The sequence below is a fragment of the Thunnus maccoyii genome, chromosome 6 (assembly GCF_910596095.1).
Source record: "Thunnus maccoyii chromosome 6, fThuMac1.1, whole genome shotgun sequence".
NCBI lineage: Eukaryota > Metazoa > Chordata > Actinopteri > Scombriformes > Scombridae > Thunnus > Thunnus maccoyii.
Window position 1 is genome coordinate 6,346,403 of NC_056538.1, and position 144,179 is coordinate 6,490,581.

Consider the following 144,179-nt stretch of genomic DNA (forward strand, 5'->3'; position numbering starts at 1 on the left):
CTTTCACTTAAATCCAAAATTTCACTTTTGACACATTTTTGTGCAGAATGCTACTTATCTGTTCCTACTGTACATTTAACAGAACACCTTCAATTCAACCACTCAGAAAGTTCCTCATGAAAACCCAAGATGCAATAACCACCGGATAATGTAATAACTCCTCAAAATGTAATCAAATCGTCTCACTAAATTGGTTGGCAGTGGTGTAACATATTTTCAGCTAATTAAATACTAATCACTCTCTGATAAAATAATTTGGTGTTATTATGAGCATCGTTCAGGATGTTGCCCCATTAATGAGCTTTATCACATTTCCAACACATGCAGAAAGAAGTTTTAGTTTATAATTACTTTTATTATGTGACAGTTAATACACAATTAGCTTCCTTGTATTCCAGACATAAATACAGAGGTGCAATAGAGAACTGATTGATGGGGCTACTACAGAGGTATCAGAGGCTCCACAGCTGAAACATTTCCTGCATGTATCACCTATCAGCACACTTTGTACAAGCATGCACCATAAACTCATACACCACATCACACCACAACAGTCATTGTATCTAACCTCAGTTCAGTCACACAGAGTTCAGACTAGAAGAAGGACTGTTTTTTCTTACTTAAAGCAGTTGTGTTTATTAGTGACAGTAACAAAGTGAGCTTTCATGTTGATAATGATGGAGACTCTTGCATCAGCGTACGGGTTGTCACGGTAACAAGCCTATAGGGGACAGCTCTTTGAGTGCATAATTAACCAGTGTGGCTCAATTTGCCATTCATTAGACAGGTGTGTTTAAACAGCTTGTAGATATGCATGTCTTCTACTCGCTTTGTTTGCCATCAAAGAGAAGGACTGTAGCGTGCAGCTACATGGGCCGGCTTTGGTCCAGTGAGTCTCTGGGAGAAATAATGGGAGATTTTGCTATTCTTCACCTTGACAGTGAACTATGACTGTGCTCATTAGTAGCGATCCAGGCAATACTGGCAGGAAGGAGCAACACCTCCCACTGACTTAATGAAGCTTCACACACGCCGCTAACAGAGCCGTGACCAAGTATTCTCAGAGCCGGGTAAGACGTCTGGCTTGATGTCACACGTTTGACCATGTCCTTACACCCCCAACATTTCACATTAGTCAGACTTTTCTTTTATAAATGGGACAGCTCATGCAGTGGGTGACATGATATTTCAAAGGAAGAAATCACATCTTTCTTGTACTTTTGAGAGGAATGTGTTGTTTTGGAACAATTACAAATGACAAAAGGCAGAGGTTGAATGGAGAATACTCCAATATACCAACAGTTTAACCAACACCTTAATTTTGATATAATAATTGTGATATGTCTTTTTCAATTAACAATTCTAACAATATATGTAGCCATTAATTAATCCCCAGATCAGAGATCTGTCTAAGGCAACATTAGGCTGGCATACTGTAAATACTTTTGCATAAACTGGCATTAGCTAATTGATTTTCTGGTCAATTGGTGACAGCAAAACAAGTTGAGACACATAAATGCATGAACATAAATGCAGAAGCTTTATCTGATAGTCTTTGGCATTGACCCCGACGATTAGATAAATGTATAGGATAGATCACTATAAATATCAGCCAATCAGAGGTTCCCCTTGGGAGCAGTGGATGGGGCCTTGACACTGGTGGTGGAGGGACAAAGCAGCATAGACAATGACAGCAGAGAGAGAAAAAACAGGTGGGTTAAATATTCTTCAGCTAAGATTATTATCGGATGATAGGAAGGACCCTGTGCACAGAACCCAGTAAAAATCATCGGAAAATAGTTGAGAGGTGGAGCCTGACTGTGATGACAAAATAGGCTGACAGTTGTCCTCAAGCTTGAATTTACGCCAAAACCTTCATTTCATATAGTAAACATGTTAGCACACAGTTGTTGATTGTTCAGGAGACACAGATTGACATTAGCATTCGTTCTGAGTCATGTTTTGGCCACTCGTTTTTACTCTTCACCGGCTCCTGAAAGAAACATCTGGCTTTTTAGCTGTTAAATGCTCCATTATGTTCAACAGCTAGTAGATTTGTTTTGCTGAAAACAGCTGCCTGCTGCTGCTGGAAACAATGCTGATGAGAGCTGAAAGACAGTAACACACTTCATAGCTCTATGGAGAACTGCAGTCGAATGATAATTCTCTGTGGGTTTGCCACTACACTTTCACATTACACATAGTCATTTGGTCCATTGTTAACATAAAAATATTGATTAGAGCAGCTTCAAGAATCAGTTTGGATAAAGGTCTTCTTACACTATATGCAGAGATATCTTTCAGGTAATTTTGGCTTTAGTTGAAACGTGAGGAGAGATATGTATTCAACTTGTGAAAAGGAAAAAAAGCATTAGATTTTATATATCTCATCAGATAGCTTATGTATATCACTGACTGCATGATATTTATTATTTTAATAAAAAGACAAGTATAAACCAGAACTCAAAGCCAACAGATAAATTCATCTTTAGACTGATTTCCCATTGTAACTCCTCCAGTTTAAACCAGCACTAACATAAGAATGAAAGGATCAGTATGTCTCTTCGTTGATTCATTTACATTATCGAGGTGATTCATTGTCTTTTCCAAGACTTCAGTACTTTGGAAGCGCTCCTCTTTCTCGACTTGTAACAGTGATCCCTGCGGACCAGCAACACAGATGCAAATTAGCCTTTGGCTTACGTTTCCATGGTAACACTCATTAGGTAAAAGGTTGACTGTTGACTGCTGTTTGTGTACAGGAAAACAAGGCTATCCACAGTCTAAAAGAAACACATTTTGTTTGCGGACAAGCAAACATCTAAACGTATTTGCTCTTTCCTTAGGCTTCGTTGACAGGGACTTAAAGAACGACAGTTTATTCAAAGAGGAGGAGGTCAGCACACACTTAGATCCAAAATCTCATTAATTCAGTCAAGGTTAAGTGTCACAACAGACAGTGATTCTGGCAATTGTGTGAGAAAGTTATTATTATATGTTGATGAGCGTGGCATGTTAAACAAACAAAGCTTTCTACGAATAGCCACTTATGGGCTCTGAGATAAGGATCAGAAGGTCAGAGCTGATATGAGAACTCCAGAGAAAGTTGTGATTCTTATAATAAGCTCATCAGCAGAACCTCGTACTCTGCGGTACTTCTGCTTCCAAAGGTCATGTTATTACTTTGCAAAGAGGCGGCATACGCTACAGCTACAGTATTTACAGTGAATAGGATTAGGGTGACTCACTGAAATGTCCGACAGCAGCAGACTGATGGAGCTCAGACGAGGAATGTTTTCAACGCTCGCCATCAGAATCAGCTGAGAAAGGGTGAGTCAAAAACAAAAGACTATCTTTAAACATGGAAAAGAAAGCAGCTATAAATTAAATAACCAAAAACAGAACACCACAAAAATTATCATTATTTGAGACAGTTTAAACTGGATTTAAGGCATAATATCCTTCATTTAGTTTTATTCAAACACAATGAATCCACTGTTAAACTGTCAGTAATCTTGAGTGCGTCTGGCTCTTTGTCAGGCAGGCTCACTGTAGTTAACAAAGTGAAGTTACTTCTTGCACAGATCTTCACATTGTTCCCTAATAATAACTGTGAGAGCCTGAGTGACGCAAACCTGCTCCATCACTGTAATTGCTTTGATTCCATATTACAATCGGCTCAGTGTCCATGACCCAGAAAAGGTCTTGTAATTTATCACAGCTGAGGCAGGCTTGCATATCAGCAGAAAATCAGATGAGACCTGAGAGGCTTTTATCAGGTGAAGTGATTCAAACTGCTTCACTGTGGATAAACCGGTGGAGAACTATTGACTGCTCATGAGGTGATGCTTTATTTTCTCCCTGATATTGAGACAAATAACAAGTAGCTGCAAATTCAAATGATTCATCACGAAATAAGTTTGAAACAAATGGATGTGAATTACTGTACATGAAAGGATTAGGGGACAACTGCATGCAATGAATATACTTTTTGTACATTAATGTTTGGAAAAAAAAATTTCCTTCCATTTAATCGTGCACATATATTTACATTTTAAGAACTGTGCTCAACATTTAAGCTTAACATTTCAGGAGATGATTGATACATTTCTGGCCACTTAGGGATGGAAATCCACAACAAGCTGAATGCGTACATGGCCTTAAAAAGTTGATATGGTTAACATGTTAGCAGGCTGGTGCTTACTTACAAATTCAGTAGATATACAACAGTAGATATTAGCATTCATTTAAAGTCATGTTCCTGGCCACCTGGCAGATATATGTCCAACATTCACTCTGTTTTGGTCTCCACCAACTCCTGAGTAAAATTTGTGACTCTTAAGCTACTAGACGCTCCACCTCCTTCACTTACTAGTTGTTAACTTTGTTTGTCTGCAATTAGCTGACTAGAACTGTAGAGTCAGGTGATAATTCTCTGTGGGTTTGTCACAAAGAGGGAGACCTTCCAACATTCATTAGTACAGCTTTAAAGCTGCATTATTTCTTTTTTGTCCACTTGGGGGCAGTAGGCTACTCTGCGGGAAGCTAAAAGAAATCACACGTGTCACATACAGTATTATGGTTTTGTGAAGTTGATGTTGCTAATGTGTAAGACATGGAGCAACATTAGCATTTATTTGGAGTTGTGTTTTCTTGTGTCCTCATGAATGTAATTCCAACATTTTCCCCTCTTTTAGTCCCACATATAATTATGTCTTTATCCCGCTAGTTTCACTACTGTCACTAGCTAGTTCCTAACTTTTTCTGTCTGTTGTTTGGTGCTGGGTGGGTAGCGCACAGCTTATCAGAGCCTTTTGCTCAAAACAGCTTCATTCTGCTGTTGGAAACAAGGTTGAGGAGAACAATAACAGAGTATATAACACTAAATTTGCAGGCCATAACACCAAAACAAGATATAAAGTTTCAGAGAGCTGGCTGGGGTTGCAGTGTCAGGTGATAATTCTCTGTGGGTTTGTCACCATGTTTGACCACTTTCACATTACACATAGTCATTTGACTGGTTTTTCATGTAGAAAACTGACTAGTGCAGCCTTAAATTTAAATCTGATCAATTTTCATGCCAAATCATAAAACATTACAAGCATTCAAGAGTCTCCTCAAAGGTTATCAATGGCAATGTGCAAATTTTACCAATATTAATACTAATGGTACTGTTATGGATTCTGATCTGAAAAAATAGTCCATCTGACAACCAGTGCAATGTATATAGATCAATTATATATACTCACACTCACATTATTATACTCACATTATATAATTATATATACTCACATTATAGTCCATAAAAAATAGTCCATCTGACAACCCGTGCAGTGTATATAGATCAATTATATATACTCACATTACAAAACCCCTTTTTTTCTGGTGAAATCTCAACTTAATGAAAAGAAGTTAAATGAGGAGATAGAAGAGAGGACAGGAAGAGGGAGGGGTAAGAATGGAAACAGGGAGAGGGATGGTTGGGTTTCAAAGTGACTCATTTCCAGACTCATTAATGGTGTGTATGTGTGAGGCTGGCCTGAGGCAGGACACAGGCCCCACCATCGACTCCCACAGGGGGACACTAATGACAAACATCCTGCTTCACGGTGCAGGAGGCGCTCCATGCATCACATCTGCTTTTTATTCTCACCCTGCTTACTCTTACTCGCTCTTTTTTGTGAGAAAAACTCCCTTGCTTTCTGTCTCACTCTAATTCTCTCTCTCCCTCTCTTGCTCACACACACACACTCACACTCGCAGCTGTTGTTGTACCATCAGAGAGGACTTGGCAGCTTGCACATATTTTTCCTGCTCGTTGCTACAGATGCAGCAGTGCATCACCCTCAACTTCCTTGTTGATAATAAATGAATGGTTCAGTCAGTGTGGCTGTGTGTGTTTGCTGTACATGATTTATTCAGTGGTGTTTGTGTTGTGTATGAAATAAGATTTCGAATGCTTCAACAAGGCTGTATCTGTGTCAAGCTGTCAGGAAGATAGGAAGACTGAGACAGAGAGATAGAGAGATCCTTCTGTTACCTTCTTTTGGCGTTTTTGACACCGATTAACAGAAAAAAAGATCTTTATATATTGATCTAAATTAATTACAAATATAAGAAAGACTTGTTTGCATAAGTATTACCCCATTTAATATAACACTGAAATCATCACTGGTGCAGGTAGTTACTTTTAGACGTCAGATGATTAGTTAAATGGAGATCACCTGTGTGTAGTCCAGGTGTTTCAGTTGATTGTGGTATAAATACACCTGTATCTGGAAGGTCCAGGTTTTGTGGTGAGTCATTAATGTGGCAAAACCTCAACAATTAAGACAAAAGAACAATCCAAAAGGTTATTGATAAGCACAAAGTCAGGAGATGATGGAAGAACATTTCCAAGTCACTGAACTATCCATTAGAGTCCAGTTAAATCATTCATTATTATATTATAAGAGAATGGTACTGCTGTAAATCTGCCTAGAGTGGACCGCCCTCAAAAACTGAGGGAGGGAGCAAGGAAATGAATTACAAGCTTCAGAGGCTCAGATTGGAGAGACAACAACAGTTGGGCATTTGCTTCACTAGTTGCAATTTTATTGGAGAGTCGCAGAGAAAAAGAAGCAAAAAAACTAAAGAAAACATCACGTTACATCTTAACTATAGTTTGGCAGAAAGCATGTGGGAGACTCTGAAGTCTGAAGCTGGAGGAAGGTTTATATTCGTAATGAATTCAGATCACCTTTTAGATATTTGTTTTCACTTTGAAATAAAAGGGTGTTTTCTGTTGCTCAGAGTCAGAGAAGACACATAAGACACTTCTTTGATTCAATGTTATAAGACAATAGAACCTGAAAACTTCAAAGCGGAGGGGGAATATGTTTCAAAGAGTAAGAAGCTTCTCTTGATAGGAGCTAAATGTCTAAAATCCAGGGATAAAACTCCTCTAAAGCTTATCTTCAAAATGTGAAATTTAGAGTGTGCCTGATAGAAAGCATACTCTAGCTGAGCAGAGTCATGCAAGGATAACCCATAAACAAATATTTTTTAACAATCTGGCTGTTTTTCTGGCAGCTGTTGTGCCTAATGATGATCAGAGCCCATTAATTCACAAAGATTTATTTACAGATGCCTTCAGGCCTATCAGGGCTATTACACTGTCAATACATGTACGTCATAAAATCTGTGTGTACTCCCTCTGGACATTATTCTTGTTTATGCTGGTGTGGCGAGCTGTCATTGCTGTGAGTTATGGGACTGAGAGCCCGCAGGGATGCTGATAGCCTGTGTGTGTGTGTGTGTGTGTGTGTGTGTGTGTGTGTGAGTCAGGGTTGAGTGACGCAGCACAGAGAAAACACAAAAGAGCGTTTGCCGTAGAGGAATAGAAAACCTGTAGCTGCCTCCTTGTTTTGCTCCCTGTTTTTATCATAAGGAAGCTGTTCATGGACAGAGGAGAGAAAAGCCTCGGTGACCTTCTATGTCATTCAACATGTGATTATCTAGTCTGATTGGTCTTTAAATGGAGTTCAGGATCCTCCCACACCAATGGAAAATTACCAGCAAATGAAAAAATAAACTGTTTTCTGTTTCAGGCTTCTTAATTTGCCACCAAAAGTTGAAATGTTGTCAGTTTTAAATGTTGGAAGATAACTGGGATATTTGAGTCATAGTCTGCTGTGTCACTGTGTGACAAATAGAGTTAGAGGCAGATTTAACTGAGGATATGAGCTAAAAAAAAAAAAAAAAAAGTTACGGTGCATTGGTGCTACTGATTCAGTTATTATCTGTCCTATTCTGCATTATTCTAATGATCTACTGTAGGCTATCTAAAAATAACATGATAATAATAGAGTCACTCATTTCCTCACCAACCACTCTGTAACAACTACAAGACTGCCCTCCGCTGGTGAAACATCATATTACAACAAAGAAGGGAGAGAGTAAAGCTTGCATCAACTCTGAGCATTTATTTGTTTTATTCTGAGTCACTACAAAGATTCCATCTTAAATTAAGCCTTACAGAGTGACAAATACAAACAATATGTACAGTGCATCGCTTTCATCAAGTAAACCATCATCGACTATGTGTGGACAGTGTGTCGATCATGAAGCTACAACAAAGACATTTGAGTTGCAGACAAACGAGCCTAACATCTTTCAAGTGGGTTCCAGGTGCATTTCAATTCTCCAGACCGAGAGGCAAGAGAAAAGTCAAGTTCAGTCCAAAAAGCTTCCACTCAGTCCCCTGCAGGGTGAGTCATCAGCCCAAACCAGACGGAGGTTCTCAGTGTGGCGTGTGGAGGGGGCTCCAGTGAATATAATAATCTAGTACAACATAGCAAAAAGTCTGTTTTATTTCTATTGAGTGTAGCTCAGTGTCATTTTAATATAAGATTGACTACTGATGAGTTATCCCAAATGCTGAATGCATTTAAAAAACAAACACTGTATTCATATGTCTCACGCTCACTATGATCTTCAGTCTACATTATTCAATATTTTTCCATAAGGCATCCATATCAGCAGCTACAGGGAAAAGTTTGGCACTTGAGTTGAATTTGTTTTCATTTTTATAAAAATATGGAGCAGTGATCACACAAAAGTGTTTGAAACAAAAATGATTTGTGGCAAAAAATTTCTTCTAAGCAGCTCTTTTTGACCTGAAGGTCTCCATCAGAGTCTCCATCACATGATATCTTTTCAGTATGAATTAAATGCTTGACCCTTTTATGGATAAAGTGTGTTGGATATGTAGTTTGGGGGAGTTTTTATGGCAAACATATGATTAGCCATTGCTGATGTTTGGGCCTCTGTGACGTGAAGACGCCTGAGAACCTGCTGGTCTTTTCTCCAAGTGACGTTCCTCCTCTTTTGAACGCTTTGTCACACAGTTTTTCTGGGTGGAGTTCAGCCTGAATCATCTCCGCTGTTCTCGGACCCTCCCTTCAGGTTCTCCTCCGGTCCCTCCGCAGTGCCGCTGTCCGACTCCTCCTCCTCAATGGCGGTGCGCGTGTCCGCGGAGGAGCACAGGGAGCTGATGCTGCTTTGCTCCGTGCACAGCGCGCACGCCAGCGGTGAGTGCAGCGCACCCTCGTAGTGGAGATGTCCAAAGTGGTTGTCTTGGTTACCGCAGAAAGGCAGGGACACCTGCACCGAGCATAGTCCCGACGCAGTGGCGGGAAAGGTGAGGCTGTGCTTCTTGGGAAGCGCGCCCCACTCTCGCTGCTCCTCCTCGTGCACCAGGCGCGTGAAAATGTTGATCCTCCTCTTTTCCCTCCTCTTGGAGCGGAAGTAGCCCAGCATTATACCACAGAGGAAGACCCCGTAGAAAGACATGACTATTAATATGTACAGGTACGCGTTCCCGTCGCTCTTGTCCGCCTGGGAGCCAGCGGCGCTCTGTGTGTGCAGGAAGAGGCGTTTGGAGGGTTCTGTGGAGTTTTCCAGGCGCTCCATATCTTCAGAGCAGCCTACGTAGATGACCTAGATGATGCACTGAAAAAAGATAAAGAAGTATAAACATAAATATGTTTCACGGTTCTCACGCTTTGCGCGCAATTTACGCACAAGGTTCAAATTATTAGTTAGTGGAGTATTGCTATACAAGTTTTTACAGATTACTGAAAAAACTTGAAAAATGTGTATAGAGTCATTGTTCATTTACAACTATGTCACTACAGACAAAAATTGTTTGCAGGCTCTTCATGCCTAACTGATGATGAAATGTCATCACGAGCGTCAATTAAGGAGGGCAAAACGTAAAACCTGCAATGGAAAGCAATAAACAAACAAACGAATAAAAAAAGTTACATCTAGACCACTGTTCCTTTAATTTGTGGTTTGGTGGCATCAAGGCGACCTCATTCCACTGACAAAGTATTCCTCAGTGCTTCACTTTGCTAGAAGGTTTTGCAAATGTGCACACAGTTTAGCATTTATTACCAGTATATTATATATAAATTTCCATCAGGATACTTGATTTAACCGCCTCTCATTCTCTGACATTTATAAAAATACATTCTTGACTTTTCTTTATAGTTATATCATCTTTCAGTTCCATGTGTATATTTAAGGGCATCTTTGTACTTTTTGTGTTACAGAAAACACTTTCCAGTAGTTTATAAAAAGTTACTTAATATCTGCATAAAGTGATTTAGTTAATATAAAACAGCAATCTATAAACAATAATAACTATGTCAGGAATTATCAACTCACCAAACTGAAGAGCTAAGTCTCTTGTGAAGCTTGTATCTTCTTGCGGCTCTTCTGGAGTTTGGCAGAACTTCTAAATGGCTGAAGATATTTATATAGAGACTCAGGAATGTCATGAGTCACGTGATGGAGCCTGATTGTAAGATGAGTCCTCTGTCTAAGCAAGCCCTGAAGGCAAAGAAACTCTGAGCATCTTTTAACATTTATCATAGCTCTTGGGGATTATTACAAAGTCCTAAAATTCGCATGAGTATATTAGATTCACTAAACTTCTAAAAAATTGTTTTTTTGTGTCATGTTGAACAGAGAGAAATCCTGAGGGGATGTGATGGAAAAACACATTTGAGAAGAAACTACAACTGTTTAAAAAGTGGTTTTAGAAAAACCCCGGCAGTAAATTTCCACCAGTTAATGTTGTCATATTTTTGCGTGAGACTGAGATAAGACAAACCACAATCTAGTATCCGGTTAGCCTGCAAGATCCAGATTACAAGTTGTCATTTGAACTTTTCCAGAATATCAGTTTTTTTCAGCCCTCCATGCAGAACACACCAAACAAACAAAATCTAATTATTCATTTCAGTAAATTGATCAATGCCACTATTGTATGATTATATGCAATCAGTGTACAAATGATGCACAGAGAGATGGGCGCACATACACAATGATTCCATGAAGGAAAATGCATCCTTCTGGCAGATATTGTGCTCATTTTGTTTAGTCTGAGGGGATTTTTTTAAAAAAAAAAAACACTCCAGCAAAATTCTGTATTAAATCTAGGGGGTTTAGAAACATCCAAAAAGAGATAAAATCCTCCAGCTGCGTCATACATGGAACACTAACTTTGTGATGGATGCCTTTTTCCCTAGGATTACAGAAAACAAAGCTAATTTAGATGTAAAAGCTCAAACAGAGCCAAAAGCTCATTAGCTTAAATAAGCATCTGATTCACATGCATGCTCTTTAATTTACATTTACATTAGCATTTGATTTAACTTCTCACACAATTTTTGTCGCTCTAAAAGGGTGGCTGTTTTTCTTTTAAAAATGTGATCTGCAAACGCCTGATTTAATAAGATGATAGTCTGACTGAACTCCTCCCTTTTCACCAGCTGAGTAACAGTCGGTCAGCACTGGGAATTCACACCTCAAATCTGTAATAAATGGTGAGCACTGACGATTGAATTGGATTAAATTGCAGTAAGTCATGATTATTATTGAATCAGTGAGGGATGATTTCACTCATTTCCTCTGCTTCAGCTGGGAAGTTCAGACATAAATAAACATCATCATCTTTCTGTCTTTTGGTCACGTCAGTTTCACACCCGATGAGGCACTGATATCCTCACTACAAAACAATTATTAATAACAAATTGATTAGAGGTGAGTGCGGCAGAAATAACAAATATGTTTTTCCAATAAAATACTTAGACCAAACACAATCTTTATTTACTTCATTCGAGTATTTTCCAAAAGCAAATTACAAATAAATAGTTGGATGTACTTATGTTACAAGGCAGGGTCTCCATTTAGAGAGATAGTTGAGCTCCAAAACTGGTCTATGATAATAGATATAATTAAATATCATTAAAATAAAGGATTTACATTTGCTTCATGAACTGATCACAGCTCCACATACATGTATGTACAAGTCAAGATCAAATCAGCCAGGAATTAGAAAGGCGTGACACAGAATCACAAGAAAAGGCAACAAGTGTCACATTATGAGGGATGCTGGGACCATGTTTGTGCTGTGTATGGACATGATGAGTCACACACTCAGTCATACTCATACAGATGACAAAAAATATGTAACAAAGCATTAAACTGGTGATGACAGTCCTGCAAAATGAATTTTAACCATACACACACACAAAAGTCGCATGTGCAAAAGTCTGCCAATTCTTCAACCAGTGCACCCACGCACATTGAAAAAGCTTTATTTGAATCCTATCTGTAATCGACTGCCTTATTCGGACAGCAATGATACATTTTCATATTGCACTATGATTTATCAAATATGACAATGACGACACAGTAATTTCATCTGTAATACAAGCAAGTAAATGTGCATTTTTGTGCACACTGTGGTCTGTACAGCACATAGAAGAGTATATTCTATCACTGTATGAAAATTGAATAAACTAAACAACAATGCATCTTTGTTTTTTATCTTTTAAATAAGTCTGTTAGGTGCATTTTCCTGAAAAAAAAGGAGCAACAGTCTCACTGTTGACAATGAAAAGATAAAAATTGTTAGACCAGATATGACCTCAGCAGTCTTACCAACCTGCTTGCATTTGCCCTCAAATGACTTTGTGCTTTTTGGAATCAAGATGTGCTGGTGTGAGAGACGTCCCACGAGCCTGGGAGTCAGAGTCTGACCGCGGGTGGGAAATAAAATAAACCATTCACAGAACTCAAAACATGTGAGGAAAAAGCTAAACCATCTCCTGACCTGCAGGAAAGACAACTTAAGAAAAGATTTAGGGATGTACATAATCAATCTGGAGTTTTGTGGATGAGCACAAAGCAACAAGGCAACAACCCTGTCTAGCTGACCTGAGCTTCTGCTGTGGCACTCAGACAAGAGTTCAACAGACATCAGCTAAAACACGATCTGTTTCATAACTCACATCTGGAACAATAAAGATCTCCACAAAGAGGTCACACACCTAGACGAAAAAAAGGGAAAAGGCAGCAATAAAAAGGGATCTTCTTCTTCTCCTTAATATTTCTCCATTTAAGCACTTTTTATGTCTGTTTATGGTTACAAATTCAAGTAAAAGCCGTTTCCATGGTGGAATTGTTTAATATGTGCACAGTAAAGGGAGAAATTGCAACCCAGCTTTTCTGTTGATGGGGCAGAAGAAAGGGGGGAGGAGTGAGAGAGTATTGGGAGTGTTTCAGAGTCAAGTGTTGGTCTGGTCTGTGCTTTGACAATGAACAATGCTGTGCTGGTCTTTGTCATTATTTCCCACCGTACATTCTCTCTATGTCGTTCTGGTAATGTGTTTTCAGCTCTTTGCGTTTGAGCTTGAATGCGTCAGTCACTAATCCTGTCTCGGGAGTCCATGGGTCTGGACTCAGACGGATCTTGCGAGGGATCTCAAAGCGCTCTAGCTGGGCTGCAACAGAAGATGAAACATGAACTTTTAAGTCAACCCCAAAAAGTTCCAACAGTGTAAAACCTGAACCCTCCCCATGTCTGGAGCTCTTCCTACCTGCTAGAGCAGCCTCAGTGATGACCTTGAGGACCAGCTCCTCCATGGCCTTGCTGTTGCACAGCTCCTCCCATGAGCCTTGGATACCATACTGGTTAGCCAGGGCCATGAAATGCTTCTGATTGGGCACCACAAAGCCAATCACGTATGTCTCATCACTGCAGAGTGACAGGAGATGACGAGAGGGGTGTCAAAGGGAAAGACAAAGACAGTGTAGTCTTGTGTGTGTTCATTCTAGCAGGCGGAATGTTGGGCCAAATAAGGTAATCGAGCACAAACATGCAGTAAATTTAAGCAACCATTTATCAGTTCTTCACCATCTGACACAATTTCCCTTATAAGGATACTGAAACAATACTGGAACTGAATGGAGCATGGAAAGATTGCAACCTCCAATATCACATTGAATATGAATACACATTTCAGGCTGCAGCGAGATGTTCAGATTCTGTGTCACAAAGGTCAGACGTGTAAGAAATTCATTCCACAACTTTCAAAATTAGTCATGATGTCATGTATGCACATTTAAGCTGTTATCTCTCAAAAAGTTCTTTCTTGTGCTGCCAGCAAAAGCATTAAAGGTATTGTCAAGGTTTGTCAAAGTGTGACACAATTTGGATTTATAAGGCAACTGTTCAATATTAAATTAGAAGTTGATAAGATAAAGTTGCATTAATTGATTGTTAAAGCCACTAGGGGGCAGAGGAATTACACAAGTTGACTGACATTGTATTATCACCTTATAAAGTTGATATAGTGAACATTAGCAAACAGTAGCCTATTTACACATCCAGCAGACACGGAACAACGTTAGCATTCATTTGGAGATGCGTTTCTGATGATCTGCTGAATGTAAGTCCAATATTTACTTTTCTTTTAGCTCTGGTTTGGTCTCCACCAGCTCCTGAGAAAACATGTCAGGGTCTTTATGTTCACAGTTGATGAAATAAATAAAACCATCACGTGACAAGTGCAGATTATGGAGGCAAAAGCGTGAGAGGATAAAAAGCTTTGCAGAGCTGCAGAGTTGGATGATAAGTCCATTCAGATTATATGTATTAATTTGGTTTATTGTTAATATGATAAATATTGATTAGAGCTTTAACATTTATTAAGTGGCAGAGGAAGAAAACAATATTTTGGGGATTTTCTATCTTTTTACACCCATCTAAACTGAAAACAAGTGTTAGCAACACCAATACAAATGTAAGACAGATAATTCCAGCTGTATTTTATGACACAAATGTAATATATACAATATAATCATATATAGTGTTTGCACTTGATGCACTGAAACAGACCTGCTGGCATAGGCACAAATGTTGTCGACCAGCGGGCAATTCTTCAGCATGGCCTCCACCTTTCCCAGGGAGACGTACTCTCCTGCCTGGAGCTTCACCAAGTCTTTCTTACGATCTGGAACCACAGGGGAGACAGCTGTTGTAACAACATGTGGGTGTCCATGTGCACTTCTATAAGTGTAGATAGTGTGTGTACAGTATATCTTCAAAAGAAGGGAGGATGCTGGGGGAAAGACTGAACTGTGTATATCTGACCAGTGTACACAAAAAGGCAAAAGTTGGGTTGTTCTGGCTGACTAAAGTAAACAAGACATTGTAGTAATTCTGGGAAGTGAAGTAAAATCTGATTTGTTAAAAGGCTCCTGCCAGACTGATGGATGGTAGTGGAGCAGAGGGACTGTGGGTTGTCTGGGAGAAATCCAAGAATGTGGGGCAAAATGTTGATATTTGAGCTTTTGATGCAGTAGTATCCAAACCAGGATAGATTACCCAAAGTGGAAATCTGCGTCTCACCCACTTCTCCTTCATCCCTCCATCCACGTCTCCTCACCAATTATCTTGAGGCACCCGTCCTCGTGAAACTCCCCGATGTCCCCTGTACAGAACCATCGCTGGCCGTTCTCATCGACAAAGAAATCTTCTTGGTTTTTAGCCTCGTTCTTGTAGTATCCCATGGTTACGTTGGGTCCACCAATCAGAATCTCTCCTCGAGGATGCGGCTTGTCTGTGCTACGATAACCACCTGAAAGCAGAGTTTTAACATCAGTCCATTGCAAGTAAAAAAACTGCAATAAAAAAACCTTTCCTTCTCCTTCCACATCATTTTGCGGCGATAAAAACTTGACAGCATGTTTACTTTAAATTCTATTTCTGCTCTGGAAGCCAAGCAAGCAATAAACTCAACTTGATAAGTATCAAGATTTAACAGAGTGTAATGAAAATGAATCATGGTCCCTTACGTAAAAAGATGGAGTACAGGAATGGAGAGAAAAGTGGTTTGCTTTCCTTAAAAGGTTACGGACCGGCTACAGATATCACTCCTTTAATGACGACATTCTCACTAGCCTGGAAAATGTTGAAAATATTGGCGGATGGACTGGTAAACTCAAAAAAGTGTTTATGTGTGTGTGTGCTCTGTGCATGAGATGTAAGAAAGAAAGAAGAGCAACAAGAACTGATGTATGTCCACGTGACTCTGTGTATCATTTTATCATGCAGTCTATGTGTGTATGGCTCCTCTCCCAGTCTCACTCACCCTCCACCCAGTCTTTGAGCTTGATCTCACAGCAAACCAGCGGCCCTCCCACTCTCCCAGTGCTGTAATCCCACACTGGAACAGACAACACACACACATACACGATCAGAAAGCACACTAGCATCAAGGCATGAAATTTATTACCATAGCAACACGACCCCACTTGCTCCCTCGCCATGGAAACCCCATCCCAAAGGAATGTCCACAAACCAGTGTTTTCCTGGCTCGGGTGACCGCAGTGCAGAGTGATGGACAGCGAGCCACTCTGTTGGTTTAGTCTGCTTGGGAAAGGCTGGGAACATTTCCATTTTCTAACAAATGTGTTGGCAATGAAAGCCAAAAGATAAGCTGCAAAGTTCAAAACCGATTATTGGGACAACCAATACCACAGTACCACCGCACCACCGCAGATATGAGTGGTATTCTTTTACGCACATTATGTAGAAATTTAAAAAAAAAAAGATTTCCATTCTTACCAGAAATTGTGTCTGTGAGTGTCTGCAGTTTTTTGGGGGGAGACATTCATTTGTATTTATTTGGTTTAAAAAAAACGTGCATAAATGTTCACATCCCCTTGTTTAAGAGTTGAATAACAGGCCAATGCCTTGCAGCTAACTGGGGTCCTCACTGTGCCAGGACTTGTGGCTCCTGTTGATTTTTCCACACTATATCTTTCTTTTCAAAACAAAAACCTACTCCCTTCTCTGTTTACTACAACCCACTCACAATATATCTACTAATCATTCTCCTCTCATCCATTTTCCCATCCCTGCTGTAAAATACTCGTTCCCTCATGTCCTCCCACTGCTTTTATCTCAGCCTGCAGGTTGTGGAAACTCCATCTTTTTCTCTGAACTTCCCACAGTTTTTTAATAATGTGCTACGTCTCCAAAAAATGGCTCAATAGATGAAACCAGCTACTAATTTAATTTTGATTAAATGACTGAGGCTGAATAATTCAAAACAAATCAACAAGCAAAAACAAGAGATTTTTCCTCATAATGGCTGTCTTGTCACATAGAGCTGCAGAAAAACAAGACATTAAATAAGAGTCTACAGTCATGCTAGCAGGTCTGGAGTTCGGCATGCTAACATGCTCACAATGACAATGCTGACATGCTGATGTTTAGCAGGTATATAATGTTAATCATGGTCATCTTAGTTTAGCATGTTAGCATACTGATATTTCCTAATTAGCACCAAACACAAAGTACAGGTCAGGCTGTACTATACTTTGTATCAAAATTTCATGATAGTCCATTCAGCGGTTGCTTAGATATTTCAGTCTGGGCCAAAGCTGTGGCCCGGCCGACATTGCCATCCCTAGAGCCACACCACTAGCATGGCTAAAAAGTCTAACCCTTTGATTTTATCCAGCAAAAAGATGACATGAACATTGGACATCAAGACTATTTGGTTTCCATGATGTTTTGTACTGATATCAAGTTGAGCTGACTCAGATATCTTGATTTTTCAATTTACACTTCTGGTCCAAGTTTCTAATGTTGTTTGCAACTGTAATTTTTTGTCTTTTTTCAAGAGAAAGTCAAGTAATTCTGTCATCTAAAAAACATCTCTTAAGTGGTATTGCCTTGTAGTCCAGTGAGCTACAACGCAACATCACATTCACTTGCTATTGAGACATATGAAAACAGAAATCCACTCTCAGTGGTTTGGAGAGTTCTGTCTTTATGACCACCAGATATGGTGGAAATATGCCAAAATGGTGGAAATTTCATACCATTTCTAGCAGTCATCCAGGTTTCATAGAACTGTAGTGACATAAGTAAGAGCAGTTTAAAGTTGTAATTTGAAAAGAAATCAAGAGTATGTAACTGACAGTAGTTGGATTACAGTTATGTGTGAGTGAAATGCATGATACAGTCTGATGTTAATGTGCCCATGTGGTCTATTTTTTCACCTTTTCTCTATTTGTGATTTATTGTATATTTCTAAATATCCTTTTTGTATGTTAATTGTATGCTAATGTATGACTCTCACTGTTGCTTACGCTCGCTAATGGTTCCAGCGCCGCAAGTCTCCGTCAGGCCGTATCCCTGACCCACTGGGCAGCAGAAACACACGTTCATGAAGCGTTGCGTGGCAGCAGAGAGCGGTGCTCCACCTGATAACAAGACCCGCGTCTGACCACCGAGGAGAGAGCGAATTTTCCTGAAGACCAACCTAAATGGATAATTTGAGGTAGATTATCAGGGGAGTGGACAATGAGCATTTACAAACATTTTAGAATTACAAGCTCTACTGGTTGAAGAACTTCTAAAATGAATCATTCATATATTATAATCTCTCATGAAAATGACACTGGAGTAACTCATGTACATACTTGTCACATAGAGGTGTGCTATAACCTTTGGCGAGCTGATCCAGTTTGTAGTTGTATGCCAGAATGAAGAGTGTTCGTTGGACACAGTTCATCTCCTCGACCTTTGTCATCACGTTCTTATAGATACGATCCATGATCTCCTGCGGGAAGGGGGACAGAGACAGAGGTGAGATAGAAGATATGTGATGAGATATATAGACTGACACATAAAAAATTAATGACAGAAAGCAGTCAAAACAGTAGAGACAATAAGACTGATGCAGAGGAAGCAAAATGTTGTAGATAAGATAAAATGGAAATACAGAGAAAGAGACAGCCAGACAGTATGGGAAGAGAAGATGACTTACTGACCAACATTTATCATGTTTTTGTACTTATCCACCCAGTGAAAAGATATATGTTGGAGCAATAAGAAGTACAGCACAGCTGCTTTGCCATAACAGCTCCTAATATGGCACCCAGCCAGAGCTGTGACACCCTCAAGTGGAGAGTCTGTTATGGACTCTAAGGCAAGGATACACTAGAGACCTCCACCACAGCCAGAGTGATCTGAAGTAAGCACACATACTTGATAAGGTCAGAACCAATATAATATATTTGATATTTAGGGCTTCTTTGTCGTTAGCATAGTTTTGTTTAATGGGGATAGTAAAATTTGAGAGGGAAATGACAGGAACCTGAAATTAGGCCTCGGCTCTGGAGCTATTTAATATGACCCCATCTCAATGCACAAATAAAGTTGTTTTAAACACCATATATGCCTATTATTTTGTGTTTATGTTTAAGTGGCCCAGAGGTTGTAAAAACATGTAAATAACCAAACAACTTTCTCTAGTCCAGAGGAACAAATTAGAACAACATGGAACATGTGTGTCTTTGTACAGTTTGGTTGCATAACAGCAAATACTGCCCAATGGACAACACAACAAATGACCTACAAAACCAGGGGAAATCCAAAGCAATCCACAAGGATGGATCTCTGGCTGGGTTAAATGAGGACTGCAGTTAAATTCTTCCACCTGTTACAGTGAGTGAAGTCTGTGCATGAAACTTCAGATAATTGATCTGAAATCTTTACTCTGAAAGGTTCAGGTTAAGGTGGATATGATTTGTGAATGTAAAAATTAGTTTTACAATTGTAAAATTCTAGAACAAAATGCAAAATTTAGCAAAATGGGAAAGAGATGAAATTGCATTTAGTAATGCAGAAAAACTTAAAGCGGCAATCATCAACTTTTGGCCACTAGGGGGCAGAAAAAAGCTGAAAGACACACAACTACCACATATCCCTAGCTTATGGCTAAAATGTTAGCAAACTATTGCCTACTTTAACAACAAGCAGACACAAAACAACATTTGCATTCATCTGAGCTAATATTCACTTTTCTTATAGATCTGTTTTAGTTTCTATCAAATTCCAAGAAAAAATATATCTCTTTTGTAGCTAGATGCTTGGAAATTTTCATCAGCCACTCTGTGGTTGTAGTCACTGCTGGGCATAGAATAATTGGTTTATTTGAGCTTTTCTGTTTGAAATTGCACACTGCAGGTTGATGACTGTGGCTCAATCATACCTGAAATACAAAATGATTAGAAAGCTGCAGAGTTGGCTGACAATTCAGTGATTTCAGCTCTATGAGGGAACTTTTCACCTTACATGCATTAATGCAATGAATTTGACTATTTAGCTCAGATGATAAACTGGATACAACTGGTGATAGGAACAGAATGGGACTGGGAACAGGAATGTCAATTAAATTAATTTATGTTATTTTATACCCTGATTATAACCCAGTCAAGGGGACAGCAGTGGTTGGGGAAACCCATTGACCAAGAACACTTCATCATCCAATTCATCAGATTGTCTTCAAAAGCTGGACTCACAGTGAAATGGGGGAAAGGGCACAAACAAAAAACAATAAAAACCAGCTGGTCCCTGTGGGTGTGTTCGCTGTGTGTTTGTGTGCGTGAAGCTAAGGCAGTGAGAGAGGAAGTCGATACAGGATTCATGCAGCAGCCTGTTGTCATATCACAGCAAACAATTTGTATGTGTGTGTATGTGTGTGTGCATCAGTGTGTTTCGTGGGGATAACCACATGGGGCTTTCTCACGTTCCGTTTACAGCTGTGAATGGTTCCAGACACTGGGGCCCTCTGCCCTTTACGCTACGACCACTGGGAGATGGGGGTGGGGGTGTAATGGGGCTGTGCTCATGGTGAGAGAGAGAGAAAATACAGCGAGAGGGGCGTATTGTCTCAAACTAGTTGGTGTACAGCAATGGAATTGTAATTTGTTGAATTACAATTTGTCAATGTCAAATTTCTCCATGTCAGTGCTTAAAGTTTCATATCTATGTATAATTAATAAAAGACATCACATTACACATCTTTGGGGTTTTGAAATTTTCATGGGTTTGGACAGCAGTCATACACCATAAGTACATGCTTTCATTGGACAAAAGGTTTTGTTTCCATTACTTTTTGTTTTTAAAAAAGGTAGCCTTAGCATTAATGGATGGGTGGTAATGAAAGCCACTCATGTGATGGAAAAAAACAAAACAGAAAACAAAAACATATTTTAATAAAGATAGCTCCACTTTGAATCAAAGGTAGGAGCAGCGTCATCAAAGCTGAGTCAGGATTTCACAATTTATGAGCCCTGACTTTGAGTTAATGCAGCTTGAAAATATTGGTAAACAAGATAATGCATGGAGGAAAGCATTGGCAGACTTGGGGGTGCCCTGGTGCCCCTGAGGTTAAAAAAAATACAATGAAAGTGCCCTCTAGGGTGCCCTCATAGTATGATAAAATGTGATTGTTCCCCCGGAAGTGAGAAAATATGATGTGCCCCTTAAATGAAGAGGATGTAATGCAGTGTCCCTATGGAGTAAGCTGGAGGTTCTGTATGGGTGCCCTTCTAGTGAGCAAAAAAACTAAAAACAAAAAAACCCCAACAGCACTACAGCACTAATTGACAGACTGTTGATGTGATCCGCTCTACAACGGTTATAAAGATGTCCATTGCAAAAGTATGATGTATGGTAACTTCTGTGATAGTAAGTGTAGGAAATATTTGAATAATTGTAGCTAGCTAGATAACTAGTGCTAGCTGAGTAGCTACAGTAGAACTTACACATTTAACCCGCACTGGTTTTTTGGTCATTTAGGGGCAGCAATGAGCTGAACGATGCTGAAACACTCCATAGAGCATCAGAGTGGGGTGATAATTTTCTGCAGGTTTGTCACTATGGGCGACCCTTTTCCCATACACATTGTCATTTGATCAATTGTTTATATAAATATATTAACTATAGCACCTTTAATCCTTGAATATTTGAGTGCAATAATCTATCAACCACACTGATGTCTGTGTGAACACTGTATCAGAGCACATTATTGGTTACACCCCAATTGCAAACTTCTACTTATCAGTTCACACTATGTGTCCTACTTTTTCCCCTAAACTGGAAACTCCTTGTAAAACAAATAAAGGCACTTATTAAGGGTGGAACACCCGCTTTTGCTCAATTGTTGGAATGTTGCCAGAGATAAAATAAATACAGCCAGTAGGATTTGAGTAAAGCCCATCCTGGCGTCATTGCTGCTGAACTGGATTAATCACTTCAAAGATGAGCAGAACTTGCCAACCTTATAATATACCTTTTTAGCCCCTGGGTGTCTAACCTTCCAGTTTTTAATTCTTAAGTGACAGAGCAGCAGCATCCAGTGATGCTAGGCAGAGAGTATTTACGTCACAGTCTGCCTGCTGGACTCTGTCAACGCTCCTCCACAGCTGGAGAACGAACAAAGACAGATTTAAATCTGATATACTGCCGGATAAGCCCAAAGTCAAGCCAAGAGCATTTCTTGAAACATAGATTTAAGGAAAGGTGACTCAGTAAGAGACATTTTCAGGCTTCACAAACATTATATACAGTATAATGCAGTATAGTGTTGTGCTGAGTGTACTGTCATACTGGCACAGCTGCCATCAGAGTGGGCTGCAGGAGGCTGGTGTCTCCCTTGCTTCCTTTCTTGATCTTGGTTGACTATGGATGGGGAAAAAAGAGGCAACATCACAATAATTATTAGACACTTCAGGTTTCCAGCATCTAATTTGCATTTACAGTAGATTAAAAATATTATTTCCGACTGATTTTTTGTTCATCGTTGCATTATGTGTAATCAAAGAAATGCATTAATTTAATTTTACAGATACAATGATACATTTACTGCTGTTCAGTCTGATATTTAGCAAATAAGGCTAAGATTATTTGTACCTGCAAATAGAATGCAAAAAACCTGTGATGGCCAGTGCATACTAAATGTCAGCAATGCACACATTTTTATAACGAGTGACTTCAGTTGGAATCAAACCCCTGATGCTGACATTAGTGTCACATTCCCTTTGAGCTAAACATACAGGACTGGGCATTGATATTCTTTTGTTTTGTTTTAATTATTTAAGTGAGCCAAAATTTTAAAACCAACAGCCACAAGAAGTTTACCTAAAAGTAGTATAAAAGCCTACAAGTTATGGTTTGATGCAAAGTTATGATTTGTTGCAGCTTTCGATATTTCACAGTTTTCCATAATCAGATCTATGGACACATTGTGGTTGCTACTTAAAGTATTGAGGTTCGATAACCAGCCTTAACTATACAATATAAACATACTGTATGTCAAGGGCAATGTAATTTGTGAAAAGAGCTCATCTGGCAAAAAATTGATTGCATACGGTAGATTAAGTTTATGATGAAATACATAAAGACTCCTGTTCGAGTCTTACTGTACCTGGTCAGCGAGAGTCTGAGGTGAAGAATATCCGATTCTGCAGCCATGAGAAACACATACAAGCTCTGCGCTCAGCTCTAGTACATGGGCCAGAGGCAGGTAGCCAATGTAGGTGTCCTCCTCACTGCAAACACAAAGACACTCTTATATATAACTCTCAAAGTAATCAGTGCCTACTCAGTCAAACGTCAGGTCTGATTAATTTCTTTAGGCTAAAGTAATGAATTGATCTACTGAATAATTAGTTTTAGTACAAACTATCATGATCACAAGGATCATGAGTCATGTGATGGTAATGAATGTTTATGATTGTTGAATCACGTGCAATGTATGCAACTGACTTAAATATGATTTACTGGCTACATATTTATCTGAATACAAACACCTCTGGATCATCCAAATTGTGGGAAATCACATTTTAATGAAATTCTGGGCACACATACAGTAGGGAGGAGGTTTACACAAAGGAAAGCCAACAGCCGTATCAAACCTCTAACCTCCATCCTTCTCACCCTGACTCCCATCCTCCCTGTTTTTTCCCTCCATCCGCCGCTCCCTCCCTCCTGCATTTCCTCTCATCCCCGTCTCATTCCCTAGAGAGAGGGGGTTGATTTTTATTTTAATGTAAACACTTCTGTTGTATGATGGTACTAGCTGGCTGACTCATACCTCTGCACGTGCTCAGTTGACACTGAGGCCCCGACCAGGAAGTTAGCCCAATAGATCTTTTGGCATTTGTCCTTAAACACAGTGTTATCAGACAACCTTACAGCCTACAGCATATAGCCCCTGACAGCAGAGATTAGTCGAAGAGGAGAGTTGGAAACAGCTGATAAGAAGAAGTTAATGTCCTCAGTGTGCTGATATCAGAAGCACTATGGAGACTTTCTCATGCATAAATGTATTTAGGCACATGCAGCACCCTGCTCACTGTGGGCAAACAGTAATAGTAATAGAAATGAAAAGGAAATTATGTATAATTCAGCTCACAACACTAGTAATGTAAAAAGCATAAAAATACGACTTTCTTGCCCTGAACTGAGTCATGGAAACAGGCAGCACATTTCCCACAAAGAGTTCCACCAATCAAATGGCTTGAATTGGTAAAGGAATAGTTTAAAATCTTGGAAAACACACTTATTAGCTTTCTTCCCGGAACTTAGATGAGGAGAGATACCACTCTGGCATTAGCTTAGCTTAGCAAAAGACTGGAAATGGGGTCAAACAGCTAGCCTTGCTTTGTCCATAGGTAAGAAAATCTGCCTATGCAGGTCACTAATGAACACATTATATCTCATTTGTTTAATCCGTACAAACACAGAAGTATAGAAATGACAAGTTGTGATTGTGCAGGGGTGTATGTACTGGACTATTTCTTGGCCGGAGGCAGTGACTTTTCTCCATTGGTTGCCTGGCAACCTCAGTGAAAGAAAGACTCAAGGAACTTTAAATGGTAAAAAAAATGGCTGCATTTATATATTGCTTTTATCCAAAGCACTTTGCAATGTTTTTTCTGCTGCTCATTCACGCGCCAATGGCAGCAAGCTTCCACACAAGGCGCTGGTGCAACCATCGGGAGCAATTTGGAGTTCAGTATCTTGATGTTTGAACCAGTGCCAATACCTTATCTGTTTTGGTACTGATATGAAAATAATACTTTTTTTGATGCCTTGCCTTGAGGAATATAAAATGTTCTGAAAAACATTGTTTTCTCTTTACCAATAAAAAAGTTCTGACTACTCAAACATTAATTGTTGAATAAGACAATCAGCCATACAGAAACATTGCCTAAAAACATACAATCTAAAATTTACAAAATTATGATTTAAATCAGGAACTATCCAATCAAAGAATAATTAAACTAAATTACAAATCTGACCAGACATTGATGGAAATGTGCTGCATGTATTTGTGTGGTGCCTACCACAGGTTGGGTATCCGCTCGGCCATTCCAGTGATGCCAGCAATAATGTTGCTATGGGAGATCATGACGCCTTTTGGGACACCTGTTGATCCGCTGGTGTACATGATGACTGCAATGTCTGAAGGCAGTGGCTGCTTACGCTCACGTGCTGCTGTATTATGAACAGAAACACACACATGATGACTACTACAGACCCACATTATTGTAACAACATGGTGCTGTGATTTGTGTATATCGTCTTTATACATAAAGTGACCACACACATGACACACACAGACTAAATTTTAATAGTCATGTACAAAAATGCATCCATGTTAAACACAGACACATTCATTGAATAAAAGTAATTGCTTCTGTCAAACTAATAATTATTGGTGTATGTGATGCATGTGCACAGGATAAAGAGAGACAAAAGAAGATGCCTTGGATGTCAAAGGCCAAACAAATATTTAACAGAGTCTGTAACTCAATGGAGACTGTGAAAAAGTTTAAACACAGGGATGGAAAATTGTCAGCTGTCATATTAAAAACAATCAGGGCCCTCTTGGCACAATAGAAAGTTTATGTCTGAATGCGCCAGCCAAAAACATCATTTCCCCTCATCTACTCATCTCTCCTCTTTCGCTTGTCTTCCTCTCGCTCCCTTGAACTTGTTTCTTTGCTCTTTTTTTCCCCTGTCTTTGCTCTTTCAACTATTCTTTTAACCATACTGGCTGAGAAGCAATCCCTTCCTACTGCAACTACATTGTATAAGTTATGGGTTAAACATCCACAGTCCTCATCCTCTGCAAAAAAATGCATTCTTTAGTTGAGCCAAAACTATCAGAGGGCTTCAGTGGTCTGAGTTAGCTGAGTAGTGTGTATTTTTACTCTGGTATTCACTTGTAGGTTTACTGCTGATGTTTGTCCTGGCAAACAAACCTCTGCCATGGCTCAGTGAGAAACACAAAGTTGGGATTTTGAACTAAAGAAGACTGTTACTTGCAAAATACCCACTTAATTTGATTAACTCAGACAGTTGAAGCCTTATATTAGCTTCAGGTGAACATTAGAAAGCATTTTTACACAGAATAATGACTATGAATTGTGCCCACTATCTCTTCTACTGTGGTCAAGCTAGGAGGGAACGCTTCACAAAGTCAGTACAAAGAAGGGTAATGATTACAGCAACCCATAAATATAAATTCACCTATTGGCATGTTAACATTGTATAAAGTAGCCCTGCAAAAATCTGAACCTATTCTTTTAACTCAATTGGCAGCAAGCAATTAATCCTTACAATTGGTAAGCCATGCAGGTTTAAAAGCTTAGAATTATTTGCATTTGCAATGTGACCCATGGCTTGTTATCAGTTTTTCATATCAATAAAATAATGTTTACCAGCTCAAATATAATAAATATGCAGCAGCAGTTGGATAATATACTCATTCCGTGTTGTCCTTGGAGGCACACAGATTTCAAGGCCAGGGTATGCTTGAAATGTGCTTGTTCATATGATGTGTCCTAGTCTGAAAAAGTGTTCATCTGTGTTCTGAAAGGCCAGTTGAAGGCTAACAAGCCTGCTGTCATAAACAGTGGTTAGATGGAATAATCATTCAAATGGGTATGGCGGCGTACACTTCAAACAGTCTTTCCGCAAAGGCATTCATGGTGTTGCCCTGGTTTGTACACAAGAAAAGTTGATGGAAATAGTTGTGTAAAGAATGAAAAAAAGAGTTTGAGAGAGAAGATTACTTTCTGACATCTGCACACCTGGCCGATTGATGTGTGAAGTAGATGTGCTAGTCTGATTGCCGGTTTCGGAAAGTTACAAAAGTTGTCAGACACTACCCCTGCAATTCTGATGACGGAAGGTGCGGAAGGAGGGGGTTTCAGATACCATGCTACAAGCACTGTGGTTGAAGCACACTGACACCTTGGGATGGCTTCCCTTATTTGCTTTGGCCTAACCTACAACTCCCATGGTTCCTTTTTCTGTTGTTGCATTGTGTTGTGCAGTGGGTGGACTGTTTGCATCATTGTCTGCCAGTAGACGAGGGTCAATCAATACCAAGCAAGGATGTGGTGCATGTTTTTTGAAATTAATGGATACATAACTAAAAGATAGTTGAAAAGACATCGACATGTATAGACGACAGGGCGCAGAGTGATGAGACTCCTGACCTTCTGATCCCTCTCTGGGACTCCTACTGTCTTTAAACAAGAAACAAAACCAGTTGGTGGTTTGCTAGGCTATCTGCACTCTTCATGTGGAAAATGAGTCTGGTCTTGTTTTTCCTCTCAGTTCAGCATCATGTGGAACACAAACAGAATTAAGAGGTCTGAGCACAGCAGGCCTTGAAAACCAAACAGAGGATGGAGGGAGCCATGAAGGAGCAGAAAGGAGAGTAAAGTAGATTACAGAAACAAGGGGAAGGCCTCTCTTCTTCCCCTTACTCAGATACGACGCATACATGTAGGAGTGTGTGCTCTGAGAGTTGATGTCATGTGAAGTTAACAGAACTGTGTGTAAACATGACCCTCCCCTATATCCTTGTGTTCCATCCTCCCTTTCTGAACTTACTTCCTTCCCTCTTTATCTGCACAGGATGGTACCAGCTTCTCTTGTTTTGGGTCAGTCAGTTCAAGAGGCCACAAAAAAAGCAAAAAGGATCATTCCTTATCCATCCAATCTACTAACTGAATAAGCATCATATCGACCTTAATCTGACACAGATGTGAGCACTTCCTCATTCACATGACCTAATGGGACTTATACCAATCCTCCCCCACACCCTACTGCAAGGAAAAACCCTACTATTTAGAGTGGGGCTATATCAGTTTTAAGATCAATCTTCATCTGCCTTATGGTAATTCTTCATTCAACTTGATTTGCTAAAGTACTCTATAGAAGAGTTTCCAGTACAGTATAAATGAGATGGAGATGGAGAACTGGGGGTGTCCCACAATTTTTGTAAGTTTCCAAAACAATCTGACATTCACACCAACTTACTCGATGCAGTGATTGGCCAGGTGTGTGGAGGTGAGATATACTGTATACGCGTATATTCTCTCTAAAGCTCTCTTGTTTCATTCTTCACACAACTACTGTCATCACTTTTTCTTTTGTACAAACAACACCATGAATGCCTTTGAAGAGAAACTGTCCAAAATTGTTCTCCGTTATCCATATTTGAGCAAAAACAATGGGTTTAAGAGGTGTTTTGTTAAAATATGGCCAACAACTTGCTTTTGTGTCATATTGTTGCCCTCTTTTCACCATGAAATATAAAACCTGCAACTTTTTGAGGGGAGTATTTGATAATCTAAAATGCAAGAGTGCATACATTTCTTCATTTTGAGTAAAGTGCCTTGGTCTTACCTTTGTTTGTCACTGCAATTTTATTTGTGTACACACACACACAAACACACACACACACACATATACAGTATATACATACTAATAATAAGGAACTGTACAAACTAAAGTGAGCAAATAAAATACTACAATTTTTTTTTTCTTTTAACCAAACGGACACAAACATACACAAAGACATACCATTCTCCGGCCTGGCTCCCAGCTTCTGAACAGCAGCCATGTTGTGGACGCTGATGCCACGCGGGTAGCCGGGCCACGACGTTGGTGTGCTGTCCACAACTATGATATGCTGCAGCCTCGGAACTTCAATGAGGATAGGCTGACACGCACATACAAAAGTACAAAAGAGTGTGCACAATTATTACAAGCATACACATGAAGTGTATACATCAGCACATGATGGAAACCAGGTTTCTTCTTTGACAACTAACTACAAATCCCATGCACATCATCCTCTTTAATATTTGGGATAAGAGAGGATTAAGAGGATGATGTGTGAGATTTAGCAGAGGAGCTGTGTTTATGCCACGTTGATAAAAAGGGGAAATGAAACGCAAGAACGTCATTTGTCTTTAGGGATTAATTTTTGGGCCTTAACATCCAGCATGTGCACTTCTTATTTTTAAGTCTCTATGGTCACATACCACTTCTCTCTAATGCCTTTAGATTCCCTGTGATGATTGAAATATATGTAGACATTTATCAATCATCTAATTTCCAGTGTGTGTGCATGTGCGTGGGAGAGAGTGAATGTTTTCTAACCTTGAGTCTGGTCTCCAGGAGCTCTCTGCTGGTGATGATGTGGGTAACCTGAGCCTCATTCAGCCCGTGAGCAATGGCTGGACCCCCCAGTGTGGAGTAGAGGGTGACCACTGAAACACATACACATAAAAAAAAAACATTATTATCAAAAATGAATCCAAAATATTCTAAAATAAATCAAACTGATTAACTGGACAATTTTTTTGCTAATTTCTATAACTGTGCTGGCCTTATTTCTTCGCTGTATTTACACGATAGTCCTGTAGCACAGTAAACCATTTCTAAACATAATGTAACAGGCCCTGGTGACTGCAACGTAACAAGAGGCACATATCTTTAAGGTAACCCCGAGAAAGAACTGCCAAGTTGATTTCACTTAGTGATACAGAGCTTTGGTCCCTTTGGTGATGGATGTTAAAATCATATTGATTTAAAGGTATAATCCTTAAGATTTTCATGAAATCAAACCCCCGTCTTTTATACTATTTAAGGTCGGCATTCAGTAATTATCTCTTTATACAGTATTTTTCAGTGTTAATGACAGACTCCACCATTCCCATGCTGGATTCAAATTGCCTTCACACACAAGGGATTCACAGGAAACCATGCTGCATTTAATCCATTTCTAATTATATTTCTATTGATATCAGCTTTATAAATATATAATATAAATATTGAGATTATCAGTTTAAAAGGCTACTTTCCCTTGGTGAGTTCAGACTTGTTTATGAAGGATCTTGTAGCAGAAGCATTGTCAAAATTCAAAGAAGCTTTTACCAAATTAGGCTACTGTGATATTGCTGTTTTTTCATATTGCTGTACATTTTCTAGGCAGCAATCACCATGTCAAAAAGAGATATATTGTAAATCAATGGAACCAGGTAAAATACTGACTAAATGACACTGACCCTTCTGCAAGAATACAGTACGTAGGTTTTCATGGAAAAACACTGGTTACTGGTTAGTTTAGTTATACTTCCTGGAATATAGCCATTCTCCAGAATATCAGCCAGATTTCTCGGCAAAGTTCAAAGAGAGTGGAAGAGAGCCCTTCCAGTAATATAGTCATTACAGTACAAGTGGCAATTCCAGTATAAAGAAAGTTTTTTCTAGTGTAATTTAGGCCCTTGACTTAAATGCTTGATGACGCAGTCAGTAAATTGTTTGGCTGAGAATAAATAGATAAAAAAAGAAACATCTGTACACATGTATGTACGTAATAAATGGGAAATAACCTGACTTAAAATATTTATTTTTTAAATGCTCAGTTTTTTTATTGCAGTAACTGTTTGTGTGTGGACTGTATTTATGATATGTTTTGAGGGTGTACTTTGTGGTGGTGGTGGTGTGTGTGTGTGTGTGTGTGTGTGTGTAGAGTCATCATGTAGACAATGAAACACGTGTGAAGATGGACAATGTACGTGCACTCTGTCTACACAACTCAGTGGTTGTGCTTTGGCTCCTCCCATTCTGGTGACATCATCAGGCACCTCCAGAGGCCTCAGCAGAGCCTCCTAGCCAATGGGACACAAGCTCTCACTGCATTATAATCACTCTTTTGGGAATATAAACAGTATTGGTATGTGAGGGGGTGTGTGTGTTACGACTAAGTGCATGTGTCTGACGGAGTGCTGGTATGTGTGCTTGCATACATGCGTCCACATGGGAGAGTCAGTGGTTAGAGCTATTAAGGGTTAATGTTTGAATCCTTTTATTAAAATCAATGTCGTCCCCATCTGATGTGATGAATACGATACAGTTTGATGAGTTTAATTACATCATTTTCAGAATAAAATAATTACAAATTATGCCAAACTGTGTTTCTTCGGGAAGATCTTCACAATACTGGTCAAAAGTAGGTGGACTGGGGTCGCCACATACTTTTCTGTGTAGTTTTAGTAATGGGTCATGGTTTGGTCTAGATCACCTAGTTCAAATATAGGGAAACTTTAGTGCTGCAGCATACAGATATATTTTAGACAATAGTGTGCCTCCATATTTGTGGAAACAGTTTGGGGAAGACCCTTTCCCACCTCAATATGACTGTTAAAGCTATTTTTGTGTTGGTTGCAAATTATATATTCCCAATTTGTTGATTTATGAGATGATGTAATTTTTTTCTTTTGACTTATGAATTGATGTCAGCTTAATATTCTGAGCAGTTATTTCTAGTTTTCTTGTGGTTAATCGGGTGATGATGATGAGCTGTGATAGAAGGAGGAAGTGGGACTGAGTCTGAGTCTTCCTCGGCTAACATGTAGATGTCAAGTTAGACTTAGAAATGTTTTTTGTTTTGTTTGTTAAAAGTGAGAAAAATCTGCCAAGTCAAGGCAACAGAATCGCAGTTTCAGTCTTATTATTTGGACTGTTTAACATGTGAGTCAATGAGCGGAGCCCTTTTAAGGTGGTGCAGTTTAAAATGGCAGGTTAAAAGAACAAAAAGACATTTGAAAGACCAGGCCATGACAATGACAGTGGTTTTCTTGTGTGGAAGAACTTGACAGGCCTCTGCAGAGCCCCTCACTACTTTGTGAAATCTTAGCAATATAATTTAGGAATACAAAACATGTGTGTAATTCTCTGGTGTCCATATACTTTTGGCCATGTAGTGTACGTGCATAGAAAGATTCATTTGAAATCTGCCCTACATTTACGGTACTGCATGTACAGCTTATCTGTACTGAGTGTGCATATGTGTGTGTGTGTGCGTACATTGTGGTTGTGAAGAGATCAGAGCAACAGTAGCAAACAGCTTTCAGGTCAACACCCCAATTCCCCAGTTGCAGAAAATACGGACAGAGGAAGAGAAAAGGGATGAGAGGGGAAGAGAAGGAGTGAAAGGTGAGACAAGGAATAACAGTAGAGAGGGAGTTGGGGGGGAGAGGTAGGCTAACACAGAATAACCATGCATCCCTACACTGACACAGACACGGGGGTTTATGGGACAGGGCTTAGTGACATCACATTCTTGCGTCATGGAGGTCCAATACTTCCTGCTCTGCCACTATGTGTGTGGATGAGGGCCATGACACCTCCAGCCGTGAGATCTAAACACGGGATTAGGCCCCAGAGTGACACGCACGAACCCGCTGTACTCTCTACAACTCATTTTTAATACAGAGAACCTAGCAAACGTCCTCGCTCCAGTAGCAACAGATATGTACACAAATTCACATTTCTGAAATTTCACTTTTTCAGATAGCATTCCTAACAAATGACGTCTGGAAAGGGCCCCAAGAGTCACGTTTCCTCAACAACACAGAGTGCTTTAAAACCCTTCACCTGACATTAAAGCATATAAAGCAGCCAAAACTGGAGTTATGAGGTTTCCATATGTCAACAGCATTATTTTGAGAATGAATGCAGTGTAATTGCTGCTCGTTGTATCCCGTCTATTTGATTCATATACTGTATTATGACAAGTGCAGAGAACTCAGAAATGATGAGCACATTTGCCTTTTGACAAAGAGCCAATATACAGTGAATATACAATGTACACACACACACACACACACACACACACAAAGTGTTTGAGTTCACTGGGGGCCTTTGGCTGACTCCTTGATGCTTCTGTCAACATCAGATGCTCACGTAGACTCTCTCACCCCTCCACTGACGCCATCACCCCTCACTTCTCTCTCTCTCTCTTTCCTCCCCTGTCTCTTCCTCCGTCCTCTTTAACTCCTCTCTACCCCCCGCATTATGTGTTATCCGTGGCCCCCAGGCTTTCCACTGTCCTACTGTTTGTGTTTGGAAGAGAGAAAGATGCTTTATAAAGATGCTTTATTGCCTTCTACTTGCAGCGTATTTTCAAAGCATGACAGTTTAATGGAGCACAAACTAAAGTACACGGAGAGAATGAAGGGTTCTTTAAGGACAATCAAAAAGATTTAATGAACCTAAAGTGCTGCGGTGAATGCTCATAATGAGAAAGTAATCTTTGGTATATAACATATTAAAGAGTAAATCAGTGTGTAATCCTTCAAGGCAGAAAGCTGCTGCTTGACTGCTCTCTATAAGTCGAACGTGCAACCAATGTGAGAATTTTAAACCTTCTCTGTGGTTTTTTATTGTTGACAAATGATTTAATACAAACATATATTACCTCTGATAGAGGTGGCATATAGACTAATGATCACAATACTTATAATGTTCTCTGTAACACTGTAACCAGCTAAAGCAGCCTTATGCTATTGATAAATAAGTCATTTAAACTTATTCAACTAAGGAAGCAAACTATTTTTTGGTCTGACAAGTACAGCACCTTACAATTCTGATCATTTTTTTCCATCAGAAAAATTATGGCTACTGTGATACAAGCTGAAAGGGCCCTTTTTGTTAAGAATATAACTAATGTTTGAGTACATGACAGTGTACATGTCTAAAATAAAAATGTACTGTTGTGAGTATTGTGAGTAGTTTCCATCACAAGAATTTGAAACGGATGGAGAGGAGACAGAGTGAACAAGAAGAAATGGGACACTTATGTAACAGCGAAACAGAAGGGACAAATTGACCTTCTCAGCTGGGCTCTTCGTGTTACAAGTTGTACACTGAAACCACTAACATGTGCGCACACACGCAAACAGAAATGGCTATATATCAGTCTAATTCAGACACTTTTGGAAGATGCTCAGTGGGAACATCCCAACTGATGAGAACACAGTGTCTCCTTAAAAATTGGAGTAGAGGACAATCTAAATTGAAAGTACATTGTAAAGTTCAGAATTTCACGACAAGCCATCGAATAGTTGTTGAGATATTTCAGCCTGGACCAAAGTGGCAGACCATCTGACGACCGACCAACTGCCATCCCTTGGCTAAAAACTTAAGCTTGTAATAGAAATTAAGTGACTTCACACCTTAGGTCCTTCTCACTAAGTGTTGACATTATTTTATCTATCTCTATCCTTCTGTTGAAATATTTACAGACAACTTACATGGGAAGTTGTACATGAAGCAGGCCTGGGCGGCTATGATCCACTCAGCTCGTGTCTCACAGAAGATGGCGATGTTGTTTTTTGGTCGCTGCCCCAGTGATGCCAGACCACTGCCTAGCTGGGACGCTGCAGAGAGGGTCTCCTCATAAGAGAGCCAGAGGTACTCACCAAGAACCACCTGCAGTGGGAGGAAGAGGAAGGTGTGAGAGAGAAGTATATTAAAGATAAAAGAAGTATTGTATTATCTATCAGCATGACCCTAACAGCACAAAGGACAGTTGAGGATAACTTAGTTTATTCTGTGTAGGAGGGAACATTTTTACCACAGGAGCACAGCACTGCTAGTTACATCCCACAGGCATATGTTTGGCCTGTTTTAAATTAAAATGTCACAGGGAAGGGAGCAATAGGTCACTATTGCCAAACACAACTACTTCCTCATCTGCTGTCATTCTCATGCTGCAGTATTTCATGTTCATCGCCAGCATGAGAAGATAAACATGGGCTTCTGGATATACTCTGCAACACTCATCCACTGATGACACACACAGACACACACACTCATAGTAGCTTCCTGTACATGCATTTGTGAGGTTATAGTGGCTTCTAATGGTTAATAAGTGGTAGTGCACATATAAAGGCGCAAAGTAATGATGACTGTACAATACTGCTTTCCACTGGTTGGAAACAATGGCTAAGAGCTAAACAGCTAAGACACGTTCTCTTGCAGTAATACGTGTTTCAACAGTGGGGTTTAAATGGATTAGAAGGATCAGGCTTTTGGGATTAGTGTGGTAATGTAACTGCACATCAAAGTTGGCTCATTCCTGACTGTGCAGGCGCCATGCATACCTCAAACATACACATAATATTGCCTCACAGTGTTCTGCTTGGGTAAATTATGTGGCATGTTTTTTTTTTGTTTTTTTTTGAGAGAATCTGTGAATGCAGGTGTTTGTATAAATCAGCATATTTTCTATCAAAAGCACATCAAAAACAAAATGCTAATGGCTTATATGTGAGCACAAAACTGCCTCGAAACTGTCATCTTCTCTCAGCTGCATTTTTATTCCTTTTCCATACACCCACTCCTGACTGCTGTCTCCATCCTGCGTCCTCTTTTCATTCCATATTCCTACTTCTCTCTCTTCTCTGTACCCTCTCGACATTTGTAAGGTCAAAGGGATTTAGGGTGTCTAGAGGACTAACAACCTGTCTGCCAAAGGAGGTAACAATGATGGTAACTTTGAATATATTACAAGTGGTTTGTCTAGACAGCTGGTTGAAAAAAACATCACAGAAGAACATTTGAAAGGTGACATATTACAATTCTAAGAAGAGTTAGCTTACAGCTGGTTTTGCTCCCTAGTTATAATGAGGAATGCTGACCAATTAAAACAATCCTATTTTCATTCTCAGCACAACGTGACAAATGCAGAAAAAACATTCAAAATCAGCTGTAGCAGCTTTTACTTCTCTACACCTCACACTCTCTGTACTCCTTATTACCTTTCCAAAGCTGTCAGTCATTGACACCTTTTCTCCTTCACTCCTCCACACTCTATTCCTTCTACTCCTTCTGCTTTTTATATTCTTTGTGAAGCTTCTTTAAATTCATTGACATCACTGTCCGACCCTGGATATGCAATCTCTTATTCTGTCGCTTTTCCATTCATCTCACCTTGTACCCTGCAGACACAAAATAAAGGATAAATCTGGTAATATTCTTTGTTTCTTATGATCAACAAATCCCATAAAAGACCAAAAAACTAAAAATGAACTGATCCAACAAACAAGTATGTGTAGCTAAAGCCTAATATATCTCTGTGCTACAGAGCTCCATCATTGTCCAAAACAATTAAAAACACATCAGTGAGCCACACTTGCTCTGGGTGACATGTTCCTTCGTTACCATGAACATGAGTCGATCCCACATATACCATCCTGCTGCTGTAAATGCTCATTAGCAGATTAAATCTGCAGTTGAAAATATTCCCCAAAAATGCACTTTTTTAGTCCAGTTTGAGTAACCTTTGCTAAAAACTACACTGACCAGCTGTTTTAGTAAATTTTTTAGCCTTTTAAAAAAATTAAAGTATATATTTGTGACTTGTTTTTAAAGATTTTTGTCTTCCTTAGGAAAGAATGAGCTTGAAGCTCAGTGTCACAGACAGATTAGGGATGTGAGAAATTATTGAGAGATAGACTAACACAGTGTTGGTGTTGGTCTTTTCATCCTATTTGCTGACAATAAAAAAAATGTATAGAATATTGCCAACTTCATATTTTAAGGCCCCAACAACTCCCCCAAGTTTTGTCCTATGGAGCCATACTGTATGCACTGTATATGGGAGATAGTATTAGTGAGCATTAAACCCCTTTAATTAGAATAATCATTCTTCTTCTGTACATTGTAATTAGTACAATTACTATTGAATGAAAAAAATGATGAAATTACATTATTCCTTACTTTACTGGGGAATTTCTTGGATGCACTCTAGGGCCCCATGTGGAGAAATAATCCATCCAAACTAAACTGTGTTTCCTTTTTTTTTCTTGTCCAAGCCCATCCTGCTTCCTATTTATACCACTGTAAACGTCGTTCCCTCATACTGTATAGTCAGTCATACAATCTCATCTCCAATTTCTGAACATGCCTGAACAACTGGTTATACAAATAAGGCAATTAATTCATTTATACTTCTATACTGACCATGTTATGTTATTTTTTGTATGTCTTTATATTGGACAGAAATTTAATTAATGACTGGTGTAGGGATGACCCAAATGCTTTTTTTTTCATTTTTAAGTCCTCCTCTCATCTTGTCTACCCATGAAACCTTGCTTGCCCAATGCAACATCATAGGACATGTGACTACAGTTTTGGCAAGATGTCCAAAAAGTTGTCAAGCATCTGGAATTACCCAAAAAGCTGAGTGCCAGATATGCCGAAAGAAACTGGCACATCACAACTCTACAACGAGTTTGTCAAATTACCTGAAAAACATAAGTAGTTTCTTGGTTGTACACATAACACCATGCACTCAATTTTTTTTGTGATTAAGCTATGGTTAATGTTAGCACAACTTACTAACTATGTTTAGTTACCTGCTGTTTTACCTGATGTTACATTATCAACCATGGCTAACAGTTAATTGTCATCAGTTATTGTAGGTGCATCGACTGAAAATGAATGTCACAAAAATGATGAAGATATATAGTAGTGTCTAAGTCTAAGGCTGTACTTTACTTAACTTCATTCCTGCCCCCGCCCCACCCTCATCGTAGCAAAGCTTAAAATAAATTCCAATAATTGCTGCCAAAGCGTTGAGGCCCAAAAAAAGGTATTCGTGACAGCCCTAGTCTTGTGTCAAAGCATCACTGCTGTTATTTTGTGCACTCTGCTTGCTACTATTAAAAGATTACAGACTTTGCATTTTTAAAGTACCTCTTATGTTGTGTCAATGCTCTTTATTTGTTATACATTAACTGTTATGTGATTTCTTCACTTGCTGTATTCTGCTACTTTGACAATAACACTTTCTGCATCACTCTTTACCTTCTTGAACACCTTCCCGTTACTCTGTCGCTCATCCTCCTCGCTGATCACCTCCCTCGTGCCAAGACAGTCTCTATGTGGGAACCTCATGGCTGCGTACTCAAACATCTTATCCAGGGTGTCCACTCCCGGGTGCAGCGATGTCACCAGTCTTTTGGTGGCGCTCACAGCTCTGTAGGGTCCCTCGGGACGTCCCAGCACCGAGCGGGCCTTCTCTCTCTTGGCGCGCTCCTCCTCAGAGCCGTAGAAGACCCCGTCAGGTCGGGAAACCCAACAGAGGATGTAGGAGGGCAGGAAGGTGATGAAGGTGTAGATCCACACCATGAGGTGGAAGAGGAGCAGCAGCATGGGGTTCAGGTCCTCCTTCAGCTTCATGTTGGTGAAGCTGTAAAGTAGCTGAGGAGTGGTGAGGAGAGAGTGTGGAGGAAGACAAGTTGTGAGAAAAAGTTTCTGCTCCTGCGGTTGCAGTCGGTCCCTCTTTTCTTCAGTCCCCCACTCCTTCTTCCTTCTGTCTTTCTTAAAGGTCCTGATTCCACACTTGTTTTTGCTTGTACTCCCTGGGAATAAAATGGCCTCAGGTCCACACTAGGCCTGAAAAATGAAAAGAAAATGAAAAGAAAGAACTGACATTAATCCTTTATATTGTTAAAATAGCTTCAAAATGAGATCATGCTCATAACTATAACAATCCTGAGCTTCTGTAGCCTTAGAGCACAAGAACCTCAACACACTCAGAAACTGAAACAAAACAATGGGTCACATTTTTTCCAAGTATTCAGGAAAAAGCAGAGGAGAAATTTTGTTTTTGGCAAACCATGGTGTGACAAACACACCAGCTCTGTGTTTTTGTATGTTCCTTTGCCTCCCTGCAACTTCTGTATCCAGTGCACCCCACAAAGAACACAGCACAACCGACTGTCAGTGTCACCCACTGTTAGTGTCACAGAAGGAAAAAAAAAAGAAAGAGAGCAAAAGAAGGAAAGAGAAGGAGGAACAAACAAAAAAGATGTGGAAAGTGAAGAAAGTAGAAGAGAAAGTGAAAAAAATGAAATGGAAAAAGATCGTCTCTCACAGACGTGAGCGAAACTAAGTGTGACACAGTGTGTAAGAGGTTTCTGACTGAGCGTAAGTGAGTGTGTGTGACAAGGTACAAGCCACTAGACAGAAGGAGATAGCTGAGAGAGGAGCAGATAAGTAGTAGCTCCAGTGTGTGTACTGCCAAGTAGCAGATCCACTTGCCACGCTGTGCCCATTACACTCTGTGACGTAAGATTTAGAGAGTGTAATGGAGTTTTACTCTGTCTATCGCACATTTCCTCTGGGAGAAAGGTGTGTGTACTCGATGTGTGCATTTTTCAAATTCTTCTCCCTTGCCTGCCAGTTTTGATTCTAACAATGTCTTTGGACGCACGGAAACTCCCTCAGATCTTCTAGGGTGGTGGTGGAGACTGTAACATACTGTATGTACTGTGGGTGCTGGCAGAGTTTGGGAGCTGTCCAGAGTTCTGAACAGAGATCAGTGTTTAGGTTATCTCATCACCACACCTGACATGCTTCCTGTCATCACTAGCTCTCTATATTCTAACAAATGTATGCCAACTCTATTCTTAGTATTCAAGATGAATTAAGCAACAACGTTAAATAGTTCTGGTCAGATACCAGAACTTTGTTGTTACTGTCTTTTTTGTTTAAAACCTTAATGTACACGTAAAAGTATAAACATGCATTTCGATAGGCAAAAATTTGATTTCAGAAACTGTCTGATCAAAGAATGAGTGAACAAGAAAACGAATCTGATGTGAATTTAATGCCAGTTTTTGGTATGTGATAGTTTTCAACAGTAGCGCTGGTGTGATATATAAATTGTCCCTATTAGTTCACTAACGACAAATGGTAGTAAACATTTTTTTTCTTATACATTAGTGCACATTTCTCTTGGTAGCTCACTTCTGATTTGTTTTCCCTAATTACTACAGTATGGACTTGTGAGAACATGTTACTAACTATTCTTATCCTAAATATAAAGCAGAGAACTGGAACAATTAGTCGATTGATTGATTGGTTAGGAATAGCAATCATCAACTATTTTGATAATTGATTCATCCGTGCAATAATTTTCAAAGCAAAAATGTAACATTTCCCAGTTCCAACCAGTCATTTGTGAGAATTTGCTTCTTTTTTGGTCCTATGTGATAGTAAATTGAATATCGCTGGATTGTGAACTGTTGGTTGAACAAACCAGGAAATGTGAAGACATCCACTTGGACTTTAGGAAATTGTGACGGCCATTGGTCACTGTTTCCAGGTGTTTCATAGTCCAAACAATTAGTCGATTAATTGAAAAAAAATATCAGCAGATTAATTGATAATGAAATTAATCATTAGTTGCTGCTCTATAGATTTCACACAATGTATTTATTAAAAGTTGTGATAGGAGTAAATTTGGATCAGTAAGTGGTGCACAATATCTGTAATTCAAATACATTTGTTTGATTTACAGCCCTTCAAGACTGTCCCGTTACCTCTATGACACAAAATTGTCAGCTTTATTTCTAACATTATTATTATAGATCATTACAAATATCATTATTTCAAATATTATTTGACTGCTGGTGATGTTTACTAAGCACAACTGAAAAATGGCCAGACTCAGCAATGATATCACATCACAACATGATTTTTGGGTTATAAAGTCCATACACAGCCATTTGAGGCCACCGGTGTGAGAAAGAACCTGATGTATATTGACATTTCTGTTCAGTCCCTCATCAACTGTCTTTGTTATCATGCAGCAAAAAAAAAAAAAAAATGTCCCCTGTCAAAATGGTGTAAGTATACACACATACATTGTCTAAAGTCTCCCAACAGTCTATTTTAGCAGCAGCAATTCATTATTCATATGAGGGAGAGGCTCATCTTGCTCCGCTGAAGCACCACACCCTTCACCCTATTCCTCCAAAAACTGACCACTGACACACACATACACACACACACACACACACACAGAGTACCCACTTCCCTCCTGAATACACTCATCCCTCAAATGTCCTTTAGAGACTCATAAATAAATCAAAGATTCTACCAACAGTGTTCTCCCAGACTACCATCTGTTCCTGTGGGACATGGGCTCCTTTCTCTACAGCGCTGTTGTTCTGCTGGTGTCCTGTTACCCAGCCAGGCCAGGACGCCTTGCTTCATAACAGGATGCTACAGCTTACCAAAATGGATGTTTTACCCCAAGGCTGCTATCCTCCACTCTTAGTTTGCTTTTTTGACATTCTCTTGCAATACATATTTTTATGCGGGAAGTCAAGGTCGACGGCATGAAGGCCACAGTGGAGTGCAGTGGTCATCTGGCATAAACAAACTATCAGACTGGAGGAAAAGAATAAACAGAGCAGGATGCTGGCAGACTTCAACTTGTTCCACTGACATTTGGACAGCAGTTTTAGGTCATAAGACAAGCCTTAAATGGACCCAACTTTTCAATTTCCAGTATAGGTAATAATGTGAAAAAAATTTTCTTGATGAACAGCTCAATGACGGGGTTTCTCAACTATGAATTTTCTTATGTGAGCTACTAAAGCGTTTTATTTTTGTCTCATAAAACTGCAGTGAGCTAAAAATCTATTTGCCACCACTATATCCTAATTCCCCTTCAGAGGTCACTGATGATTTATTCATTTTGGTGCTATTGTCTGCTGTTCTAACCAAACTGTTAAGTTACAAGATCTTGACTTGGAAGAAAAAGGATACTGTGTCCGGTCACTACATCCAGTAAATAGAATGGGTGTGGTCAGTAACTACATCTCTCAGTTGCTTTTTGATGAGAGATGCTTTTTGAGTCATTGTTTAAATAGTGAGTCATGCTGATCACAATTTGCCAGAGTACAAGGCCCAAAACCCTAAGAAAATCAGTTTACAATGATCTAAAACTGAGAAAAGCAAACAATCTCCATGTTTTAGATGCTGGAACCATTAAATGGCTTTTTTGCTTGATGAATGTCTTAAATAATCAAAACTGCTGTTGGTTAATTCTCTGTTGAATAATCGCCTAATCATTTCAGCACTACGCCTGATTATTTGACACAACATTCATCAGGGAGTGCTATTGTGTAGTGCCAGTGCCAGGTACGACTAGTACGATTACAAAAGAGCAGAGAGATAAGGTGAAGCAGTCACAGATCACAGAGGAGAACATTTTTGACTGACATTAACATAAAAGGCATTTTGCAGACACTGGGTCACTTTTAACATGCATCTGTGCGAGTAGAGCATCAATCACACAGTATCACCTGTAATTTCTTCCATGCATTACCTCCAGACCTGCTTAGCAACTTACCAGCCAAAAGAAACAAGTCCAGCCCCCTGGTGGTTTCAGACAAACAGGCTGGGTCTGGGGCTTTCTGAAAAATCCATACATGACCTGATTTACAAGTCCAACTCCTCTTTGTCTATGGAAAAGATCAAGAACCTAATTTCCAACACAGCAACACACAATAAAGCTTAACTATAATCTCCTACCTTTAAAAGCGAGAAATGGTTAGTCGCAATATGTAGTTGCTCAATGGGCAGCTTTATACAACAAGCAGGCGCTTTGCAGGCAGCCTCCACTTACTGGATTAATTGAGCAATATTGTGACATGGTCTACGTAGTGGTGGGGTGAGCAGGCATGTGTGTGTCTGTGTGTGTGTGTGTGTGTGTGTGTGTGTGAGCGAATCATTGCTTCCTCAAGAGATTGTGTGAATGGGGTCTTTTGTGTGCCGACGTCATCGTGCCTTCACCCACTCAGCTAAGCAGGCAGGCTGAAGTCTTGCAGAAACTTCAACGTGGCCATTGTGGCGAAACGACGCAACAGCACACGACAAGGTCCCAAGGGTCAGACTGTGTGTGTGTGTGGGTGCAGGGCAAATATGCACACATTAAATGTATTTGCCCATTTGAAAATAATGACATAATCAAAAGCTTGCAAAAGAAGTAAGGAGTTTTACGTGTGATTTCGCTGAGAGAGTGTAAGCACAAAACACAATTGGTTGGATTATGTGGATCAGACTGCAGCTTTTCTCTGCTTCTGTGTGCACACGGTGACACAAACTGCTGGCGAACATGCCAGTCACCAACCTATTCCTTTCTCTGCTGTAAGCTCTCTTAATTCTCCTGAATTTGGAGTGTGGTTATTTATACAGCAGACAAACAAATCAATGGTATCTGATAAAATATAAAGTATATGCATAGAATTAAAAAGGAGAAAACATTAACTTTCAATCAACAGACTCCTGAGTTCAAGATCATATTTAGTTAAATTATGTTTTATAACACCATAATAATAAGACTAGTGTCTTCCTCACTTGCACTTCTAAGAAAATTTGTTTCCATGGAGGAGGAGGAGTGTGTGTGTTTGTGTTTTTTCAAATCACATCGGACCATCCCTGCAAGACAATAGCATCTCTGTCTGTAGGTACAGGAGCACTCTAATGGACCTGCATGATTTGATAACCATTGCCACAGGCCAGCTCACTTCAGCTGCGCAAACAGATACTAAAAGTAGAAAGCAGCTTGAGGTTGTAAAAGTTAAAGAGTCAAAGACTTTCAGTACTGGGTTTTGTTTAAAACACAGGATGTTATAAAATGTGTCCTACTTGTTTGCATTTCATAAATGTGTCTTACAAGGAATCTAAAAATATGTGCTGGTGTTTATAATAGTTCACTCCATCTATAAATATTCACTTTGCTGCGCATATTACTGCTAGTGAGAATGCTCACATGTTCTGCATGAAAAACCACAATAGTTAATAATAATTCCTTATCAAAGTGTCTCACTGAGCACAAAAGACACAAGTATCATATTGTAGAGTCTAGATATCATCATGAGTACAGTGCTCTCAGCAGTGAGCCACAGATGGTCAAGCTGCAACATCCAAACAGACTTACCGGTGTCAATTATACCATTAGGCCTACCTCTAAGTAACTTCCGGTTTCCAACTTCAAAATAAAACACCTCGAAATGTGTTGTATTTAAATTCATGTAAAACACCGTTTAAGACGCAGAAAGTAATATATATCGACTGTAACAACACATAATTGTCATTGCAACTATGTTGTAACATAGCTGCACACATTCACATTCATAGCCTCAGCTCTCAGGTAAGGTGAGAAGTTGTGAATTAGCCCACCCACCGCATTTTGATAGGCTATTCTTTCTAATATGGCTTATTGATAACTAGCAAGGTAGAACCGTAGCAAGCAACATTCGTGAGAACATGAAACCAGCGAAACAATGTGAGTCAGAAACGAGACTCCTGTTTTATTTTTTTAAACGAATAAACTTCCAGATTGGTTCGTGTCTGTTTCGGAAAGCTTGACGCAGCTGCAGCATCCCGCACATCTGGGTATAAACGCGCAACACGAAACTGCAGCTAAACATCGATGAGACGTACCTGTGAATGTGTCCGCCTCCGCCCGGCCGTCAGTTTTTCAGGTTACAGACAGACAGAGCCGACTTCCAGCCTCGCAGCGTTCAAGCTCTGCAGGTGAACTCATCTATCTCTTCATATTGTGCTTTACAATATGAGCCCGGAAGTGTCACGCGCGTCGTGTTGTGTGTTGGGAGAGTGGGGGGGCGGGGAGAGGGGGGGGTGACGATCCCAGCGTTATTCCAGCGTTATGATTGGACTCGTGGAGGTGGCGCGTGCTGGGGGCCGGGCCGTGACTGTATGGGTTACTGACGGTCACATAGAGCTAGAGCCCACGCGCACGGCGCTCCCATACCATACCATACACCAGTGTCCTCAACCTGGGGTCGGGACCCTCACAAGGGGTCGCTGGATTCATCAAAGAGGTGATGAGGAGATGATAGGACAGGATAGGATAAAAAAATATATATGTATATAACACACAAAATTGTGATTTTTTTTTGTCAAGCTTTCTTCTAATTTTTGCTTTATTTCGTGTGGATTTCTGTATTTTACCTCCTCAAGCTTCTAAAAGTTATTCAAATAATACAAAATAAGTCCTCTTTCTAGAGCTGCAAGGTTAGTTGATTAATTGATTAGTAGATTGACAGAAGGTTAATCAGTAACTATTTTGATAATTGAAGAATTGTTTTATCATTTTCTTAAGCAAAAATGTAAAAAATCAGCTGGTTTATTGCTTTTCTTTGTGTAACATGATAAACTGAATATCTGTGTGAAGATGTAACTTTGGACTGTGGGGAACTTTAATAGATATTTTTTTTTTACTATTTTCTCACAATGCAACATGTGACAAGGGTTCCCAGGTGGCCTTTGCTTTATGTTAATGGCTGAGAGGCCAAAAAAGTTGGGAAATACAGCAATACACAATCTCATGCCCAAATCTCACACTGCACCATGTGTATCAGTTTAATCAAGACGGTGTTTTAAGTGGAAACCCTCCATTCAGAAATGTGTTTTTCTTGTTCTGTTAGTTGGATGTTTGAGCTTCACTGTGCAGAAAGATACATGTGCAGTTTGACACTAGAAGGCTGTTTTCACATCCATCTCCTGAAGTTTCTCTGTGCTCACATGAAATATGAGGTAAAGGGGTGTATGTATGAGCACAGTTTGTGACATCACAACTAGTTTGAAGCCAAGTATGCAACTCACACAAGTGAAATGTGGAAACTTGAAGCTTCCAGTACACACACACACACACACACACACACACACACACACACACTGAGAATCGACTTCAGTCAAGTAGGAGACATCTTGCAGCAGTTAAGCTTTTGAAATGAGAAAAATTAGCATATTTATATAGCTTCTGTCTGAAACTGAACATTTGTCGTGGAAAAACTCAGACATGATTTATTATTCCAAGCAGATGATTTTTATATGTCCAGCATGTCTGGTGGGATCTTGAAGGTGTTGATGTGTTGACATTTTCTCAAGTCTGTCTTAAACACTCACATTAGAGCTGCAATGATTAGTTGATAAATCGAAAATCAAAAAAATACAAAAATTCTCTTGTTCCAGCTTCTTAAATGTGAATATTTTCTGATTTCTTTAGTCATCTATGATAGTAAACTGAATATCGTCAGGTTATGGACTGTTGATCAAGACAAAACAACATTTGAGGACATCATCTTTGGCTTTGGGAAACAAGGATCAGCATTTTTCACCATTTTATAGACCAAACGGCTAATCAATTAATCTAGAAAAATAATCAACAGATGAATGGAAAATTAAAATAATTGTTAGTTGCAGCTGTTTTTGGCCACTGTAATCAAATCTTCTGGCCATGTTTGCAGTCAAGTAATGATGCAGTTCTGTTCATCTAAATTGTTGATTGGAATCTGAATCAGAATCAGGTTTATTGCCAAATAAGTTTTTCACATACAAGGAATTTTTCTTGGTGGTGTTGTGAGGCATAACAGTCAAAAATATACACAAAATAATAATAATTAATATAAAAAAGAAAAAGAATTTACAATAAAAAACATAAAAACATGTTGATGAGGCAGCTGCAGATGGGAGGAAACTGTTTTGGTGGTGTGAGGTATTGAGGTTTTGGTCTTGACTGACCTCAGCCTTTTGCTGGAAGGGTGTGTTTCAAAAACTTTGTGTCTGGGTGGGAGGGGTCGGTCATGATCTTTCCTTCTGGCCTCAGGGTCCTGGAGGCGTGCAGGTCCTGGAGGGATGGCCGATTGCAGCCGATGACCTTTTCGGCACGGCGGATGATTAACTGCAGTCTGCTATTGTTCTTGGCAGTTGCAGCAGCTAACCAGATTCTGATTCTGATTCTGATATACAATTTATCTGGTTGAAAATTTCTGCAATATCTTGTGTGTGTGTGTGTGTGTGTGTGTGTGCCACTGGCAGTGTGATGACTCAGTCTTGCAGTGTCATGCAGTGGCGGTGTGATATATTACAGAAAGACAAGCAGATGGCAGATTCACTGACAGACTTGTTACTGGAAAAATGAAACGGTGAAATGAGGCTTGCTGCCCACTGTCTCCTCTTTCTTGTGCTGGTCATAATAATACTGTAATCCTTCATTCCCACCTCTCCTTTGTCTGATTACTAATGGGAGAATATGGTTAATCCATCATGTCATGACTGGAATGTATCTATCATCAGTTTTAACCACTAAGCACCCAGTCAGACGACTCAAGCACATTTGTATCAATTGTATAATCTGAACACCATCTGTTCTCTTCAGCAGTTCTGCAGAATGACTTTATTTACTCCCATTTGACTATGAGTATGACTGAAAGTATTTATTATACAATACAAATGTTAAATGTAACACTGTTCTTTTAGCAATTCTATAGATGCAGATGTCATCTATACTGTACAACACAAAGAGACCTTTGGTGCTGCTCAGAAAGGTTTGTCATTGTGAATAAGTCCTTTGATACTGTCTGCATCATTATTTCAAACATATTCAGCTTCTGATCCTTTACTTTCACACAACTCTACATCCATCTCCAACTCTGTCTCATGAAATGTGGTCTCTAGGCAACCTTTAGATGTGCTAGATAATAGCAATACATTTGATAAACTCCAATCTGGCCTTCACCAGAAACACTGTACTGAGATTGTTCTCCTCAGGCTCACAAACAATGCCTGATGACTCTGATGAGAGTGCTGTTTATTTTTCAAAGAGGAAAATGAAATTTTAGGGTTTTTTTTTTTAAAAAAAGGAGTTATTTCCTTTTGAAATGCAGGGTGCCCCTGGTCAATGCTTTTATCCTCACAGTACACAATCATGACTGTGAGTGTAGAGTGTCCCAACAGTTTGTATGAGCTGTACAATAGGATGTTGTATTTAACAGGTAACATCATGAAAAATAACAAACCGACATGTGTAATATGAAAGCAGTATGGTTTTGTGATTGAAGTTTGGAAAAGTTGTTTTGATTAAGGTTGTGGCGTACATTTAATTTGAATGATATCAAGGTACATAATCTTCATTTGTAAGTATAATGTCCTTGAGAACAGGCTCATAAGCTTTTTCCATGTCCTGCAGTTGTCCTTTTTGTTATCATTTGGAGCTGTAGGGCAGCATGGCTAGTTAGATAAGGGTTGATGTTAAACATACAATGAATACAATGGTTGCGTATATTCATTTTCTAAATGTGTCACATCACTGGAAAGCAATTTGTAATTGATTGATTTTAAAGATGATAATTAATTATATTACAAATAATGTCACATTAAAATGCTAAATTAATTGTTACAGTATATTTAATGTATTCATATTCTATAAACTATAAATTGTACATTGACGACAAATAAATGAATAATACAGGTTTAAAATATATGGGTTCAATATCATTTTATACAGAAATAATAAAAAAATTACCATAAACCGTGCACAATGAGAGATTTTTGTCACTTTTCTGTGGCAAAGGGGAGAGCTGTGATGAGTTACATTTGTCACAAACTGCTTTCAAAGTATCCGCAAACGATTAGAGGTGGATACAATGTTCCTAATAAAGAAATACTGGAAGTGAAAAGCCTGGTTTTCAGTCAGGCACTGCTCCAGACAGCCTACAGCCGGCTGGTGGGGTCCTTTTCCACAGGGCTGAGGAGGAGGATTAGCAGCAAACATGCCGACTGTCGGTGTAAAAAGGGATCTTCTGTTCAAAGCTTTGGGCAAAACATACAGTGAGTCACATCTACTACATATTTAAGTAACGGACAGACTGTCTGTGTCGTTATGAAATTACATTTTGGCTTTAAAAGACAGCAGCTGCTCACGAGTGGCTAACTTTACCTAGCCGGCTAGCTGGCTTCGCTTTATCCTTCTTGAATGAGAAAATGAAATGTTTGATGGCATTTCAGGCAGAAATAATAACTTTGATTCCTACGTTGTTCATGGTGTGTGTGTGGTGATAAGGAAATAGTGCAAATGAGTGCACATGTGTGACATCTCTGTATTGGATGTCAACGTGATTGCATCATGTCCCCTCTGCTCAATCTCTATAGGCTGCTGTTCACGTACAGTAAAGGAGAGTTTATGCTGTTGGAGAAGTAACTTAACACTATATAAACCTTTTTTAACAGTGAATGTGTTCCTTTTGTTTCAGCTGATGAGGAGTTTGACGAGCTGTGCTTTGAATTTGGACTGGAGTTAGATGAAATTGTGAGTTATTATTAAATGAATTATTAAGTGTCATTTTTCATGCTTACAATCATTTTTCATGGTATACATTTGACTTGACATATTAGGAAAAGAACGGAGACTGTCCTCTCCTGGAGAGGACATCTCTACATTTGTGCACATTGAAAAGATAGGTTCACAATTTTTTCAGCCTGTCTTCAGTCAGGTGCCCATATGAACACTGAAAGAGGTTTTCCTTGCTGTAATCATTCCTCCTGTTCATACTGGCTATAACAGATCCTCTTCAAATGTGCTTTCAATGTAAATGATGGGGGCCAAAATCCACAGTGTGTCCACACAGTTATTTTGTGCATTTAAAAGTTGATGTGAAGCTTATATGAGGCTTCCTTCTCTCTCCTCAGACAGTGTTTCCCTATTGAGCTGCAGTGTAAGTATAGTAACAAAAAAGGAACTTAAAAAGTGTACTTTTGTAACTGTAACACTGTAAGATATCTACTTGATTTGACTCATTTGGACACTGAAGCTTCATATGAGCTTCAGATAAACTTCTAAATACATTTTTGCACAGGAGGAGGACTGTGGATTTTGTCTCCCATCACTTTATTTGTAAGTGTATTATGAAGGGATCTTCTAATGGTCGATATGAACAAGAGGAATCATAATGGCAAGAAAAACCTATTTCAATGTTCATTCAGTCACGTGACTGTTGTTTTAAGACAGAACTGAAAAATTGTGAATCCATCTTTTTGATGAACTCTTTGTTGTGACCCCAATGCAGACTTCAGAGAAGGAGATCATCAGCAGGGAGCAGGGTGACTCCAAGGCAGCAGGAGCATCTGATGTCATCCTGTACAAGATCGATGTACCAGCTAACCGCTATGACCTGCTGTGTCTGGAAGGTCTGGTCCGTGGACTGCAGGTCTTCAAGAATAAGTGAGTGCCACACTGTTTCATAGAATGGGGCATGCCATATAAAGCCCTATTGTACTTGCTAAGTCTTAGTCAGGGTGATTATTAGGTTCATGCTACCACTGATCAGTTGTATCCAGTGCTGACACAACACATAAACTTAGCATCATAATTCAGATGTCTTTTCCATGATGGCATTAACATTCATCCATCATGAGTGCGTTGCATGCAGACTTGCCTTACTGTTGCTACAGAGATGGTATTCATGTTCCAGGTTGGAGGCCCCTCGCTACAGACGTGTCAGCCCAGCCAGCGGGGAGGCTCAGAAGCTGATCATCACCAAGGAGGTGGGTGGTAACATTCAGAATTTTTAATAGCAAACAAATAGTTTGTGGCCTGAAGCTGTCATCAGTTTACAGATCAAATAAATCTGTTTTACCTCGGTACTCAGGTAGTTTGTTACCAGTGTGTTTGTTCTGCACAGACAGCGGCAGTGCGACCCCACGCTGTGGCAGCAGTGTTGAGGAACATCACCTTCACACAGGAGCGCTATGACAGCTTCATCGAGCTGCAGGAGAAACTACATCAGAACATCTGCAGGTGAGAGGACCAGCTGTCACACTAACAACTACATCATACGTGGAATACTTTCTGTAACCTTCTCCTATGTGTAGCAGTGTGGCACATGCAGCTGCCTTATACAACCTGAACTTGTTTCTAGCACTTTGCTGAAAATATGCTGTGAACAATTTGGTGGAAGCACCATACAGATGCTACCTATTCATGTTTTGTTTCAAGTTCCTTTACTGGCACTTTACTGTTTCCATCACAGAAACCCTGTAGAAAAAACTGGTTCTGACATATTGGAGTAGAATCAAGTAATATGTTGCTTTTTAAAGGACAAAGCCTGTTATTTCTTTAAATCTTTTTTATCTAGATTGCATTGGGTGATGGATTCCTTCATTACAATAAACATACTGTTAGGGCTGCAACTAATGATTATTTTTTACTATTGATTAATCATTTTGTTATTCATTTTGTCTATAAAATGACAGAAAATAGTGCCCGTTATAATTTCTTAGAGCCCAATGAGATGTCTTAAAATGTCTCGTTTTGTCTGTTTAACAGTCTAGAATCCAGAGATGTTCAGTTTACTATCATGTATGACACAGAAAGGTTTCATATCCTCACTTTTGAGAAGCTACAACCAATAAATACTAGGCATTTTTGCTTTAAAAATGACTAAATAGGTGTCTTGGTCTCTCTGTCGATCAACCAATCAATTAATCAACTAATTGTTGTAGTAGTGTAGACTGCTCACTCTTCTGTGAATAGAGAATGTCAGGCCACATCGTCACTTTCCTCCTACACCATGGCAAAAACACACCACTTTGATCCTTATCAAAGAAGTTGTTGTTGATAAAAATCACCATAATTTAAATAATATCAAGCCGTTAACTATGTTTGTGCAGGAAGAGGAGCCTGGTGGCGATCGGGACCCATGACCTGGACACCATCTCAGGTCCTTTCACATACACCGCCAAACCTCCCGGAGACATCAGCTTCATACCCCTCAACCAGGCCAAAGAGTACACGGCCACCCAGCTCATGAGCCTCTATAAGGTGAGCAGCTAATCGGCTGGATGTTGGTCAGATGAGAAAGTTGTTTCTTGAGCTTTGCTAAGCTGTTGTTGTTGTTCTCTTGGCTCATACAGACAGACAGCCACCTGAGGCACTACCTTCACATTATTGAAGACAAGCCTGTGTACCCCGTCATCTACGACAGCAACGGCATTGTCTTGTCCATGCCTCCCATCATCAATGGTGAGCACTGAGTCTGTTTTCACTTCCAGCTTCATTCTTCTTTTTGTCTTTTTCTGAAATCGTGAGCCTGGAAACATCTGACATACAGAAATATCAGAGATACCTCATACCAGCATGAAAATATGTAGTTTCAGTTTTTCTGAATGCCTTCTGTTTTGTGATGGCAAATATTAATTACTTTTTTCCAGGGGACCACTCAAAAATCACGCTAAAGACAAAGAACGTCTTCATCGAGTGCACGGCCACAGACCTGACCAAGGTACAACTGAGAGGAGAAAAATCACATAAAAAGTCGTTCTATCAATGTTAACATGAACGTTTGACTAAACCTGACCGTGTTTCTCCAGGCAAAGATCGTGTTGGACATGATGGTAACCATGTTCAGCGAGTATTGTTCACAGCCTTTCACGTAAGTCACATATTTGTCTGGTATGCTGGTTTCTCATCTCTCTGGAGACAGACAGTAACTGGGATTCCATCTCAGCATGTTGATGTGCAAAATGACTAAAAACATCTGATTATTGTGAATCATTTTGAAACATGCTCAGGGCAGAAAATGGTTTTGCTGACAGAGCAATGGAAATGTGTTTAATTACTCTGGCTTGCTTTAGTTGCCCACTACTGGCCACACCCGGCTGCAGCTGCTCTCCATCAGCTGTCAGCTGGACCTGCTTAAAAGCCTTTCAGCCACAGTTGAATACACCGTTCAGATTCTAAGATTTGCCCCCATTTTTTAATGCCCTATAATTCATTTATTAACTTCCTGTTGGCTTTGTCTTGCTGAAAATGACCCAGCTCTGACATCAGATATTTGGGTGTGGCAACCACCATCTTTCAGCGATGTTTCAAGTGCAGTTTTTCATCTTCAAACAGCATGAAATCTTGCTAGCATTAGCCAACAGTCAGTAACAGTAATTGCTATTAATAATGTCAAATACTAATCCACTCTTCTAAGACTCTCTTTCTCTGCTCTTTGTTATAGATATTGATCTATTCTCTTCAAATTAAGTGATAGAAATCTATCCAATTCCATCATAAAAGTTCAATAAATGACTGGAGGATGATAGTGAGGGTGGTATTTTCTTCTCTCTTGCTCTTTCAGGGTAGAGGAGGCTGAAGTGGTGTATCCAGACGGCAAGACCTGCATCTACCCAGTACTGTATTCACTACAATCATCTTGTATTCTTGTCTTTTTTTTTAATGTGGCATAAATTTCTCTTAATTATCTGCTTTCATTTCATGGTTTGTACTTTTAGGAGCTGGCTTACAGGAAGGAGAAGATGTCCAGTGAGTTTATCAACCGCAAAGTTGGCATCAAGTAAGTCATTCAGTTGATCAAATTACCAACTGGTAGTAAAAATTGTTGGGTAAACATGGGTTGCATTTTGTTTTAATTGCAAATTTTTCATCAACATATCAAGGCAAATTAATAGAATTAGCGGTTTCATTTGGTAGACCTGTACAATCGAGTGCAGTCATCCTGCGACTAATCCTACACTTTATGAATGTCTAGCACTAATCTAAAGCCTATTTTACAGCGCGCTTATTAAAAAAAGAACACACGCACACACAGACATGATCAAATAAAGTGTGTACTATTTATCCATTCACTATTTTGGGATTAATTCAATATTCTCGGGTTTCATTTAAGATTTTGCTTCTGTGCTCTTCTTCTTGTTACACACAGTTACACTTTTCAACTCTTGTGTCTTCCAGCCTGATTCTAGCTTTTAGGGTAGCAAGATGGAGCTGTTTGTGCTCTTAGCTATAATTTAAATTTGGTATTTAGCAGCATTTGCCCTTGTTATATTTCTGAAGTTATTTCCTCCTATCTGATAACATTTTCACTGCTCATCCACTTCATCACATTTTACTTGGAAAAGCACTTCCTGTTCCACAGCTCCATGGTGTCAGTGCATCATCAGAAACATGATAATTCATACTTTATAACGAACAGCGTGTGTTTTGTTTTCTCCCAACAGTGAGTCAACTGAGAAAATCGCCCAGCTGCTCACCAGGATGTGCCTGAGATCCCAAGCTACAGGTAATGGCGACGAGATCGAGGTCGAGATCCCACCCACACGCTCGGACGTCATCCACGCCTGTGACATCATGGAGGATGCAGCCATGGCCTACGGTTTCAACAACATTACCCGTACCACACCACGCACCTACACTGTAGCCAACCAGGTACCTGGGTTTGCTTCTGTGTGCATGTTTGATGTGTGTTTAACCAAATAGCATCATATCTCATCAAATATGTTTGTATTTGTCTTTATTTGTTCATAGTTTCCACTGAATAAACTGACAGAGCTGTTGAGACAAGACCTGGCAGCTGCTGGGTTCACAGAGGCTCTCAACTTTGCCCTGGTAAGAAAGAGACGCAATAAAAAAAAAATCAAATGAATGAAAATGAAAATGCCACGAAAAGTAGTTGTTTTTTTTCTCCCTTCTATTCCTGTAGTGTTCTCAAGAAGATATAGCAGACAAGCTTGGGAAGAAGATGTCAGAGACGAGGGCAGTTCACATCTCCAACCCCAAGACAGCAGAGTTCCAGGTAATGTAGAGTATTCCATAAATAAAACCGGATTGTTTCAGGAGTTTAGATGTAGATGTACAACAGTGTTGTTATCTCTAGAACATTGCTTTAGCCAAAAAAAACACTGGAAAGTCAAACACTAAACAGAAACCAAGTGAGAGGTGTTTCACTCTCTCATAAGTTGTAGTGTTATTTTTCCACAAGAGGGCACTCTGTTAGTCTCTAACAGACTTGAGCTATGTTTCTAACCAAACTACTGTATTTCTCCACCAGGTGGCACGCACCACCTTGCTGCCGGGCCTGCTGAAAACCATAGCTGCCAACAGGAAGATGCCCCTTCCCCTCAAACTGTTTGAGATATCTGACGTGGTGCTGAAGGATGAGACCAAAGGTAGGCATCTGCATGTGTGAAGTGATGGTGAAGATCATTTTACCTTACATCACACATACACACTGTGCCTAACACACCATTAAAATTGGGTATGAAATCCAGTTTCCATACTGATATTTTTTAACAGAAGCGGTTAATAGTTTTTTAATTCCAATGTGAAATATCAAGTTTTTTTTGAAAATAGTCCCTGAAACATCATTTAGACGCTGGGATGCTAAAACTCTGTTTGAATTATTGCTTTCAGTAAATGAGGAATCTGACAAAAGTATCACATTATGATCCATTCAGGCTACCATAGACAACCAGTTTATTAATCTGCCATAAATATGACAATTATAAATAAAAATAAGGCAAATATAGTCATTTTTATCATATCACTAGATGAATGGCATACATTGAGTAAATATATCACTAAGTCATTGGTTTCTATATATCCCTAACACTCCCCCTCATCCCACCAACCAGATGTCGGGGCGAGGAACAGCCGGCGTTTCTGTGCCGTTTACTACAACAAGAGTCCAGGCTTCGAGGTGATCCACGGCCTGCTGGACCGGACAATGCAGCTGCTGGAGGTGAAGTCAGCCCGAGGAGACGGCTACCACATCCAGGCTGCAGACGGTAAAGCTCTGGGAGGGACAGGGGTGGAAACCAACAAGCAGTTCTTTAGGAATGTACTGGTACTAAAGTGCTAGCTCTGGTGGTAAATATCTTAAGACAGGATTCATGCAGTGAAGAGAAAATCCCAGTGACAGATTTTTAGCTCCTTTGATCTAAAACTTGTTTATTTACTTGCCAAGCTGGTGAACAGATGAATCGTGGTCACGTGAGGTTAACAGGAAGGTTTTGTTGAGATTATGTAAATCTAGTCTATGACTAGCAGCGTCTGTGCATTGTAGTGCTTGTTACCAAGGCATCATGCACCCAATTTTTATTGAGGGGGACACAGTTTCCATGGCAGTGACATGCACAATTTTGCTTCAATTCAAAATGTTCTTGCAACATGGGTGGTTAGTTTAGATTAGATCTGTGGAGAAGCTGGTCAAAGAATTTGGCATACACATCTAAAAAACATCTAATATTGATCTCTGTGGTGGAGACAAAAGCAGAGAAGCCCAAAACTACATTTTCATTTTTCATCGTACAGTAACAGTTAACAGTAATGGCGTCTTTAAGAAATTAGACTTGTAATTTGATATAAATTTGATTGTTGGTTATTTGTCTTTTAAACGTTGAGCAAATTAACAAATTTGTAAGTTGTGATGTAATTGTTGGGAAACCATAGTTTAATGATCGATCTAGTCTAATCTGCTTAGGCAGTATAGTTACTGACCTCATAATGTGTCTGGATATTTCATTCACTAACCCATATCATTCAACCAGTCAACTCTTACACAGCATTATAAACACTCCAAATGAATACACTCCCTGTACATCTTTACAACAGAATGGTTCAAATGAGAAATATTCCCCTTCTGCTGCTCTCATCTGTTGCTTTCTGCTAATGTCTCTCCAAAAATCCAGACAAATATGGGCAATGGACACATGGCTTATTGTCAAAACTACTGATTCTAACAGCGCTAACAGTGATGCTAACCTCACTTTAGCATGGGAATGTTATTTCTGAAGCTCTAAATAATTTACTAATTTCTAATGCTTTTCATAGTGTAACTTGACATTGTTCATTCATCTTCCAATTAGTTTTTTTTCATTGATAACAGAAGTACTTAAAGGTACCCTGTAGAGTTTTAGACTACTAGTAGTGGTATGAAGCAATGATTTTAAGAATGGGTCCCCATTTTGTTCATATCATGCACACATGCACGCGTCATAATACACATTCTTGTTGCTAGTTTTGCGCTATTCCGCGACACCAGTTCAAAGTAGCGTAGCGATGCGCCAACAAAGGCAGATAAGCAGACAACCACGAGTTAGCAAACATGGATGTAAACAATGCCGGATTAAAAATATTACAAAAATCAGCTTTGCAAATGTTTTATGAGGAAAGTGAGAAACATTATATATAAACATAGCTGTTTATTGGCAAGAAAACTCCACAGGGCACCTTTTAATAACAAAAAGGATAACCTCTAAAGCCATCAGATGTCAAAGCACACCTTCAAGTTGAATGTGCGCAATGGCATTGCATGTTACTTACATAAAATGGTAGTTTTTTTAATTAACGGGGATAACTGCAGCTTTTCATGTTTCCAGCTGGCCATAACAGTTGTTGAACACTGAGTCTTAAAGGTTTTATAGTCCAGACAGGAGACGGCAGGGAAGTAAACAATAGGCAACTTTCAGGGGTTTTAGTAGAATGTGTATATAACTTACTGCACACAGTGATGGCATTTGATAGTTTTAAACCCATTTAAAATAGAAACCACTTCAGAAAAACTGACAACAAAGTAAGGAGAAACAGGTGTTATTTTTTTTTCTTTACAAACTCTCTGAAAGCAATTTAACATCTGTGGTAAAACTGGCTTATTACTCCTTCTGAGCCACAATTCACTCTATTCCATTTCATTTGTCTTCTGTTGTACCTCCAAAATCAGCAATGGCCTCACCTTCCCTAATGAATCAGGGTAATGCCGTTCTCTCTCCTCCAGACTATGAGGGGAAACCAAATAGCGTTGACGTACAATGTTCCTGTCATCATTTCGCTCAATAAAAATCAAAGGTGTCATATCAGCACTTGTGGTTTATAGGTTATGGGCCAAGAACTCATTTCAGACAACTTCACGGTGTCTCTAATAATGCAATGCATCTGAGTAAAAGTGCACATTTCCAAGTTTTTAAAGGTTTTCTCTCTTAAGTCATCATGGACGAGATGGCTGCATGAGTCATGTTGCATCAGCACTCTCCTGAGAGATTTGATGAGCTTTACTCTGAGAGGCTGTTGTACACACCACGCAAGTTAATTTTATTTCTCACAGTCCAGTTACATTAACCTGTGCTGACATATGACTGGCACAATAACGCTCGCAATGAAGTTACATTTAAATGGAACTACAATGTGATGGCTGTCATGTCCTGTTGTTGGATGGCAGATAGCGGTGTGACTCAGTGAGGTTTCATCTTCCCAGCAAGGCTGATCTGTTCCTGTGAGATCAGTTAATCAGAAAGGTTCTGCTGGAGGATCTGAAACACCACACGGGCCAATCCGTATGAATTTCGAATCCTATTTTCCCAGAGAGACTCTCATACATCATTTTTGAGTTTTGGATTCCTCTATCAGTGCTTCCTCTTTCCATACTTTCTCTCTCTCTCCCTCCCTCCTCCTCTCCTTGGCTTGCATGCTCCAAGGTCACACTGCAGGATATCCACTCTGGCTCTGCTGGCCCATTCAGACTGCAAATCAATGGGCTCAAGTATCAGTGAATGAGAGCAGCGAGGAAGGGGGACGGCAGACAGGGGAGCGGAAGAAGACATGATATGAGACTAGAGAGTGCAGAAAAAGAGAGGGGTGGGGGTGACAGGAGAGCGACAGAGCGACGGCTGGAGGCGTAAGCAAGAAAGAGTATGAGAGCTCGTAAAGTCTGCAGTGTGGGAGAGTGCATGGGAGTCACGTCACCCACTGCAGTGCTGAGCAGCGAGACAGACTGGGACATATAACACCCACCCATGGGTGCTCAGACTGTCCATCTGACAGGCAAGCACGCTTAAAAGGGAGCTGAAATGGACATGCTCTCACAGTAATGCAAAACACACTGGACACACACACACACTCAGTCCTTTCTGCCGTTTTTTTTCCACACTTCAGGCACCATTAGCCTAATCCCTCACTGCATAGGTCAGCATGTCCTCGACCCCATTACGAGGTCTTGACCCAGTTAAAAAGCTCACCTGACACAGACTCACACCCTCAGGATGTGTCCATCACCAAGGTAAAACGGCATTACAGCTAACTCACCATCACTCCCAGCACAGTGAGAGTAAGTGGCTCACATGTCCACAAAGGGAATACATGTCAGCTGAGCTTCCTCCAGTCAGCAGGGAGAAAAGCATGAAATAACGAGTAAGGGGATCACAAGTGGAGGAAGAAACCACTTAAGAGACAGATGCCCATGTTTCACTTAACAACTGTGTCCAATCTCAAGTCTTGGACCATACATCCTTTGTTAGGAAAGAGCCTGTGTTCATGTGACTCCTCTTACTTCAGTAATTGACCTTAAGTGGTCAGCCTATATGCATTTTTGAAGGTCGGTACTGTTGTTTAGTGATTGAAGGCTTCAGTTTGCTGCTGGTAAAGGATAATTCTGGTTATTTACAACTTAAGTCTTAAATCTAAGTATGTTGTAATGATATAGTACTGACAAAAGTTAATTGCTGAGATCTGGCAGGCGATGTTACTAAAAAGAAGTCAGAAACATGAGCTGACACTAGACAGGTGTTAAATAACAAGTGAGGATGAAAGAGAGCTGTAATGTTACCCAAACTGTCCATTGTAAACATACATCACAGCATACAGATTGGCCTCATTGTTAAACCTACTGAACTTGGCGTAGTTGTGTGCACACAGTTTCAGGTTTACCTCCAAACAAAGTGTTTAGCTAAATTGTTGTTAAAGCATAAAACTGGTGATATTCTATATTTTTCTTATTGTCAAATCCTATTAAATGACTAAAACCAACAATGAACTGAACCTACTAACAGATATTGTCTGTGTCGTCAAACCCTGCCGCTGGAAATACTCGCTAGAGCACCAAATGTGTTTTAACCTGCAAATGCACTATTAACTTCTGTTGGGTATTGTTTGCTAGAAATGATGTTGCCTAGCTAGTCTTTTTAAAAATGAATGTATGAATTCTTGACCTGTCAAAACGTATTAAAAGACAGACTAACTCATTGTTGGTTTTGGTCTTTCTGTGGGATTTGTTGACAATAACATAATTATAGATTATTGCCAGCCTCATTTTTTAACATTGTCACTGCTTGTGTTGTTTTCCCCGTCTGACTTGTTTTAGAAATGTCATGGAATTCACATAACTTAGAAGTTACCTAAGTGAACACAATGTGATGAAAACTCAAAGAAATGGACATAACCACAAAAACCAGACCAGGAATTAAACTGGATAGCCTTTAAATGTGATGGTTTTCAACACATCCCAGTATTTTATTTCAAGAAATATATTCTCTGCATTGAAAAGCCTTGAAAATGGCAAACAAAACTCTAAAGCTTAACATTGAAATCCCTTGAAAGTCAACAATACTAGTAATCATTTAGCTGTCTTAGCAGTAGAACAGCATCGGTTAGACGATCAACAGAAAATTAGTTGGTAACAGAAGTCTTTTTTTTGTAAATATGCCAATCATAATCTGGTTCCAGCTTCTCAGATGTGAGGAATTCCAGCTTCGCTCTGCTTTTATATCATTGTAAACTGAATATCTTTGGGTGTTTTGACATTCATTGACATTCAAAACAAAGAAAAATATGAATGTCACATTTGGCTCTTGGAAATTGTGATGTACATACTTTTTTCCACAATTTTCAGACATTTTTTTTGACAAAATAATTATTCAAGAGAAATAAGTGTCAGATTAAATGATAAAGAAAAGAATCATTAGTTGCAGCCCTAATTAGCAGCTCTTTAAAGGTACACTATGCAGGATTTGTCAGTTGGTGTTTGTAAACTCCTCCTCCCCTGCTCAACGAGCGAGCGAGAGAAAGAGAGAGAGCAATGATGGTTGAGCAAGCTAGAGAGTGAATGAAGAGAATGAACAGCACTGGCTAGAACAAAGCTGTGAATCAAATAAAAATAAAACTTTATTTTCTGATTATTTCACGGCAGTTACATTCTAAAGCACAAATAAACACGCCCGCACCTCTGCACAACCCTGCAGGAAGGTTCTGCATTGCCGGATTTTGTGTGAATGCAGAACTTCATCTGTCCACTATGGCCTCTGTGCTCTGCGTGTATGTAGCTCAGCCCCGCCCTCGGTCAAGCAGACACACAGACCTGCAGCTCCTTCTACATCCACTAGTGTAGTGCCCATTGAAAACGTGCCTGTTCGGAATGGGCCGATTGCTTGTCCTCCGGCCGCTCTTTAAACGCATAGAAAAGTTAATACAGTTGATGTGAGGTGTGACTGAGTATATACAGAAAACAACTTGAAAGAAACTAACATTCTATTATACACAGATGTTATAAATAATAAGTACTCTAATAGTAAATGTTATTTTCTCATTTCAAGTAAAATAAGGGTTGGATTTAAAAATAAGATAATGTGCATCCTAAAATAAAGTGGATCAATCATATTGGGCTCTTAGATCATTCCTATTTTCTGTGCCTTCAGTTTGGTTTGAGTGGGTATGTTTGCTCCAAAGATTAGTGCTTTGTCTGTTGTGGCGCTTCACGGTCTCGGAACATATGAGACAAACTGGTTTTGAACTGCCCGTGAAGTATTTGCTCCGTTTTACGTGCATAACTACAGTCGTGTGTTGGGCTCAGAGCGCTTCCAAAACGCGGATGACCTATGCTCAACAATGTACCTGAACGCCTCCTGTGTCATTCACTTCTGATGATGATCTGCAAAATGTGCTGCTAACACTACCCGCCAAGTGTGAAGTCGATAAGATCAGCGGTTCAAGATATATATATATATATATATATATATATATATATATATATATATATATATATATATATATATATATGTATATGACATACATACATACATACATACAGATATTCCTTCCTTTAGTAAATAAATGACACAGAAAGCAGAGGAGAGAGATGGAGACAGCTATGTAACCTGGTCGCTACGCTACAGGTCCCGACCTCACACCCTGCACGCTGTTGTTGGCTGGGAGCTACACACACACTGCCCAAAGGTTGATACCCTGAAGTGTCCTGAACAGAGCAAAACAATGATAAAATACAGGCAGAGGACAGGGTCTCTGCAGATAAATACACCCCCACACACTTCTAGTGGGTCATAAGTGATGATTGATAGGGATTACTTTTGTATGAGTCTATACATTGTTTTTTTAGGAAAATCCTGCATAGTATACCTTTAATGCAGGATGAGGTATTCTGCAGGTTTTCCTAGCTCCAGTAAGAACCTGTGTGATTTCTCTGTCCAATTGACTAAATGATTATGAAAGCTATAATAGCAATATCCACCAGTTCTAGTGGCTATCTCATGCATTGGTCTAACTCTCCATTCTGCTGAAAGCTTTGCTGAAAGTTGGAGGCGAGTGGGCGGAAAGTGGCCTGGCTCAAGTGTAGGATTTTCATTGACTGATTGGTTATTTAAGATGTACCAGAGCTATTTATATAGTTGCCATGGCATCCCGCTTATGGTACAAGTAGATGACGTGTGAACCGACGCAAGCACATTCCACCGATTTAATACACCTAACAGACACAGCAAAGGCAAGTGAAATAAATGGTTGAATTTCCCTTCTTTAGCTGCCTCCTCACGCATGCGCGAGCACACACACACACACACACACACACACACACACACACACACACACACACACACACACACACACACACACACACACACACACACACACACACACTGTGTTTTGTAAGCCTTCATCCATAGTGATGAGTTAACATCTAAGCAGTGGGATCTGGAACCCATTAGCAAGGCAGCGTGGGAAGAAGCGATGCACTATGGGAGAATGCCATGTCTCTGCGTGTGGGGCTGTTGTCATAGCAACCCCTGTATCTTGTTTAATCTCTGACAAGTCTGTCTTTCTGTCTGTTTGCATGTCAGTATTTTTGAACAAAGTGAGCAAACGCCTCTCACGTCAACAAGTGAGAGTGTTTCCATCTCACTACTGATGGAGGCTTTTTATTCCATCTGGATCGAAGTATTTGTCTCAGTGGCCTTTACTCATGACTGTGATATACGTACTGGACCATCAGATTTTAATCAGAAGGAGAAATCTGTGTGAAAGTGACCGAGACTGAAAATCCAATTATGGTCACATCGCTTCTGGAGGTGGCTGCTTTAGAGTAATGACCTGTGACATTTTCTCATAAACAGTGTTCATTTTACTGCTCTGTCAATGATTGATATTAAACTATAGACATCCAGCTTAATACCCAGTCCAGGAGTGTCTGAAAGGACTTCTTTGGTGCACAGGAAGCAATGCCTCTCAGGTGTTGGGTTTGTTTGAAATAAATTGATGGGGGTGAATGAATGACTATCAAGAGAAAATCAAGGAAGCACCTACAAGAAGGGCAGTACGGTACCTCCTACACTGTGACTGACTCATGATCTTTGTAAAGCTGAGCGCTTGACACTGAGGATGTCATTGATCCTTTAAAGAAAGAAAATCTAAAGAACCACTGCTTCAGCAATAAACCTCAATTATTCATGGAACAACTATGTGAAGTGTTAGAAAAATGATCCAAGAAACACCCTGACCAAACAGATGGCATGTTGGATAGTAACACGTTGGTCAAAAATAGTTTGTTTGGATACTCATCGATTGCAAACAAGCTATTCAAGGTGATAATTGTTGCTTTGATAGGATGTTAATATCACAAAAGGATGTAATTTGGGTTTAAGCGAGTCAATGCTAGGTGTAGGTGTAGTCCGCTTAATCACATGAACCTAATATTAGTTTGGTGGAACTGAGGCCAAAATCCACTTGGAACCCTCCTCTCATTGATTAATTTTATATATTTTTTTGTTTGTTTATTCCTCTGTCAGATTGCACCTTCTTCCCTGGGCGATGCGCAGAGATCTTTGTCCATGGAAAGAGCGTCGGGCGTCTCGGGGTCCTCCATCCAGACGTCATCAACCGCTTCGAGCTGACCATGCCCTGCTCCGCCCTGGAGATGGACGTCGAGCCCTTCCTGTGATTTCACCTTCCTAAACTTAAAACCTCTACCCAGATAATACAGAGCAGTTTATATTCTCAGAACAGAAAACAATTAGTTTGATAAAGAAAATATACGGGCTTGAAATTTGTTATAAAGATACTGGATGTTTCGTGATGTGGTTGAAGTGTGCTGCAGATGATCTGCTTAGCTGGTGCATGAGAAAACTAACGGACCTATCTGGACTATATATGAGGAATGAGTCTGTTTTTTTACTAAAGTCAGAAGAATTAAAAATTAATAAGACTCCATTGTGTTCTTGACGTGAATGGTGTGCATCTGTGTGTGGGCTTGTACATGCATGCCTGTTCTTAATTTAGGTTACTTGTGCCTTGGGGTTAGTGCATGGTAATTAAGCTCCATGACTCATTACCTGTTGCTTTGTTGCCTTGGTTCTTCCAGTGGCCACACTGCTGAAATCCCCCTCACACATGACGTCCCCATGCAGGAAGTCGCCAAGCACAAGTTCCCCACGCAAGATGAATCCCTACAGGCTCCGGTCTCCCGCCCAACTGCCACAAAAACTGTGTTTGGTGACATGAGCACACCAGCAGGTCTGAAAGCCCTCAATGACTTCCTGGCAGACAAAAGCTACATCGAGGGCTTTGCCGCATCCCAGGCTGACACAGCAGTGTTTGACACCATCCCTTCTGCTCCCTCACAGACTTTGTGCCACCTCCTGCGCTGGTACAATCACATCAAGTCTTTCCAGAGGGAAAGAGCCAACCTCCCGTTAGCTAAGGGTCAGTTTGCCCTGCCAGCCTCTCCCCCCGCCTCAACAAACAACACCAGCGATGACGACATCGACCTATTTGGCTCGGACGACGAGGTCGAGAGCGCAGAGGCAGCTAGAATCAAGGAGCAGCGCCTTGCCGAGTACGCCGCCAAGAAGTCTAAGAAGCCGGCTCTCATCGCCAAGTCCTCCATCCTGCTTGACGTTAAGCCCTGGGACGACGAGACGGACATGGGCAAGCTGGAGGAGTGCGTCCGCAGCGTCATCATGGACGGGCTGCTGTGGGGGCAGTCCAAGCTGGTCCCAGTGGGCTACGGCATCAAGAAGCTCCAGATAGGATGCGTGGTGGAGGATGATAAAGTCGGCACAGACCTGCTGGAGGAAGCCATAACCGCCTTCGAGGAATATGTTCAGTCTGTGGATGTGGCTGCCTTCAATAAGATCTGAATCACAGACACACTGCTATGAATTCACTGAATGGTACCATCTGATGTTGGCTCGAGATAGGTGATGTAGTATAAAACACAGTGTTCAACCACTATTCAAACGTCCATGTTAAACAATAACCAAAGCTCAGGTCCTTCATTTGAAAAGACTACAACGTCCAATAAAGCCATTCTAACTTTTGACGCAGTGCTTTGAATCTTTTTTTTTTTTGTATTTGTATTTTATCAGGCAACAAGCACACAAACTTCCACATATGTACTATATCTGTTGATGCTGGAAGATCTTTTGTTGTACTGCCAATTCAGAGGGAGGTTGTTGCAGCCAGTAGCCTCCCATATGAAAGTGAGCCGGGCAGATAACAAGTCATCTTGTAAATGAAGTCTGACAGGTGCTCCAGCATTCCTTCAAACTTTACTGTAGCAAAGGGAGGTTAACCCTTTCATTCCTGCGCTGTTGGTCCTCCACATAACCAGAATATGGTGTAGCAGATGGCCTGTTGCAACCCGCCAAGTGATATGCCTTAGAGGGCAAAGACATGTGCCATTGAAATGAAGTTTCAGTCAAACTGGTTTTGATCTGACAGTCCTGACTGGTACATGCTTGTCTAGCCCAAGTTGGTGTTCTCCCTTGGAGCAAGTGTGCAAGTGTTACCTTTTTTCATTTATGCTGTTTTCCTGATAACCTCACACCCAGGCTACATGATGTGCTTATAATTACTTTCCTTCAACCAAGTTGGATATTTTTCAGCATGTGTAAGATTGCTTCAAGAAGTTTGCAATGAGAAAGTGCTAAAAAAATGCTTCAAAGCAATTTAGAAAATGAGCAAACTGAGAATTGAGTCATAAAATCTTTATTGCTACATGAATACTTTGCTTACAGGTCAGTCACAAGTACCCTCCTGTGAATCATTCCCAGCGGGAGCTCCTTGTATAAAAGCAATGACACGTGTATAAAAGATCATTTGAAATAAATATGAGGTACATTTTTGTCATTGCAAATTCAGATTACCATACATCAGTCTTGTGTTAATAGGTCATAGTAGCCCCAGTAAAATGAAGACCCTATTGACCAGTATAGAGTTAACAAGTCCAACAGCTATATATGTGGCAAACTTGTACGGCACTTCAATCTCTTTCCTCCTCCTGGCACTCTGGTCATTATTTGGCACTTTGTACCAAGAATACAACACCTGCAGACTCACTGTTTTCACCACCTGCCGAGTTCCCACCAATACTAAGACTCCCAAAAGGAAGCGGGTGGCGCCTGATGCCAGTACATTTAAGGTCAGTGTGGGTAGAGGTACAGGCAACACCCCTTGGGGCTCAAATGTCTGTCCCAGCTGCTCGTTTACCCAGTATCCAATAGAGCACCCGGCCCCTACACCTAGGATAGTGGTGGTGTCTGCCCGGGTGGTGCTGTAATGGTCCAGCTCTGGATACGTGTAGCTGAGGAAGAGGGGCAGTACCAACGCCACGATGGGGGAGATGCGGCTGGTGAGCTGGAAATGGTCGAAAGTTTCCCAGTAGGGGTATGTGAGAAACATAAGGACGGCTGAGATCAAAGCGCCGCAGATCACATCCTGAAAACAGAACGACAGTATTTCATCAGGAACAGTTAAAGCAATAGTTAAACATTTTAGGAAATATGCTTATTTTCTCTCTTGCTAAAAGTTAGATGAAAAAATCGATACAACTCCAATATTTGTCTATTCAATTATAAACAACGAGCCTGGCTCTATTTAAAAGGTAACAGAATCCACCTGGAAATGCCTGAAGGTTAAACATTAATACATTATAGTTTGTTTAAAACATAAAATAAAAGGGTAAAACTACAGGTGGCTGTTTCACAGCTTATGTGCTGGACTATTTCTTCGCCAGGCACAGTGATTTGTTGAAGTCTGGTCACTGTGCAGGGGAAGTCACTACCCTACAGTCAGTCCCTCAGCGCTAGACGCACCTATGATACCCAGGGGTCCTTTAATGTTCATGTAAAGCATTAATGTGGATAGTTTCAGGACAGAGGTTACAGAGATATGCTCATTGATTTAGCCTTTCAAAGAGTTCGTAACACAGAGTGTTATTATCTCCAAATATAAGGCCTTCGTTCCAGGGTACCACTTTTGTTAACACTTACAGCTCCATCTCTGGTGATATTAAAAATTTGTTTAAAAAAAAGGAAAGAAAATCACTGGCACATTCTATCGAGTGATCCCCAGGTGGGTCATGCCTTTTATGTTTCATCATAAGAGGTTTCCCAATCTGAGAGATTATTTTGTTAAATCCAATTTGTCTGTACAGAACAGAAAAAAGAGTTTTTTTCCATTAATATTCCAAATGGTAATTTCCCATGTCATCATTGCATCTCTGATCAAAGAGAACACATTTGCACATCCACGTGTTGTTTATATTTTAAGGTGTCCATGCAATTTCATTTATGTTGGTAAAACCAAAAGGGCACTAGAACAACAATTTGTTAACATAAATGTGCTATTCACAACATAGACATGAAATCTGCAGTCAGCATTTTAATGGGATCAGATTTATAGAAATGGAGGTGGTTAATATGCCAGAACATGGAGGGAATAGAAACACACTGTTGCTCCAGAGGAAAGCTTTTTGGATTGATTTTTTTTTTGCATACTTTTACACATAATGATTTAAATTATGAATTAATTTTGTGAAGATTCACAGGGAAACTTTGGGTTTTGTTATATCCTTGTGTTGCTATTGAGATTTTTTAAAAGGGCTATTCCTGGTCCTATTGATTTCATACACCAGATGTATTTTGTTAGCTAATCCAACTAATGTCTACATATGACGCCACTTGCATGTGTCTAACAGTAAGCATGCTGAGGACGGGCTTTGCCAGAAACGTTCTGTGCATTATATAATATTTCCTGCATAAATCATGGTCAGTTTGTCTCCTAAAGCAGTGTTTAATGGTGAAGATGCCCTGATAAATGTGTGCTTTAACAAAATTAATTAGAAGTAACTCACTATTATGGTGTCAGGATTTTCCAGTGAAAGGAAGAGCAACATAAAGTGCCTGCTGAATCAAGACTTCTGGGTCAAAGCCTCCACCAGACAGTTTAACTAGACACAGATATGAATAATGAATCCTGCGTTGAGCTTGAATGTTTTATGCTGTAATGTGTGTGTGTGTGTGTGTGTGTGGAGGGACTAGCTCACCAAAACTGAATGCATGCCAGTGTAAAGGCGGCTCAGACACACCAACGACGACAGCGTCACAGCCAGCAGCAGACCCACCTCGAACTGGAACTGAGACACAAAAACATACTTTTGATCAGTGACTGATATGTAAGTACCTCACACACACACACACACACACACACACAATGACAAACATCCCTCCTTGATTAAGTGATAAAAAGATGAACTCCGTGAAAGTGGAATGTTGTACGTCACATGTGCCTCAAATTCCTAACATTCCTTCATGCAGGCCCAACAGTCGTCCTCTACTTTTTTTTTTTTTTAACCTTCCTTCACCCATCCTTTTCTTTTTCCTGTTAGTTTGTGATCAAATTATCCATTCGTCAATCCTCTTAAAAAGGCGACATGTAAGTCTTCTCTCTGCCAGTTGTGCACTCTGGCAGCTTGACGTACTGCCCGTCATCAAGTCACTGCTCCTTTATTCCTCTACTGTCTCCATCCTCTCTCTGCCCTCCCTCCTTTACCTATGGCCGCAGGTTTTGTTCCCCCCTCCATTTCAATAACAGTAAGAAGAGAGGCCTTGTGTATTCATTCACCTCCTCCACCCTCCCCTCCTGTGCCACCCCCTGCCTTTTTTCCTGTGTCTTTTCCTGTCTTTTGCAGCTGGAAGCCTATTCACTGGTAGTTCATGAAGAGAGTTTTTTTTTGAATGGCCACAAAGGATGCCGGGGACAGGAGGGGGTCACTCTGTGATTGACTGTCGTGACCTCTGACCTGCTCCGGGAACCGGGTGAGTTGCCCCGAGGCCTTGTGGCTATTCAGGACACTCTGCAAAACAGCCCACTACTCATCTGTAGCTATGCGTTCTCTTTTCTTTCAGGGGAATCCTTGAGGAATTTCAGACCAAATGTAAGTGCTCTACTGTACGCGGGTGTCTCGGGTTGTTGAGATGATTTCTCTGACCTTGAGAAGAGCGCTGTAAGAAAATGTGACAGCAAATAGCTGAAATGATCCAACCACAAATCAGCCCTGACAGCTGCAAAGCCTGTAAACTACTGACTGAAGGATTCAGCAGTCACTCAGTTCTTCATTAAAACACAGAGCTTGATTAAGACAGCCTATGATTGAGCCACTGAGTGTTTTATTGACTTGGCAGTAGAGTAGGAGACATGAAGAGGGGAAGAGTCGGGAGGAGGAGGAGGGAGGTGGAGACGTGAACTGACAGTCATTGACTCAGTTGAGTCCATCAGAAGACCAAACAGCAGCTCAACGGGTATGGCTGATGGTGACTGATGGTGACTGCTGGCCCCGCCCCTCCCTGCCCATTGTCCAACAGCTCAGTCAGGACTTAGTGATGGACAGCGGGGCCACTCCCCTCTTTCCACTCAGCTACCAGTGAGCAAGTTGCCATCCACAGGCTCCCAGTGTTACTTTGATTTGAGAGAAGCAGCTCAATTGGCTTGACCAAGTTAACATGGATTGGTGCCCTACTAATCTAAAGGAATCAATAAAATCCAATGGCAGTTAAATAGCACCACTAATGAGATACACAGTGTCAGAATTATAGTTCAACATCCACTTGGCCTCAGAAGGCAGAAGCTCTAATGAGGGAGAGGTACATCATTTGCAGTCAGCGGTGGCGGTAATATCATTTTCATAGTAATGAGCGGTGTAACCAATTACTATTACAATTTCAGCAATAAAATTAGAGTTACTCATCAAGAACAAGTTGGAGTGCAGCCACTTGATCTAATTTTCCTGACAGGTAAGAGCTCACTTAGACTTAGGGTGTTGTTACTCATCATGTTTCTGTGTCTGCAAGTATCCCACCAACCTCTATCATTATTATTATTATTATTATTATTATTATTGAGCAAAATCATGATAACAAGATTAAGTCTCTACAGCCATGCTAGAGGCTCTGTGAGGCAAAGATTTGCTTTTATGTAAATGCAGTATGCTAATATGCTCACAATGACAATGTTACTGTACCTGTTCAGCAGATATAATACTCCACCACCTTACTTTAGCAGGTTAGCATTTGCTAACCAGAACTAAACATAAAGTACAGCTGAAGTTGATGGGAATGTCATTAGTTTTGCAGACAATTAAAATGTTGACCTGATGATGGCATTAGATTAAAAGTTGGGGCATCACTAAACTGATTATGATTCATCCTGAGGAGGAAATGGATGCTTATACCAAATTTCATTTCAATCCATCCACTAGTCGAGACATTTCAAATGGAAACCACAAATGCCAACCTCATGGAGGCGTCATCAGATAAAACATCTGTCATTAGTCATTAGGATACAGTTAATTCTTTGGCAACCATGAATGTCTGTGCTAATCAATTTCGTAGATAACATTTTTCAAAGGATAAGTGAACACTTTGACCTCCTGGTGGACCATGGGAATGTCTGTACAAGATTTCATGGCAATCCGTCCGATAGTTGTTGAGACATTTCAGTCTGTGCTGGACAGACTGACTGACAGACCAACAGACTGATGTTACCATTCATAAAGCCAAACTGTTACCGTGGCTAATAATCTAACCTCAAAGGTTCCACTGACTTTCTTTTCTGATTGTATTTTACTGTCTACTTTAGCAAATCAAGCAGGTTCAGGTGGCATCACAAGACCTATGTATGAGACTTTGGTCACCTGATCACAGTCTCCCAACAGCAAAGAATTTAATAACAGCTACTAGTGATGCTTACCTGTATCCTGGAGGGGGCGCTTAGTAAAAGTGTGAAGAAGATGGCGGTGGCAGCCATGGCGTGGGTGGAGGGCAGCCCGTATTCAGCATCGACACGTGTCTCAAGCTTGACCACAGGGGGTGAGCAAGGGCGAGGCAGCTTTAGCACATCCTTCATTACCTGGCCGATGTACATCACCAACTGAGGAAAGGGAAAGGATAGGTGCTTCTTTAAGAGCAGTCTTTTTTGTATTGTAACTCTCTAGTGCAACACTGAGCCTTGATTAAAGAATATAGAGGATTTAAATAGAAGATCAAATCTATGGCTAGCAACTAGATCTATCTGATCTAGCACTCTAAAGGTAAAGAACCTGAGAGATTCTGTCTAAGTAATTTAACCATCCCGGTGGGATATTTTCTTGTTTCCCAATATAGTTGGCTTCATACAGTATTAATTTATCATCTATACTGCTATAAAAAACAGTCTACAGCGTCATAACAATTATATAATAAAAAGTGAAACAGAAGAGCACTGTAGAGTGCAGCAAAAAGCAGAAATTAGAGATGGAAGAAGATGATAATAAAATAATGAGTAGAGGAAGTAAAATCCTGGTTAAGCTATGTTCTAAAACTAACCACACACTCTTATGAATAAGTAATCACCATTCCCACTCAATAAAAAAATAAGAAAAAAAATGCACAAGAGTGGAGACCCACCCTGGTATAAAGTGCAGATTCTGCACTCATACGGTAACAGAATCTATTGTAAGAAACTGAGAATTGAAGAAGGCAGGGTTTGCTGACACAGCGTCTTCAGTTGGATAGAGGGCTCTTGACACAATGACACAGTCAGTGTAAGGTGTACGTGTGGGGAGGTGTATAGGTATGGGGGTGTGTGTGTCCTGCCAAATGTGCTGCCTATTCTCTTTCATGAGATCCCCAGCGACCCTCGGAAGGGGCAGCCTGCTCCAGCTCCAGGTTTATTTAAAGCTCTGCCTTGTATATTTAATGAATGGCTGTCTTAGCAAGGAGCAAGGAGGCAGTGCAGAGAGAGGGAGCAGGACACTAATGTGTGTGTTTAAGGGAGAGAATAGAGAGGTTGTTATTACCATCTCTACTGACACTGCAATCAGGAAATGCTTGTTTCCATGGCAAATGAGATATAAAAGTAGGTCCACTGACCCACTCTTACTGCAGCAACTTGTAGAAAAAGAGACAGAGAGGCTTGCAGACAGAGAGAGAGGAAAGTGAAAGAGGCAGAGATTGAAATTCAAGCCCAAAAGCATGGAGACACCTGAACATTAAACATGTAATTCCAAAACCATGGACTCCACTCCTGGTTTCAGGCTTTCCACAAGAGTTTGGAACATGGCTGCAGAGATTTGCTCCCCTTCAGCCACAATAGTATTAGTGAGGTCAGGCAGCGATGGGCAATAAGGCCTGGCTCCCAAAGGTGTTGCATGATGGGGTTGAGGCTAGGGCTGTGTGTTCTGTCTAAAATATCATCATCTGTTATAGCATTAAGATTTCCCTTATAGGAATAGTTTGACATTTTCAGAAATTTGCTACTTGCACTCTTGCCAAGAGTTATTAAAAGCTTGTTAGGCCTTCCACTCTCATGTCTGTGCATACAGAGCTGGAGCAAAAACACTTAGTTTAGAACAACAAAAACAGACATAACAGCAGCTCTAAAGTTCATATTCATTGCATTTTGTTTGTTTCATCTATATTTCGTAATTTCCCTCGGGATAAAAAAAGTATCTATTTATATACACAAACAGAAACATAACTAGCTAGTCTACAGTCTACAGCCATGCTAGCAGCTTTACGAGGCTGCAGTTAACTAAATGCTAAAGTCAGCATGCTAACATGCTCACAATGACAATGCTATCCTGTTGATTTCTAGCAGATAGAGGTTCAACAACTTAGTTTAGTGTGTTAGCATTCTAAGTAAAGCTGAGGCTGATTGTAATCTCAGTTTTTACATGTATGCTATTTGGTCATAAACCAAATTATATATTATATTATTATATTAAACAATTTAAATTTAAATTTTTGACCTTAACCACTTCTTGGAGAACTTCCTGGAGAAATAGTTATAACATGTAGCCCCCTGTACAACCATTTATATTTTATATTTCTGTTTGTGTATATGGCTTTAACAAACAATGAGTTAATTTGTGAACTTAGAGGAGCTAGAAGGTGAATTTAACACTATTGGAGAGAGCCAGGCTAGCTGTTTCCATCTGCCTCCAGTCTTTTTGCTAATGTAAGCTAATCAACTCCCTGCTCTAGCTCTATACTTTTACAGGAGAGTAGTATTAATCATCCTTATATTACCTTGGAACTAAGTTGCCTAAATAGCCCCAAACCAAATGTCCACATACGTTTGGCCAGTGTAAGAAGATAATGAAAATGAAGAGAATGAGTTTTTTCTTTTCCACAATAAGTGCCTTGTTCATTCCAAAAGCTAAACCTCTCTTTTCCACCTCACCAATGTAACACTTATTCAAATATTTGCATCTACCTACACTACACTGTACCTACACACAAGAAAAGTGAATAATTGGTACCATGAAGTGGACAATAAACAGATGACACACAATGCTGAACCCATTAAGCACGTCTGACCCCATCCACTCACCACAACTGTGTATTCATACAACAAGCCGTACTGTGTGCATCATCTACTATGTTCCATCCTCTGCCTTCGAACAATGCAGCTGCCCACCAGCTCAAGTGCTTGCATGATATGATACCCCCACCCTGCCCCCCTGCACTCACCATTAACACAAACATCATATTCAACTGCCTCTAGTAAAGCCACTGCGCCAGCCTCTCATTGGTGTCTTTGTACCAGTTACATCAAAGGCCAGGCCCAGGGACAGTCTGGTCACATTAAGGGAAGAGTTAAAGTCAGGTCAACACACACAATGCACATACACACACACCCACTGGAGTGTGTATGTGTGCATGTTTTCTTATGAATAAGTGTATTGATCCCAGGCTAGTGTGGCTTTGGACTTTGATCTGTCAACATGTGGATCATGTGGAGTGAGCGAGAGTGTGTGTGTAGGAAAGAGGGGCTATTGCACAGGTCACTGTTTGTGTGGAGAACACACACCCATGCACACACACACGTTTGTTTTTTTCCTATAGTGACATGAAAGGGTTTGGTTACTAGTTCATATTTGTGATGCATCACACAGGCCAGGTAAAAAAAAACTGAACTAAGTGACCTCTAAGTGACTAAAAAATAGAGTTAGAATTCTACTCTCATACACTGTTGATAATATTTACACATAATAAGGATTATTTTGCACTTAACTCCAAATTGCTCCTGGTGGCTGTGCCATCAGTGTGTGAATGTGTGTGAATGGGTGAATGTGATTTGTAGTGTAAAAGCGCTTTGAGTGGTTGGAAGACCAGAAAGGCGCTATACAAGTACAGTCCATTTACCATTTACCATTTAAATTACAGAGCAACTACTTTAACTTTAGTGACTGTGGAACTCATCAACTGCAAATGGGTATTTTGGGAGTCATACTGCCGCCAGCCCTGCTAAACCAAGAAGTTCCTCCATAATATGAGTGTTAAGCCAATATCCCAAATCCCCGCAGCATAGTTTCTGCAATTTACTGAGATAGCCTTAATTAGGCAGCAGAATCTCTTGTTCTTCTGGGTCCAGTTTTAAAGTTGTGCTCAGTCTTTGCTGACCTGCTCATTGACTTACAATCCTCTTGTGTTCTTTTATAGAGATTTCTTTTTTCCAGAATAATGACACACACTCATTTACATACATGCACAGTTTTGTAGAGGTTCTGTTAGAGTGGAGCAGCTTTTTTCTGATAAATACAGTCTTTCACCTTATTTATAGTCTAAGCTTTGTTAATATTTTTTTCTGCTTATTTGAAAGTATTATGAACATGTAGCATAATAAGGCTAATCCCTCTCTCTACCCATGCCTCTCTATCTCTCTCTACACTTTCAAGGATTAAATAAAAAGGCAAAAATGCCAAAAATACATTAAAAAAAGTTGTAATTACGCCGGTAAAACCTGACACGTACCCCAGTTTATTTGTACCAACACACCAATATTCCTGAACTCAATGCTTAGTTTCTCTCTAAACATTCTCCAAATATCCATCTCTTAGTGTATGACCTATGTGTCATTATGTAAAAGTATAACCTGAGAGTCCTGATATTCCAAACAGCACAGGTAGGTGTATGATTAGCATAACGCTGCACTACAGTAATACCATATAACAGGGCAATGTAATTCATGACCATATGGTTAATGACAGTCATTGTTTTCTAAGTCAACCAAAGTCACTTTGCAAGTAAAGCCAACAGAGGGTAGTGAAGGACACAAGGGTAAGCGTGTATGTGTGTGTGTGTCTGTGTATGTGTATGTGAATGAGTGTGTGTCATTCATGGGCCTGTAATGCGTTTGCTCATGCATACAAGTCTTAATTTGCATGGGTGCCCTTCAATCGTTGGCGTGAGTTGTATGTGTGTGTGTGTGTGTGTGTGTGTGTGTGTGTGTGTGTGTGAGAAAGATAGACAGGAGAGAGGAGAGAGCCCCCCATGAACCTTAGATAACTCCACCAGCACAATGGCAGGGTGCTGTTGGAAGTTAGAAGTGCGGGGTGATGAGCCCCGAGGGCTGACAGACCAAATGGCTGGTCCAGAGAGAGAAAGCTCAGAGTGCTGATGAGGCCAATAAAACACTCTGTTGGTAGACTAGGGGGAGGAGAACATGGGGTAAAGCTGGTAATGTCTAACTGGAGGGAGGGGAATGAGTGTGTTTAGCAGGCGAAATGGGGAGTGCGTGCATGTGTGTGTATTGGTGTTTATGTGTGTTTGAGAGGAGTTCACACAGGGGCCTGGTGCAGCCAAGATGCCAGAAGAATGCTATCTCTACCCCTGGGGGGGCCAAACAAGGGGTTCAGACACAGGGCACCCACCAAGCGCTCGGGGCGGGGACACAAAGGGCACAAAAACAAACTGCCCGTCACACACTCTGCAGGAGTGAGGGCTTATGGCTGTCTGTGTCTGTCTGTGTGTCTCTGGAAGTGTCAAATACACTCCTTCTGGGAACAAGTTTGACATGTTTTGAGGGTCTCTTGTATTGCGCTAGATTCTGTCAGAACAAACATCTAAAGGGGAGATCCAAGCAGTCTTTTTCCACTGATGTGTCCTTATGTGTGGCCTCTCATCATGTCAGGGGCCCCGGTCAGCCTGGCCCCGGTGGCCCCAGGCCTGGGGATATATGGACATGGTGGTGTCATAGACAGGTCACTGGAGGGAGTGAAGGATGAAAGGAGGTTGAAAGGTGAAGAGAGAGACGGAACTGCAGAGAGAAGAGAGGTGGCATTGTGTAACTGATGGACATTAGACCGGAGTCTGGCGCAAGAGCATGCTGAGGTGGTCTGACTGACATGTACACACACACACACACACTTTCTATGTCGCTGTGACTCACAGTCCACATGTTGACAAGGCGACGGCAGAGGAAGGGGTCCAGGTTCCAGTGTATGCAGGGCAGACAGGTGATGTAGAAGACTTCATGCCCCAGGCTGGCCGAGAACAGGAAGAGGAAGTGCAGCAGCCAGTTCCTGACTTCATACTGAGGCCTGGTGCAGCCCTGTACAGAATAAACACCTATGAACACGAGATACAGTATATAACAAAACTGAGTACACCCCTTGTCAATATCACTAAAATGTTGAGTATTTACAAATCCCTTCAATTAATACAATTTTATTTGTTTTTAGACAATTCCCAAGAAGAATTCAGCCAATTCACTTGAAAAACAGAATGTTTGACTAATTAATCTATAATCAAAGGTCTATATTTAAGAACAAACTGCAACAAAATTAAGCACACGCTTCATTAATGAGAAAATACTCTAAAGGTGTTCTATTGGATTCAGGTCAGGGCCATACTGGGCCAGATCATAGTTTTCACTTTTTTCTTCTTTAAAATCTCTTTCTTTCTTTTGTGATTTTTACAGTGTGTTTTGGATCATTGTCATGTTGGAAAATTCCTCTCCTGCCAACCTGGGAGTCATCTTTTCATTCAATATTTGGGTATATGAATTTGCATTCATAGTGCCATCTATAAATGTTATCTCCCCTACACCTTTTGCACTCACGCAGCCCCATATCAGCACACTCCCACCTCCATGTTTCATGGTCAGCACTATGCAGTCACTGTGGTAGTCCTGGCCAGGTCCACGCCAAACATGCTGAACCCTATCTGATCCAAACAAGTTTCATCTGACCAGAGAATGTGCTGCCAATATTCATCAGACTTCTTTTCATGTTCTTTGGCAAAGTTTAATATTGCAGTTTTGTGCCATTTTGTGAGCAATGGTTTTCTTCTTGGACTTCGTCTGTAGAGGTTGACTTCATGGAATGTCCTTCTGTCCACTGTCTGAGCAGACACTGAAACACCAATTTCCACACATAATCCTTGTGCCAAGTCAGAAGCTCTTGCTCGTCTGTTTTTCAGTACAAGGTTGCATAAATAGCAAATTGTGCGTATTGTCATTTTTTGAGGATGGCCACTGTGCTTTCTGTTATTTGTAGTATGGGTAGTATGGGTTTCTTACTTGTTCAGGCAATTCCTTACCATGTGAAGCCATGTTTCATTAGACACAATCCAGACCTTAATGGAGAAAGTTGATGTGCTGACAGGTTCTTTTATAACCTTGTTCAGGAAATCTAATCTGTTTCTAATTGCAAATAGGATCAAATACCCTACACTTCACCCTAAAAACACTACAATAATTATAACATGATACAATTTCGAATCATTTAACATTTTAGTGATATTGTAAAGGGGTGTACTCAGTTTTGCAACCATGGTATCAGGTATCATTTAGATATCCCAGCTAATCTTGCTGACACATCCAGATCATCTTTGCAGCTCTTTCCTCACATTTTGAGTCTGCAATTCAAAACCTATAGTTTGTCTTTACTCAGCTGATTTAAGCACATGAACAAATACAAAATAGCTATTGTTATTATGGTCATTGTCTTTGTTAAGTATCAAGATCCAACTCTAAAGGAGTAGTCAAGCAATTTAGTAGTGCACTTTCATGAAGTTATGGGACTAAGAAGAGGCACTTGAAAAGAAGAACGGTCAAAATCGATAGAGCAGAGACCATGTTTAAAGACACTCTTTAGGTGCTCCATTTACATGATCTATGATCATGATCGGAAGTTCCTAAGACAGAAAGTCTTAGGAGGACTGTGATCCTCCTCACTTTAATAGCCTGTCCAAGAAAAGGGAGACAGAGAAGAATGTAAACAACTTGTCATTGTGCAGATGAGGATCTGGGGGCTGACACAAACAGCTTAACAAACGGGAAAAGCCAGTCAGAGTTTGGTATGCACAATCTATGATAAATCTAAACCTTCATTTTAGTAAATTCTCAAATTTGTGTGGTTTACTCTTACTTCCTATATGTAAAAACTTTGACGTCAGTGTTATAGCTAAAAAAAAAGGGCAAAGCTGGGCTTTCATATAAAAAAAGTCCATTCAGTCCTCTAAATTATTCACTAATGTTGTGGGAATCAAATGCAAACAGGCTATCTCAGTCTAGCAGACGTTTTGGTTTCTTATTTTGATTAAATTTAATTTTTAAGTTTCAGTTCACTTACACTGAGATAACCAGTTTTTTTTTGCAGAAAAACACTTACACCAGCGGTACATCCATTTCCCTTGTATTTATAGTTTGAATTGTTGTCCTGGTGGTCCCATCTCGTCTTCAGCTGTCCACATGGTTTGTCAGTATGGTCCGGGGTTGCCGGAGCGCGCGTCATCCCTTGGCTGTGATGCGCGGCTTCGACAAGGAAGAGTCCGCATCGTCTCTGGAACCCGGCCACAAGCTCCGGGCCATGGAGGTAAGCCAACAGCTCCAGCATGTCAGGTGAATGAGGCAGCAGTGCAGCTTGATGTGGATTTTCGTAAGCAGGATAGGTAATGTAAGGTGATATTCGCCCAGGCGGGGCGCATCACAAGGGAAGGGTGCAGAGCAGGTGCGGCTGCTGTGTGTCACAGGTGTAGGCGAGGGGGCGGGGCTAGAAGGGGCCAGACCGATAGTCTTCATTGGTAAACGTTTGCCCGACCTTTATACTGAAATGGTTCACACAAGTATTTATAGCAAGTGGAAGGAGGATTTATTGCACTGGCCATCCATGATAGCAAGGGGCGTTTGTGGAGTTTGTGTATTTACATTACTGAGAACTGAACTCAGTGATGTAATAAAAGACCTAGAAGGTAAGTAGACAGTCCCGTGGTCCAAAACCAGGTTGATGTGGGATTAAAACACGACAAAGATATTGATAAATGACAGAATAGAGCCTAATAAGGCTGAAAGGTTGGGAGCAGTCTGGGAAGAAGTAGGAGGCAATAAATTGTCAGTATTTTGAACATTTTGAAAAAAAAAATTCCTCAAATCATGTATATCATAGTCCTCTGATTCAGTAATTCGTTGTTCCTCATTTGCTTGCCAATCATGTGCCAAAATACAGTACATGCATGAGAAAGACTTAGTGTCCATACATATGTGTGTATGTGGGTGAGAGAGAAATGGGGCATGATGGAATTTAGATTTTTAATTTTTAATTTTTATTCCATTTATTTTATTTTATTAGCTTGTTTTAAAAAAATATAGGTACATGTTTCGAGTAAAATAAGAGACTGCATGATCCTCCCTTATCATCATCAGCTGGATGTCATAGGCTTTAGGCTTGTTCCTGTTGTTACAGGGCTGTTATCAATCTCCCACTGACAGAGATCCAGTAATTGTTCGCTAATTGCTTAAAGTAATTTCAAAGCTGCAACATTTAGACCATCTCTGAGCAGATATACAGTACATGTTGATCTACTTAAAGCTCTCTCTAGGCATCATTCAGTCTAGTGATCCTCAAAGTGGAGTCTTTCAGCAGGTTCTTGAATGTGCTGGAAAAAATGAGACACAAATTGCCCAAATTAGCCAGTATATAACAATGACAACACAGGGATCAACTCCCACCACTATTATGTCTCCCAGACAGTTATATAAGCATAATTTCATAAAAGGTCAAGATTCCTGCCTGGGTTTCTGGCATGTGATGCTTTATGTGTATGGGGACTGTTATGTGACCCCCTGATTCAGAACTATATTTCCCTCCACTGTATTCTCTCTCCAGGGCCTGAAACTAACAATTGATCCACTCAGCACTTGTCATGTCAGCAAGCATTGATTTATCAAGCAGGTGATATAACTTTTAGAGAAATGAATCACAGGATATTTATCATAACATGTAAACAAACAATAATGTGCATTATAGCTATGTAGCTTTTGACTATTACAAAAAAATTGATAGTCCAGTCTCAGTGATTTTTACTTGATGTAAAACTTAATATAAAGATATTTTAGATAACCGAAAGGCAGTAATGAAACTTGTGTTTAAAAGTACCTTCAAGTTGTTGCAGTGAACAAGTAACAAATAGGGGATTGTCAAATTGCAAGCCTCCGTAAAATATATGTTTTTCTACAGCACCATGCTGAGATGTCTGGAGCCTCCACACTCTTACATGGTTGAGAAATCAAAGCCCCTTCCATTATCAAATTTTATAATATAGTTTACTGTCACTGTTCTGTTCTTTCCCTTGTAATGCAAGACAAAGCATGTTTAAATGGAAGTTTTGGTGGCACATTGTCTGAGTTAAGATGCACTTTGTTACAGGAAACAGTGAATTGACGCCCCCAGTTGACCAAATTAGTGCATTCTATTGTCTAGCATTGTGTAGGCTATGTAATTGCGTGGCTGTCATAGCTGGTCCCCACACAGCAAGAGGACTGAAAAAAACAACAACAGCAACACACACACACACACACACAAACAGTCGTGTTTCCATCACTTCAAATGACATTTCGTTGCCTCACATTCATTTCCTGGACACTTATCCTAACCTTAACCATAACCACCACATTCCTAACCCTAACCTTAAAGTGGACCTATTATGCTTTTCCTTATTTTCAGTCATATATATATATATATATATATATATATATATATATATATATATATATATATATATATATATATATATATATATATATATATATATATATATAATGTTACAATGTCAGATGTTCATACTAAATGTGGCCAAAGTGTCAAATAATGAGGTATGTAGAAGTAAACCTTGTGAGCAAAAAGCACCAGCTTCAGACTGCTCTGAACGCGCGGTTTCCAATGTTTTTTTCTACTTTCAGCCTGAGCCAATGTTGGCTTGTGACAGATTTCTTTATATGGTCATCTGCTTCAAGTTCACTGCTCTGCTTTGCTAACATTATGGTGTTTTCCATTGTTTTGGGGGTAGTCATGCTGAGCCATTACTCAAGTCGAGCTGGCACGCTGTGAGTGTTTTTCTATCTCACAGCAGGGCAAAGTAAAATAAGTTGTTTACCTGTTGGAGGTGTGCTGGTCGTCTGCAGCTCTTCATCAAACATCATCATCACTGTGGCTGTTTCTGCTTGTACTTTTCCTCCCTGCATTATTTCTAACTGATCTGCTGAACAAAGAGCTCCAAATATATCTCCATACCTTGTGGCGACTGGTTTTTAATGCTGCTAACAAAGCGCTGCTAATTCAGTGAGGAACATGTTTAATATTCTGTAAATTCTTCACAATAACAGTCTCCCTTTATTTAGTCATTTAAAAGCTTTTGATATGAAACAGTAAAGCAGGGGAAATGTTGGGTTTTCATCATCAGAAACTTAACACAACTCTGATACGACTGGCCAATCAGAACAGAGCAGGCTCATCTGGAGGGAGGGCTTAAAGAAACAGGAGCTAAGACTGCCTTAAGAGACAGAGGCTGAACTGAGGGGCTGAATATATGGCAAGTATAATATTTTTTTTCTGTAGTTTTTTGAACTGTGAATCATGCAAAGCTACTCTGGTGGAGTCCCAGAAAAAAATAAAGAGCTGGAAATGAGCACAATAGGTCCCCTTTAACATAACTCTAACGTTACCTTAACTTTAAACCAAGTCTTCACCCTAAAATGAATGATTTACGTTAAAGGGACTTGCTTTTTGTTCCCATGAGGAAAGAGAGTCCCCACAACATGACTGTGTAAACAGATTTATAGATTTATGTCCCCACAACATGAGGAATACCTGGACCACACACACACACACACACACACACACACACACACACACACACACACACACACACACCTACACACATATTCTCTCTCTTTCTCTTTAACTGGACTCTGAGGCGACACACCGCCGCCTCTCTCTCTCTCCTCTCTCTCTCTCTCTCTCTCTCTCTCTCTCTCTCTCTCTCTCTCTCTCTCTCTCTCTGTTTGTGGGATGCTCGGACTCTCTGGATGGATGAGCCCTAGCATCGGAGTCACCACCATTACATCATCCGTTCCCACACAGCCGAACACGAAACGAGAGCTTTTTAATATTTAACCGGGATCCCGATCATTCAGACTAGAGAAGCAGGCGCCCCGCTCTTCATAAAGGACGCTGTGGGGATTATAAAAACACATCAACAATGTCTGCGGGGATGATGGCGTTTCAATGAACAGGGAGGAGAGGAGGGGGCGAGGAGGAGAGACGTGCGCCGTCATCAGCATCTGTCCGCCAGCTCCCTTTGTGTTCACCGGAGAATGTGAATGGCGAAAGATGACATGGCAGAGGTAGATTTGGCATCAAACGGAGCGGAACCCCCCGGCGAGGCCTCCTCGGCGTTTCCCTACGAGGAGTACGAATGCAAAATCTGTTACAATTATTTCGACCTTGACCGCCGGGCTCCTAAGATCCTAGAGTGCCTGCACACGTTCTGCGAGGAGTGCCTGAACACGCTTCACCTCCGGGAGGAGCGGCCATGGCGCATCAGCTGCCCCGTCTGTCGCCACCGGACTCCGGTGCCGGATTATCGGATACAGAACCTGCCCAACAACACCAAGGTGACGGAGGATTTTCCGCTCTACATCGATTCGGACCCCCTGCCTCAGGACGCTTTGCCGCCGTACCCTCCCCCGCTGCACCCGGCTCTCGTCGCCCTCCGCCGGGAGGAGGCGTCGGGGACATCCAGCACCAGCCAGGCGACTCCGTCCACCACCGTGTCTACGGCCACGACCCTCTCCCAGGACTCAGTGCGCTACGACAGCTGTCAGAGCTGCAAGAGAGTGGCACTGACCACCGGCTGCGTGTGCGTGATCTTCTCCTTTCTGTCCATGCTGGTGTTGCTCTTCATGGGCCTGATCTTTGTGCATAGTCACAGCATTCCTCCCTCGCCCGCGGGACCCATTTGCTTGTCGGTAGCCAGCATCCTGGCCATGTTCTCGGTGGTCGTCACATGGTTGATCTGCTGGCTCAAATACAGACCAGACCATGAGACAGGCCGCTCATCCGCCACCAGTAACTCCCGGAGAAACGCCTGATAGGCTGCTGGCTGTGACTATTGATGGAGATGTTGTACTGTGGGTGTGTGGTTATGTACATATACTGGCAACTGATACTCCTGCTCCCTTTACTTTTTCTAGGTATAAATATCGTCCTAAATGGCCTTTTATCAGTATAGCAAACACCCAAAGGCCTTCCTGCTGTTTGGAGCAATAGGCCGACACCAACATGATCCTTGATAATCTTTTCCTCCACTTGAAATCGGAGTGGGCCCAGTTGACTGGGTGTCCTGATGAGTGAACTTGTCCAAGACATGGACCACTTGATGTTGGGTAAAGCTGTGATTGGCTTGATGACTGAATGTGAAGTGCTTATTTCCAGGGTTTGACACCCTCCCCACCCTATCCTGATAAATAATATGCATATACCACTCTGCAACTCACTGTATGATAACTGTCCATGATGATTCACTCTTATATCTCAACAAAGCACTATTGTATTGTACAGATATTTGGCAAATGTTCACTTCTGAGTTTTCAGGTGATGGGCCTCCATTACAAATAAGTCGTGTCCACAATCCAAACTGTAAATAGTCCACGAGTACTAAAGAGCTGGTGAGTGGTTACAGGTTAGGTGTGATCAGCCTGTCTTGAAGACCTTCCTTATCCTTGTGCTTTAACTCGTCCTACAGGATGGCACTGTTTCCTCTGTCACAATGAAAACTGCACCTCTTCCAGGTTTTTCTATCTGGCAAAGCTCATAGGGATACAAAGTGATAGCTTGTGATTTTGACCCTGTGTTTGGCTACTTTTGCGCATGTTAGGCTACTGAAAGGTCAAGGCCATGTTTTTTGTTTTTACTTTCTTTTTTTTTTTTAATTGAAGGGACAATGTGTTTCTTTGACTTGTGTGCCTCACCTCGTTGCTGAATGAAGCAAACGTCACTGCAATCATGATCAAAATCATGCACGGGCCCCCCTGTAACAGACAGCATCCAGCTGCGGTGTCGGCAGGGATTTCCTCTTTCTGTCACATCATTTACACGTCGGAAGTTGAAAACAGGGTTTCCAACATGGAGCTGCCTCCCGCCCGGCACCTTTTTATACTTATGAAAAATGTGGGTCTTTGCAACTGGCTTTGAAGAAAGGTTGGGAAAGATATGGGTGTCTAAATGTGTTTTAACAGGTAATCCAGGCTAAAGTCCACCTTCAGCTGCTTCCAAGTCCAAGTTAACTCTTCGGCTTCCTTCAAAAGCCACATGTGAGAATCTAATGTAACTGTATCTTGACAGGTCAGACACAGTGAACAACTCATAAAAGGATACATTTGGTGTCTTTCTGGCCCCTCTGAGATTGTCAGGAGTGATAATTATCTCTGGAAAGAGCCCCATCAGCTGTGTGGCTGAGATTACAGTGATATACTATACAGCCAGTACCTGCACAATTCAAATATTCAACTTTACCAAGCAAAACATAATATAATTTGGATTATCTACATTGTGAGTCTGTACCATAACAAACACTGAATTAACTTTTTAGTGAAATCAGCTTCAGACAACACATTGAAATCAAAAAAGCTGCAACTCAAGGGCCTGTTCTGGGAAAATGTAATATGAATATTACTGTGAACCGTTGGTGAATTCTGTATGTTTCATTGTTGCTACAATATATATAATTATTTATTTATAATACAACATTCTTGACTATGGCAAACCCTTGCATTGACAAACGTGTTGTGGTCCATGGAGCATGTGAATTGCACTCCTGCGTTATGCTCTGGCTCCCTGACCCTCTTGTCAGCATTTAAGTGTTGAGAGGAATTCAATTCGGACACCAAAGTGTTTTTGTTTGGTTTTTTTTAAAAAATCCAAGCACTTATTTCCCTTGCACACTCATAGTATCCCTACCTCACCGCTCATGGGGGGAAAACGCAAAAAAAAAAACAAAAAAAAAAACCCAAACAGTTCAATATGATTCTTAAATATAACCCCACTCAATCTGATTCCCACGCTTGCTTCAATCATCCTACTCAGCCTTTTCCCAACTTTTAGATGATGCACTTTCACCCTCTTATTTGACACAAGTAACGGGGTACCTTTGACTAATGTAAGCATATTGTATTTATTTCAGAGGACCTAGAAAATGTTGTTGGTTTTTATGAGAATCTGTGGGTGTTGTTAAAGTACCAAATGTATTTGCACAGAGAAATGGTCTTTATGTGTTATGCTGTTTTACATACATAAACACATTTCAGTAATAAAGGAAACGTGGATACCCATTGCATTTCTTCATTGTCTCAGCACAGCTGATAGAATAGCCTGTTACCAAGGCTGTATTTTATCATGCTCAGACTTACATAATGACTGGTAATAACTGAATATGATCCAACTTGACACATTTAGCATCCTGCTGTGCATCAAATATGCCCCCTACTGGAAGACAAAGGATGCTACATGCTGTAAAAAGAGTAATCCCACCCCTCAGTGTCAACTCTGTGTTTAGCTGCATTTCTCATGTAGGTCTAGCTGTGTAAACGTGTGGTGGCTAAAGCTTGATTAAAAGTAAATACTTTTTGCAGTACGTCCTGGATTCTGATGTACTCTTAATATCACAGAGTGAGATTTTTCAGAGTGTGTTTACCTGCTCATACAAGGCTCCCTTTTAGTTGACATAAATTAAGCCATTCAGCCACAAGATTTTTCCCTCATAAAAATCTTTAAAAGATTTTTTTTTGCCCGTCGGTTTATAGAATAGATATAAACACATGCTCACCATTCACCGTCTAATTAATGGTTCATCTTTAGGGCATACACTGTATGTATTAACCGAGACTTCCATGCCCCATAAATTTAAGCTGTCACACACACAGCCTCAGAAATATACTTCCTTCCTCTCTTTCATACTTTCACTATAAACAAGTAAACAAGTCTCAACTGATTGGTCAAAGTAGGAAAACACTAAAGTCTATTGTTTCTGACAGCCTAACTGTATTTTTCAATTAGCCACAGTTACACTCATTACTGGGAAATAGTTTGAGGCAAGTGTGTGTTTGCAAATCAGCCATGACAACAAACAAAATCAGACTACATGTTTTTATAAGGAGGCTGGGCAAATTAATTGTAATGGACTTCATTAGACATTTAGATGTATTACTAGTTATGTGGACCAGAAATATAAGAGGATACTAGAAATTCACATTCTCTACTCTCGCGCAACATAACGTGACGTTGTCAATGAACGCAAGGATTTGACAATATAATACAGAACGAAACACCATCAAGTATACTGACTTATTTTTTCTGATGTTTTGTATTCCCACATGTCATACTTATTCAGTTTTCAGTAACACATCAAAACTATTAGGCTATACCATGAAACCCTCAGCACAACTTTTAAAACATTTAAACTGTGTCAGTAGAAAGTAAGTCGTATTAATAATATAGTAATAACTGTTTAATAAATTCATTTTAATATTTAAAAATGTATAAGTATAACTTACATGGATTTTACTACTGATAAAAACAAAAATATATATTGAGCACAATAACACGTCACTGTATACTCACTTTTCTATCAAATAATATTAAAGTGATATAAAAAATACAATAAAGTGTATAAGTTCACTCTGAACACTCTTCTGTTCTACAGACTCACATATACAGTTGTGTTTTTTTCTTTACATTGCGTTTGGCAAGTACATCCAGTTGGTGGAAGAAGTAAAAAAGTAACAATAACAGAGTATAAAAATTCCTCATTACAAATAAAAATCAAGCATTCAAAAATGTTACTTAATTAAAATAGAAGTATTAGAAGCTAAATGTTCGTAAAATATCAGTAATAAAAGTACTCATTATGCAAAACTGCACTTCTCAGGTTGTGGTTTAGGCCTGTATTACTGCAATATTATTACTGAGCCATCATCGTGTAAGAAGCATTTATACTGTCACGGTGGAGCTGATTTTACAGGCCTGTATTGTTGCTTAATCTATAACAGTGCATCACACTTCATAAATTGATCAAATATTTTACATGCAAAGTCTTAATCTTCAAAGTAACTAGCTCCAGCAGTCGGGTATATGTATTGGAGTAAAAAGTACAATATCCCCTCTGAAATGTAGTAGAGTTGAAGTACAAAGTAGCATAAACTTAAAATACTCATACGTCACATGCACAGCACTAGAGTCCACTACTGCCTATCACTGTATGAATTATTACCCCAACATGGTGCAATGGAAACTAATTGATTTGACAAATATGTGTTTGTAAATGCCCTCCACGCACAGCATGTGATGCAACTAATTTATTTCTCATCAAGCGAGATTTCTGACTTTGAATTTCATCCTCCGGTAATGGATTGGACACGGAGATTCAGTGTCGCTTTAAAAGAAAAAAGGCCGAGGTATGCATCATGCCTCTCTCTGTTTTCCATTTGCCCCCTCTGTTTTCTAGGCTGTAATATCCAATTTCAGTAAGATCACTGATACTCCCAAATCGACACGTTCGTCTGCGTAAAGACTGATGGTTTCCCCCCTTTAGAAAATTACTCAGAGCAAACATAACTCTCATCTCGTACAGTCCAACTATAAGTCAGCTTATTCTAAAATGTGTTCTGTCACTCAAACTGATGAAAACATTTAAAAGCGTTAACTATTCATTTTATTTGCATGAAGTCAGCAAAGGTTTCTAATAGCACCGCTCATTTGACGACAATTTGGCATGAATTATAGGCTGAAATAATGATCTACAACAATATAGCAATTAAGCAATTCTTCAAGGCTTATCAGCTTCATTACAAATGTAAAATCAGTTAAAAACAAACTCACATTTCCCCTCACTTTGAAGCCGTGTTATGACAACTTGCAGGACTCAATTATCTCTAGGCATGATAGTAATCTTCTGCCTGCAGATAATGACAGTCTCCTTAGCAGGTGAAAGACCCCCCCGTACGCGCTGCTTATTTTAAACCCAGCGTCCAGCCATTGTCCGCGCGCGTTTCTGACAGCAAAGACAACATTTGAAGTGCGTTTTGTCAGAAGCTGCTCAAAGAGGTGAATGTTAATTGAAACCTACAGTACTTAAAGCCTGTGGGATTCCTCTTCCCTGCGTAAATTAAGGTGAATGATAGTAAGCCCGGTGGGTCCCCCCCCGTTGGGGCCCCCGTTACTGCTCCGTGGCCCATAGGTGAGTGAGCTGAGACATGAAAGGGCTGATCAGGTGCGTGGGGAGCTTTTCAGTTGGTGATGTTGTTTTGCATGAGTCACACGAAGGTTTCAAGGCTTTGCTTGAACAAATTCAGAGGTGGGAAAAAAATAGTTCCGACTGCCCTTCCATCCACGGAATATTTTTTTCTATATAGGCGTATTTGATCATAAATCTATATATTTATCATTTTGTTTATCGTCTTGAATTCTACCTTGATTGCTTACTTAAAAGGCCACCTGGTCGACGTGAGGAAGGGTTGACCATGCTGCTGCTCTGCCATGTGTGCAAAATCAAGAATTAAATTAAATTAAGGAGAATTAAATTTGAATCAGGAGGCTTTGCAGCATGATTAAATTCAAAAACTTTTTTGAAAACCCTCTTTCTTCTTCTCATGAGGACGGCTTTCTTCGGCTGAAGGACAGTGAAGTAAAACGAGCTTTTGTCTGATTTCAAAGCTCAGGAGCGGAACCTTTGCTTCAGTGATTGATTAGGGACTAAGGATGCTATGACCCACGATACCCAGCTCCTAAAAAGAGAAGAGCATGCTGAACTTTAAAAGAAACAACACCTCTCTTCCCCACTCTCTTTTTTTTGCGGCGGTGACAATATTGATCATGAGACATTTGGGGATGAATATACACACCGCTCTATAGTGACACAGAGCTAGACTGGCTTTACAGCCGCCCTGGCGTCGTATCCTGCTGTGGCGCACGTCCCACTTCGGACTGTTCTCGGCTGGCTGGAGCTCAGTCTGAAAACCACAATAAATTCCTTGAGTTGCGCACACTTTAGCACCATTTGTGTCATATATGAGGGCATGGGGTGGAAACAAATTAGGGGCCGTGAGCGATAGCATGCATTCAACAGTTTGGAGATGATATAAAGCACAATGGTGCGTGGTGAGTGGTGACAAAAAATTGCAATAAAGGAATCTCAGTGATTAATCTATTTTTGTTTTATCAGCTCAAGGTAAGAGTTACTCAGCTCGGTTTCTGCCTCATGAGAATATAGGCTATATAACTTACTGTACTATAGTTGAATAAGGTCAGAGTCTAGATTTGATTTTGGTTTAATTAATATTATGGAGAGCTGAGGCAAGCAAAATTCAGTGGAAACTGTAGAGCCGACAACAAAGTAATGCCAGGAACATTGTGCTGTGTGCATATGCAGTATGCCATATATGTGCAATAAAGTGACCAAATATGAAGAGTTTGTCAGTCAGTGAATTTGGTCTAATCAAATAGTAGATACATAGCTGAAGTCAGTTGTAAAGTAATATATATATAAGTAATATATATATATAAGTAAAATGTAATGCAACGAAATAATCCTAACGCAATGAAGCAGCTCAGCAGTAATTATATATTACTTTTCACTTTTTGCTGTTTTTATTATTTTATTTTGAGGCCACTAGAGTTGTATTGGACTAACAAGTGTTTCTAATATTTTGTCCACCTCAGTAAGATATATGAAAAAGTAAATATTGCACATGTAAAAGTTATAGAAATGTACTTATTATGTGTTATTGGATTGGAGTACACTTTAGGGCTTCTGTCAGTCAGTGTAGTAGACTAAATTCATTGAAATCAGGGTTACCATTAATCTATGGAGCCTATTAATTCCAATCCGTATTAGTATTTTTTAATTAGAAAAGAGGGGAAATGATTCATCAACAGTAATTTACTTGAAAAAAAACTCACATCAGGACCAGCTTGTGGGTCTGTGCAAAGTAGTTTAATGACAAACTCATATTTTACCACATTAACCAAATAATTAGGTTATACCTCGTCAGTCATCATATGTTGCTCCACTTTCCTGCCTGCAGTTCACTCGACACATAAAGGGATTTTGCGAGTATTTGGTGGTTAAACAGTACATGCAGTGACTCTCTGCCATAGCTTTTGCTTTAGTGAATTGACGCCCCTGTCCTGCCGGAGCAGAAATGTGACAGCGCCCGTGATTGGAGGAAAGTTTTCAGCTTCAGCCAATCACAGCTCACCGCCGCGTACCGGCTGTACCCACTCGACCAATCAGAGCCGGGAGCGCTGACTAGGAGAGAGAAGAGCTCCGCTACTTTTGACTGTCTCCTCTCACTTTGAACCGGTGTCAACAAACAACAACAACAATATTTTCGTCCTGGCTACACCGCCGTGGCAACTACATTTCCAAAACCCCCAAATACTAGCGGATAAAAGTGGTGAAAACGAGAAACTGACTATTTTTTAACCAACAATCCCCTTTTTCTTCTTTTGTTGTCGTCAGAATTGACTCCTCAGAGGGCTGTGGTAGTCCCGGGACACTGCTTGGTTTTAGCCCGGGTGCGGCTAACCCTAACCGAGCCTAACCTTCCAGGAAGCTTTTCACGGCGGCAAAGCGGTTTCAACGACGTCTTAACTCCGTGTTGGAGCAGCAGCCTCTTCGTTAGGAGGAGGTATCTGTACTCACTGGGCTGGTGGAGGTATGACTGCGTTGGCGGGGTCAATACCCAGGATGATGCGACCCACGCTGGCTCAGAACTACCCCCGCAGTGGCTTCCCACTGGAAGGTAAAGCATCACATTGCCAAGCGGACGGGTTACTGCCCTGGATGTTGATAGATAGATATCTGTGTTTCAGTGAAAGTCGGTCAAAAGTCACTGTTCACTCTCTTTTCAATAGGCTGCCCTCCTCTTCTTCACTCTCCACACAGTTGTAGGAGTTTAAAGCTTAAATGACATTTCACTTGTTAAGAAGCTGAACTGAATATATTTTGCCGTGTATTCATTATTTTTATTGCTACTTTTGTAGCTTATTTTACTCTTTACTTCCCACAGTGTTTGGTATAACTTTAGCATCTTTTGGCAAACTTTTTGCAGGCTATATTCAATTATAGTTTATTCAATGTTTGTTTTATATTTTAATAAATATTGCCATTGTTTCAGTTTACATTTATAGCTGCAAAGTAGGCTGTGGCTTACAATTTTATTATATTATATTGCTATTTTGGAGAGGTTAAAGAGAACTTATTTCTATCTATAATATCTTGTCATTGGTGTATTGAGTTTTATTTGGAGTCAGTTAAAACTGAACTTTTCCTCGTGGTCTAGTTTTACAGCATGCACAGGCTCTGCTTGGTGACAAGTTCTTCTCGTATTTTGATTAAATGTAGTGTCTACTCCGTTGGGTCAAGGCCGAGTGAACCAGCTCGGAGGAGTTTTCATAAATGGCAGACCTTTGCCCAACCACATCCGACATAAGATCGTGGAGATGGCCCACCACGGCATCAGGCCGTGCGTCATCTCTCGACAGCTCCGGGTCTCACACGGCTGCGTGTCCAAAATCCTGTGCAGGTACCAGGAGACGGGTTCCATCAGACCCGGGGCCATCGGTGGCAGCAAACCCAAGGTAGGGACCAAAAGCTCCTGCAGGGATAAAAAGATTTATAAAACTTTTTTATATACACTCATGCATGCTAGAAGATACCAAATCTTACCTGTTGATTTTTGAAGTCATAATAGGCAATGCATTGTGTCCCAAGGGCCACAACAAAGTAAATAAACACTGCGACTCTTTTGACCTTTGAAGCAGGGAACGACGCCGGACGTAGAGAAGAGAATAGAAGAATACAAGCGGGAAAACCCGGGTATGTTTAGCTGGGAGATTCGGGATAAATTACTGAAGGATGGGATATGTGACCGCAACAACGTTCCTTCAGGTAAAAAAGGGCAGAAATGAAAGTTTTCACATGTATTACAATTACATTATTATTATTATTATTATTATTATTATTATTATTATTATTATTATTATTATTATTATTATTATTATTCATGGTAATAATAATTCACCATAATATTCTATAAACTTTAACCTCGACTACAACAGATTATCATAGATGACCATGTTTTATTCTAAATAAACAATAAAACACAAAAAATAAGTGAAGTGAAAACAACTTTCCCCCCTTCGTGTTCTCTGTTTTTTTCTTTTTAATTTTTAGAGAATTAGAACATTTTTCAAGGCTTATTTATTTCAGATTATTAGTCTATATTTTGTACCATAATAGTTTCTATCTCTCTATAAAATTATTATTATTATTTTTAAATTGTAAATAATTTCTACTTTTTGAACAAACTTTTGCAGTGAGCTCCATCAGTCGCATCATGCGGAGTAAGTTCGGGGGGAAAGGCGATGAAGAGGAGGATGAGGATGAAATCGAGAAGAAAGAGTTGGAGGACAACGAGCGCAGGGCCAAACACAGCATTGAAGGCATCTTAGGAGACAGATGTGAGTGAACTCCTCTACTTATTGTTGCTGATGTGGAAGTGAAGAGTTGGCTGTTAACTGTCGCTGGGGTTATCTTTGTCATATCAGCGGACACACATATTAGCAGTGGAGTCCTGTTAGATCAGATGTTGTCAGGGACTCTGTTTGTATAAATGATACATGTTGATTTAAGCTGTACTTGGGGAAATATTAGTGGTGAGGTTGAAAACTTTATAGTCTATATTCTCTAATTGGGATAATTTCCACTAAATTAAATTATAGAGACATTTAATTCAATTTTGCAGAGAAACCTCTAAAAAAAAAATAATAAATCAAAAAATAAAACAAAAAAAAAAAAAAATACCCAAGGGATCTGGAGAAACATCAGGCTCCACACCTGCTACCTGTTGATTGCCTTTGAGCTGGGTGTAAAGAAGAATGGTTTTATTTCGTCGTATAACTAGCTGCTATGTGAAATTTTAGCATGCTGTAAAGTTGTTGGATGGGGGTGGAGAGTGTGTGTCGTCCTTTGTTAGGAATTCTTTATCGACCATATCTCTCCTGCTAATGCTTTTCCCATGAGGCCATACCGTAAATCAAACAGCAGGTGATAGCTCTGTGCGGGAAAGGAGGGAGAGTGTGCGTTTCAGTGTGTGTGCGTGTGTGTGTGTGTGTGTGTGTGTGTGTGTGTGTGTGTGTGTGTGTGAGAGAGAGAGAGAGAGAGAGAGAGAGAGAGAGAGGGTGTATGTGTGTGTGTGTGTGTGCTCAGCGGTGTCTTAAAAGCGGATTGGTTGAATAGTCATGTTACAATGGGTCTGCATCTTACACATCTTTAAGAATTGCATGTTTGTTGCATTCTTGTGGATTATATAATAAATTATATAATGCCTGATGCCTTCATAAATTATGAAATATAGTCTAGTAATGTCTTGGCCTGTGTGTTGGTAGGTTATTTGTTTATAGTTTGGTCATTATTTTGTGTAACAAATCCGTTTGTATTAGTGTTTCAAACTTTTGCGTCCACTGTAAAAAGTGACCACCTGTATAAGTCATCCAGGCCTAAGATCATATTTTTCGTAAATGAGTGAAAGTAATTAAACGACTAAGATAAATAAGCTTGTTTTCAAAGCATTTCTGTCATTTTCAGAACTTTTCTAGTAGATAAACAGGCCAGACTAAGTTTTTCACTCGGAGAAAAAAAAGTGAATTTCTCTCATTTAATCGAAAGTTGTTTTTTTTTTCTTTCTTGCTATTGAACAAATTGAACGACGACTATTTTAAAGTTGTGCATTCTGCAGTTTAGGCCCATTCCTACACTTTTTATGAAAACCCTGTCATGTAAAACTCTATAAAGTGATGCAGGCCTGGCCAAGACATGACATTTTTCTTAATTTCGTCTCACAGGCAGTAGCTTAATTAGGGATTTGAAAGTGGTTTGGGGCTAATTACTTTATAACTACACCAGGCCTACTAGCCTGTTTTGAATATCACTAGATCTACATTACTTTTTTATTTTCTTTATTTTTTAACTACGTCATTAACGTAGCAATTTGTGAATTAGTTTGTGATTATTTCCAAATGATTATACAACCTCCATAATGGACACATGTATCCTGTCTTATGGATCTGGGTACCAGTCTCCTCTAGAAGAAACTAAACTGCGCTACTAACATGTTATGTTTAATGTCATCGTTTTCCTCGATGAAATATTTTTTCATCCACCCCAAAGTTAAATGCACTTGCTTGAAACGGTGCACAGGGTGGCTAATTCCAGGGGGAAACAGTGGAAGTAATGATTTCTGGGACAATTTAACCTCAGTCTAACTTTCGAGCTGGCGATGATATTGTTTATAGACTAGCTACATATTTCATATTTCAACACTTACGCATGAGCTAAGCTAATTATTTAATTAGCTATAGGTTAAGGCTATCCATCTACTTTTGGCACGAGAGACTGAATGTCACCCCAAGTTGTTCAAACATGTCCTCCACAGTTTCCACCCCTTCTCTTTCCACTTTGAAAAGTCATTTCAGCAGCGAAATGTCAACATTTAGCCCACCATTTCCCTGTAAGCACTTTTTTCGTCTTTGCGTCGGTAAAATAGGGGAGGAGAGATAAAGGACTCTAGTCTGAGGAGACAAAATGTCCCCCAGATGAGTTGATCAAACATTTGTTCAACGGTTTCCATCTCCTCACAAAGACACGCCTCGCGCGCACAACTGGACGCTCAAGGATGAACTTGGGAGACAAAGGCGCGAGAGTCTATTTGGGGCTCACGCTTGGGCTGCGCGCGGACAAAAGGCCAGCTTGGAAACAGCTTTGGCCGCCGCTAAAGAAGAAGGCGACCTGTTTATAATTCAGTCAGAGAGAAAGAAGGGGAGAGGAGAGCTTCTCCATAGAAAAAAAAGCCCGACAAAACACATTTTGAGGCCGCAATGAAGGATGAATTATTCAGGGAGCGCTCCGGCACGGTTTAGAGGCCCGTTCACCGAGAGAAAATGGCCGTTTTCACCTACAAAATGTTTCCTTTTGGGGTCGTCTAAAGAAGCCGACTGCCATTCAGAATGACAATTGAGGCTTCTGAAATCCACTCACGTACAGCCCAAAAGATGCGTGCTCGCCCCCCAAACTAGCGCACACGCTGTGGAACGCAAGCACGCGCACAAGTACGCATTCAACACACTCGATTTAAAATGTGCCATTTTCAAAAGTAGGCTATCGAAATGTGGGATGACTCGCAATTAGGAAATGTTGATAATGGCGCATGCCTCCCGGGCGCGCGCACACATATTTGAGAGGAAGAGAAAGTAAAAAGTCCCAAATTGACTAGTCAGTAAGAAACATTTCACCCAACACGAGCTCTAATTTAGATTCTGTGCTGGGTCATTATAAGATGTGAATGCATACACTTTTTATGGTCAGTAAACTGGATACATTTCTTCCTGTCCTGCTGCATTTGTAATTTCAACGCTGTAAAAAAAGAAAAAGCAACATTACCCGTTTCACTCTGATGAATGCTGGATAATTGCTGAGTTTGTCATAATATTCAGACGTTAATTGGACAACAAGACAAAGTGGCCTCCTCGTCTTGAAGGGTGACGGTATTCATACTCAGACGTCTCCAGTCTGTAACTCATGATCTATTATTGATTCTTTGATGAGTCCCGGCCTTGCCCCTTTCGAACATTAATAATGTCTTCTAAATGATGTCGATATTGTGCTATGTCACATTTAATGACGGAGGGAGTGTATTAAAGAGTGTTTTTGGTGAATGGGGACCAATGTTCTCCCCGGAGAGCCCCGGTCTGGCCCGGAGCGCCGCTTCACAATGGGGGCCCCGGCCACCCGTCCTGTGCTGCGCACAACTCCGAAAAACTCACCCTCCTCCTCCTCCTTCTCCTCCTCCACTTGCTCCCCAAATCTCTTCAAGCAGATTAAATCGACTCTTTTATTTCATCTCACTTTCATCTGGAGAGCAACACCGCCCCTCTCCCTCTGTTTCCTACTCTTTCTCTGTTTCTCTCAGCCTGCGGCGCACAGCTCGTTTAATATCGGGGCTCCATCCTCCGTAACGCAGGGCCCAAACAAAGAAAAGTCAGTCCACTTCCATAACGTTTCTAATTATGTCCTTTATTTACCTTTTTGCGGGTTGATTATTCATATATCTTGTTACAGTTTCAAAATGTCATGGTTATAAATATCGCGGTAACTATTCATCAGATTAGTAGCTGAGTCCAAATGAAATATTTTTCATTTGTAAAGTTGGTCACTACACACTCAACACAAGCTATGTCAAATTAATACATCCTATCAGAGAAATAACACCATATCAGACATAAGGCCAAAGATGTGGTGAAAATTACACACTCTTGTTTTTTCAGGATAAAACTAACATTTAAAACACACAACAAAGACTTTCAATGATTGCTTACTGTAATAAGGAAATAATATTATAATATGCTAACCAAACCCTTTAGTTCTACTTTTTTATCACCTGTTGGCTCTCTCCAGTGCTGGCTTCAGAACATTAATATTTACAGTTGTGAGAGAGGCACTGCACACACAATTAGAAATGTGGGCCATGTAAAAACAGCTTGTTTCTCAGTCACATTGAATATTGAATGATTAAGTAACAAATCAACCATTATCTAATATCTAATATAAATTTAACTTGAAACACATTTTCCCTCTAAATCCCCAAGCAATAAGTAATAAATTCATACTCAGAAATCCCCACCCTTCCTTCATTCTCTGTCAAATATTATGTATTTGGCAGTAAAGTTGACCCTCCAGGCCTGTTGCTGAGCTGCACCAAACTCCCAGCGTCATAGTAATTAACCCTGGAGACAAAGTTAATGATTAAAACAGTCACGGTGGCCCCGCCTCCCTTCCCCCCCCCCCCCCCCTCCTCCTCCTGCTTCACATTTTCACAGTGTATCTTTTAGAGTCCATACTTCGTTAGGTGAAATTAGCCAGATAATACAGAGGAGCCTTGTTGAGGGCTGATACATTTCCATTTAGGCCAGCCGTGTGTGTGTGCGCACACACACACATACACACACAACCACATGCATACACACACACATTCCACTCTGCAATGCAAACAGTCAAAGGGATAACTTTATTTGGTGAAAGGGGATCCTGGAAAGGGCTAATTGAATAAACCCGGGATCTTTGAAAAAACCCCTACCATGGTGAGCGCAGTCATCATGTCATAATTAGGTTTATTGAGGCGCATTCCTTCAATCTGCCTCCATTCTCCCGGGCTCATTGTATCCAGGGCCCAGGCCAATGGCCGGGGGACAAAAGGGAACCGTGAGCAGACAATACATGAAAGAGCCATAAAGATTTAGCTGGCTTTGTCACAGAAACGGAGCAGGACTTTGTTTGTGTAAATAATGCGAGTGAATGAAGAACTTGGATTTCTCTGCCACTCGGGGTGAAGGATGGCGTGCTGCAAATGTAATATGTGGGCACAGACTGGATCAATGCCAGGGCAGAGGAGAGGCGGAAAGCGGGGATTGTGGGAGTGATAGGAAGAAGCGAGGGAGCAGAGGTGGAGGCAGAGAATGAGCCGAGAGCACAGAAGGCACAGTGTGTTTTGTGTGTGATGATGGTGTTTGCAGAGGCTTTTAAGCATTAGCTGAGACTGACGTACGTTATTTTGTTCCTCAGCTATTCACAGTTATCTGAAGATCAGTGGAACTGTAAGAACTGTGAAGTGTTCACTGATAAACCAATTTTTTTTCCAAGATAAGAATCTGCTAGTGACTCTTCACATATGTTTTCACTTTCACTTACAGCATTTTATTGAATGAAGCACCATTCTGCTATGCTGTGACTTTAGTCCAGAGAAATAAAAAATTGCAGAAGGTGATTCTGGAAATTTTGCACACAGAATGAGCTATTAAACATGATAGCCCCCCCCCTCTCTCTCTTGAATATGTTGCCATGCTGTTTCTGTCTCGTCAAATCTGACAAAGACAGGACCAATAAGGTCTTGGTGGATCTTATAATAGCTATTGGCTATTACTGGCCTGAGCCAAGTGTCTGGTGAAGAGGGCTCTGTCTGTCCGTTGAAAGAATGAATGTGTCACTCAGTGAGTCCCTGGGCACGAGGGCAAAGGGGGGCACGAGGGCCAAGTGGCGAGCACCAAATCACTCTCCTCTACCCTGGGGCTCTCTCTGTCTCTCTGTCCCTCTCTCCTCATCCCGCACTCCTCCCGCTCTCGTGAGTTTTTTCTAATAAGCCCATGCATGATGACTATCCAAGCATGAAAACATAGTTATCTGCAAATGAATGGCTGCTCTATGCTTCATTAAAGCCTCTTTTTCCTTTCACACTCTTATTGTGACCCTCTGATATCAATTCAAAGGGCAATTAATGAATGCACACCAACTTTGAAGTCAGGCTGATTTTTGGGAGGGATGGGGGGCTTGTGCTTGTGTGTGTATGTGCTTGTGTGTGTGTGTGGAACTGGGAGGGGGGCAGGGGGTATTTGGGGTATTCCCCCTTCAAGACCCGCTCTAGCGCCCCAGCCTTCACCCGTGATGGACTAGCCACATTGAGCTGAGAGTGAGCGAGCCCCAAAGACGGTTTGAAGGGAGTGAAAGAGTGAAAAGGCCCAGCGAAGGTCAAGTAGAATGGCTTGCCTTAGAATAAGGCCCCTCTTTATCTGCTGCAAGTATGCACTATAGGCACAACAGCTGGGGGGGAAAGGGGGAGAGAGGTTGTTTTTTAATGTGCATGTGTGTGTTTGTGTGTGTTTCTGAGAAAGTAAGGAAGAATGTGAGTGCATGTGTGTTTTCCTCTGTGCATGGCTTTCATGCATCTGTCTGCGTGTTTGCGAGTGTGGCTGTCGTTTAATGTGTGTGTATGTGCATGCGTGAGTATTGGCCTGCGCGGGGGTTAGGGCTGAGTGTCAAAGTTTGCAGAGGCCAGCCAGAGGCCAGTAAATGCAGCATCTATGCTGCTGATGGGGGACAGGCGGCTGTCAATCAACTGACCGATGAAGCCTGACTTTCATTTGTTAACTAATTAGCTCAGAAGCTTTTGTGATGCATCAGGAAAGAGGCTTAAAATGTGTGTTTATGCTGTAGCCGTGTCATGTGGGAATATCTTTTGTAATATAGAAGCGAGGTTTTTATCATAGACTTTTGTTTTGACACTCGATCACATCAATCTCAGAGCTTTACAGTGTAAGCTAATGAAGGGTCTGATGAAAATAATACATTTTGTTCAGGATTTTTTGAATGAATGAATGCAGCACTCTGTAAAACATGATTACAGGTATTCCCTTGTTCAAATAGGTCTGCACCGCCAAACCATGAGTTCCTTAGTGATATTTACCATCTGAAAGTTGAGTTGGGTGAAGTATTTTCAAGTAGGAAACTCAGGTCTGCCCTTACCCATATATCACATGAATGCAGCATTATACAGTATTCCACCACATGTCTAACTAAATCTGCTTATATTTACAGATTTCGGTAGAAATTCATATAAAATTGCAGTGGATCCAATCCCTTACTTTTCAAAAGGCAGACACTGTTTAAGAATGATGTTGATTTAAAGGGGACAGTACTTCATGTACAACATTATGTTGTGCTTTTGTGCCGTACAGAATGATTTTCTCTAACATTCAATATTAATGACTGCCATAGTTACTGAGGGCAGTCCGACAGCAGGGAGAAGAGAGAGACGAAACTGTCAAACATCCGTCTTGTCACCTAGAAAACTAAGAATGACAGTTAATGTGCACACAGCTCACTTTGTTGGATCTCTACATGTTCCCCACTGACTTGAGTTGTGAGTCATTTTCAGAGTTAAAAGACAGAGAAGAAGTGCAGGGTCACAGGGCAGCGGAGGGTCACTCTCCCCCAGCGCTACACAGGAAACAGGGTTAGAAACACATTTAGCTACAAATGACAGGTAACCATTTCCTCATAACCCCCGACATCCCCTTCAACTCCCGTGATTCCTCCTTTAAACCCTCTGTCATGTCTTTTTTTTTTTGCAGCGTAACAAGGCTGTGATCGATGACAGTTTGCTCTTGTAGGTCCACACACTTGGTTTTTGGTATTTTCACACACACACACACACACACGCAGTTCTGGCACACTCTCATTTACAGGGCAGCTGTGAAGATTGAAACTCCTCCTTAGCAAGTCAAGTGAGTTCACCCTCCACCCCCCTCTCCCCCCCCCCACCCCTGACACATACAAAAATCCACTGGCACACACACACACACACACCATCTTTTTCTTAACCCACCAGAAAGAGTCGCAGATGGGTCCATAAGCTGTCAGTAAAGCCATTATCCGGCCCAGCATCTGCCTGCCTTGACTTCTATATACTGTTTAATGCAGTCGGCCAGTCACTTAGTCCCCCAGCTCCTGAATAGGAGCAGCATGGTCGGCCCGCCCAAATAAATGCTGCGTTTGTCTCCTCTGCCTTTTGTTTTGTGTTTTTTGAGAGGAGTAGGTGGAGAGAAGGGGGGGTGGGCAACGTGTCACAGCCTCAATTTACCCTCACTATTAACCAAAGCCCCAGAAGAGTTACTGGGATGTGCGAAGAGGGGTGCAAACAGCCCACATATGGTCAGTCAATTCCCCCAAGTCCCAAAATCCAAGTTGGACACATCCCCTTTTGCTCCCTCTCTCTCTGTCTCTCACGCACACATGCATACATACTCAAAGCGTACTGTCTCATGTCTCGGTGGACATATTTAAGCCTTTGTGTCCCCATTCGACTGCCCCCCCCCCCCCTTAAAAAAAAATCAGCTGAATGCCGAAGTCTTTCCAACAGTCTGTTTCAGCTAAATCCTCTATTCTCCTCCTCCTTCTCCTCCTTGTTTTTCTCCTCTCTAGGATGGCGTTGCGTGGCGGGAGCCATTTTGGGGTTTCTTGGCTCAGGAGAGGTTGTTTTGGCTTGGAGTCCCATGCACTGTGTGCATCTCAGGGCTTCAGTTTGGTTAAATTAAACAGCTTTCTTTTCTCCTCTAACCCCTTCCACCCACCCCCTCCAACTGCTTCTCTCTTATTTTGCGGCTTAATGCTCCTCGGCTCCCGGGCGATCTTGCCGAGGCTGCTTTTCCAGGCCTTCTCCGCTCAGATAATTTTACCCTTTTAAGGCTCATATTTTCTCATATTTCGATGAACCGACAAGAGCCAGTACCACGTCTGCAACCCCCCCACTCCTTTAAGCTGAGGTAGAGCAAAAGTATACAGAGAGAAGTCAAGTGTTTACAGGGGCTATAAATACAGCATTTTAAGATATAGCATATGTATACAGGCAGGGAGCGATATGAGGGTTAGAGTGGATAATTTGATTGGCCAAGGCTATTTGACGGTGCCAAATCGATGTGATCAGATCTTGAGGATAGCGAGGCGATGACGGCAAATGGGGCACTCTGAAACCACAGGTTTACAAGGTTGGATAAGATCCGGGAAGCAGGGGAAAGGTTTCACCCACTTCTCCACATGTACTCTTCCCTCTCTCTTCCTCTTTGTCTCGGTAAGAGAGGTAATATATGACCTGATGCTGGTTTGGCATTATATTTAATTGTTACCAAGATCATGTTGGAAAGTATTGTGTGCCTGTGCTTGAACACTCTTATTGTTAACGGACGCCAAAGTAGGGACGCCTCAGGGCTGACAAGCTCGATTAATGTAGCCTTAAAATGCATGTAGGATCAGGGGAAGCCCAGCGCTGTGTACATGCATGTGGAAGGTCATGTGCTCGGAGTACTGCAGGCTTTCTCTCTCTCTCTCTCTCTCTCTGTGTGTGTGTGTGTGTGTATGGGTGAGCTACTGAGCCAAGCTGCGGGGAGTAGCGAGCTTCAGGGGTGATTGGGTGGCTGCCCTCTGTCTTGGCACAACTTTACCAACCAAAACTCTCTCTCTCTCTGGCCCATGTGTCACCCCATGAATCTTCATCACCTGCCACTTTAATTTACATGACATTATATTTTAGACCTGGAATGTGGTTGATGCTTTTGAGTGGACATGAGTGCAATGGAATTAACTTTAAATCACTGAAAAAAGTTGAAAACATAAAATAAGGAGAACAAAGTTCAGAGATGTAATTAAAGAGAATAAGCTTGTGCTCTTTAAGTTCTTGTTTTACTGCAAACCAAACTGCAGTGTCCTCTAACACAGAAACAAATACAGCAAGTATTTTACGTTATGTTTTTATTACAAATTTCAGCAGTTGTGAAAATGTATAATTTCTTATCTGGTGAAAGAAATTTAGGATGTCGGAAAAACTGGGACCCAACAGCAAAAGTAACTGCATTTAATAGAGAGCAACCATGAGAGGCACTCACTTGTAGGGAGCTTATATGCAACGTGTCTTACGCAGAAGGCTCATCACTTTTAGTCTTTTATTTTTTTATTTTTTTTGCTGGATTAGCCACATTTTATAAAAGCATGAGATCAGTTTTAATTGATTTTCACACAGATTATATGTCCACACGCGCCCAAAAGTTGTTTTCTATTGCAAGACACCACAGCACAGTAAGAAATACCCTCTTTCTGATGGTAACATCATTTAAAAAATACAAAAAATAAGCTATGAGGTGCACAGGGATTTTTATCTGTTTTTTTTTTTTTTTAATATTTTCAATAAAATTGCTATATTTTGCTAGACCAGGCACACTCATTTAATGTTTGGTTTCTCACTTACTTTTTGAGAATATTATTTTAAGAATGATTGGTATAGTTTATTTCATATGGCTGTACATGAGCTGAAAAGAAATAAAAGATGAACTAAGCATAGAGACTGAGGGGATTTGAATCTTTTAGAGGAGGTAAAGAGAGAAGACGGGGGAACTCATTGGGAGGGACGTACTTCCTTTCTCCTCAACTAGTGTCCATGCACAAATCATGGATGTACTATGCTTCTACCAACAACAAAAACAACAACAAAAACCAACACAGATGCCCAGAAAGACTATCCCCACGGGTACATTTACATCGGCAACAACAGCCCCCGTTGCCCCTCTCCACTGCCCTTCTCACCCCCTCAGGTGCTCTTACAGTTCCCTCTGGAGGAAGGGTTTTTTTGTAGGGGGGAAGGAGTAGAATGCCCCTGGCTGTGCCCCCATCTCCCCCACCTCCCCACTAGCCCTCTGCGGAGCCTCTTTATGCCCCCCCCCCCCCAGGCCCACCCCCCCTCCTCCTCCAGCTCCCCCGTGGGGCAGGTGACAGCCCTCTACTGTGAAGGGCCGAGGGAGCCATGACGGATTCCACAGATGGAGCGTGGAAATCGCCGGCAAAGACCTCAGCTCTCTGCAGCAACAAAGAGCCCGAGAGTCAGAGAGAGAAATATGGGTGGAAAAGAGAAAGATGGGGAGAAGGGAGACAAAGAGAGGCTGCGAGAGAGAGAGAGAGGGGGTGAGAAGGAGGGAGAAAGAGAGAGAGAAGAGGGAGGAGTAGGTGGTGCTTGTTTAAGGAGGGTAGCGTGCTGAAGAAGTGCAAAAAGTGAGTTTGTTGGGCAAATTATGAGTTTGCTATAGTTTGAATTGAAAATGTGCAAGTCTGGAGTTGTCTCACAACTTTTTAAAACATGCAGGAAGCCATTTTTTTTACCACCTAAGCAAAAATATGTTTTATTTGTCAGCTGTAATTTGTTCGGCGCAATGCATTTTCTCTCTTAGTATCATTATGTTGCAGTGACGGTGCTTCCCCACAGACACCATTATCATTTTTTCCCATCGTCTTATCTTGTTGTATCTTAACATCAAGTGATGTAGCTATCCAACGAAGCGAGTGAAACAAATGAGTCCTCTATAACGGATCTGATTCAGGATAGTATCAGGACTACAATCTTGAGACTTTAGAGGTGCCACTCTGTCGCTTCTTTTGAAAAGTTCTCAAAACCCCGGTAGCAGTCATAACCGATAGGTAATTCCAAAGTGATTAAGGATTTTCCCGGCCGCCTCAGCTTTCCCAGGGCCCAAATCCCTGTGAAATGCTGAGGAACGTGCATGCTGCTAAAGTCGGGGGAAGCGAAAAAGCATTCCTAGCGGCCCTCCTCCAGGAACTGGAGGGGGAGGCTACAAAAGGCCTCATCTCTTGTTTTTCAGCCATCCTGTCCAAAACTCCAAAGCCCCACACTCCACACCCCAAATTCCTTCCCCACCACCTAAAACACAAGCCATAGAACCACACCAGCCATATAAAATGTCGGTGTGTTTGTTTGGTTGGCAGCAACCTGCTAACTGGAAAGCTTTTGTTACCGTGGCGAAGAACTAGTTGTAAAAAATTCCAAAACAGTGAAATTTTGCCCGCACAGTGGTCATTTTGAATTTCCTCTTCTTTTCTACGCATCAGTCTAAGAAGGTGAACATCCTGTTCATTAGTATGGTAGTATATTGTATATTAGTATATTAGTGTGCCATAAGTGATAAAATGCTGAACAAGTAGGTTGATAAAGAGCTAGCAATCTATGTGTGCAAAACTGCAAGATATTCAGCAGAGGCCTAAGGCAATGTCTCCATTTCTCTCGCTCCCCCTTTGAAAATATTTTACTTATTGCCTCCCTCATGCTTGAATGTTTCTTTACCAATTTGCTCCTAATGCATGTTAAGTTGACTCCCACTGCTATTGGTGTTGCGAGGAGAAAATCGCCGAAGGGGGAGAGAGGATCAGTTTCACATGAGGGGCCCTGAGCTATTTGGATTCTCTTGTATTTTATTGTTGCTTCTGAGGGGGAACTAATACAGTGTTGCACACAAAACTTCCCCTGTGCTGAGGGGGAATTAATTAAGTGTAACACAAAAAGTGGGCGCTTTGGCCTTGGTGAACTTAGAAGGGAGCCAATGGATTGTTTGAAGTTGCTGAGTTAAAAACCAAGCTGCTGGCTTATAGAACATAGTTCACAATAGTATTAATACTGATCTGAGACAGAGATGAAAAAGTAGACACACAAAAGCTGTCAGGAGCGATAATATCGCTGCAGCTCAGTCAGGCTGAAGATCACACTCGATGAGTCAAAAATAGTCACATGTTATGTATTTCTTGTATTTAGGATATTGAGTCATTTGATGCTGAAAAGGTGAGTCATTATGAGTCAATATCATTATAAATTTGGGTATTGGACTGACAAAAATAAACAATTTGAAAACATCACCTTGGGCCCATTTTCCACAATTTTCTAAAGTTGTAATGATGACTCATTAGATATAATAAATAATCAATGATATAAATAATCATTAATTGCAGCCCCACATTCCATATCAATGACGGTGAAGTTTGAATGATGTTTTAATTAACCTTTTGCATGTGTCATGAGGGGAAGGAGCAGAAGCAGCAACATCAAAACTTGACTTCATATATGAAGATAAGACTTGTCTTCAACAGCTAGATGTTTGTTTTAGTTCAGCTATTAAATTAGTACTAACTTATTTTTTATGACATGGTTTTACACTTAAAATTGATGTAAGACTGAACTTGGTGTTCTCCATTTAGGCTGTGGACTGAAACTAAAATGTGTCTGAAGACTTGATACCGACTTGAGACTTGATCACACTATGATATCTGATTATCACCTCCATCACTGCCACAGAAACGGTCTAAACTTTGAGTTCATACTTGAACTTGTGAAGAGATAGAGAGAAAAAGAAAGTTCTTTTAGATAAGTAGACCAGCATTCACGTGACTGAACAGACAGTTTGTTCTTCATCCAGCTAACTGGGCGCTTGGGCACACACACACACACACACACACACACACACACACACACACACACACACACACACACACACACACACACATGCATAAAGAATGGCCCCTGGATCCAAATTAGCCTTTTGTGTGGCTTTTAGTCCACCAGTCCCCCTGTGGTGCCCTGGGAATCTTGTCCAGTGGGATTATTCGGCTTGGAATATTCCTTCTGAATGGAGGTCTGTTTGGCCACAAGACCGGGAGGAAGACCATCGCCTGATGGTGTGTTTGTGTGTGGGAGTGTGTTAAGAAAAGGAAAAAAAAGCAGTTCTCTATATGTGGTTTAAGTTGATGACACAGCTACCACCAATCACAAAAATGGTCACCTTAAACTGCTGAAGATATAAACTGCTGAATAAAACTGTGTGTGTGTGTGTGTGTGTGTGTGTGTGTGTGTGTGTGTGTGTGAATGTGTGTATGTAGGGTGATCAGGAAGAAACTTTCATCATATCAAGTGATTAAACATCCCATATTAGTGATCCTGACAGTTTTCTTCTTTTTCTCTCTTCTTCTTTGAACAGCGAGTCACTCAGACGAGGGTTCGGATGTGGAGTCGGAGCCTGATCTGCCGCTGAAAAGGAAACAGCGGCGCAGTCGGACCACCTTCACAGCAGAGCAGCTGGAAGAGCTGGAGAGGGCCTTCGAGAGAACCCACTACCCTGACATCTACACCAGGGAGGAGCTCGCCCAGAGGGCCAAACTCACCGAGGCCAGGGTGCAGGTACGAGAGGGCACATGCATACAGTATATACGCCAGTGTCAGTATCTACAGAATGTCAGCTTTTCAGGAACTGAAGAGAGATAAAAACGGAGTTCAGCTTGTTAAATACAGGAAATTCATATGATGGATATTTGAAAAGTTTTTATAGGCCTAAGGGTTGTAAATTTTACCACATAACCATGACATCCTTTAACAGAAGACAAAACATCAAAATGTTTACAAGATGGCAGCAATACTCTGCTCTACATATTTGCCCTGACCTGATTTAACACACCAACACACCATTGATGACCTGTCCTTACTGTGAGAACCCCCCCCCCTCCCCCACACACACACACACAAACACACAAACACACACACACTTTAAGATGTAAATATTGTGCCTTTACACACTGTCTTACCATTTAAAGGCAGCCTGCTGGTTGCTGTTTGCTCCGTACAACAGCATGAACACACATACACACACACACACACACACACGCACACACGGACATCTCTCATCCTCTGCTCCCAGGGGCCCAATCCAGACTTTCCTATTTCTGATCTGGACTCCAGTAAATTCTCCTCCACAGGCTCCATATGGGAAGTGTAAGCAAACCCAGCATGAGCTCTGTCCATATGGACTCACTCACAAACCCCAACCATGACACACACATCACACACACGCATGCACACACACGCACACACACACACATACACACACATGCAGGTACACACACACACACATACACACGCGCACATGCACGCACACATCTTTCTCTCATATTGTCTCTCACCTTCCTTTTCATTTTCAAACTCTGATAGAACTGTGAGAAAAGTAATTTTTCAGCCAATCCGACTGTGTGAAATGTAATTTCTTAGTTGCTATTAATAGCTACAGTTTACTTAATAAAGATTGTTTAACTCTAAAAAGGCTGCTAGTATAATAGATGGACTGTGAGAGATTTGCATGACGTGCACATGTCATGCACATATAGCACATATACATCATTGCCTTCTTCTATAGGTATGGTTCAGCAACAGGCGGGCAAGGTGGAGGAAGCAAGCAGGAGCCAATCAACTGATGGCATTTAATCACCTGATCCCAGGGGGTTTCCCACCCTCAGCCATGTCCAGCATCCCACCCTACCAGCTCTCTGACAGCGCCTACCCCCCCTCATCAATAGCACAAGGTAGGGACTCATATAATTAAACCAGTGGTTGATGGTTCAGTGCTCAGAATTAATGATTAATGGTTAATTACCCTTTAGGCTTTCAATGGGAAATGAAAGAAAGCTTTGTTCTAATGACAAAGCATTTTTCATTTTATCTAGTTGGTTTTCAAAAATATACCAAAACCCATTCGTGGTTGAAACAATTTGTGGAGACATGCAACCATTAATGTGAGGTTAAAAAATTGAATCACTAAAATTGGCGTTACAGAATTTTTGATGATGACTGTCAGTTTGTAGTTTGATGCTTTGGTCTCTGTTAACCATGTTAAAATAGTATGAGTGTGCAGGTCATGGAGGGAAGTTCTACGTTAATGTCCTTACTGTAAATAATAAGCATTTTTGTTCACTTGCATGTTCTGAAGGTCTTTTTGAAATAAATAATTGTATATTGACCTACATATATTTGGACAGATGTATATCTTTTTATTTCTAACCATTCTTAATTTGTTCAAACAACAGAATTTTGGATTTGTTTATTTAACTAAAATAGCCTAGCCTATTATTCACTTTTGTATTAAAATATATTTAATTTCTATACATTTTGAACATTTGACATAAAAAAAAATCAAGTTTATATTCACTCCAGCAGTTTTACTTCTACTTAAATGAATCACCTCTGCTATGTTGTTTTGTTTTTAAATGCACTTTCAATGATGCCAATAGTAAACACTTTGCAGTTACGTTTTGCAACTTTTGACTAAGAATCTTAAATCTTAACTTTCTCTGTCATGCCTTTGGTAGTCTCAGAGCCCCCCAGCACGGTGCACCGGCCCCAGCCTCTCCCTCCCTCCTCGGGCCACCAGGCCACCAGTGGTGGAGGACAGGGAGACGGAGGGTCGGCCTACTGCCTCGCCTCTGGACGCCACTCCTTCTCAGGATACTCAGACAGCTTTGTGAGCCCCGGTGGACCGGCCAATCCCATGAACCCCGCCATAGGAAACGGACTCTCCCCACAGGTGAGGATATAGCTTAAAATTTGTGTATTTAAGCTCAAAGTCAACCATCAAATGGGGATGAATATATCATATACGCATATGTCACTACAGCAGCAGACTGTGCGAAAAATAAGATATAATAAGACGTTTAGTAAAATATTTAACTTAAAGATCTTTTTTACATAAAGGGAGCGAAACAAATCTATTAGTGAGACACTTCATTCATTCATCACGGTTTCATCTGTTACGAGAAAATCTGTTTCAATCACGTGATTTGATTTGATAAAAAATGTTGATTCATCCAGAATATTTTAAATTCTCAAACAAATCAGTTTTATCTGAAAACTGATATTTGATTAATTTGTTTTAAGCAAGATTCAAACTTAATAAGAGTCAGAAGATTTAACTTAGTGCTTTTTGCTGTGTGCTGATTTGACAGGAGAAAGACTTGTGTGTTTGAAACAGAACACATTTCTGGAGACTAAAATAGTTTTACTTGCATGGATAATACCCATGACGTGCACAGCCACACTGGAGCTGGGCAGAATTAGATTTGAACATGATTTCAAAGAGTTGAACCCGGCTGATATAATCATGATTTATCCTGTCAGACACACAGCTTCACACAAGAAATCATGAGCTTAAAAAAGTCAAACACGCCTTTGTTTTTTATCCTATTCAAGTAATATTTCACCCAGGTGTGGAGTATATAAATGCACAACCTTACTGCTCGCTGATTCAGTGACTCACCTTCTCTGCACCATAAACCGCACGCACCACAATCACACACTTGTTGGCAGGACTAGAGGATAGTTCGCTCACTGCTGGAGAAGAAAAAGTGAGATGACTCCAGAAGGACAGAGGACAATTGAGTGTGTGACAAATGAGAAGTGAAAAGACAATTACAGACAATTATCCAGGCATGAAGTCCCAAGGTCTGTGCACCTACACAGAGGGTACGACAGAGGAGACAGAGGAGTTAGAGACCCTAACAGGCAGAAAATGAGATTTCAGCCTGGTGCAGCCTTACTCCTCAGAGAACAGTCCGCAGCAGTGTGAAGATGGGGCTGAGGAGGAGACACACACATGCTCACAGGTTCACATAATTACAGTGACACACGCACACACACACTGTAGATAATTGATCAACTCCATGACATTTTGAGGATCAGTTAAGGATTTTGCAACATCTTTTACACAAATATTACATGACATGGTTGAGCAGCATGGCTAAGTCAACTTTTCAACCTTCTGTTTAGATTGAAAGATTGATTACTGCATTTTTTTTTATCATTTCAAATACAGCAGGAGTATAGGGAACTGAAGTCATTTTATTCACGGATAAGTTCATAGTACTTTTTTTTACTTTTGGATGTTACGTTGCACGGGTATTTGGCAGTAAGAGTGTGTTGTTAGCTGATCCCTTCCTCTGAAAATACTATTTGCAGACTCTCATACATGCTGTCAAACACAGAGCTACGCTGCTGCATGCATTAATAATATTGTGCATACAGACAGCTAAACACGGCATCATCAAGGTCATGTGTATGTGCATAAACACTGCTACACACTTGACGTTATACTATAGCCTCGAGGGAAGCTTCTTGTGATTGCATTCTTAAAATGTTTGCTTCAACATTCCTCTGCGAGAAAGCAAAGGTTCTAATTTATTTGTATATAGTTCATACGGCGGGGAAGGAATGTCCCGTCTCAGATGTTTTCCCCCGTCCCGACATTCTTCTCCGCTAACTCCTGGACGCTCCTGATTTAGGCCGCTGGCAAGGGCAGCACTCCAATATGAAACACCCTGGATGGGCCAGCCAGCAGCCATCTCACGAGGCAGGGAGAGGCTCAGGAGAGAGAGAGGGGGATGATGGGTAGAGATAGGTAAAAGATAGAAAAAAAGCATGAAAGTTAGCAGACTAGAATCTAACAGTTTCAGAAGCGGTGTGTCCCTGCTTCCCGCGGATTGTTTCGCCAGCAGTGTATCCCCGCTCTCTTTCTTTTTCAACCAAACCTTCAAAACGCAGGTTAATTTTTTAGGAAAATGTTACTGGGCATGAGAGGAAACACAACTCCCCTCTCCAAATCAACATGGACTCCTCCATTCACCTCCCCTACTTGGGAAATGATTTAAGTAGGACCATGTGTGTGTGTGGATGTAGAATAATATGTCACTTAGAGGGCCAAGAGGACCCAAAGAGCAGCATACCTGCTTCTTATTAGGACAACTGGAGGAGCCTTGAGGCCTTTGCTCTGTTGAGAGGGAGGTGGGATATGATACATTTAAAGGTAGCAGGTTCAGTTAGAGTTACTTTCATAAGTGATAAAGCCAGCCTCAATTCCTTATTAACGGGTTACCGAGCACTTTGATGATGGACAGGTAAATTCAGCGAGCGTACGAGGGGGTTGGTGGTATCGGGTCTGTTTTGAAACCAGTTGAAACACTTCGCCCTGCGGCTCTTTTCCGTCCTTTGCTGGCCAAGGAATATTCCCCCAAATTCGATTATCTGGTCGCTAATAAAGACCAGGTCAAGAGCTAACGCATTTCTCAAACTGCAAATCTATTCCGAGGCTGAACAGAGCTGAGCTCACAGAGACCTTTCTTTTGCGTTATCTTTGTCAGCATATCTCTCTCGGAGATAAGTTGTTATCTTGTGCCATGGGTTTTTGGAGCAGTGTCAAAAAGGAATTTTGGAATAAGTGGAGCCGTGGATCTGAGACAAATTACTTAATTCTTCCTTTCTGGTGCTATCTCTGTCTGGGACGGGCTTGCTGGGAGCCTTTTGATGTCCGCGACAGGGGGATTTCCTTAGTGTGTCTGAGTGTGTGTGTCTGTCTCTGTGTCTTTGTTGATACATATAACACACACTCCTTTGCTTGTACGCTAAAAGTGAGAGATATTCAAAGTATTATGGGGCCTTGTTAGAAACTAAAAAGACAACTGAAAACATGTTCTCCACATATGATGCGCTGCCCCTCTGGTCCTTTCTGTAACAAATATGTCCCCTTTTTTCTGGATGTAACTGCACTGCAGTTGTATTATTTTTACGATAACAACCATTCCATGTTTTATGCATTTGTATCTACCTGTAAGAATATGAAATCAATCCCAAAACTCATCACACTTTAAGTTCCCTCTCTTTGTTTCCATCTTTCCTCCAATCAGGTGATGGGTCTGCTGAACCCGGGTGGCGTGCCACATCAGCCACAAAGCGACTACGCCATCTCCCCTCTGACGGGCGGTCTCGAGCCCCCTGCTGGCATGGCTGCCAGCTGCAGCCAGCGCATGGATCACATCAAGGGTCTGGAGGGTCTGACCAGCGTTCCCTCCATGTCAGCTCTGCCCTCCCTGCCCAGCTCCCAGTCCTACTGTCCCCCCTCCTACAGCTCACCAGGCTACACAGTCGACCACGTGGCGTCCTACCAGTACGGCCAGTACGGACAAAGTAAGGTCAATAGACTTCATCTTTTTATTCTCTCCTTTCATTACTACACTCAATACCCAGACTAAGCATGTGATTGTTATGGCATAGTTTGAAATGCAAAGAAATGCAAAATTATTATCGTTATTATCTTTGCCTGCACATTTTCACTCTCAAAGAACAATTAGCAAGAGCTTTACAGAGAAGTAAGCAAAAACAAATGCAGATAATCAAACACCAGCATAAAAGGAGTGAAAATAATGAGTTTTTAAGTTTAAACTAAACTTAAAAATCTGCATACATTAAAGTAAGCCTATACAAATTTATGTTTTTATAAAATACTTTTTTTTAAAAAAGATGCTACAAAATACATCCATATTCTATATTTTAAGACATCTGAAAGCAAAGCCTGATATTTGACTTTTGGCCACCACTGTGACTCTGTCCTCACTGTGTGAGTGCAATTGTATTGTATTAATCTTTAGTGGATATTGACATGCTTTTAAGAATGTAGGCAGGATTTTTAACAGTTGGTGTCCTGCTCCCAGCATGAAACTCAACTACATATTGATTATGGGAGGCTGGTGAGTGTCCTGTACAGATAAAGTGGGCTTTTTTTCCCCAAGTAATTGCCATCTGACCATTTTTGAAAAACAACACTGTTGTTGTTGCAGCTTGATTCAGTGATGAATAGCATGATCTGTAATGATGTTAATGATGTAGCAAAGCATTACAGTAGTTGTAAAAGACATACTTGTGTAACTTGTATAGTCAACTGCAGCATGCGTGTGTGTACTTGTGACCACACAACACTTGTTTCTTTAAAATCTGATTCAGAAATTGGAAGAACTTTCCATTTCCTAGAGTAAAACACTGACTGGTCTTTTGTTGTTTTGTTTTTTTTTTCTCTCAATTCAAATTGAAAATGTCTGAACCAAATCAGGCGATACAGTGTATGATCATCAAGCGTGCTGGTATTCCAGTGGTCGAGTCATACCCTGTAACCACAAATTACTCACAAGCTCTTGAACATGGGGCTGACAACACACAGGTAGCCGCAGTACTGCTTGTTTAGGCCGCTGACATTTTTCTGGGTCCAAGCATGCAGTCTCAAGTGTTGGGGTTAATTGTGCAGATATGATTCCATCTGTGTGATACTGAGATCTGTGGTCAGGTATATTGTAGAGTCAGCTCCCATCAGGGTAAAGTGTAGCTGCAGTAGTGTGTGATAGCCCTCCTCAGACTGTTTGCCCTCAGAGAATACCTACCTGTCCAGCCATGAGAGGGTCTTTTCACTTTACATTACTGTTAGCTAAAGGGTTACACTCAACTTCAAACAAATCTCCATCTAACTTTGGAAGGCAACGTCGTTTTCCGTCACAGCGTGATTGCAGCGGCCGCCGTTTCCAATTTTGGTCCGCAGGGGGTTGACCAATCAGGTTCATCCACTGACCTTGTGGCAACCTCGAGACAACCGGGCCCTTCAAAGAGCGTGGCAGCGGTCCAATGAGTCTGACTGCATGTAACTCTGCTGGGCGGCAGGTATCAAATGAATATCTAACTTAATATCCGAGAGCAGCAAATGTCTAATGAAATATCTCGGTGAAATATCTCAAAGTGGACAGAATAAAGAATTAGAGCGACACACATGAACCACCTCTAGCATGTGGCACTGTGCATGTACACACACACAGGGACAAAAGGCAGCCACCAGGACAACACATGCGCTCACATACACCTCCACACCGTTACAAGCCGGAGCAGTCCATCTTGATGTGATTAATCAGTGCGACTGGATAGCCGGTGTGCGGTTGGGTTTGGGAGCTGCAGAGGAAAGGTCCTTTCTGGGGGTGGACGGATCCTAATAGCCTCTGGCAGGGCGGCTATTAGAAACAGGTGCTAGGACTGAGGTCAGCTGGGGAAGCAGTGTTGAACAGTGCTGCTCCAGGTTCCAGTGCAGCGTAAGAGACTGTGGATTGATCCATACTGCGGTACATTTTGACTACATGTAGCTTTCACTGGACAGCCTCACGGAAATAACAGTGGTAATCCATGAATTACTTGTTTGTTTTTATTTAGGTAAATGTCTCTGTTGCTAAGCAGACATCGTGTTTGTGCACTTCACTTTGCAGAGGTCACCTGTCGATCAGCGTTCCCAATACTGTAGAGTCTTTCTCTCCGCATTTTCTGTTGTGGAATTTTCTTTACCTGTTTGGCCACGGTGGCTTTCATTAATTACTCAAGATTTCCAGAAACCAGAGACATAATACACACAAATTCCTGAGCCATTTAGAGCAAAGAGCTGTAACAACAATCGGTGACAGAGACCATAACATGCATTTTTTTAATCATTACAATGTTATATTTTTGTCGGGATCAGGGTCATAGCCAGAGAGGACACGCAACCAGGAGGGAGTTACTTTCTACAGTAAAAAAAGAAAAAAAATACATAATGGGTATTTTATTGGATGATTTATATTTTTAGACTAGTACTTTTTTGATTTTACAAATTTAAGGCTAACCAATAAATAAATAAACATTTTGAATTACCCCACTAGAATTTTATTGTTGGCAGTGTGCAGAAAACTTTAAACCAGCATGTTGTAAATTAAAAACTTACCAAAAATCTAATTAAACAGTTAACTGAATGAATAAAATATGACTATAAATCTAAATAAATACTGAGAGACTGTTTTTGGTGTGTGATCAAAATTTTCTGGATGTGGAGGATGGGAATTGAATACATAACCGTTGTATATTCAAAAACTTTGATAGTGTATATATCCTACATCATTAATAGGATATAAGTTTGTATTTTTCACTGTAATCTTGCATTTTGTCCTCAGAGAGAGAAACCTTTTGGCTGCATTTGTTAAGGGCGTCCGCATGCTTCTGTTCTCACATCTCCTGACCTTACACCCAAAACTACTGTTAGCACATGCTATGCTAACAATAGCCATATGTTTGCGGAATGGCATGCTAAAGCATATGCCCAAAATTTATTGCAACCATAAATCTCCTTTATCCTCTTTTCACTTTGGTTTTTTAAAATCCCTTTTCACTGGTCATAATTTAACAACTGTCTCATCCTTTTGTTTCACAGGTGCCCTTTCTTATCTGAGGCCTGAAATCACCTGATCAGAAGCTTCAGACTTCACAGAGGGACATTTGTGTGTACAGCGGTGGAAATCATTCATTATCTGGACCAAAATTTGCATTTACCAGGACATTCTCTACTGCAGGACATTTCATTATTCATTCTTGGTGGAGAAATGGACAAATAAAAGAAGGGACCACAAGAAGGAATATCAGACCAAAAACTGTTGATTTACTGTGAACATTGCTGCATCAGTATTGCAGATGAATGGCAGAGATACCAGCGCTTAATTCAGTTGGTTCAGCACACGTGGAGCTCCGACCATCTTCACTTTCCACAGGCCGCGAGCGAATCCAGTGACCAAACACCAACCGTGGACTCTGTCTGTGGGGTCTTTGTTATGACAGCAAACCCAAATCTATCATCACAGACTACCAGCCTATGAGCTGATGCTTGAAGGAACGTGTTTACATATCTTAGGGCCACATGAGTACATATGAAATTACATGTATCGCCAAATTAATCCCTAAATTGTATCTGCTGAAGGGGAAAAGAAAAGGGCTTTGTTGATTTTTTTGGACATGGCATTTATTTGCGATTTCTGCATCCCACACATGGAGAAAAATTCCAGACGCAAAGAAAACAAACGTGAGTGAATGAATCTGTGGGTTTTATTGTACCAGAAACTCTAATGTACACCACAGCTGTTCTGCAGAGAAAGTTCATTCAAACCTCCTCCCCCTCTGTCTCTGCTCGCCTTTCTGTCCTACTCCCTCCGTCTCATTGATGTTTTGGACGGTGAGGCAGGGATCCCTGCCTTTTGTAGTTTTAGAGAGGACTCGGTGGAGGTCAGGGGGTGACTTTAGGGAAAGTGACAGATGAGAGAGCAGTAGAAGAGGGCGGTGGCGGAGAAGTATCTTTAAAGGGGAGGGGATAGGCAAGATCGATCACAGGCTGAAAACCCTTTAAAGATCCTCTCCCAGCGAGAGAAAGCCACCGGGTCACAAGTCATGACCGAGAGACACTTGAGAAACCGACAGACCAAGAGAGTTTAGACTAAAGACAGCCATTCTCCCAGCTGACCAGAAGTGCAATATCATGTATCTTAAGAGTCAACCTCACCATTCAAACAATAAAAAGAAAACGTGCCTCTGAAAGTCTTACAAAACCCTTTGGATTTAAACTCTGGATCTAGTTTGGGACTTAAAGGAGCAACACATGTGCCTTTGAAGGCTTTTGGGTCCAAAACAAATAGGAAACATTGTTAAAATTGCTGTACTAGCACACATGTCATGGGGAAAAGAATGAATGAAGGGAATGCCAACGTAAACAGCCAATTACCAGGAATGACAAAGCCAAAATTGTATTTTATTTTGTTGTGTTGCTTGGGACCTTTTTTTTTGTTTCCATTTTGCATAAGCAGGAAATATTGATTAGGTGTCTAATGCATTCCGGACATATTTATTGTCACAAGTGTAATTGTAAACCTTTCCACATTGTACAAGTGATGGGTGTGATAGAAACAAGAATACTTTATCGATCTAATTCAGAATAACAGGTTGCCTTCATACAAGCACCCTGTTGTTCTGTACATCTGTCTATGTTAGAATGAACCAGTCCTTTCAGTCCTTTGATATATTTTTTTGTATTATCTGACAAAGCGATATGACATAATGTCATGTGTACAAGCGCATTATCACTACTATTTATAATGAAATAAAAATTCTGAAAATAACTGCTGTTTTAGTCAGTTTGTTGTTCACCCAGTGGTAATCACTAAATGGAGTCTTTGTGTTTATTTTGGTCACGACTTGAGAAAAAGAAAGCGAGTGACTGTGATTCACTCTGTGGAAGAATACAAGTGCACTCGGAGACAAACATTTTGAAGGCGCTCATGTGAACCCTCTAACCAAAATAGGCCCAGCCAAATGGGGATCACCAGACATTCGATTTGACACTGAACACAACAGCCTTTCTTATGGATGGCTGTAAATGCTCAGACATCTGCATTGGTGTGTATTAATACCCCCGCTGACCCCCGCTACTGTAACAAACTGACTTTTGTTTAACAACCTCTCCGATGAAGAGAACAAGCCTTAAAGCGTTTTGGACAAACAGAACACCCAGCCCCTCCAAAAACCTCTGCAACCCATCCACCCTGCTTACACACACAGGGCCCCCTCTGTGTGTGTGTGTGTGTGTGTGTGTATGTGTGTTTGTGCACCACATGCATTCATACATTATGTTCATGTTCACATATAGTGTTGTTTCTGTGTGTGTATATGTGTGTGTGTGTGTGTGTGTGTGTGTTCATGCAGCCTGAGGGTATTAAGCCTAATTATAACATTCTTCTGATTAATCGTGTCTACTCGCAGGCCTCGGAGGGGTGGCACTGTGTGCAGCTCGTGCAGCAGGACCACACACTCTATAAATAAAGTCTAAGTCAATAACAACGTTAAGGATCACTCATAGTCTTGTCAGCTCTGTTTGCTAAGCCTGAATAATTCATCCAATGAGAGGACACTGAGACACACACGCCAACAAACACACACCCACACACTCTGAAAAAGTACAAGCAGTGGTGTGCTAATCACCTGTGGTGCGCACAAACACTACTGCGGATACACACTTTGGCGTACAGATGTGCGCACAGTGCATGTACATGTGGGTACAGTGGACACACACCTACACACTCGCACACATACTGTGTTTGCTTTCTTAATCAGTCCATACCATTAAAGATGAAGACAAATCACACCTGCAAAATTCCAAAGCTAAGACATTACTTTTATTAATGAACCCTCCCCTGCACTGAAAAGGCTATTATTTCTTTAATACACCCCAGAGTGTAGTTAAATGAAACTATTTTAATGGCATTTCATACTGCCAGATAATGACAAATTTTTGGATTGTTGGCCATATGTCTGGCAGTAGAACTGCCAACAGATCATTTTGCTCCTCATACAGCTACATTCAAATAAATCCAAATTAAATAATCAGATTTTTTCTCTTAATTTCACATTGGAAAAATTCATATATCTTCCAAAATCACAAAAAAATGCAGCTAAACTTTTTTCTCCACCATTATTGGAGCTGGTATTGTCAAATGTCAAATGTTAGTATTGCAAAAGTATTACATTTACCTTATTTTTTTATTTTATTTATAGTAATACACAAAAGAGTAAGAAAGTTCCATGCCTTACAATGCAATTATTTACCAAGGTGATAATTAATTTTTATGCTCTTCATAGTGTGAGTTGATAGTTGTAGAGACACAGAAACATTCATATCCTTGTGTAACCATGTGATCCAGTAACTCACATCTTAGACAACCCCCTGGGTTAAAGAATTTGTTTTTTTCCTCAGTGTTGTGATCTAACATGACCTCCAGATCACGCCAGCAGCTGCTTCTGTCATTCTCACAATGTGTGTGTGTGTTTGTGTGTGTTTGTGTGTGAACCCTAAATGTTCTTATTGTCTCTATGTCTACCATGTGCGCTGTGCCTCTTTGTTACATCGTATGAGTGCACACAGTACAAAAGCTTAAAATAAGAGAGAAAAGCACTTAATCTCAATTTTTCCCACCATATTAACAGTTGAAGGTGGCACATTGGCTCAGTGATAAGCACAGTAGGTTTTTAGTTTGAATCTGATGACCAGTTGACTGGAGTTAGCCTGTGTGGGTTTCCCCCAGATGCTCCGGTTTCCTTCCCCAGTCCAAAGACTTACAGGTTAGGTGAAGTGGAAAACTCTGTAGATGTGAATGTGTTTGCATTTATGTGTGTCAAGCATCATTTCATTGATTACTCTTTGCTCTACTTATCTAGACATGCGTTACTCCTCAGAACATCAGATCAGTAAGGTAAGCGTCTGGAAGGAAGTGTTTCGGGGTGTCTCCTCTACCCCAACTTGCCATACAACCCCCTGTACACACACTTAACCCCTGACACTACCCAGCGTTCACACACTCTGTCATCACAGGTCCTGGCTGCTGCTGCCCTGAGCACTAACACATGCTGAGAGAACTTAACCTCTGGACCTCCGGATGGAAAAACACATCGACGGAGGAGTGGGAGGACATCCGAGGAGGAGGAGGTGTGTGCGTGACTAGTCGCCTACAGACAACACACAACTGTAAACTGACACATTGCCCTCATTTCTTAAATATTCTATCTCCTTACATTTTTGTTTTGGCTTCCTATGGGGTTAACTGTATTACTCCCGGGCTTAGGGAAACCTTTCAGATCCCATTAGATGAAAACAAAAAAACATGGTGGTAAAGTTTCAAACAACACTGTTTCACTAAGGTGACACTGAAAGAAGTTGGCATTTAGGAGTTATAAGGTTTTCAGCCAACGACAGTAATATGTTTCATGTTTTGATCCATTAGATTGAGTTGTACATTTTTTAACTTCTATTCAGTCTAACCCTGTCAATAAAGTCTCATCATGATTTATGATTAATTTGATCATAACTAAAAAAAATTGGGGACACTAGAAGACAGAGGACTCATCTTTATTAGGTCCACTGAGAGAAATGGCACCCATAGAACCTCACTTTTATTGGGGCCATCAGTGCGAAGTATGAAAAACAAGCTGTAAACACAACTACCACCTTTTAAGTTGATCAGAAGAACTTGTCAGCAAATAGTTGTTTATTTATACATCTAGCAGATATGGAGTCGTGCTTCTGTCCACTTGGTGAATGTAAGTCCAACATTCCCTCTACTTTTAGCTCTGTTTATGGTGTCCAGGAACTCCTGAGAGAAATATCTGACTCTTTTCCAGCAACATTTTTATCATTTAAATTTTGTCATTTGGCAGACGCTTTTATCCAAATTGACTTACAAGCAAGTCGAGGTAATTAAGCATTAGAGGCCAGTGACTAGAAAGTGCCCTGTAGTACAAATTCTCAAGTAGCTGAATGGGTACAAGTTCAATGAGATGATTTTTCTCCATCCATTCATTCATTTTCCGCCACTTATCCCATACCGGGAATCAGACTTAGTAAGGGAACCCAGACATCCTTCACCCTGGCAATGCCCTCCAGTTCCTCCTGGGGGATCCCAAGGTGTTGCCAGGCTAGAGGAGATATGTGGTCCCTCCAGCATGTTCTGGGTCTGCCCCAGGGTCTCCTACCAGTTGGATATGCCCCGAACACCTCCAGAATTATGATTTTTCTTTTCTTTAAATTAAAGTAAGAAACAACTAGAAGTAGCCAAAGTGCATAAGAAATATCATGAGCAACAATAAAAGAAGTTCAACAATCAACAAAAGGTTAAAAGGCCTCAAGTGTTGAGATGTTCAGGGAAGTGCTGAGTTTTCAGGTGTTTCTTGAATGCACCAAGAGAGTCAGCAGACTGTATGGAGCTGGGTAGCTTATTCCACCATTGCAGAACCACAAATGAAAAGAGTCTGGATTGTGATTTCATACCAGGCTGACACTGGTTAGAGTGAACCAAAACAGTAAAACCAAAAAATGAGCTGAAAAGAGCTAAAACGCTCTGCAAAGCCGATGGGAACAGCGGAGTCAGGTGATAATTCTCTGTGGATTCATGCTACGAGTGACCCCTTCCACATAGGGTCAAAGTGGTTATGTGTTCCATTGTTAATATAAAAGTATTGATAATAGCTGTTTTAAATACACATACTTTAAGTGTTTGACCATAAAGCATTCCTTCTCAAACTGTTGCCCATTTGGAAACTCAATGTGCTGCTGGCAGCTGTAAATTTAGCCATATTGTGGCAAAACTATTGGCGTTTGGAACATGCTGAACACAGTGGATGGACAGTGGAGAAGCAAATTATACTGTAGTAATAGTTTGAAAAGTTTCTAAGGATGTTTTTGAGAGCTTTTTTCATCATGAAACCTTGTCAATGTTGGAATGACTTGCCCTGACCCTACGACCACAGTTGCTGTTCTATGTAAAACCACATACCTTTTACAGCCACTATTCAAGAGTTTGATACTCAAATGACTGATTTTGGGTGGAGTATCACTTTAAGGGTAAACCGCAGCAGCCAAGAGACTGTTCTGACAGCAGTGGAGCCGAGCAAAAATACCAACAGAAAAGAGGAGCTGACTGATTCATTCTTTTTATGGAATCACATGATGAGAAAAGACATGACGTGAGAGGAGGAGAGAGAGCAGAGGATCGCAACCCACAATATGAACAGTGTTTTTTTTTATGTGTGTCAGCGGAAGTGATATACAGTATGTGTTAGTGTGTGTGTGTTTGTGTGTGTGTGTGTGTGTGTGTGTGTTGCAGCTTGCATGTGTTTTTCTGTAAAGGCGAAAGACAATCGGCAGACAGTGACGCAGATCAGAGGGAAAGGGCTGGAAGAATGAAGTCAGACAGGAATTTCTAGGAAATGACGGCTAGCAAAACAAGAGCAACGTGACTGCATCAATACAACCGCTGTGCCGCTCTTCAGCCACTCACTGGCACTGCTCTTATAGGGGCTTACATTGCCCAGAGAACATCACATGTCCTGTGTGTGTGTGTGTGCATGTGTGTGTGTGTGTGTGTGTGTGTGTGTGCGTTTCAGTGTTGTGGGTGCTCAAACTGTCAGAGGCTGGACAGTAGTGGCTTCAGGGCCTCCTGTGTACAGCATGACTCCTGACTTAGAGGAACAAAGTTAATATCATGATACAATAACATGCCATAAACAATTTTAATATGACTAATGTTATTGAGCGTTGATTGCAAACACAAACAGGAAAGCACTGAAAACATTAGAAGTTAAAACAGACTTCCTGGCAGGGCTCATTTCTTTATAATCTCTCTTGACAGTCATCTGGACTAACATAGAGACATCTGTCGGCAAACCCTGCTCATGTGAATTTACTTCTGCCTAAGAAGACTTTACCCACGGCTTCTACTTATAGACTTTTCACTCAGCTTAAAACAAAAAATCAGCAACAATGCATATATGTTGTTTTTTTTTTACTTCATCTCCTACTGCCAATCACTGCTCAATACACAGATCATCTTTGTTTGTTACTGGTAGGTCTTTCCTGGAAAAAAAAAATCTGCTGGGTCACAGGAAGTGATGGATTTTATGACGGGGATTTGTTGGGATTGAACAGTAACAGTCACTGTGTTAAAGCAGACAGAGAGAAACTCTAAGGGTATCAGCAGCAGCATCAAAGAACAGAGAAATTAAAGAGCCCTTTAGGTTTAAGTGTAGAGAAATTTAGAAGACAACCAAATAATGTTAACCAGTGAATGGAGGCCAGTAACGGGGAGATATGGTTTCTATTCTTCCTAACCGTGAGGAGCCTCGCTGCTACATTTTGAACCACCTGTGGGTGAGATAAAGAGAGTAAAGAGAGTAGTTAAGACACAAAGTGATAAAAGTATGTAAGGCACTCTCCAGATCTCCAAAAGAGTGAAAGAATTTTATTTTCACTGCTGACCTGATGTGGAAAAAGCTACTACTAACAGCAGAGTATAGAATCTTGATTTAAAAGACTATGATGTATGTGTAAATCGGCAGAAGTATTGAATAATCTTGCACTACTTCCCACATTATAATCATCAAATACATTATATGTTAATTCAAAGATTTAACCCAATGCAGAATAAAAAATACCAAACTACTAATGACCCCTAATCTCATATCCTATAAGTGCTCAGAAATCAGTTGGTACTTATGTTGGAGTGCTTAGGATTCCTTTTCTGTTCAAGTTGCTTCCATCCTCTCTGACATAGTGGATAGCTCTATTGCATCTACCACAAATTTTGTTCCTAAATGGTAAATCATCCGTAAACTTACCTATACGCAAAAACAGAGTTTGGCTTGCAGGCTTAGCAGCAGCAGCAAATTCTGGTTATGAGATGGATACTGTCCCAGGAGCATAGTAATGGAAGCTTTCCTTTTACAAAGAAAGGAAACTTCTTTTAGAAAACGATTGTATGTAAGTATTTAATTATGAAGTCTGCACTGCATATGAGTGCTTTCAAATCTCCTTGTCATGTCTGTGTTCCCCTGCCAAACTACATGGGAAAATGAAATGAATAAGAAACAATTGCATTGTAAAAAAAAAAGCTGAGGTAATTTAAAAAATGCTTCACATAAGTTTTACCTTTAAGTTTGTCCAACTTAGAATTTTTACTTCAGTTTAGTAACTTAAAATTAAGATAACTTAAAATTTTACATGGTCACACATTGTGCTAATTTACCCAAAGTTTACTCTAAGTCTAACTCTAATCTGTAACTTTCAGTTTTTAATTAATTTGATTTTTGATGTTTTGATTTTCAGTTTCTGTTGGGTTTGTTTTTGATAGTAAAACAGGGTCAGTCTCATCCCTCATGAGCTGTAGTATTTGATTGTAACAGCTTTGAGCCATATTTGGACTTGTATCAGTCCTGATAAACATAACATTTTGGCTTTAAAGCCTTTAAATACTACAGAGAGAGTGTGGGGAGTAGTTAAAATGGATACTGGTCTTCATTATGGTTTGCATAATTATAATTTTAATCTGAAGCACATGTAAAAAGAGACGAGTAACAAGCCTCCATCACTGTCTTCATATTAGAAGACAGAAGTCTTTCTGGATCATTTAGATCCCCTCCAGACATGTTTTAAGATGTATGTTAAATACTCTAATTTGAATAATAATTTATTTCTGATACAGTTTTTTTTTCACAAAAAAATATTTAAAATTATGATGAAAATTATGTGAAAACAAACTCTGCACATACATCATTCTACACAGTGAAGCTCAAACATCCAACAGTAGGAGCAAGAGGAAAAACATATTTTTGAGTGAAGGAAGACTTTGAATGAAAGCTGACCTGGTGTGAAACTGACAAACTGATCTAATTAAACTGAGTTCACAATAAAAGAACTGTTTTTTAAAATATAACTGAATATGTGATTTAACGGTGTAGAAGAGTTTAATTTAAAGTTGACATGGAGTGAAGTCTGAAAGTTGGTTTTCCTACACTCCACTACTAAAGAACCTTCTGACTTTGTGATGAATCACAATTGAAGACTGTAAGGTATTAGAACTCATCCACTTGAAGCAAGAGACTATTTTGAACTGTTGTCAAAACTTCCATTTTTACTTCTTACAATTTATATTTATAAATATTCATTATAACCACCATCAATGATTATTTATGCCAAATATCATGAGTTGCCATTTTTACAGTATAAATTGCATCAGCAGAAAAATACTGTTTGATAGTACAATTCATCTAGGAAATGCAGTGCAAAAAACTGCAAATTTTTGAAAGTTTTGAGTTCAAAACAGTTCAGTGTTTACTGCACGTTGCATTAAACATGGTATGACTGTACAGGACCTCTCTGTGCAGTGTGTAACTGGCCATAGGTTGATATACTGTCAGGATATGAATCCAATCCAGTTGTCGAAATCCATTCATAATTCATACTATTTATTTACCGTTGTCTTTTCATGGACTCTCTGGTGTTCTTGTATGACTGACAAGGAAACTGCTATAAGTACATATCTGAGACTTTATGAGTGCCTCGTGGCTCCAGATTGTGCAACAGAATCGCCTACAAGTCACACAGCCAATGCAGTGAGGTTTGGCTCGGGAGTCTGAGGACAGACTGACAACCCTGTGTTTGTGGTTACGTCATGTTGGACAGTGTGAAAGCTGAAAAGACAAGAGAAAGAACATGAGTTATTAGGATGCAGAGTGAATTAAGAAGAAGAGAAAGGAGAAACAACAAACAGAGGAAAGGTTTTTTTGTAATTTGCACACATGTTTCCACCATGGCATTCTCTATCGTATCGAGACTATCTCTACACTCCGTTACATACTTCATATGTACGGGGAATGATCCCCTGCTGTCAAGGTACGTGGATATTTCTTTAAGATACACTGGCTTGCTCGCTCACACCGTGCGGTTTACCTATAAAGCACCTGTGCTGGTGTGTAATCGCTGATTGTTTGATCTTCACCTGAGTCAAGGTGCAGTGTGCGATGGCCTGTGTTGTGAATTTGAAAGAGACGTGTGTATATGTGTGTGTGTGTGTGTGTGTGTGTGTGTGTGTGTGTGTGTGTGTGTGTGTTACAGCATTAAATCCATGTACCTAAAGAAGTTGTAGTTTGGGCATCTGTCTACAGGCAGCCTCCCTGGATTGCTGTTTCCCTTACTCTATTTTTCTTTTCTTCTCTTGACAAAAAGTTCTCTATACTAGCACATTGGTTGTAGTTTTGTGAACTAACGTACTCGGTGGGATCCGTGCTGGGCGCGGTCTCCCGGTTATGGCGGCTGTGATTCTCTATACCAGCATATTGCTTGCAGTTTCGTGAGCTAATGCGCTCGGTGGGACCTCTGCAGATGGCAGACAATTTAAGTCGGCTACAGTGAGTGGGAAGACTCAACTTCCCAGTCAAGCGGCATCTCTCTGCCTCCAGTGCAAAATAAACCTGAGGTGGTTAGATGCTGGTGTGCCCCTGAAATGTATTGCTTGCAGTCACCAGCTAACGCACTCAGTGGTAGTCCATGTTGAGCACAGACTGGGTCAGCTAAACACGCTTGTGTTTTATTTCCTTTGACAAGAAATAAAACACAAGCGTGCAGCTTGCAGAGTGCCAGTTGATACGCCAAATAAACTCCACAAAGTTGCAAAGCTAGTTATATTAGCATGAAGCTAGTATTCCCATGGGGCTGGTGGTAAACAAGGTGAGAGGAGCTTCTGGGTCACTGCCAGTCCCTTCCCCCTGACAAAGAGTGGTAGTAGTAATATGTCAAGTATGGCAAGCCACCAGGGACACTCTTGTGTGGGTTGTGGAGTATCCATGCCTTTGGAAGATGGTCATGATGAGTGTGTGGTGTGTTTGGGACATCAGCATGCAATATTGTCCAGGGAGAACCCACAGTTGTGCACTGCCTGCACATACCAGAGAGGTGCGTTGTCGCTTTTTTTGAGTGAGGCGCGCAGGTTCCCCTCTTTGTGATGTGTCCAGGGGGAAAATTGTGAAAATGGCTAAATGGCTGAAGCCACGAAGGGAAAAGAGGAATGTTCAAGGCTCTGGCAGGTCACCCTGCCTTCCCCTAGTCTTGGGCCCACAACAGAAGGCTGACCTTATGCTAATCCCCTTCCTCCCACAACTCCAGTGTTAGAGGAAGAGGGAGAAGACTCAGAGAATGAGATGACATGTACAGTCTTCTCCTCTGAGGAAAAGTACAGTTTCACCAATTGTGTTGCACTGGCGAGGTTCTCACAGCCAGAATAGCTGTCATTACATGTGACCATTACACATGGCTGTGCATCTCTTTATACCATCTATGTCATTAATTCATCATCTCAGAAATGTAATCAATGATTAGTTTGTTACTCTAATATCTAAACTGACTTTACAAGGTGTGTCACAACTAAGGACAAAATAAAAAGAATATTAACAGCAAAATAAAATGTTGACTTCTATGTAAATTAAAAGAATGATAAAATTAATCACACAAAAGTAGCTAATTAATCAATGTTACCTTAATAAATGCTCATTTGATTGACATTTTACTCATCTCTGTGTAAACACAAAAAACACACAATCAGTGCAGCTGGTTATCAACCTAAACAAATAATGTTTTACTAAAATATTCATCTCTCACCTTATATTTCATCCCCTCCTCATCACATCAACCTCAGATCACTTTAGAAAAACATGTGTATGCCTGGTCTGAAGAATGTGTGAGGTGTGCACATTCTCACCGCATATTTTGCTTTTATAAATACCAGTTGTGTATTCATGGTTTTTGTGCATATGCATTGTTTATGCATCTGGTCCCTGATGTGCAAACAATTTGATTTGCCGGCAGCAACACATAAGTGGTCTGCATCATGTCAAAATTTTTCGAACATGCATGACAGGGATCGGGTTGTCTGTGCGTCGCTCCCTCCCTGGATCAAGCCCTCTCTCCACTGATTTCTCCCTCCAGCTCCATGCTTAGCAAGACCACCTGCCCTAGCATAAATTGTAGGATTATGGATGGCCTGCTTGCTAAGCTGCACAGAGCTATGGCTACAAAGGCCTGTCTGGCTAATACTGGGGCCATGTGTCCCTCTACCTTCGTGACCTGTCCCGTCAGGTGCAGAAGGGTCAAGCCATTACAAGGCAGCATGGTTCGCTTTGGGGGCAGATCCATGGGTTGTGTTCATCATGACCCATGGCTACTGCTTACAGTTTTCTCGCAGACCTTCTGTGACAAGGTCGGCCACTTTTACCACTGTGACCAATACTGTGGAGCACATTCAAAACCTGGTCCTGTGCCTTAACTACAAGAAGAGCAAGCTCCAGCTCCAGGTGATAATATTCCTGAGCATGGTTTTGGACTCCAGGAGGGCAATCATTGTCCTGACTCCGGAGAGGCAGCAGGCCTTCACAGCCTGCCTCAGCTACTTCCAGCTGCATTCTTGGGTCGACTGGGGCTCTGCCTTCATCTCAAGGGCCTAATGGCAGCCATGGTGCAAGTAGTCCCTCTTGCCCTCCTGTACATGCAACCAGTCCAAAGGTGCCTGCTGAGTTTGGCCTGTGTCCACAAGGTACCCACCAGACCAAGGTAGTGGTTTCTCAGAGACTTCACAGAGCCCTGTGCTGGATCCAGACAACATAGGAGAGGTCTAGGTCCAGTGGTCAATTGACAACTGGTCTTCACAGATGCGTTCCCAGTAGGCCCGGGCACTGTCCACAAAGGCTGTGGGGTCAACGGACATTGGAGTGGCCATTGGGTGACTTAGCACATAAATGTCCTGTAACTGAGAGCTGTTCTTCTTGCACTCCGACAGTTTCTGCCAAGACTGAGAGCTCACCATGTCATTGTTAGGGCCAACAGCACAGTGACAGCAGCCTACGTCAACAGACAGGGGGCCTAGGGTTCCCCATCCTATGCAAGCTGGCAATCGAACCTCCTCTGCCCACCCCCTCTTCTGCTCACTCGGAGCCGTACATGTGCCGTGGCCATTGAATACAGCAGTGGATATCATGTCATGGGGAGGTCTGAACCCAGGAGAGTGGAGACTCCATCCTCAGGTAGTCGAGGAGATCTGGTGTCACTTTGGCAGGGCAGGGACTTGTTCCCTTCCAGAGCACCTAGGGTGGGATGCTCTGGCACACCTGTGGCATCAGGGTCTGCTTTATGCTTTCCCTCCTTTCACTCTTCTCCAGCCTTTTTTCTGGAGGATTCAGGTGGAAGGAGTGAGGCTGATTTTGATGGCTCCTCTTTGGCCCCACATGCTGTGGTTTTCAGTGATTCCACCTCTCTTGGATGGCACGCAGTGGGAACTCCCACTTTAGATGGACCTGCTGTCTCCCCTTTCTGGTGGGGCTCAGATTGGTGGCCTGGCCGCTGACAGGGACAGGCTCCTGGCTTTAGGCTTGCCAGAGCCTGTAGTGAGGACTGTGCAAGAGGCCTGGCGCCATCCACCTGGGCTGCCTACTTGTACCATTGAGGCTTACTTACCATGTAGTATTAGGTGGATCCCTACTCAGCCACAGCCCAGGACATTCCGTTGTTCTTGCAGTCTCAGTTGGAGGCTGGGAAGTCTGCTGTTACCCTGCGAGGGATGGTGACGGCAATCAATGCAGATTGTGTCTGCAAATGCGCATTGACTCCGGGTGGCTGCTCCTTGATTTCCCTGTTCCTTAGAGGTGCTCAGAGGCTTACAGTTCACAGGATTAGATCTTCAATCCCTCCATGGGACTTGGATGCAGTCCTTGGTGCACTTCAGCATCCCCACTTTGAGCTTCTTGGGGTTGCTGATTTGAAATGGCTTTCCCTTAAAACTGCATTTCTAAAACTGCATTTAGCTATAACCTCTGCTAGGAGATAAGCGAACTCCAAGCACAGTTGGTTCACAGTGACTGCTGCAGGTTCCTGCTGGATGGGTCAGGGGTAGTCCTCTGCCCCAACCTGGCATTCCTGCCTAAGGTTCTATCTGAGTTGCACCTGTCCCAGTCAGTTGAGCTGCAGTCACTCTCCACTTCTAATGGAGGCTAGGAGGCCGAACGGCAACCGGCCCATGCTGTGCCCTGTCAGGGCCTTGGCAGAGTTCATCCAGCACATACAGGCCACCAGCAAGACAGATCAGCTCTTCATTTGCTTTAACTATGGTCATTTGGGCGACCCTTGTTGAAGCCTTGGCTGTCCCATCTGGGGTTGGGGCACACTCAACTTGTGGTGTGGCTACCTCATGGGCCTTGTGGCCTTGCTTCCATATGTGCAGCAGCCACATGGTCATTTCAGTCCACATTTTCACAATTCAACCATCTAAATGTAGCAGTCAGCCCCACTTTTGGGGAGTGGGTGCTGGGTGTGACTAATCAGTAGACGACTAGGCTATGCCTATTTTCCACCTTTTGTTGTCTCCCTTGGTCAGCTTAGCGACTTGTGGGCTGATCTGAGTGGCCACTCTGTTCATGGGTTTGGTCTGTGTGTCTTGTGGGGCTTTTATGTGTTTCTCTTTGGATCAGTCTTGCATCTTTCGGACTAACCATAGCAGCCCCTTTGCCTCTCAGGCTTGGCCTTGCATCTTGCGGGGCCTTGACCTGCTAGGTGTGTAAATAGTGTACATTTGCAAATAGTTTGTTTGTCACATATTGGTGTATTGGGCTTGTGGGTTGCACTGTCACCTCATGGGGCGTTTTAAAGAGTTACCCCGTACATATGAAATTTGTAACAGAGTGGAAAAATAGTCTTGATACAATAGAGAATGTATGGTTACATTGTCACATTGGTTCTCTGAGTGAAGAGACTATCTCTCCAGCTTTCAGGCCACTCAGAGACACGTTTTGATAAAACTATCAGTGATTACATGCTGGCAGAGGTGCTTTATAGGTAAACTGTAGGGTGTGACTGGGCAAGCATGTGTCTTAAAGAAATTCCACATACCTTGACAGCAGGGTTATACATATTAAATATGTAACAGATTGGAGAGACAGCCTCTTCACTCAGAGAACCAAGGTTATAGTTTCTTCACTCAGAGAACCAAGGGTACAGTCTGTTCACTCAGAGAACCAAGGTTACAGTGTAACCAAATGTGGTGCAAAAGGTTTGTGGCATTTGAGGTAAAATCGGTAATCCCTGAGAGAAGGCAAAGGGGGCGGAAAAGACAAAGATGGCTTTTGCAGAGAAACTCCCAGATCGAGAACAAGCAGGGATTTCGTACAGCAGATGGACAGAGGCAGATGTAAATGAAGGATTCTACCTACACAGAGAAAAATAGCGTCTCTGCTAAGCCTGTCTGTCGGTGTGGGAGACATGGGAGAGCGGTGGGAGCTGGGAGGTATGCAGTGTTTTTTGGAGAGGTATGTGATGTAAAACAGTGGAAGTGGGATAGCAGCTGACGCTGTCCAGCGCTCATGAATCAGGCTGAGGCACCGTGAAGCAGCGGCCCTCATAGGAGCCAGATGGGCCCTTGGCTCGACACTGGCAGGGATGAAGGAACACACACACACATAGGCAGGATGGGAACAAGCAGGCTCTTATGTGCGCTGCATATACAGATGCAAAAATGAAGAAAACACATGCATGCACGTACACATTTGATATAAACAGTAGATTTATATGCATGAAGTGCATGTCAAACAGGCAATGTGACAGAACACACGCACAGATTTTGATATTTATTTATTCATGTTAAAGAAGGCACATATGGAATCTCAAAAGTAACAAAAGGCAGACACAACTATAACTGTTTACATCAATAAATAATACTATTAGTTAAATGATTAAAATTAAGTGTAAGATAAACTGTATATACAGTTTCACATTATCTCTCTATAAACTCTTGTAAAGCTAAAGCATTTTAGCCAGCAAGTTAGCTTGGTAACGCTACTTGGAAGTTTTTAGTTTAGTTTGTTTTACAATATTAGAAAAGAGACATTAAACCACACACATCTATTTAATGTCAAGCATGACACAAAAAAGTCTAAGACTTTTCTACTGTGGTCCTTGATGAAGATAAAGAGACATGTACTTTAAGATGAAGATGATGAAGATTGGTGTCTGTAAACTTCTGTGTCTCATCTAACTTCCAGATTTAAGAGCTCAAATTCAAAAATTGTTTTAACACTTTTAACACAAAATGAAAAACTGACTAAAACTAAAAAAAAAAACATATTTTTGAACAGTAATAAGTTAATAAGTTGGTTCACATGAAACTTTTATAGAGAGGAGGAAAAACAACAACAACAAAGGAAAAAAACATGGGCACAATGAGCTAACTGCAACAGATACTCTGCCCTCAGATCATTTGAGCAGGTCAGTGTTTCAATGGGGCCTGAAAAGTGTATGTTTGGTGCAATGAAAGGTTTCCTAAAGCCCATCATCCCTGTCTGCTTGACTTAAGTTAGACAGACTGTGACTGATTTCAACCCATAGTGAACCCATATGATCCTAGTTTTACAGGCCACAAAAGAGATGGGCCGAGGAAAAAGACCCGTGCTTTATGGACTTGGATAATTATCTGGCTTTATGTGATGGTCTTGCTGAGTCATTCTAGTAAAGAAAAACACATTTTAATGGTTGTTTATTTACAGGATATTTCAGGATTTGTTGTAGAGCGATTTTTAATCAATAAAAAACCTTTAAAAGTTGCAAAAACAGCTTAAATATTTAAAGAAATAAATTCATAATAAAATCAACCATTTCCCCAGTCAATTCAAACAAATATGCAATAACAGTAATGTATACTGAATATATTTATAAATGACTGTGTTTTTGTTATTATTTGGAAGGTGTTGCTAATAGACTTTTTCTGGGAGGTCTTTGAGATTCCGCATATCCGCACACTTTTTCATTTTCCTGAAAATAAACACACAAACTACACTGACCACAGTTTATATGAAAAAAATAATCTCTCCATAAACATCTGTGGCCGCTTGTGATCATGTTCATAAACATTTCCATGATTTTACCCGCTGACCAGGCCGCATATACCATTTGTAGGCCCGTCCAGAGCAGTGTGCCACAGTTTCATACACTGCGAGTGACTAATTCTAGTCTTGCAGAGGATAATCTGCTTTGAAATATGGCCTTAGTGACATCTATCAAATTACTGTGGCGGGATTTGGTTTTTGTGGTGTCATATATCCAATAAATCCAATCCTTGCGAACGCAGAACAAAGGGCGATAATTGTGAACAGATAGAAAACGAAACCTTTCAGATGGAAGAGGTTGAGTCGTACTGAACAGATGCTCAGCCTCCAAAATATCCACAATACATAAAACAAAAAGTCTGCAAACAAATTAAACCTCACAGATTCATGAAACACTTTAAGAGGGAGATTTATTATCAGCAACAGAAACAAAATATAAAAGTTATTTTAAGTTCAGCTCAGATATACCAAACAAAGATGCATTACAGATTGTGTGAAAACTTTCAATTCAACTTAATAAACAGAAACAAAACTTTTCAGATTCCCTGACTGAGATTTAGTCAGTTTACATCCAACTGTAAAGGTTTCATTCAGCATGTCTTTTCTCTTGTTTGGAAAGGAATTTCCATATTGTGCTGCCTTTGAGGACAATTGGAAACATTACAATTTAAAGCGCAGTGCACAAAAGTAACTCAACAAAGAAGTAAATGCAACCAGGAGAATGATAATTGTCAGCAATGGTATTGTTATGAGACAGTTAGGTGACATAGAAGCCACATAAAACCTAACTAAAGTGAGTAATCTACCATTGTTTTCTTTCAGTATTGCTGTGTCAGTGATTTAAAATATAGTTTAACATGACTAATATTGATGAGTACAGGTGTAATTTTCAAACATAATTTGCACTGGTGATATTTCCAGTTTTAAATTTTATGTAAAAATAGAACTGGACTTTTTTTTTGTTAAAACTATAAATAAAGGTTTGACTGTGTGTTTTAAATGTTAACAGTGTCTGATGATTTTATTTTTTAAGTGTATGTTCTGAAGGACCATCATGTAATATGAATTGCCTAAGAGACCATAAAGCTTTGCTAGGTAAATAAATAATTACACTCATTTTCTAAATACTACAAAATAAACTCTTTTGCAGTCCAAAGGTTCTTTGTGTCACTTGAACTGTCAAAAAAACAAAACACAACTGCTCCAACTAAATGACAACAATACAAACTATCTCTATGGCATTTTGATTCAAAGTACAATGTTTCTTTCAAGACTTGGAGCTGGAAAATAACAAGAAGCGTTTAAAAGCAGCATTATTCACACAAGCCTGTTTCCTGCTGCAGAGGCTTTTCTGCTCTGAAGGACATACACTGCTCAACACAGACCTCTACTGGCTGCTTGTTGTAAACAGCACTGTAGATTCCCAGTACTATCTGACAGCTTCATGTCACAGATGACAGTTTGTAATTAAATATACTACAATTTTGTATGTAATTAATAAAGTACCTAAGTGTATAACTGTCTAGGAGGTAATAGTGGTGAAACTGAAACCTGTAATTTAAATAATCCCCCAATTGTGAAAATTTGCATTAATTTGAAGTTAAACTGCTTATTTATAGGGTTTCTTATGCACAATTAAATTCCATGAAGCAGTATTTGACCTGCTATCTGATGTACATGGCACTGGTGTTAAAAGGACTTTCTATTATGAATTTGCAGTCTCCAAACCCAAGCTGATGACATCATCAGGATTACTTTCTTAGATGTGATAAAGCTGCTCCAGAGCCATGGAAGACAGTGTATGACTGTTTTCGCAGGCCGAGTAGCACCAACCATGACGAGTAAACTCACCTCTACATGTAAAATCAGTGGAGTGCCCCTTTAAAGGTTAAGCCTGGTGATTTTTCTATATTTTTCTTTTTTTCAAAAAAATCTGAGAGCCAAACCAACAATGAACTCATCCTACTAAGTCTAAGTATCAAAAGCCTGATATATCATATTCCTCTGTCCTGTAGACCTCTGTTGACCTCCAAAAACTATTAAAAACACATCAATGAGTCACGCCGCTGCACTGGATGACATGTTCCTTCATCCCTGAAGACAGCGGTTTCTGTAGATTGTTTAAAACCAGCTCCAAACAAGTAAAAACAACATTAAATTTTAATCTCTCTCAAAAGAATATACAAACTTTCCATTTACAGAACTTTTTTAGCTTTTTGTACTACATATCACAACCTCTTGACTTTGTACTATATTGTAAATTTCTCAAAGAATTTCAGTACAAAGTCAAGAGGCTGTGATATGTAGAACAACAAGCTAGCAAAGGACTGTAAATGGAACCGTGTTCCTGCACATGGCAGTGGTGTCTGCCTTACAGGAAATGCTCTCCGAGAGAGATGAAAATTGCTATTTTTACTCTTTGAAGCCTTTTCTAAACAAACTACTGTAATCACACTCTTAAGGGGTCGAAGGAACATGTCATCCAGTGCAGCGGTGTGGCTTATTGATGTGTTTTCAATAGTTTTTGGACAACAACGGAGGTCTGTGGCCCAGAGCAATAAGATATATCAGGCTTTGGATACAGTACACACAATACTTGTAAGTAGGATGACTTCCTTGCTGGTTTGGCTCTGCACATGAGATTTGTTGGCAACAAGAAAAATACAGAAAATCGCCAGCCATATGATGTCATATGAAATAATGATCTAACATTAAGTTGTTGTGGATTCCATATACACCAAAGACACCACATTTTTTATATAAGGTAAAGCTGAGACTGTTTCCAAAGAGTCATGCTGTACATGAGGGAAATAAGTTATGACAGTGAAATCTTTAACTCTACTCAAATGTTGGTTTGGTAGCCAGTGCACTATATGCCTCTGGGCACAGATACCCATCTCAATTTCTGTTCTGCCAAAATTCTTATTATCTGTCAGTGTGATGTTGTCTTGGCTGTCTGACACTACTAATCCATACTTCTGCCAGAATCCACCATCCTGTGTGCGTAGTTGGAATTGTCAAAATGAAAAAAGGTTTCTAGAATAGATTCAGATGGGTGACAAACTGGTAAAAAAAACCAAAGAAACGCTTCAGTGCTGCATAACAGATTATCTAAATCTGTGGATGTCTACTGAAGGGATGAACACTGTTCTTCCAAAAATTACTCCCTCATTTGGTGTTTTGATAATGGAGGTGTAGATTGTTGGTCCAAGATCTCTTATAGTTATTCAGCTGAGGTTGATATCTGGTGACTGTGAAGCTCATAGTATATTGCTCACATCATTTTCATATTCAGTGAGTCCTAATGCCCTGTTTATAAGAATCTGCATTCATTATTACACTCCACATTACACCTCACAGTGAACACTAGATAGCATGCATGTTCCTCCTACCACTGTTTACATATCCAAACTATCCATTTTCATAGTGCAGATAGTTACCCAATAAGCCCACTAGGTGGCAGTGGTAGCCTGCCGTGAACTGGAGGTGCATGAACCCATTAACCCCCACTTTCCACCCCAGAGTGAAAGAATCCTCATCCTCCCAGCACTGTAACACAGATATGAGCCCGTCTCATGCTGTTTTAACTCTGACATGGTTTGCTGCCTGACTGAGCTATGGGATGATTATGTATGTATGTGCATGTGTGTGTGGATATGTGACTGTAGGATAAAAGAAGTTGTCAAGAGTCCGTGTTGGTATCCGTTTCCCCTCCTTCACACCTCCTCTCTGCATAATGCTGGTTAGAGCTGCATGTATATGTGTGTTGCTGTGGTCTCCTGGGCGCTGCCACCCTGCCCAGACTACTAATGCCCTACCTGCTTCTCATTAGAATGTCCCATTCCAGTCCGGCCATCTGCACCAGCTGGTTAGCAAGCCTTTTGCCAACCGTTTGATGTCGACGAGGAGCTCAGCGACGAGCTCACGACGGTGTTCCAGCGCCAGACTTAAAAAGACCTTTTTGCTTTGTAGTTTTTTGAAAAGACTGAGAAAAGTCCTGATGTTTTCATCTAGGCTGGCAGGCTTGTAGCAGACCTAGGTGGGTTTTGGATGGCATCAGGCAAAGGTACTTCACCAGGGTTTGCACAGTTTGAGCTGCCTCGGATATGCTGGATATGTCTTGGCAGATGGGTAAACAGAAAGTGGAAGAGGTGATGTAGTAGTAAACAGAGAGGAGGGTAAATTAGACTGAATGTACAAAATGTCTTCCTGTTACTGGGTTGCAGACTATTTTGCAAAATCAACATCTCAAAATTTTCCATAAATTCCCTTGGAGATTTAATAAGTGAAATCAATAAGAATGACTTTAACCTGGAATTTCCTCATCAGTGTATTTACAGGATGGATAAGTAAGTATTTATGATTTTGTATATTTTTGACTAACATTAAATGGTTGGTTCACCTGAATCACAAAGAAGTATACAAATGATCTCGTGTGCATGGGAATGTAGTAAGAGTCATATATAAAGGATTTGGAGGGTTGTATCTTTTTTAGTCTTTCCAGAACCAAAAATACAAGCGATAAAGTATAAGGAATAGATTCAGTACGTACGTATATCTGCTGTAATGTAAGGTGCAATCATTAGCATGTCCATCTAACTAGCTTACTGGCTACAGTCATAACCAAGCTTTACTTTTAGGCCAAATACCACATCATAAACTAACTAGTAGTTTGTGGGGTTACCTTCAAACAAGGTAGCTTCTCCACTGTGTAGTATTTCTCCACTGTGTGGAAGCTGCTTGTGGATGCTGTCAGAGTTGGCTAACATTAACTGCTGTGTCCTGCTCTTTATTAAATTTGGAAAAGTTTACACTCCAGCAACCCCAGACTAATGTTACCTGAGATAGCACTATGTTTACCAAACACATTGGTCAGTCCTCATCTTAAAATACTTTTCTGGAAAGTTTTTGTAGTTAGTGAAAACATGGGCTTCTGTATAAAAATACAACTTCGGCAACCAAACAGAGTTACAATGATATAACAATTTGATGTTATAAATGTCCTTCTCATACTTATAATATTAGGACTAACAAGCTCTACACAGTGATACAAGAACAATACTTCTTTATTTACAACAACCTATGGATGATCAAGTGTTGAGGATGCTGACATTTGGCTGGGACATGTAGCTTTAGCCTCAGTCTTTTAGTCAAATCCATTAGTCAGTCTTTTAATCATGTAGCCAGCAAGTGCTTATTTAAGACCCTTTTAGAAGATTCCTGTAAAATGAGCCAGCTGGAAACATTAAAAGTCAGCCAGAGACTGCATCTTCAACCAACTCATGGAGCAAGCTATAGCTGATAAAATCTGCCAGTCGTCATTTCAAAAAAAAAAAAAATCTTAGATTAGAAATTAGAGGCCTGCTTCTTTTATACCTAAATATATATGATTTTTAAGTGGGAAATTTGATATGTTGATTATCCAAAGTAACCAGGTTTGGGTAAATTGGCCCTTCAACATCTCACTCCAATGGTAACCACTCCACTAATAAAGAGCTAAATAAAGTGAGTTGGGTTTTACCTTCACTAAATCCCTGCCTGCAAGATAACAAATCAATCCCTTGTGTATTTTAATCACCTGTGCTTTGTATCGACTCCTCTGCTCAGAATAAAATAGTCAGTGACTGTTTTGGCCTGCTCTGATGTCACGCTAGCCTGTGGGGCAGGCAGAGCCATGTGAGGGAAATATGACGAGGTTCCCTTCGGATATCGGTGAGGTGGGTAAACATGTGTTCAGAGATACTGGATACGGGTAAATACACCCACAGGCACCGGCTGACACATGGCCAAACTAATCCTCCTCTCAATCTACCTCTCTCTCTCCCCCGACTCTCCTCCTCCATCGCTTCATTATCTCCCACACTTTGAAAATGTAAACAAAACTGCATAAACCCGAGGATCTAAATGAGGAATGAGAGAGAGGGGATGGGAGGACGATGAGAGGAGTGTTTGGAGGCAACGCTTTAAACATGGTAAAGGCTGACTCTCAATCATGTGGAGCCTCTTAGGGCCTGCAGCCTGCCAGACCCGTGCTGCGAGTGGCCCACCGAAACATAAAGATAAATTAATCATTGCCTTTTCCTCCATGCTCCTCTTCACTCTTTGTTCCTCTTCTCCTCCATCCCTGCCCTTTCTCTCTTTGCCATTTGTTCTCTTTGTGTCAACATTAAATTTCACCCTTCCTTCTCTTTTTGCACTCTCTTACCTCTTCCCATCACCCCCCTCCATCTCTCTCTCAGCTTAAATCCTCCCCTTCCTTCCCTCCAGCGTGTTGTACTGATGTGTAATGCTGACCCACTTTATCTGACGGGAAGCAGGGAAGAAGGAAGCAATGACTGAGGGAAAGGAAAGATGGAAGTAAGGAAGGAAGGACATCACAGCTCTCCTCCTCCTCCTCCTCCTCCTCCTCCTCCTCTTCCTCCTCTACTGCTCATGTCCCACAGTGCTGTGTTTAAGGTAAATATTTTTACAGCACCACTCATCACAAGGACTTCTGGGACGGCCCTCCCCACCTCTCCACCTACTCCCACCGCAAGATCAAATATTCATATACGCTCCCATCTTCTTTCCCCTCCATCCTTATCTCTCCATTACCCAGTGTGTTTAACCCCCACATCATGTCATTTCTAGTTCTGTCACTCCCACTCATGCTTTTTCGCCTCCTCACATTTCAGATTGCCATACTTCAACTCCCATATCTCTGTGTCTGTTTGCTCATCCTATGCTATAACTCTCTGTACCACTGTAAGGGTATGTGTCTCATGCATGGATCACACTTCACATGCAGTTAACACATCGAGTGGGAGTGATACGTATCATGTTCACTGAGGCTCCCTAAAAAAGATAAGCAATAAGGAGCAGTGCAAGAATATAGATAAATCAAAGCATCTTTTCAAAATGATTTAGATATGATTACAAAACAAGCCTAAGTCATGATAAACTTCAATAAGAGCTAAATAAATCATGTAATTATACCATGGGTGAAAAAATGTACTATATGTATGATAAAAGTCCATGAAAATCCCATAGGAATATTATAAATATTATGTGAAAATCACAATAGTGCATTGGGATCACTAAACTAAATACAAGATTTTTTTATTTTTTTATTTTTGCTTCACTTGGATGTTTGAGCTGCACAGTGCAGAATGATGTATGTGCAGAGTTTGACACTTTTCACATTCATCTGCTGAAGGAGGAAAGTTTTTCTGCGCCTACCTTATAAATCTGAGTTTAAGACTAGTTTGATGTCTTTAAATCATGCGTATGAACATTATATGAAGACATCACAACTAATCAATTGTGGTCCAGTATGTAACATATGCAAGTATGATGTGGAAACTTTTCAGTGTCCACTAATAAATCTTTTAAAAATGAAAAATGTTAATGTGTCTTTCAACACAAGAGAAGGACTTTTTCTATCATGTATTAACTAGGTAATTGAACAGTTTTGTGGAAAAACATGTCAGACATAAATTATTATACAAAACTGAGTAAAAAACTGCCTCTGCGCTCCGCCTGTTGGCATCTACGTCCTATTGGACTCAAACTTAGCTTTGTAGCACTTACTTGTGTTGTTCTCTCCTGACTAGATTCCTGCTTGTGTTGTTTCAGCTCTCAGTCAACGTCGCTTTGGATAAAAGCGTCTGCCAAATGAAATTGTGAATGAAATAAATAAATGTAATAAATTGTAAATGAGTATTTTTTATATGTCTTAAAACATATCCAGAGGATATCTTTAAATATAATTTTGAGGTACCTTTCATGAGTATTTGCATTTTTTGCTTCTTTATAGCCTACCTGCAAAATAATATAATAAAATATCATAAATAATAAGAAAAAAAATCCACTATGAAAGTTCTGCATAATATGTACTGTATGATACTTACATACATTTTACTTTTGGAATGTATCTACTTTTACTTACAACTTTCAATGCAGGACCTTTACTTATAGTGCAGTATTATATTACGTATTACATTACAGTATCTCTACTTTTCTTAAAGCTGCACTAATTAATGTTTTTATATTAATAATGGATGATTTGAGTAGCTGTAATGTGAGAGGAGTTGCTTGTAGTAACAAAACTATAAAGAATTATCACCTGACTCGTTTCCCCTCAGTTCTACAGAGCACTTTAGCATATTTCAGCTCATTGTTTTAGTTTTATGACCCACTTAACTGTTTTGGTTCACTCTCATTGCTTATATTAATCATCAATACTGGACTTACATTTGCCAGGTGGCCAGAGACACGACTCCAAATGAATGCTAATGTTGCTCTGCATCTGCTGGATGTGTTAACAGGCAATTGTTTGCTAAGACATTTGCCAGTACAACTGTATATGGCCATGTTGTGTTTACAGCTTGTCCCATTGCCCACAAGTGGCCAAAAATATGAGTTAATACTACTTCACTGCAAGTAAAGGATCTGAATACTTCTTCCAACACTGTCAAAAGCATAGCATAAACCCAGGTTTAAATATCATACAAGTATTATACCCTGGGTCTTACAAAAATGGACTCACAATTGTGTATCATAGACACATTTTAAGTCCCTATAGGAATATCATAGGAATGTTTTAGCTCTGTTTCTTTCTCTGTGTCTCTGTTGTCTTTCCACTTTCCATCTCTTCCTATAAGAACATCCAGTTGATAACAGAGATTCAAATCTGGCTGTGGACAACAGCAGGGAATGAAAAGGAGGAGAGGGAGAGAGACAGAGGGATGTCAGAGATTTAAGGGGCATTTGAAGAGAGGGATGTAAGTCAGATGGGTGGAGGACAGAAAAGCACGTGGCAAACCTGCCTCTCCTGTCTCTCCCTCTATGAATATTTGATGCAAGGGACTAAAACCAGCGCCATGAACTCTGAAAAAGTGTGACAGCTGAAAATGCTCAGAGGTGAGCGGCTTACAACAGCCATCTAGAAGCAAAACGCAGGGAGGGCTGCTACTCTGAGAGATGTAGGAGGCAGAGAAAGAGAGATAGCATGTGAGAGTGTAGAAGCATGGCAGGGTCAAGAGAGTGGTAACTGTAACATTTGTATGAAAGGGGAGGATAGAATTGACGAGATGAAAAGGGGAATAAAACTGTAAATTGATTCTATTCTAAAAATGTAGTTGATTTTGATGTTTAACAGTGGTTGTCTGCTTTGTAAAAATCACATACGAGGTCGGGATTAACCACCATTCCTTTTAACAGTGCGTCACTGCTCCTGATTAACCCCTAATTCATGTTTACTCCAATCTTAACCCTTAATCTGACACCATATCCTAACCCAGCCTCTTGAAAAAGACAAAATTGCCACATTGTCCTAACTGTGGAGGATTTCCTCCCCTGTCTATCCTTGTGAGGACATTTGGTGATTAGAAAAAAAGTACAGGAACACACACACACACACACACACACACACACACGGATGCTTGCGCACACTGACACACTGTGGGCAGGCAGGGCCATTGAAATATTGATGGAAGCTCTCTCCTTGCTTTAATGAAAAATCGTCCTCCGATAAATGTTTTATCCCTCCAGATGCATCACCTACCCATTTTTAACAGATGAGGCAATTCGCTGTAGAAACACAAACACTGGGAGAAATGGGTCTCGCCGCACTTTGTTGCCCTCAGCATACAACTGAGAGCGACAAACTGGAGGACATTTTAAAACAGAGAGAAAGCTGGGAATGCATTTTACATCACATACTCTTCCTCGCTCATTTCTCTCACACTCTGTACATAAACAAGCTGAGGATTAATAATTGTGTAGATGATAGTAGTAGTTTAATTATAAAGTATTGTTGAGTATACTACTTTATTGACTTTTAAAAGGGATTTTTCAATAATCACAGTCCTGTAAGTTTTAGTTACTACTTTATTCTTGCACACAAATTATGGGCGTAATGCTTATTTGTTGAGGCAAGTGCAAGCATGAAAGCATGTATCTATTAACTGAATTAAATGGAGGAGTAAAGATTTAGGGGCACTGATTTAGAGGAGGAGAAAAGAACACTAATAAAACAAGCTGCTGGCGGTGTTCTTTGCATTCCTGGATCGATGATGTTGTTGCTGTGGAGTCTGATAACAGAAAAAGTCCATTTGTCTCAAACATCATCTCTAAATGTCAGCATATGGTACCAGTCAACAAATACTTTTCTAAACTCTCCATTGTGTGCACATTCTCAGTAGTAACACAGGGTAAAAATCCATTGTAGAAGAGTTACCAGTTTTTCCAACATTTAAATGCAGTGCAGTTATATATTGTGCTCAGAATGGGAGGTGTGGAATTTTAGCATTCTGGCAAAATAGTTCTGACAGACAAAATTACAGTATATCACTTAAAGGAACAGTATATAATTTTGGCAAGAGTTAGATGAAATGATTGATACCACTCTCATATAGGCTACATTAAGTATGGAGCTGGACTGGGAGGCATTAGCGTAGCTTAGCATACAAACTAGAAACACAGGGAAAGAGCTAGTCTGGCTCTGTCCACAGTTTAAAAATACACCTATCAAAAGCTCAGTAGCTCACTAATTAACACATTGTATCTGATTTGATTAATTTGTACACAAATAGAAATATAAAAAAATGACAATTTGTTGAGTTACATGCTTTAACTAGTGAACAACAGGTGGCTGCTGACTTCCCAGAGTCTTGTTGTGAAGTCTTAAGGTGTGTTCAGATAGAATGCTAATGGGATTTTCGCCGTGTGTCATTCATGTATATTTGACTGCTGGACCGTTTATTCGCCTCAAACAACCAAAATACCAACTGCACATTAGCTATAAGCTAGCTAGCAACAGACGCACCAACCGTGTCTGTGGGAGTGTACCTGTGTGTTTGTGTTCATACTCAGAACTCACCAGAGACTCCAGTTCTTTCTGTTATTTCCCTTCAGTCTCTCTGCTTTTTCCTCTCCTCTCTGTATGTTTATGAAGCATATTCATAAAGTTCTGGATATGGATGTATTTTTGACACGTATTTGTGTCATTTGTCACCGTCCTAGGCAAATATGCGTCCACTCGCACCTTTGCATTGTCTGTGTTTTAATCACACCGAGTCTAAAATTTGCTTCGCTCTCTGTCTGGACACACCTTTAAGAGTATGCTATCACTCCTTTACTGTTTAACTAGGTGCCCAAGTGACAAAGAACCAAAGTGAAAAAACTATTTGTCAAAACTAGCTGGAACTAAGTCAGTGGAAGAAACATCTTTATTTCAACAATGTGTTTCGGCACACAGTCTTCATCAGGGTGTTTCATCATGAAGTTGCAGAGATGTTCAGAGAGGATAGATTAAACTGTTGTTCATCCAGAAATAGTTACACTCCCCCTAAAACCACTAATTGTTGTTTTTACATTTCGTACTGATGAAACAAACAAGTGATAACATCTTAATTAGTGAGCTATAGAGGTGCTGATAGGTGTATTTATGAACTGTGGACAGAGCAAGGCTTGCTATTTCCCCCTGCTTCCAGTCTTTATGCTAAGCTAAGCTAATTGCCTGCTGGCTCCAGCTCCGTACATAACACACAGATATGAGAGTAGTTGATCTTCTTGTCTAACTCTCTGCAAATAATTTAATGTAATTTCCTTTAATCACATAATTATCTATAAAATGCATAAGTGCATAAATGATTATCCCAAACTGATCATACCTAATACCTACAATGTTGCTGTAAAGAGACATGTGATTTTCAGTCAAGTGTCACATTTTGATGATTGCTTTTCCCAATGCTTATCATTCCTAAGCATGCATATGAAGCTCCAGCTTACTGTATGTCCTTGCTGACGAGGCTTACACACAGGACTTGTCAGATGAGCCCCTGTGAGTCAGCAGGAAATTCAACCTTTCAAAACTGCAACAGCATCAGGGGAAAGCTTTTCATATCAAAGACGCCCCCAGAAAATATGCAGTTTACTTAGGGGCAATATGTGTGTGATAATTTATTCGTCCCATCATTTTTTTAATGAAAAAGTTATACCCTTTCATATTACAAAAAAATCTAAATAAAACAGCCAAGTGAAAGCACAAACTTTCTCTTTTGAGGGTTTGAATCCAGTGTTACCTTGAAGACTTGAATGTTATCCCATCATTGTATATGCATGTTTTATTACCCCTTGGGTGTTGTATGCTGACTCAACATCTGAGAGCTGAAGATAATAAATAAAATCTATACGAGCAGCTGGCATGTGTGAAAAGTATATGTTTCCTATTGGCGTAAGCCTCCAACCCACTAACCCACTTTATACCATACCAGCAGCTCATGGTTTGGCCATGCAGTGCAGCATCTGCTGTTCAGCTTACACCACCTGCTTGCCTATATTTGTACACTCTTCATGTACTATATATGTATCTTGCATGCCATGTGTCATAACCACCAAAGTACCTTGAGTTTGCACACAAGCTGTTTCAACTGTCCAACCATGGCAGCATCAATAATTGAATGTGCGTTCAAAAAGAATGCATGAATAGTTTCACTTGAGTCACAACAGCAATATGCACCCTCCCCTCTGTAAACACTGAAT

At 40.6% G+C, this 144,179-nt stretch overlaps 6 protein-coding genes across 13 annotated transcripts; 3 read left to right on the plus strand and 3 right to left on the minus strand.

Moving 5' to 3' along the window:
- Positions 1-7,944: 7,944 nt before the first annotated feature.
- kcne4 (potassium voltage-gated channel, Isk-related family, member 4) lies at positions 7,945-10,507 on the minus strand. The gene is made up of 2 exons (XM_042414956.1): positions 10,213-10,507; positions 7,945-9,492 (listed from the first exon to the last, which is right to left on the minus strand). The coding sequence occupies exon 2, from the start codon at positions 9,451-9,453 to the stop codon at positions 8,905-8,907; it is 549 nt and encodes a 182-aa protein (XP_042270890.1). The 5' UTR covers positions 9,454-9,492; positions 10,213-10,507; the 3' UTR covers positions 7,945-8,904.
- A 1,115-nt stretch (positions 10,508-11,622) lies between these two features.
- On the minus strand, positions 11,623-44,278 carry acsl3a (acyl-CoA synthetase long chain family member 3a). Of its 5 annotated transcripts, none has more exons than XM_042414953.1 (16): positions 44,108-44,278; positions 42,012-42,075; positions 37,670-38,260; positions 34,111-34,288; positions 29,171-29,280; positions 28,589-28,727; positions 25,051-25,201; positions 23,127-23,250; positions 22,310-22,381; positions 18,334-18,473; positions 18,001-18,173; positions 15,990-16,064; positions 15,285-15,476; positions 14,735-14,849; positions 13,434-13,591; positions 11,624-13,337 (listed from the first exon to the last, which is right to left on the minus strand). In XM_042414953.1, exons 3-16 carry the CDS (start codon positions 38,042-38,044, stop codon positions 13,180-13,182), a joined length of 2,160 nt encoding a protein of 719 aa, XP_042270887.1. In that variant the 5' UTR covers positions 38,045-38,260; positions 42,012-42,075; positions 44,108-44,278; the 3' UTR covers positions 11,624-13,179. The 5 variants fall into 5 exon arrangements, with proteins under 5 accessions (XP_042270888.1, XP_042270887.1, XP_042270886.1 ...); XM_042414952.1 differs by having other exon boundaries at positions 42,012-42,123; XM_042414951.1 differs by lacking the exon at positions 42,012-42,075.
- A 3,885-nt stretch (positions 44,279-48,163) lies between these two features.
- Positions 48,164-64,623, plus strand: farsb (phenylalanyl-tRNA synthetase subunit beta). Its single transcript, XM_042414128.1, has 18 exons — positions 48,164-48,298; positions 48,721-48,776; positions 49,534-49,688; positions 49,939-50,011; positions 50,149-50,264; positions 51,137-51,287; positions 51,380-51,488; positions 51,677-51,747; positions 51,836-51,897; positions 52,591-52,642; positions 52,745-52,806; positions 53,471-53,678; positions 53,778-53,858; positions 53,953-54,045; positions 54,301-54,418; positions 54,884-55,036; positions 63,092-63,239; positions 63,664-64,623. The coding sequence occupies exons 1-18, from the start codon at positions 48,241-48,243 to the stop codon at positions 64,439-64,441; spliced, it is 2,544 nt and encodes an 847-aa protein (XP_042270062.1). The 5' UTR covers positions 48,164-48,240; the 3' UTR covers positions 64,442-64,623.
- Positions 64,624-65,275: 652 nt separating this feature from the next.
- sgpp2 (sphingosine-1-phosphate phosphatase 2) lies at positions 65,276-78,425 on the minus strand. The gene is made up of 5 exons (XM_042414129.1): positions 78,019-78,425; positions 75,795-75,956; positions 70,332-70,511; positions 67,630-67,719; positions 65,276-66,020 (listed from the first exon to the last, which is right to left on the minus strand). The coding sequence occupies exons 1-5, from the start codon at positions 78,241-78,243 to the stop codon at positions 65,475-65,477; spliced, it is 1,203 nt and encodes a 400-aa protein (XP_042270063.1). The 5' UTR covers positions 78,244-78,425; the 3' UTR covers positions 65,276-65,474.
- Positions 78,426-81,702: 3,277 nt separating this feature from the next.
- LOC121899125 (E3 ubiquitin-protein ligase rnf152-B) lies at positions 81,703-84,991 on the plus strand. Its single transcript, XM_042414752.1, has one exon. It carries the CDS (start codon positions 82,005-82,007, stop codon positions 82,773-82,775), a length of 771 nt encoding a protein of 256 aa, XP_042270686.1. The 5' UTR covers positions 81,703-82,004; the 3' UTR covers positions 82,776-84,991.
- Positions 84,992-90,030: 5,039 nt separating this feature from the next.
- pax3b (paired box 3b) lies at positions 90,031-116,491 on the plus strand. Of its 4 annotated transcripts, none has more exons than XM_042415390.1 (9): positions 90,031-90,482; positions 91,085-91,320; positions 91,501-91,630; positions 92,059-92,202; positions 105,928-106,127; positions 107,134-107,299; positions 108,083-108,297; positions 111,446-111,730; positions 114,805-116,491. In XM_042415390.1, the coding sequence occupies exons 1-9, from the start codon at positions 90,398-90,400 to the stop codon at positions 114,820-114,822; spliced, it is 1,479 nt and encodes a 492-aa protein (XP_042271324.1). In that variant the 5' UTR covers positions 90,031-90,397; the 3' UTR covers positions 114,823-116,491. The 4 variants fall into 4 exon arrangements, with proteins under 4 accessions (XP_042271324.1, XP_042271323.1, XP_042271326.1 ...); XM_042415389.1 differs by having other exon boundaries at positions 111,446-111,725; XM_042415392.1 differs by having other exon boundaries at positions 91,501-91,558.
- Positions 116,492-144,179: the final 27,688 nt, after the last annotated feature.

Bases quoted from the DNA above. Each gene is read 5' to 3' on its own strand.
- farsb (XM_042414128.1), top strand. From the start codon at position 48,241: ATGCCGACTGTCGGTGTAAAAAGGGATCTTCTGTTCAAAGCTTTGGGC. The intron at 48,299-48,720 runs GTGAGTCACATC...CTTTTGTTTCAG, and splicing joins AGCTTTGGGCAAAACATACA to CTGATGAGGAGTTTGACGAG. The intron at 51,489-51,676 runs GTGAGCACTGAG...ACTTTTTTCCAG, and splicing joins CATGCCTCCCATCATCAATG to GGGACCACTCAAAAATCACG.
- sgpp2 (XM_042414129.1), bottom strand. From the start codon at position 78,243: ATGCTGGAGCTGTTGGCTTACCTCCATGGCCCGGAGCTTGTGGCCGGG. The intron at 70,512-75,794 runs GTGAGTCACAGC...CCCTTTCCTCAG, and splicing joins GCCTTGTCAACATGTGGACT to TTGGTGATGTACATCGGCCA. The intron at 66,021-67,629 runs GTGAGCTAGTCC...TTCTGTTTTCAG, and splicing joins CTGGCATGCATTCAGTTTTG to GATGTGATCTGCGGCGCTTT.
- acsl3a (XM_042414951.1), bottom strand. From the start codon at position 38,044: ATGAAGCTGAAGGAGGACCTGAACCCCATGCTGCTGCTCCTCTTCCAC. The intron at 18,174-18,333 runs GTATGTACATGA...TTATCCATTTAG, and splicing joins AGCACACCTCTATGTGACAA to GTTGGTCTTCAGGAAAATTC. The intron at 13,592-14,734 runs GTCTGTTTCAGT...GTCACTCTGCAG, and splicing joins ATTTGTGCCTATGCCAGCAG to TGATGAGACATACGTGATTG.
- LOC121899125 (XM_042414752.1), top strand. From the start codon at position 82,005: ATGGCGAAAGATGACATGGCAGAGGTAGATTTGGCATCAAACGGAGCG.
- kcne4 (XM_042414956.1), bottom strand. From the start codon at position 9,453: ATGGAGCGCCTGGAAAACTCCACAGAACCCTCCAAACGCCTCTTCCTG.
- pax3b (XM_042415389.1), top strand. From the start codon at position 90,398: ATGACTGCGTTGGCGGGGTCAATACCCAGGATGATGCGACCCACGCTG. The intron at 91,321-91,500 runs GTAGGGACCAAA...TGACCTTTGAAG, and splicing joins TCGGTGGCAGCAAACCCAAG to CAGGGAACGACGCCGGACGT. The intron at 91,631-92,058 runs GTAAAAAAGGGC...AAACTTTTGCAG, and splicing joins CCGCAACAACGTTCCTTCAG to TGAGCTCCATCAGTCGCATC.